This window comes from Quercus lobata, chromosome 6, assembly GCF_001633185.2.
Source record: "Quercus lobata isolate SW786 chromosome 6, ValleyOak3.0 Primary Assembly, whole genome shotgun sequence".
NCBI classification, from domain to species: Eukaryota; Viridiplantae; Streptophyta; class Magnoliopsida; order Fagales; family Fagaceae; genus Quercus; species Quercus lobata.
In genome coordinates, this window is record NC_044909.1 from 12,300,235 (window position 1) to 12,444,413 (window position 144,179).

The 144,179-nt window shown below is 35.0% G+C and overlaps 8 protein-coding genes, 1 non-coding gene and 4 pseudogenes across 10 annotated transcripts; 9 read left to right on the top strand and 4 right to left on the bottom strand.

Annotated features, from left to right (window-relative positions):
* Positions 1 to 16,111: 16,111 nt before the first annotated feature.
* Positions 16,112 to 16,252, bottom strand: LOC115951100 (annotated as a pseudogene).
* A 13,366-nt stretch (positions 16,253 to 29,618) lies between these two features.
* Positions 29,619 to 36,588, top strand: LOC115994622 (ATP-citrate synthase beta chain protein 2). Of its 2 annotated transcripts, none has more exons than XM_031118827.1 (17): positions 29,619 to 29,816; positions 30,701 to 30,829; positions 30,998 to 31,100; positions 31,776 to 31,841; positions 31,930 to 32,053; positions 32,129 to 32,263; positions 32,957 to 33,017; positions 33,125 to 33,201; positions 33,542 to 33,697; positions 33,811 to 33,939; positions 34,070 to 34,202; positions 34,298 to 34,425; positions 34,761 to 34,866; positions 34,971 to 35,047; positions 35,157 to 35,227; positions 35,364 to 35,648; positions 36,148 to 36,588. In XM_031118827.1, the coding sequence occupies exons 2-17, from the start codon at positions 30,730 to 30,732 to the stop codon at positions 36,221 to 36,223; spliced, it is 1,827 nt and encodes a 608-aa protein (XP_030974687.1). In that variant the 5' UTR covers positions 29,619 to 29,816; positions 30,701 to 30,729; the 3' UTR covers positions 36,224 to 36,588. The 2 variants fall into 2 exon arrangements, with proteins under 2 accessions (XP_030974687.1, XP_030974688.1); XM_031118828.1 differs by having other exon boundaries at positions 29,669 to 29,816; positions 30,683 to 30,829.
* Positions 36,589 to 39,176: 2,588 nt separating this feature from the next.
* On the top strand, positions 39,177 to 46,914 carry LOC115993774 (phytochrome B). Its single transcript, XM_031117746.1, has 4 exons — positions 39,177 to 41,613; positions 42,511 to 43,318; positions 44,450 to 44,743; positions 46,047 to 46,914. Exons 1-4 carry the CDS (start codon positions 39,537 to 39,539, stop codon positions 46,264 to 46,266), a joined length of 3,399 nt encoding a protein of 1,132 aa, XP_030973606.1. The 5' UTR covers positions 39,177 to 39,536; the 3' UTR covers positions 46,267 to 46,914.
* Positions 46,915 to 51,911: 4,997 nt separating this feature from the next.
* LOC115994436 (probable serine/threonine-protein kinase DDB_G0282963) lies at positions 51,912 to 58,383 on the top strand. Its single transcript, XM_031118590.1, has 13 exons — positions 51,912 to 52,952; positions 53,574 to 53,982; positions 54,067 to 54,727; positions 54,992 to 55,032; positions 55,385 to 55,453; positions 55,687 to 55,787; positions 55,950 to 56,028; positions 56,313 to 56,411; positions 56,517 to 56,585; positions 56,713 to 56,762; positions 56,897 to 56,978; positions 57,318 to 57,412; positions 57,802 to 58,383. Exons 1-13 carry the CDS (start codon positions 52,477 to 52,479, stop codon positions 57,917 to 57,919), a joined length of 2,349 nt encoding a protein of 782 aa, XP_030974450.1. The 5' UTR covers positions 51,912 to 52,476; the 3' UTR covers positions 57,920 to 58,383.
* Positions 58,384 to 67,994: 9,611 nt separating this feature from the next.
* LOC115994260 (glycine-rich cell wall structural protein-like) lies at positions 67,995 to 68,651 on the top strand. Its single transcript, XM_031118327.1, has one exon. It carries the CDS (start codon positions 68,040 to 68,042, stop codon positions 68,649 to 68,651), a length of 612 nt encoding a protein of 203 aa, XP_030974187.1. The 5' UTR covers positions 67,995 to 68,039.
* Positions 68,652 to 70,489: 1,838 nt separating this feature from the next.
* On the bottom strand, positions 70,490 to 70,592 carry LOC115951116. The gene has a single exon (XR_004083241.1). It is a non-coding gene; the product is annotated as a U6 spliceosomal RNA (small nuclear RNA).
* A 3,353-nt stretch (positions 70,593 to 73,945) lies between these two features.
* LOC115995475 (glycine-rich cell wall structural protein-like) lies at positions 73,946 to 75,082 on the top strand. The gene has a single exon (XM_031120053.1). The coding sequence runs from the start codon at positions 74,036 to 74,038 to the stop codon at positions 74,963 to 74,965; it is 930 nt and encodes a 309-aa protein (XP_030975913.1). The 5' UTR covers positions 73,946 to 74,035; the 3' UTR covers positions 74,966 to 75,082.
* A 337-nt stretch (positions 75,083 to 75,419) lies between these two features.
* LOC115949834 lies at positions 75,420 to 77,448 on the bottom strand (annotated as a pseudogene).
* A 5,818-nt stretch (positions 77,449 to 83,266) lies between these two features.
* On the top strand, positions 83,267 to 83,665 carry LOC115949835 (glycine-rich cell wall structural protein 1.0-like). Its single transcript, XM_031067108.1, has one exon. The coding sequence runs from the start codon at positions 83,267 to 83,269 to the stop codon at positions 83,663 to 83,665; it is 399 nt and encodes a 132-aa protein (XP_030922968.1).
* Positions 83,666 to 85,858: 2,193 nt separating this feature from the next.
* LOC115949836 lies at positions 85,859 to 89,067 on the bottom strand (annotated as a pseudogene).
* A 20,806-nt stretch (positions 89,068 to 109,873) lies between these two features.
* On the top strand, positions 109,874 to 117,490 carry LOC115994375 (annotated as a pseudogene).
* Positions 117,491 to 129,583: 12,093 nt separating this feature from the next.
* Positions 129,584 to 131,537, top strand: LOC115993738 (GDSL esterase/lipase At4g16230-like). Its single transcript, XM_031117707.1, has 5 exons — positions 129,584 to 129,836; positions 129,947 to 130,077; positions 130,218 to 130,463; positions 130,550 to 130,805; positions 130,992 to 131,537. Exons 1-5 carry the CDS (start codon positions 129,584 to 129,586, stop codon positions 131,213 to 131,215), a joined length of 1,110 nt encoding a protein of 369 aa, XP_030973567.1. The 3' UTR covers positions 131,216 to 131,537.
* A 5,460-nt stretch (positions 131,538 to 136,997) lies between these two features.
* On the top strand, positions 136,998 to 137,474 carry LOC115949837. Its single transcript, XM_031067109.1, has one exon. It carries the CDS (start codon positions 136,998 to 137,000, stop codon positions 137,472 to 137,474), a length of 477 nt encoding a protein of 158 aa, XP_030922969.1.
* The last annotated feature ends 6,705 nt before the right edge of the window (positions 137,475 to 144,179 follow it).

Consider the following 144,179-nt stretch of genomic DNA (forward strand, 5'->3'; position numbering starts at 1 on the left):
AAAAATTTTAGTCCAAATAGAAATCAAATAGATCTCATATTTTATATTCACGTTTTCAATATGAGTTCTAATATAAGTTCAAAATGTTTTCATGCTAATATGAGTTATATGACTTCAAAAGGTGAAAATAAGAAGTTATATTTGAACAAAACAATAGTAATATTAGAAAACGTGACGTGAATTTTTTTTTTTTTTTAAAGATAAGATATTGATATGGAAAGGATAATGATAATAAAGTAATGAAACCAAATATAGGAAAGCAAATACTAAATGACAACTCATAAAAGCAAATGTAATAGAGAGAATTCAATATGCATAAGGCATTCTAAACAGAGGTCATAAAAGATACTTACATTTTTGTTGTTGACTACACTTCAAGTCCAAAGTCCAAATAGTTCATTGGAGATGGAGGACAGAACACATGAAAATCTTGAAGATCAACACCCTAGTGCAAGTTCCTTGAAGTTATACCAAAATCTTGAAGACAAACACCCTAGTGCATGTTCCTTGAAGTTTAAATAGTAAAATCTTAAAGATAGGCACCCCAGTGCACGTTCCTTGAAGAAATATGTAAAAGAAATTAATGGTGAGGTTGAAATATAAGGGTTATTTTACACAAATATTTGATTTGTTTCTAGAAAATAAGAAGTTGTTCATGAATTAGAAAATCAAAATAGAAAAGACCAAAGTATATTGACATACACATACCGTTGAGTAGGAGCAAATTTGAGTAGAGCAAATAGAAAAAATGATGATAATGGTGAAAAGAAGATTAACAGAACTGAGAGAATTGGAGAATTGAAGAAGAAGCAATTTGAGTTTGAAAATCAACGTGAGTGTATCGGAGGGTGGTCCTATTTTGTAGATAGTGTTTTACGTGGGAGTTTTCATTTAGAAAAATGATCCAACCAAATTGTGGTGATACGGTTAGCAATTTGAAAACCAACAAGAAAGTAGTAGTATCTAAATTTAAGGGATATGGATGAAAAGTTATAGTGATAGTTTTATTGTATGAAAAATAAAGAAGAACTTTTATAATTAAAAAAATTGTTATAAAAATAATAATTAATAAATAAAGAAGAATTGATTTGAAAAAAAAAAAAAAACGTGAAGGGAGTATGAATAAGGGAAACGTAAATTCAAAAGAGAGAGAAAAAGAAAAAGAAAAGAAAAAAAACAAACAAACAAACAAAAACTTAGGGGAAGTTAGATATGGGTTTAAAAAAAATGAAATAGATAACAGGGAAAAAAGAAAGAAAGGATAAACCTTAATAACAGGGTAGATTACTTTTTTGATAGAAATGTGGGGGTTTTTATTATTATTTTTTTCATTAGGTTTTCTATTTTTAATTTTTAAAAAGAAGTTAAGAAAATAGTTTGAATAATTTGTAATATATATATCTTTATTTTTTTTTTGGATAAACTTGAGGATGTTTAAAAAAAAAAAAAATTGATTTGAAGATAACTTTTTTTAAAAGGAAAAAAAAATAATAATAACAAACGTATAGTTGCTTTGAAGAAGTGGATTAGTAGGTGAGTGATCCTATTTTGTAAGAAATGTTTTAGATAAGAGTTAAAGATATATTTTTACTTTGTTACCCTCAAGTTTTTCCCCCTATTTAAACATAGGCTGTAGGGGTATTTTGGAACACAAAAAAATTTGGTCTAAATAGGAAAAGCCCCTTAAATAGTAGTATAGATCATTGTTATTAATACTGTTCCTTTCCGGCAGAATGGTCGGAAAATTTTGTACCAATCCTTAAACCGGTATGAATCACCCTTTTGTTCCACCTCGGACCAAATTTCGGTTCGTACCGGCCCGTTTCAGCCATTTCGGCCTGTTTCAGTGAATTTCGGCCGGTAGACATATTTCGGCCGGTACTGAATCAACTGGTAAATGCAAAAAAATTTCCTTTTCAAGTTTTAATGGCTATTACCTGAACCCATCACAGCTCATCTTACAAGTTGAATGGCTCACGTACTCATCCCTTTACAGTAGGTTTCCACCACGGTGACGATTGCCGGAATGAACCCAGCCATGGCAGAGGCAGTTGCTGCTACTTCATCTTCTTTTTCTTCTTCTTCTTCTTTCTTTTCGTCCGCTGATCCTTCAATTCTATTTTGAATTTTCTTTGCCTACTTTTTGTGTTTTCTTTCTTGTTTTGTGAACCTAGCACGTGACTAGGTGTTGGAAATGACAAAGAGACCTGACAACAAGTTTTAGGCTTTGTTTTTGTGGGTTCACACTTAGGCTGTGTTTGGTTCGTGTAAAAGCATTTCTGGAAAATATTCCATTTTCCGGAAATGCTATTTTCCGGAAAGTAAAATGTTTTCATGTGTTTGGTTGCATTTCAAATAATTTTTCGAAAAATATTTTCTGGTGTTTGATTGTATTCTTAAAAATACCATAGAAAACACATTTTCTACTTGTTGCTCATATTTTCTCACATTTTCTCAGTTGCCAAACGAATATATAATCCCATTTCTCAATTGATAAACACCGAAACAAAACCCAACCAAAAAAAATTCATCAAATCCGGTCAAATTCATCAAAACCCAACCATTTCTCAATTGCGATTCGAAGTCGAAGTCGAAGGGCTCTGGGTTCGTCGGCGAAGTCGAACAGCGAAGTGGGCTCTGGGTTCGATCTTTCTCTGGGTTTGCCGGCGAAGTCAAACGTTTGGCTGGATCGGCATTTGGCTGGATCGGAGCTCTCGTTCTTTCTCTCGCTCTCTCTCTCTTTTGCGCGTGACCCGGAAATGATTTGAAGGGAAAATGAAAGTGTAAAATCATTTCCGGGTCAAAGGAGTAAATTTTGGTCAACAGGAAATGATTTTCCGGAAAATTTCATTTTTCGTTGCTGCCAAACACGCAGGTTTGGGGGAAAATGATTTCCTGAAATCATTTTCCCCCAAAACAAACGCACCCTTAATATATAAATAATAAAACTATTTTAATATTTAACTTTACTTTTATATTTCGGTTTTTTAATAGTAATTTTTTGTGAGAATATTTTAATAGTAAAATTGTTTTAATAGTATTTTATTTTATTTTATTTTTGTGTGAATCAATAGTACTATTATAATTATTGGGTAGATTTTTATACTTGAAATTGATATATTAGCTGAAATATGGAATTATAGTTTTAAGACTCAATAAATTATATGGATTTTAACCAATAATATATAAGGAAATATAAGTATATAAAATTATAAATAAATAAAAAGTATAAAAAAAGGTAACTCCGAAACAGTATGCCAAAACAACCTGATACCAATCTGGTACCGAAATATTCCATTCCAATAGACAAACCGAAATGAGTGCCGAAACGGTATTCATAACAATGGTATAGATATATTAGAGAGTTGGAACTAAAATATAGGACCAAGTAGTTTGTAAATTGCTTTTTTTAATTTAACTAAAATTTATGATTTTTTAAATTAGCAAATTTACATATATAACCCTATTATTTAAGCTTTATAAACTGATAAATTTAAAGGTATTTTAGGTGTAAGGGGGTGGGCTGTGCTTGTGGTGTTGGGTTGCCTCCTACTGCACTAAGCCCAAATTTTCTGGATAAGAGAGTCGGGACCGGCCCAGCTTCAGCTTAAGTTGGTCCGGTTTGTGCGCAAACTAGACCAAATCTGCCAGAGACGTGTTCACGACAGGCGAAACTGTTTCAGACAAATCGTGATAGGCAGACATAATAATAATAAAATAAACAGAAAATATCTAGCCACTTTAATGGGGAATTGACCAAATAGCCCCTAACATCAATTACAATAACAATACTATTTGTTTTCTTTTTACGGAAGAGAAAGAAAAAGAATAACAGAGAACACCAAATGTTTATAAGCATGGTTTAACCGGAATACTAGAGGAAATCGACTAGAAATTCAATCCACGGGAGCAGAACCACAAAGTGGAGAACGTCCCTCCTCAAAGCAGTCAATCTCTCAGGAAAGAGTCCTGCCGTAATGGTTAACAGCCTTGAGGGAAACGGGCCTGAGTGGTTTTCTGCGTAGGTGCTTTTGAGTTTTTCTTACAGAGGACCGGATTTCATGAGGGAGAGAGGGGACTAATCTACCGGTGCATGCCCACCTTTCTAATTCTCACTATTTCTTTCTTTCTTCTCACCTCGTTTTCTTTTGCTATTTCTTTTAAGTTTTCTATTTTTCAATAAAAGTTCCATTGTTCCTCTTCTTCCATTTCTGTTCACAGCAAGACCCTCCTTTTATAGTGCCTGCCGTGACCCGATTTTACTGTTTTAACCCTTAACTCCCTTTGTCTGGTCTGAGTGTACTGGCCAACCATCACTGTTCTGTCTATGTGGCGTCCTCCCATCGCTAGACAAGGAAGAGTATTTTGTTTGCTAGTCTGCCGTGACGCCCTTTCCTGCTACGGTCTGGGTTATTTCTCTCACCCTATCTCTCATGGCATGCACCTAATGGTTCTAACTTAGCTTACCTCTTTTGGGTAGTAAGTTATCCCAGCAGGACACCTCCCCGAAAGAGCCTGAGCCGAAACCATAAAAATAGATTTTTCCCTTCTCCCCACCACCAAACCATACCCTCTAATCCTCTGGCCCCTCGGCCTCACCATGCTTTGTATTGGCTGGGTACAGGCTGGTGGTGCCTGGGCCTTGCGCGTGCCTTCATTCCATATGTGTCCAAAATTTGCCTGCTGCCCATTTTTCTGCCGTGGTCTGGAGGCTCATCGTCCGTATTTTTTGACCTCTTATATGGGTTGCTCTTTGTTTTCCCGCTCCTTTCAGGAGCTAGGCTTTATTTGATGATAGGCCTTACATTTCTTTGGTCCATTCCTTGATTTCCTTTATTTCTTGCAATATCGTTCTGTCATTCCTGCTGTAATAACTTAATCCTACTGGACCTCTTTTAGGCTAGCCCTTTATTCCTTCTCTCAGTGGCTTGGCATGGCCACTGGTTTGCTTTTATGGGCTCCTATGTCCCTTTTGGCTTTCCTTTGGGCATCCTCGGCCCGTTTACTTTCTTTGGACTTCCTCAGCCCTTTTGCTAATTCTACATTCACATGAGCTTTTTACTAACTTCATTAGGCTTCCCTGATCCAATAACCTTATTCTCATCCTTGGGGTTTATGGGCCTTCCATAAACCCCTTACTTTCTTAGTTTGCATTACTTTGGGCCTGCGGTGGCCCTTTCTCATTTTTCTACCTCATACACTGCCTATGGGATGCTATTTTTCTCTTTCTGGGCTTCTTTGAGCCCACTTGCCTCTTTAAGACCCATTTGTTTATTTCTTGGGTCTGTGATCCATTATTCCTGCCGCTTGAGCCTAATGGTTTTGCTATTTACTTTGTCAATTCTTTGTTGCCCTTGTTATTGGGCTTTTTTTTTTTTTTTTTTTACCTGGATTCTCACAAATGGCCCTCAACATTAGGTATCAAAATCGAGATCCCAAATAGGAGAAGTCTCTTAAATAGTAGTACAAACAAGAGAAGCTCTTTAAATAGTAGTACTAGCCTCATCACACTAAATGGTCAGTTGAGAAAAAGAATGAGGTACTCGGTTTCTTCAATTTCTCTATAAATTAGAGAAGGCTTCAACAAGCAAAAGGAGGGGGAGACTGAAAAAATAATAATAATAATAATAGAGAGAAGCACACACAGATAGAGCAACAAAGAGGAAATAGCAAAGGAGAAAGTGAGAGCAAGTGAAAAGAAAAAGAAAAGGACGTAGAGGCTTGGAAAAGTTTCAGCAATAGGTTTGTATGTGGGATTTCACCAGTCCCCTTTTCTCTAAATCTCTCTCTCTCCCTCTTTCTCAAAACTAAATTTTTGTTTGGTAAAACAAATAGGGTTGGGTTCATGAGTAGTTCCTAACTCCATAAATGAAACTTGGAGTATGAATTCCTGACTCGCAGATCCTATTTGAGGATTAACAAATAAAAATTCTCTCAAGCTTTTTGTCCAGTGTTTTCTCAATTAGAGTCCTTGACTCTGCCAAAATAAACAAATGAAGTCCTTGACTCTATTATTATGAATTAGTGTTGTGCGTTTGTGTTAGAACTCCTTTCTCTCTCCCTTGTGTGTGTGTGTGTTTGTTTCTCAAAAAAGAAAAAAAAAAAAAAAAGAATTAACGGAGTCCTTGACTCTACCAATTTCAATATTAGAGTCCTTGACTCTACCATCATGAACAGATGGAATCCTTGATTCTACCTTATGAATTAATTCATTAGAGTCCTTGATTCTACCAATTTAAAATGGAATCCTTGATTCCACCATTATGAATTAAATAAATAGAGTCCGACTCTACCAATTTAAATATTAGAGTCATTGACTTTACCATCATGAATAAATGGAATCCTTGATTCCACCATTATGAATTAATGGAGTCCTTGACTCTAACATTATGAATTAATTTTAATGGATTGGAATATTTAACTCCACCAACTAAATAATTTGGAGTTCTTCACTTCACCAATTTAGAATGATATGATCCAATAGAATCCTTGATTCTTCAAATTATTTTTAATGGAGTGGAACTTCTAATTCCTTTGAATTAATTCAATGAAGTATTTACTTCCAACATGATTAATTCTTTGGGATTCCTAATTCCTCAACCAAAACTGGAGTTGCTGCTTCCCAAAATAAAATGATCATAAAATTGTTTTGAGAAAAATTTCCAATGCCCAATCTCTAAAAATGTTCATAAAAAAAAATTAAAAAAAAATTGCTTCAAAGGAATTTTCAATACCTCAATTAATTTTGGGGACTTTACTCAAAATATCATTACTTGTTTAAATTCCTACAAAGAAGCAAATGAAAGAAAGGAAAATTTGTTTGGACCTTCAATTTCTCAAAAAGAGAGTCTTTGGTTCAATTTCTATAAAAATATGAGTTTATCCTTGAGATTAAAATGAATTATCTCACCCAAAAACAAAATTAAGTCAATGCTTAATTAAATGCCTAGTATTTGACTTAAATGTCTATCATTTAGAGTGGACAAAATCATATTTGAGGATTTTAAATCTAAAACCTCAATTAAAGAACTACGAATTGGCTTGATCACCACCAAGGGTACGTAGGCAACCTAAATACATTATTAGGTGCAACCACAAATAAATAGAAACACATATCCCCTCAAATACAAAAATAAATAAACTTATGTTCAAAAGCAATGTGGTTGGAATCAAAAGTCTTCCCTTGAAACAAGGGATTGTAATTAAGAGAGGTTATCTTCAATGAGCACTACTTACATCAATAAAAAACCATATGCCCAAACATTTATGGCTGAAATTATGTTTGGTGGATTTTACTATATATCAATTTTTATCCAACATGGTTAATACAATCATGTGTTTGAATTTATTTAATAAACTTAATTTATATCTCCTAAGAAATTATAGCTATATTTTGCTTTTTTCACTATCGTTTAATTTGAGTGTCATTTGTAGTGGTTGATTTCGCTGCAGGTAGTTGTGGGTGTTGCTTTTTGGGCATTGGGGCCATAGGTCGCTCAACGGTGGTGGGTCATGGGTAATTGGGTATTAGTTGGAAAGCATGAACATGGCATTTGGGTAGGGGTGGCAAATGGGCAGGTTGGGTCATAAATGGGTTGGATAATAAATGGGTTGGGTGTGTAATTACCCATTTATCTATTTATGACCCGTTTATATACAAATTAATTATCCATTACCCGCTCAACCCATTTAATTAGTAACCCGCCCATTTAACCCAATATAATCCAAATAAATAAATAACTTGTTAAAAACTTTAAAAACAAAAATTACTTTTCCAGTACTTTCCTTTCATTTTCCTTTTCCAAAATTCATTTATCAGCAACCAAACAAAGCCACAGAAAGAGAAAAAAAAAAAAAAAAAAAAAAACAGACTTCTTTGTTTTTTTTTTTTTTTTTTCCTTCCTCGGCAAAGAAACAGAGCATCAAGCACACTGAAGGTCATAAACTAAACATCATTTCCAATTCTCTCACACTTTCTCAACCACCAAACAGAAACCATGAAAGAGTTACCTTCTTTCTTTGATGCTTTTGAGGCATGATATTGGTATGGACTGGATGGAGAGCAGCCTTAGAAGCCGAAATAGTGTCGTTATGGATCTGCATCAGTGCCGATTGCTTTGACCTCTTCTCCCCAGACAGCTTTCCTAGCGCCATCGGAGCCTGAGTCGCTGCCATCGAAGACGGTGCTGAAGCCGCCGACACCTGAGTCGCTGCCATCAAAGACAGTACTGAAGTCGCCGACGCCAGAGCTGGAGCCAGAGTTGGGTCTGCCGTTATCAAATCCATCAGAGTCGTACCCAACGAGTCTTGTTGCACCACTAATGTTTCTTTGGGAAATCGAATGACAAGGAAAAGAGTGGAATGGTCAACTCCGATTCCATCCCAGTTCTCTCTCTAGAATTTTCTTTTGTTTGGTTACTGAGAAAATCTGAGGGAAAGTGTTTGGGCTTAGAATCTAGAGGTTAAAGTGTTTGGTTATTGAGAAAATCTGAGAAAGAGTGACTGAGGTTTATTTAAGTTTTAAATTTTAGAAGGGTTTAGTGGTTATTAGTGGGTTTATTTAATTTTAAATTTTAGATGGGTTTAGTGGGCATTAGTGGATTTATCCATTTAGACCTATCTAATTAAATAACCAAATGAGTTTTTATCCATTCAACCCAAATACTCAAATGAGTTGGGTTAAGATTTATCCAAATAAGGTGAGTAATGGGCGGGTTAATGGATATGGATAAAAATTGCCACCCCTACATTTGGGCTGTCGTGCCCACATCCAACATGTACAGGACACAAGAAACACGTTGGACATCACACGTGCCCTAGCTTCTTTTTTATTTTATTTTTTTGAAAAATGACGAACAGGGTGGTGACATGGCAGGGACACAGCCTGTGCCCAAAAAAACAAAAACAAAAATGCACTACCTCTCACAACACTCTCCTCCCCCGCCGGTCTTCTTCTTCCTGTTCTCCTCCCACGTGGATCTCTTCTTCTTCTTTAGCTCTTAGATCTATTTCTCTTTTACAATTTTTCCTCTTTGCCCTTTTTCCTTGTTTTGTCTGCCTCATAGTGTCACACATGAAGAGCTTTTTTATCTCCAGCCACACACGTTAACAAAATATGCGTAAATGGGTACTTCTTTTCAATTTTTTTTTTTTTTTTTTTTTTTTTTATGAGTTAAAGTTCACCACCTATCAAGCCAGGTAGTTTACTTTTACCAGTGTTTTTTCATTATCTATGGAGACAGTAGACATGTGTATATATTATTAGTGGCTATGCTTTAATATGCTTCTAAAAGTTTTTTTTTTTTTTTTTTTTTTAAAATGCTTCTAAAAGAATTTTGAAAAAATTATTTTTAAAAAAATTGTTATAAAAAAACTATAAGCTTTGAAAAAAAAAATATATATATATATATATAATTAATTAATATACGTATCTGTAAGGACACGATTCCTGCGCGGCCCAGTGACATTTTTGGGTTCACGCGGGAGAGATCCCTCACAATACAATTTGTAGAGAGTGGGCTTGAAAAGCTTGGGCTTGGTCACGGGACGATGGTCCGGTCTGGATTTCAGAGAGGTCCCTGTGGAAAGTGGACTGGGCCTAAACGTTTAAAGCCCCGCCGTGCTGCCACTTCTGAGAATGGGCTCCTCGGACTTGATCCGAGGACCCTTGTGGTCCTTTCCGGCTGTCCAACGGAGGACCTTCTCTATTCTCTGCATGGATCGTTCCGGCGATCTTCTTCATGAAGTCTTTCTCTTTTCCTCCTCCCCCACTAGATTCACTTACTTCTCCTTTTATACTAGCGTGCGTTCGATGTCCTTCGTCCACGTGTAGGGTCAGTCTTTACAAATACTGACATTGGTCCCATCAGTCTAATCCCGGAATTGTTGGGGATGACTTGATAAAGCTGCAGAGTACGGTTCTGTCAGGCATTGGGCCTTATCCAGAAGGGTATTTAGGGTAATCGCCCCAAGGTATTTTGGATTTCCTCCCGAATTTGTCCCTTTATTCTGGGGGATTATGGGCCTGCCGAGGACTAGACTGTCCTCGGCTGCCTCCCAAAATTGGTCTGTGCTCTGCGTCATGGAGCTTGGGCTACAATTCTCCTCGGATTGGGTCCTCGGACTCTCTAAGGGTGAATGGGCCTGGTCCACGAATTGTTGGGCCCCACAATAGCCCCTCAAAACCCTTCTATCCGAATTCCGGATTGGAAAGGAGGGTTTTGGCAAACCCGGGCCCTTAATATGGCCCATTTAGCTTGATCCCGCATTTATGTGAGCGGTTTCCCAGGAAGTTAGGCGGTTTTTGAGGGATTCCTTTTAATCCGCTCGGAATCTGCTCCTGCCGCTTGGATGTCCCAGACGCGCCCTTAATGAATCCCCTTAACGAGGCTCATTTATATCCGGCGGCTCATTTGATAAGGTGGAGAAGTGAAACGGACGCCTCTTTTTTCTTCAGATTCTTTGGGAAAGTTGAATACATTTAATGCCATCCGTTCTGCTCTTCCTATAAGTAGGCAAGCAGGAGGCCATCACTTTCGTACTAACCCCCTTCCCTTCTTATGAGATCACGACAAATGATGAAGAAATCATGCCCCTCCTCTAGACACCATATTCTGATAAAACTTGAAATGGCTCGATCAGGGCAAGGGTGGCGCAGACTTAAGATCCGTCCCGCCTCTCTTTTAGCCAAAAATCCGAAGCAGGGGCTCATCACGCCGAACTCTTGGCGTGACTGAGTCGAGAATACCCAATATCAGCACCACCCGGCTCCTCATGAGCGTACCTAATATGGCACCAACGTGTTAGGAGTCAGGGCTGAGGCAGGGGCTAAGTGCTTCTACTTCTCCCTCTTTTACTCCTCGGTGCCCTCCTCCACCTTCTTCTTATAGTCTTCCCAGCACCAGTTCCGTCTTGGTGCCTTCCCTTTTCCCTCTTTTGTTCCTTTTCTTTCTTTTCATCCCTACTCTCTTCTTCTCCTCCTTCTTTACTCATGTCCTCCATCTTCCTCATTCATCTCCTCCATCTTCTTCAATTCTTCTTCCTTCTCCTTCAATTCTTCTTCCTTCTCCTTCAGTTCTTCTCCCTTCTCCTTCAGTTCTTCTCCCTTGTTCTTCATCCTTTTCCGAAGGAGGTTCTTGTCACGATATGAGCAATGTTGAGACAGAGACTGAAGAGACCTTGAAGATGAGTTTAGAAGAAGCCTGACTGTTTACTTCTCTGTACTGCGAGTGTTATCGTTGCTTTAGCAGTTCTTCTTTTGTATAGGCTTGTTTGAGCCCTTTTTCGTACATTGTAATAATCTCTTATATTAATAAAAGTGTTTACTATTTCATTTTGCATATTCCGTTTATGTTTTTGTATATTGGTAAACGCTGCTCGGCTCAATGAGAAAGTATCTAAAACCGATGACAACTAAGACCAAAATACTTGATAATAAAAAGATGTTGCCATAACTTTAATATAAGTGTTTGGCCCAATAAGGCCGACCAGTGAAAAGTAATAATTACCATGCTGGCCGAGGAGAGAACTGGAGGTTTGATGCCGTGTTTGGGTCCGAGGACCATGCAAGGCCTTGACTCTATCCAAAACTCGTAATAATAATAGTTTTTATACTTGGTTTCCCCATAGGCTTGAGTCCGAGGACCATGCAAGGCCTTGGTTCAGTCCAAAACTCGTAATAATAATAGTTTTTATACTTGGTTTCCCCATAGGCTTGAGTCCGAGGACCATGCAAGGCCTTGGTTCAGTCCAAAACTCGTAATAATAATAGTTTTTATACTTGGTTTCCCCATAGGCTTGAGTCCGAGGACCATGCAAGGCCTTGGTTCAGTCCAAAACTTGTAATAATAATAGTTTTTATACTTGGTTTCCCCATAGGCTTGAGTCCGAGGACCATGCAAGGCCTTGGTTCAGTCCAAAACTTGTAATAATAATAGTTTTTATACTTGGTTTCCCCATAGGCTTGAGTCCGAGGACCATGCAAGGCCTTGGTTCTGTTTCATTCCCTCTCCTTAGGTACCCCGTACGCAGCCGGGCAGGAGGTTGTCCCTGGCATTAGTTATTACCCGGCGTGGGCCGTAGTCCGTGGGCTATCATGTAGCAGGGGCATGGGCCGCGAATTTTCTAGGCCCACAGATCAGGAGATATTTCCATAGTCTTTGGCCACGCGGCACTTTTGGGTGTCCCGATGTTCGAGGTGCACCTCCACGAGGCTCCTTTAGTCTTGTCGTTGCAGAGGTTTGTTGGAAGTCGAGCTGGAGACGTTTTGTCTGTAGCGTTCCTTGGGAAGCTGCGCTAATTAAATGCCACCACCCTATCTCCTCAAATAAATAAGAGAGCAAGTTTCTTTGCCTAGGCACCAGCTCCTTAGTCTCCTCCTTCAGCTCCCTTCCGCAGTAAGTCATGTTTGAGACGAGGGTCGGGGAAGAAAAACTCTCTCCGCCGCAAAGGCGCCACGTTCTCCTAAGGCTCAGAAGAGTGATATACGGGCAACGAAGGCGTAGATTCAAAGAGATATTCCCTTATGACAGAGGGGAGAGGGTGTTTCCCACGCTTTTAGTCAAAATCCGAAGCAGGTTCTGGTCATGCCAGATTTTTGGTATGTCCGAAGAAGGAATTTCCACCATCAGCACTGTCTACCTTGTAGCCGGCAAATTTCTGCGGGGGCTCCCCAACTTCCGGCTCCCTGCACCTTCTTTGTAGATGGTGTTAGCCTGAGGTCAGGTTCTTTTGCTGCCTGAGTTTCGGGCACGTGAAAGCGTAGAGGATGAAACGAGGTCTTGAGGCAGTAGCCAACCTCTCCTCTGTGCTACCTGCATCCTCCCACTGCGGCGTGAGGCTCAAGTTGGGCTCCTTTGCTGCCGGAGCTATGGGCATGCGAAAGCATGGGGGAAGGGACAAGGCCTCGAAGCAGTAGCCAACCTCTCGTCTGTGCTACCTCCTCGGCCTTCTCTTGCTTTCTTGCAACTTTCCTTTCTATCATGTAGCAAGTTTTATCACAAGTTGATTTCAGCTTCTGTTGTATGCTGTACTGTTTCTTTGTTTTAATAAAAAAGGAAATTTTGCCTACTTATTTTGAATACTGCTCTTTTGGCAACATTATTTTGTGGAAGGGTGTGCTCCCTGTGTTTGTTTCTTCAATGATACTTAGAGCAGGAAGTTTTGAAACATAATCCAATCAATTCTAATGTACCAACACTACCAAACATTACGGCAATAATTCATAGCAAGTTTAACTCAGGAAACTAGCAAAGATAACAATTGAATATTCTGTGATAAATATGAGTACCGTCCGAGGAGTTGACGGAGGGTAAAGAACTCAAATCGTTTCTCAGAGGACGTATTGCCCTACGTCGCGTCGATTCCCTTGGTGCTGCAGATATAAGAGCAGACTTGCGAATCCCCGCAATTTGGGAACTGACCCAATGGCGAGTGGAGAGCTTTCCTCAGATGAATCCAAATTCTACGTAATGTAGTTTTTCCTTACGAGTAGTTGGTTTTCCCATAGGTTTGAGTCCGAAGACCATACAAGACCTTGGTTCTGTCCACAACTCGTGATATTTATCTCTTGCACTTGGTTTCCCCATAGGTTTGAGTCCGAGGACCATGCAAGACCTTGGTTCTGTCCAGAGTTTATGAGATTTGTTTTTCGTGTTTGGTTTCCCCACAGGCTTGAGTCCGTGGACCATGCAAGGCCTTGGTTCTGTCCAAAACTTTTGATATTGATCTCTTGTACTTGGTTTCCCCATAGGTTTGAGTCCGAGGACCATGCAAGACCTTGGTTCTGTCCAAAGTTTGAGATTTGTTTTTTGTGTTTGGTTTCCCCACAGGCTTGAGTCCGTGGACCATGCAGGCTTGGTTCTGTCCAGTGATTTTTTTTGACTTGGTTTCCCCATAGGTTTGAGTCCGAGGACCATGCAAGACCTTGGTTCTGTCCAAAGTTTATGAGATTTGTTTTTCGTGTTTGGTTTCCCCATAGGCTTGAGTCCGAGGACCATGCAAGGCCTTGGTTCTGTCCAAAACATATTGATCTCTTGTACTTGGTTTCCCCATAGGTTTGAGTCCGAGGACCATGCAAGACCTTGGTTCTGTCCAAAGTTTGAGATTTGTTTTTCGTGTTTGGTTTCCCCACAGGCTTGAGTCCGTGGACCATGCAAGGCCTTGGGTTCTGTCCAAAACTTTTGATTTTCATCTCTTGTACTTGTTTTCCCCATAGGTTTGAGTCCGAGGACCATGCAAGACCTTGGTTCTGTCCAAAACTTACGAGATTTATTTTTTGTGTTTGGTTTCCCCACAGGCTTGAGTCCGTGGACCATGCAAGGCCTTGGTTCTGTCCAAAACTTTTGATTTTCATCTCTTGTACTTGGTTTCCCCATAGGTTTGAGTCCGAGGACCATGCAAGACCTTGGTTCTGTCCAAAACTTACGAGATTTATTTTTTTTGTGTTTGGTTTCCGTATATATTATTAGTGGCTATGCTTTAATATGCCTCTAAAAGATTTTTTTTTTTTTTTTTTAAATGCTTCTAAAAGAATTTTGAAAAAATTATTTTAAAAAAAATTGTTATAAAAAAACTATAAGCTTTGAAAAAAATATATATATATATAATTAATATACGTATCCCCATCATACTTGTGTCCTAATTTTTTTAAAATTACCACGTCACCATGTTGTACCCGTATTTATGTTTGTGCATGACCATGGATAATTAAGCATTGGGCTATGACAAAATATATAAATAAATACTATTTTAGAATTTATTAATAGGATGCATTATAAAATAAAGAATGAGACATGTAGTGCAATAATTAAAGTACAAAAAGTGAATTTTTGAAGAGGTAATTTACGCAAATGTTTTTTGGTTTCATTGACCAAAATTTATATTGCCTTTTTGGATAACATGTCACGCCCCAACTGCCTGACGTGACACAACCTCGTAGGAAAATGTCTCTCTCTCTGTTTAGAGTCCAAGGTATTAGGGGCAAAAAAAAAATCACCACCCTATCTAGGCAACCTTACCAGTTACCACTGTATCTTATGTGAGGAAGAGCAAAAAATGCCTCTTAAGCATAGTCATAAAAACCGTACTAAAGGTTGATCCGATTGAAAAATTGATTCACTAATTTATTGGTTCAATAAGTGGTTCATTAGTTGAATTGTAAGTTTATTAATTAATTAAATAATATATTTTATAATTATAAAAGACAATTAAAATAAAATAAAAATACTCCATTTAAGTAAATTAATAAATTATAACAATTGTATCCCCGCTCTAACAAAAAAAAAATTACATTATCTATATATATATAGCCAAAATTTAGAGAAAATCCAATTAGATTTTAATTAGATTCTCAATTTTGTATCACGTGTTTCATTTAATTTTTAATTTTGTGCTAAGTTAATTATTGAGTGTAAAAATCGAAGAGTCCAGATCCAATTAGATTTTAAATTGAAGTCCAATTTTTCACCACGTGTCCGTCTAAGTTTTTAATTTTTGTGATAAGTGAATTATTGGATACACAAACCGAAGAGTATAAAATCAATTAAATTCTAAATCATATATATATATATATGAGAAACCATTACATATTTTAGAAATATATGGTTTAAAAAAAGTGTAAACTAATACCATGTATAATTTAAATCTTATAATTGTGATTATTTTTAATTGTACCCATGCATATGCACGGGGTTACAAACTAGTATGACATAAAGTTAAAGAGTAAAAAAAAACACACACACACACACATCATTCACGTAAATCATCCAATAAACAAGTTATATAGTTCAAAAGTCTTGAAACAACATATCTAATAGAAATTTAAAATAAATTTTTAGTTTAATCATTAAATCCTAGAGCATAACAAAATTATTTAAATCTCCAAATACAACTAATGAGTAAAATGTCATCGCATGTTCGGTATTTTGAACCAAACCATTCGGAATCATACTTTGGTTCACGATTTTCAAACCAGAAAATACAGCCTTGTGGCCTTTTTTTTTTTTACAATTACACCTTTCAAAACATTGCCCTTCCAAAGTTGCACTAACTTTGGAAGTCGGTGTTAGACTCTAAAAATGTGCACAGCAAAGCTAGCTTTGTGACTTGCTTGGTAGGGTGCGCCAGGCCTGAGTTGTAGTGCAGCACAAGGGCAGCGCTTAAGAACCACAGTACCAAGCTACCGAAACAGGCCCTCCCCCAGTATAAGAACAGATGCTACACTTGATCTTAGCCAAAAGGCCGAGAAAACTATGCTTAGGAATGTGCTTTGCGGCATTATTTATCTCACATTCCTCTCTCCTTGTTTATTTTCTTTGTCTACCGGTGTGAGATAAAAACCACTTTGCAAATCTCCCACATCACTGAATGTAAAGTTGAACTTTTCAATCGCTAAAATGGTATCTTTTATCTTCTTCTTTTTTTTCCCTCTTAAACATGTAAGGTACAAAGAGATGTGGACATGTACAATTCTTTTTCTCTTTTTGTTCCTATACATTCCTTTAAATATTCGATCTAAACTCTAAAAAAGGGACTCATATGAATTGATATGTTGAATTGAAGTGATGGATGCCTTAACCAAAAAAAAATGTTTAAAATTGATGTATGAAAAAGGTCTACTATGGCAAGCATATTTGATCAAATAAAAGACCAAAATTCCCACAGAATATATACAGCGCTATAGGAATTGTCTTGAATTTACTTCATGTCATGCTGGTTTGAAATTATAGGCGCAGTCTTAATTTGAAAATAATAATGTCAATCAGCATTCACAATGGTCAACCCATGATAAATTGAATGGAAAAATTGGATGGACAGCAGTCCCGTTAAGCTACAAAATAAACTGAGTGAACAAATTGGCAATTGCGATGCACTGAGGCAGGCAAGCCATTGACCCGGCATCAGCATTCACAATGGTCAAACTATGATACCTTCAATTAACGCTATATATTATATTGAACGCCTAATTCCAGCATTGCTAAGCTCATAAATAAATAAAAATGTTGACATTGTAAGTTGTGATTGAATTAATATCATTTTTAGATAAATGACTAAAACTAACACAAATTTTATTAGTATCAATCACATCATGATATCTTAGAACAATTGTGCAAAAGATTATAGAAATTATTGTATCTCTAAACGGATTGTTTACATATTTCTTAAATGCTTTCCCCTTTTGCATGCATTAAAAAAGTTTTCGTTTTTCATTATGTCTTGTTATATTGGCTCAATTTCATGTGTGGACTTTTATGGCTTGTTTGGATTGAGGGGAAATAGAGGGAGAGTGGAGAGGAGTAGAATAGTGTTAGCGAAAATTAGGCTAATTTTAGCTAGAATTTCATGTATATAACCTCTCTCTTCTTTTCTTTTTATAATCCGAAAAAGAGGTGAGCTTGTGCATGTGGTAATTGTCCTCCACCCACTTAAACCAAACTCGTGTATAGTGTGGAGTTGTTCAAGCGATAGTGATGCTTGTTACTACTCGAATCCACAACTTCTAAACTTACAAGTGTGATGAGTCATAAGAGTTTCCTATCATTAGACCATGCACTTAGATGGTATATAAATCTTTTTTTTATAGTTTATTTTGCTTAATACAATACATATTTTATTCTCCTTTTACACGCTTGAACAAAGTGAATATTGTCGATATAGAGTATAGCTGTAGATCTTGATAGCTTCTGATTAATTTCTTGTGGCACTCTTGACTCTTGAGAGTTGAGACTCAAATTCATGAGATGTCGTTTCTCAAAAAAAAAAAAAAAAAAAAAAAAATTCATGAGATGTCACATGTTTGAGTAATTGAATAGATGGTTGTTGGTTGTACTTGACAACTTGTACCAACATGACGTTGCTGGTGGTGGAGGGGCCAAATGAAGAAAAATGCCTAGTATAATTTAGGTTGAACGTTTCAGCACCTGTCTATTGTGTACAGTTGCAGCTGTATCTCTTATACGATTTAATGGTTAATGTTAATGATTCAGCCCCAATTAACTAAAATGTAATTACAGAAAAAGTGAGTCGTGGGCTTTGCTTGACCTTTTTTATTCCCAGTGCTGGTGATGAGCACTGTAAGGTCTGTGACTGACTGGGCAACTTGCCAAAGAATCTCTTCAACCAATTGTTATTATAAACCCAGTTTTCAAATTGGGATTTTACTAATCTATCTTTTTTAATTATATTTTTTTAGGTCATTTTCCAACCTCTATCACAAGCACCAACAAACAATTCAAGTCCATGACTTATTCTATTATGATATTGAAATTGACTCTTTTGCTGTATTGACCAGACCATCATAGTGGCGAGCTATACTGGGGAAATTGCTGGAGCAGTACTAAGTTGATTTTATACCTAAGAAAAAAAAAGTTGATTTTATACCTAAAAAAACAGGATTTTATTTATTTGAGTTAGGAACAAATTGACTATGAGACCTCACATTATTTATTTGATGTAAACTCACCTAGCTTATTTAATCTAATAATCTATATCTATCAACTAACGTTTTTCTTTTGTCTTTTTTTAATCAATCGAAGGATATATTGGTAACCTCAAGCCTTTTACTACAGATACAAGAAAAGAAATATTGCATATATATAATTTATAGAAAAGAATTATTGCAATATATATAAATTTAATAAATTAAGGACCATTACTTTCGTAGTCTAAAAGGTTTCTCTTGAGTTGGTTCACGCTTTGATTTTCTACCGAATCATTGGTACCCATTCCTCTACGCTAAGCCACTTAAAGACAAACCATTCAAGATCTTACACCTACAGCCTCTATTTATTTATTTATTCACATTCACATCCATGTTCACATTTTTTATATTTGTAGCCCCCACAATTGACTACGTACTCGTCGCTCGTCGGGTTTGTGGAGTGTGGACTGGTGCTGTGGTGCGTGTAAAACATTTTTATTTCACTAGTCGCTAATTCGTGCGATGCACGAGATAATTAAACAAAATTTATACACATTCACTTTTATTAGTACAATCATTTGAAAATAATTTTAACTAATACCCAAATGTAAGAGACATATTGACTTACTATTTAAAGTAGTCTTCTAAAGAATTTACACATATTGTGCAACTGAGCCTTAAACAAAACATGAAAAAAAAATAAAAATTACAACAATTAATTCCATTATCTTTTATGCTATACTTTGTAATTGTACAAAATTAAATCAACTCAATTTAAGTAGTTGTAATAAAATTGACTTCTACTATTCTCTATTCTATAGAGATATGAATATATTGGATTTCTCAAACAATTACCGGTATTGCAATAAAATGATTTATTATTGAAAATAAGAAACAAAGAAAATCTGTCTATAGCTTAAGAAACACAATATACTAAAATTAAAGAGATAAAATTTTTGGAGGACAAAATATTATAGATAATTTTAGAAACAGATTATACACTTAAAAGGGTTAGTAATTTATAGCACTTACCCCCCACTATTAGTATACAGCTACCAAGTGTGGTCGTCGTAACCCTTTGAAAGAACCTTCCCCAATTGGACCCTATCAAAAAAAAAAAAAAAAAAACCCAATTAAGAAAATTGATTCAAAAAGGTCTAAAAAGCACACAAAATCAATTCAAAAAACAAAAATATGAGACAAAGTAATTACTTTCCGCTGCCAATGAAATCGTCTTTTGTATTGCTGTTCCAAACTGCAACACTTATCTCTTTAAGGGCTTCAATTAACGAAAACACAAACTTCTCTTGGAATACCGGAGTATTATAACCATCTATACACACACACACACACAAAAAAAAAAATCAGCATAACTCACTATAACTCTATAGAAGCCTAAAAAATATAAAGAGAAATTAAAGGGGTTGAATTTGATATTTACGTTTGGAGAGAGAGAGTTTGCAGAAACTGTGGTTTTATATTTCTTAACTTGAGAGAGGGGTAAGGTTGCTAGGGTTTTGAGGTGTTATAATGTTTTTATTTTTATTTTTTATTTTTTAAATATTGTGCTGACGTGGAAAATTGTGGTGCCAACAGAGATTTCGGTTATATATATATATATATAGATTATATTTTCTAAAAATTAGAAAAAACCTATATCTAAACAAGGATGTGAAAATTGATTGCAATATTATATATCATAGAAGGTGACACTTTTTTACCATGAAGTTTTAAGTCCAAAAATTTATATTTTGTAGTGTGCTTTTATATTAGAATCTCTTTCTCCTTTCATTGCTGGGATGGAACTATGTACAAGCAGAGGGGGGGTTGTGACCCCCCCAAAATTTTTTAAAATATTAAATAATAGGTATATATATTTAATATTGTAGAAAATAAGTCCAAGAAAAATTATATTTGCCCTCTCAAGAAAATTATATTTGTCCCTCTTGACTTCGAATCCTAATTCTGTCCCTGCTTCATTGTATGTGTGTTTGTTTCTCAATAAATAAATAAATCCAAAAAACTATACCTCAGAAAAAAGAAAAAGAAAAAGGTCACAAATATAACTCCAATGAATTATTTTAACCTAATATGACATACGATAAGAATAATAATAAAAAACAGTAAAACCTAAAAATAGCTCTATCTATACTATATTAAATAATGAGCTCTTTAAGATTAAGACTCATCATCAATGTCATGAATTATCAAAATGTATTTTTTTTAATGTTTTTTGAGAAACACACACAGAGAGGAGGAGAAAAGAGGTTCTAACACAAATGTACATTACAACTTCAATCTATGGCCATAAACCAAAAGTATTTGTCAGATTTTCCTTTCATATATATATATATTCATATGCTAATATATAAATTAAGAAAGAAGAGTGGATGAAGTGATTATAATTTATAAACGTGAGTGTCAAGCACATTTTGAAAGTACCACTATCCTCCATGTAATTTAGGTATGATGCGTAAATAAAATAAATTCTATATAAATGAAAAAGGCAGATTATAAAATAATAATAATAAAAAAACTTTTTTTTTAACAGAATGTTGCAGGTTTTATTAAGTTAAACTAGTCAAATCGGCTATAATTACAGTACTAAAATGTGAAGGAACATCTTCAAGAACACAACAATTTTTTCCTACAATTATTGAGGTGATATATAGTAATTGATACTAATAAAAATGATCTTAATGATGTAGCTATGTAAAAGTGATATATTTATATATATATATATATATATATATATATATTATTGGTAGAAATGTAAAAGTGTCATTAATTTAATAATAACTTATCATGTTTATAGAACCATCTTCAAGAGATTCTTCTTTGTAATTACTCGATTTGTGTGAGATGGGAGGACTACAGATACTCAAGAGAATAATCAAATACTCGAAGAAATCAAGACATCATTGTTATGAAAAAAGAAAACTTGTCATGTCTATAAATATTTTAAATTTTTTGAAAAATAACGTAACAAATTTAGATTTGACTTCATGATTACTAGTGTTGTTTGCTTGTTTTAGTGAAATTTCAGAAGATCCTCTAACAATTATAGTGATAAAAATCGGGAATAGATAGGAAGGAAGTTTCAATAACTGTAAATTTGAGGTGCTAATTTGGTTGAAGTGACTTGCATAAATTACACTTGACAAAAGTGAAAGTGACATATATATAAATTATATAATTAACAAAAGTGTTAGGTACAATGTCCAAATGTTAGTTACCCGCCTGTTGGACCACTATGCCCTTCCACTTAATTGGATGTACAACTTGGTTTCTGAGTTTTGTTTATCTGTCAGAAAATTTTGATGAACAATTGAAAGAAATTGAAAGATGTTGATATTTATTTATTTTAATTTCTACAACTTATATTAATTTGCAGATATATTTAGATCTTTTTTTCCTACAACTTACATGCATTAGTTTATACTTTAGGCCTCAAAAAATAAATAAAATAACGTTGCTCCATCTTGACTGCTGGCAGTTGACTATGAAGGTTTTTTTCTTTTTCTTTTTTTGGGAAGTTATAGTATATACTTGCAGCAAATCATTCTATTTCTTTGTTCGGAAAAAGAAGAGGTCAATTACTTTGACTTTGCACAAGGTATATTAATTAGGGTGAAGATGCACATTGCTTGGATTATTAATTTTTTAAATTGAATTCAGTCATAGACGACATGCAAATGGCAATTACCTATTCAACTATAACATTATATCGCTTGTCAAGGGAATTTCTTCTAACGATTTTACCCTTTTTATAGAAATAATAATAATAATAAAATAAAATTAAAAAATTAGAAAAGAAGAGAGAGTGGATGTGGATGTGGGGGTGTCTTTGATTCAAATATTTGAGGACAAGTAATGTTAGTTGAGTTATAAGGCTTTTGATATTAAAATATCACTTGACTCACTTATTATTATTCAATATAAAATTTTGCGTTATAATCAATCAATCATCTCACACTTGAATATTCTAACATACTCGGTATAATGTTAAATTGTTATGAATTGTGTACATAACATATTTTATCTTTAAGCTCAAAAAAAAAAAAAAAAAAAAAAAAACCACTTGTGAGTTGAGTCGGTCCAGTCAGATGGTACCTACCCATACCTTAAGTGCATGGGAAACATAGGGGTCACATAGAGAGGGGTGAGATATTTACATAGTAATATTTCTAACCAGTTAAAAAAAATCAATAAAAAAGGAAGAAAAAAGCTACTCCCTCCGTCCCACTTTGTTTGTCCTCTATTCTATTTTGGGATGTCCCAAAATATTGTCCTGTTTCTAAAAATAAAAGTTATTAATTTACTAATGTTCCTATTATACCCCTATTAATTTACTAATTCAATTTTTTGATAAATTTATTTAAAGATAGTTTTAGAAATTTATACATTTTTAAAAGATAGACAAAACAATAAATGATGTTCCCTTAAAAAGTTTGACTTTTCAAACAGGATAAACAAAGTGGGACGGAGGGAGCATAATATATTGGTAAAATCAATTCCATTTTCTCTATTTTTCTCTTCTAAATACCCAATTAATACGAGATAAATTTTCTAATCATTTTTCCTTTTCTTTTTCCTAGGCCAGACATTATCCTCTCATCCCTTTCTTCAAAACTTCAAACAATAGAGTTAGACAAAGAGCAATCCATATAAACAAATCTTGCACTAGTTTCTTAAAATTTAATCAAATATATTGTTTTTATCTCTAAATTTTACATGAAGTTTATTTTTCGTCTCTAAACTTTAAAAAGTTTTTTTTTTTTTTTGTCCTAAACTATTGAAAATATTACATTTTCAGTTACTATTGTTTAAAAAAAAAAATACTTAACTAAAGAAAAAAACTTATCTTTTTTTGTATTTAAGCTTAAATAACATTTTTATATTGTGCGTGTGGCCAATAATTTTGTACCATCTATTCACCACATGTGTGTTCTTTCTTTATTTTTTTATCTCGTGATTAAAATAGACATGTCAAATTCTCTAATGCCAATAATAGTGTCACCTAGTTAGGCACATAGGATAGTCAAGAGTATTGTAGCTAAATGACATTGCATAGTCTCCCTTATAAAGAGAATTAATATTTGAATTTCCCACTTTTCATATATATATATATATATATATATATAAAGTTAAATATGGTGGATGGATTGACAAAAAGTGTAACATTTATAATAGTTTTGTAAAACAGTATTTTTTGTCTATAACTTAATAATGTAACAACGTGGACACATGCAATATGTTTCTTTATTAAACTTGAAAGAACTTCCACTTAAATCAATATTAATAATAATAATAGTAGTTGTTATTATTATTATTGAGTGCTGACATTATTTTCTAGGGTAAGGTTTGAGTCTAGTACCCAGTTGTAATAGACTCGTTGAGATAATGACACGTATTTACTTTTGGACATGTACCACCGTCTTAACAAAATGTACAAAAATCATAAATAATAAATGCATCATTATTTTGCAAATTAATTATCCTTTTTTAAAGAACTAACTCGTAGGAAATGAGACCACACAAAACATTAATAATTTTGTCACAATAATGTCTGAATCAGAAAATCCAAGCCACTCCACGTGAAAAATTAAGCTCAAATTGCTTTTGAATCTATAAGCACCCATAGAAAGCTAATGGACCACCATGGAAATTGTTACATTTAAGGCTATGTGACGTGACAAAAAAATTCCATCCTTTAAAGAAGAAAACCAATCCAAATTTCAGGGAGTTTTTTTTTGTTTTTGGTACAAAAGGGAACGGCTCTTTCAAATTGGTGGAACAAAACATTGGGGGGGTGTTCCATGACCATTTATTAGGTTAAAGGTTAATTAAACTTTTCCTCTTTAACTAACATTCTCATAAACTTTAAAACTAAGCATTGTTCCTTCTTAATTATTGATAATAAACAGTTTACCTTATGATTTTTGTTAAATTTAATTAAATAAAAAAAAAAAACACAAGACTACCATAATATAAATTTTTCGTTAAATTTGATGAAAATTTTAATGGTAGTAACAAAGCGTTTATTAGGTGAATATTGCTAAAGAGTTAGAAAAATATTGTAAATATATATATATATATATATATTTTTTTTTATATCAGTAGCTATACTATATGTAGGGGCGGTTTTTGGGGCCCAAGCCCAGCAAGTAAGTGGTTCTGGCCCAAAAGTCCCCAGACAATGAATTTGTAGAGAGTGGGTTACAGAACTAGGGCTAAACGAAGTGAAAGTCAGTTAAATGTATGCCATACAGCATATTGGACGTGAGAATATTCCATTTTAGTTCACAGGATATCGATCCGAGGAGACGTATAAGTGCACTTCTTGCTCTGGTTACAGTCTACAGAATTCTTTCACTTCTCTCTCTCTCTCTCCTGAGGGACAACTTTCGCTTTACCCTTCCCCATCTGCTGGTCCTCCTCGACCCTTTTGTACTTGTCAATTCGGTCTATGAGTTGGCGCACGCTGGTGACTGGCTTTCCAGTGAGGAACTTTCTTAAGCCATGTTCTGTCGGCAGGCCCTTTTTGAACGTACTAATGGCGACGTCATTGTAGTTTCCTTCTATCTCGTTATACATTTCTCAATATCTGTCCGAGTAAGCCTTCAGCGTCTCTCCTTCCTGCATGGACAAGGATAGGAGGGAGTCGAGGGGCCGAGGGACTCTAGTGCTGGTGATGAAACGGGAACCAAAAGCTTGCGTCAGCTGTTTAAAGGAATCTATGGAATTCGGCTGGAGGGCATCAAACCATCTCATTGCCATGGGTCCCAAGCTGGATGGAAACACCTTACACATTAACGCCTCATTCCTGGAGTGGACGGTCATCCTCTGATTGAATTGGCTTACATGTTCTACTGGGTCGGTCCGACCATTGTATATGGCAAACGTTGGTTGATGGAACCGCCGAGGAAGCACTGCCCTCTCTATTCTACGCGTGAACGGCGATTGGGAGATGCGATCCAGGGCCTTGCTCATGGCATCGTTGGCTAGGCCTTGGTAAGATGGGCTTTTGTGGTTACGTTTGCGAGGTCGCTCTTCCTCGTAGGAAAAGGTCTTGCTCGGAGGGGTTTTTGATCTTTGTCGGTATTCGTTATCCCCATCACTACTAGTGCCCGAGTTGGGTGAAGGACGTTTCTGCTGCGCTTGGCGCAGCTTCTTCTTCAGATCATCAATCTCTTGTTGTAGAGCCCTTCGATCATTTTGCTTATGGGACGTATGATCCTTCCCTTTTGAGCAGCTTTTACTCGTGTGAGAGGTGTTCACACTGCCCTCTCGTTGATTATCTTGGTCCTTCCTTCGTTCGAGATTTAAAAAATTGTCCTACCGTTGAGAATCTGCACGTCCGATTTGGCGTGGACCTGATCCTTCCATTTCTTACTGTTTCACTTGTCGAGACACAAGTTCTTCCCACAGACGATGCCAATTGTAGGGGCGGTTTTTGGGGCCCAAGCCCAGCAAGTAAGTGGTTTTGGCCCAAAAGTCCACAGACAATGAATTTGTAGAGAGCAAGTTACAGAACTAGGGCTAGACGAAGTGAAAATTGTCCTGCCGTTGAGATTTAAAAAATTGTCCTACCGTTGAGAATCTGCACGTCCGATTTGGCGTGGACCTGATCCTTCCATTTCTTACTGTTTCACTTGTCGAGACACAAGTTCTTCCCACAGACGATGCCAATTGTAGGGGCGGTTTTTGGGGCCCAAGCCCAGCAAGTAAGTGGTTTTGGCCCAAAAGTCCACAGACAATGAATTTGTAGAGAGCAAGTTACAGAACTAGGGCTAGACGAAGTGAAAGTCAGTTAGATGTATGCCATGCAGCATATTGGACGTGAGAATATTCCATTTTAGTTCACAAGATAATCTGAGGAGACATATAAGTGCACCTCTTGCTCTGGTTACAGTCTACAGAATTCTTTCACTTCTCTCTCTCTCTCTCCTTTTCCTCAATTCTCCGATCCCCTCTTCATGGGGATCTCCTTCTCTTATATAGCACCCTCCAATTGATAAGAGCCTTACACTTGTTGACCATCTGGACTTTCACTTGAGTGCCTGTCCCATCGGACATCCACCTTATCTTTCTGTGAGTTGCACTGGCCAAGATAACACTATTCACTTGTCTTCTCTACATTAATGCAGCTGGAAAAGTAGTTTCTTGGCATTTAATGCGGCAGCTGTGATTGCCTCCTGGACGTCTAACATTTTCCTCTTACTTGGGATGGTTCCTCATTGTGTGCAGGGTGTACGTTGGACTCCCATTTGGTGTGTCCGAGGAGGCACTCCTCCTCGGACGCCCCTTAAATAAGTCCGGCCCAACAGGATTGGGCTGGGAATCTTCTGGCCTCGTTTTCCCTTCTTGTTAAGGCTAAACTTCGCGCGGGGCCCAAAACCCACTGTTGACTTGTAAATTTCACCCCTACACTATATATATACCATAGTTAAAGAGAAAGATACCATATGCACTAAGATTAAAAGATAGTAACTCTTTATCCATCTCTACTAAAAATTGGCTAGTATTTAAATCCCAGCCAAGAACATATAATTCTGCCACTGCTCTAAGCAAACCAATCTAGTTTTTACCGAAGAGTTACACAATTCATGCAACATAACGTGAGCAAGAATTCTTTTCGATAAATGTAGTAAAATCTGTGGTATCTTGTCTGGAAAAATGCTATATACGTAATATTTTTACATCAATTTCACAATAAATTTTAGGTGACAATTTATTATTAATGATGACTAACATGTAAAAAAATAATTTTAATAATGAGACTCAAATTAAAATTAATAATAATTGGGTCATATTAACGGATGCACCTAAGACAATTGTTAATAAATCATATCAAAAAAGTTTTAACATCATTTTCATGGGAAATATAAAAAATTGTCAACAAAATTAATTGTTTTATCATTTTTTCATAAAATGTTTTTAAAAATAATTCTTAAACTAATGTCCTTAGGACATTTGTTAGCAATATTTATCATAATAATTTACTAGATAAAATTAAAAAAAAATTATTATAAAAAAATTGTGTATGTATCCATTAATCACTATTAATGTCTATAAATGTTTATTTCGTATATTCATAATAATTCATGAGTGAAGCCGACAAGTGAGAAAAAAAGGAGCATGAGAACAGTAAGAAGTCGACAAACAACGTACATGGATGGGTCATTCGAATTTTCTAGTTTTAATGGCAGGTTAGTAGTTTACGCTTCATTCAAGGGCCATTCACTAGTTGGCATTCATACCTTCTCTTCCAAAATTGACAATACGTATAAAAAAGAAAAAGAAAAAAGCCAAACATTTTTTTTGGGTCAAGCCAACCTTTCGATCCCCGTCTACCTACCACTCACACACACACACCAGACAACCCCACTGGGCCCAGTCCTCGTTTCTCAATTCTCTCTCTCAAATGAAACCGTTACAACCAAAAAGCAAACTTCTCTTCTTCTTTTTTTTTTCTTTTTTCTTTTTTTTTTAAGAAGAAAAAAGCAACTTTCAATATAGAATAATGATAGAGACATATAAAAATGCACAATTTTATTCCATAATTCTATATATTTTCATGTATCTATAATATTACTCTTGAATGTATAGTCAGAAAGTTACTTTTTTTTTTTTTTAATAAACTTGACTTATAAACTGAAATCTTAATGAATATGAATATGATACCTATAATCCATAATAATATATAATAAAAAGCGTTTAACTTTTGTTCTATTTATAAGATTTTGTCATATAAGCTTTAACTATCATTATTCTATTCTATTTATTTTTGTAATTAATTTTAAATTATATTCAATATTTAAATAATCAATTAAAACCTTACCAAATTATATAAAAAATCATAATAAATACATAATACCTATGAATAATTATCATAATTATTAAATTTCATATGTAAACAAAAAATAAAAGAGAAAAAAAAATCGTATATTATTAATTTTTCCATGCATTGCACATGTTATTATCTAGTGGCATTATTTTTAGCATTTGAGAATTATTTTTAAAATAAAAAGATTGAGCATGTGACACCAAACTATTGATTACACACAAGATATGAAATATTCTTTTAAAGATTTTGTTAACGGATGTTGTAAAGGAATTTGTTAGTGAACAATTTTAAAAAAGTTTTTATGAAAAGAAAGTGGTATCAAAACTTTCTTAAAATAGTAGTTTGTTAACAAATGTCTTAAGGGCAATTTGAGAGAGAGAAAAAAACACCTTATCTTAAAGCCTAATACACACACACACTAGCCTCTTCGCTTTGAGGCTTTATTTATTTATTTTGGGTTTAATGTCATAATTTTTCATTTATTCCAATTTGAGGTTTACACATTTTTCTACTAATATTACATACCTCTTTGAAAAGAAAAATGGTGATGAAGTGAGAAAAAAAAATTGTGAAGATCAAAGGAATTGTGGAAAGAGATAAAGAATAAGAGATTAAAATAAAAGATCAGTAAAAAATTACAAAAACAAAAATACACAAACTTAAAAAATAATGATATCAACAATATAAAAGGAAACAAACCTTTTTGAAATTAGAGGTAGTGATGAAGTGAGTAAAAAATTAAGGCAATCCAAAAGCTAGTGCAAAGAAACTAAAAAAGAGATGTGTGAGATATATCTAATAGAGACAATGTGTTTTAATTTTTAGTAAAAAGATGTGTCAAACGTAGTTTTTTTATTTTTATTTTTGAGAAAATGTGTCAAATGGTAGATATTGGCTTGTTTCTAACTGTTTATAATTTTTTTTTTTAAAGAACACATTTTTTAAGGATATTATTAAAAAAAATGTAAATTTCAATATTAAAAAGGGGAGAAATAAAAGAGGCTCAAATTTAGGAGTTTTAAATTTAAAATGTGGAGAGGGGAAACGTGGATGATAAATCTATTTTATTTATTTATTAATAATTTATCCAAAATTTAGGAGTTTTAAAATTAATGATTTTACATGTCTAATTCTATAATTTAAACTTTTTAACATTTGAATTTTAGGATATTTTAAATATCAAAAAATATAAATACAAATAGAAAAAACTCCTTAAATACTAATTTAGTATATATACCCGTTGTTGTAATTTGATAATAATAAAACAAAAGGGTTGTTGTAATAAAAATTCAATCGTAGTCATGAGCTAACTAACAAGTGCCACGTGCGCAACTCACCCCTATGCGAGTCCGTATGTTCAATGTGTAGCTCGTGTTGTGGTAGCTCCACTCTCTCTCTTAACTCTCATTTTCTATATAAACTCATCCACCCTCCTTTTTTCCAGCATCACAATTCCCCATCTCATTGATTCAACCGCCACCGCCTTACCAAACCAATTCCAACGAGGCCTTTCACTCAACTCCCCGCCCCCCTTTTCTTCTCCGCCAGGTACATCCCATTTCCCAAACCTTCTTTCTTTCTTTTCTTGGTTTTTGTTTTCGTTGACCCAACTTTAACTACCGCAATTCTTTTCCGGATCTGGGTTTTATTTTTTTTCTTTTCCATTTTCTCGTGGATTCCAATTCCTGTTTGTATTTCAACTCCAATAACTTAGATTATTCGACTTTTTCGAGGTTGAGAGCAAAAATGCTCTGTTTTCTTTGTTAGTGGGCTGTTTGGAGGTTTCAAAAGTTTGGTACCATTTAGTATTTACTTATAAAAGCGCGAGATCTGGTCGTTGTTTTGGAATTGTTTCTAATTGTGTTTCGTATGAGCTAAGGTTGTTGGATTCTATATTGGGTTTTGTTAACACACATTGTGTGTTTCGCTTATTGAATCAAAAACTGGGATCTGGGTTGGTTATAGTTTAAAATTAGGTGCACTACTTTCTTTCCCATTTGTATTTTTGTATTTTTTTTGGATAGATACAATGAGATTTGAACCTATTCAAGGACAGTAGACTTACCAGTTGAGCTAACTTTGGATCTGCCTTATAGATTTATTTGATGCAGGCTTTTTTTTTTTTTTTTAAATTTATTGTTACAAAGTTCTATACTATATTGTTGTTTAGTAACAGAACTTATTCGAATCTGGTTGGTCTTTATTTGAGAATATGGTCAATGGATTAGAGATGGATAATTAAGTGCTAGCCTATGAATATCCTGGAGCAATTTAAATAATGTTTCATGCACCAAATGAAGATTGGAGTTGATAAAGAGTTAAATACAAGTGTGATCTAAAGTGTTTGCAGCAATTTTAGATATAATTGTGGTAACTTCTAATGCTCCTTCTATATTTGATTGACTTTCCTAAAGTATATATCTTGTTCTTAGGTGTGTAAAGGCCTCTTTGACTCTACACCATGGCCACTGGACAGCTATTTTCCCGCACCACACAAGCTTTATTTTACAATTACAAGCAACTTCCGATTCAGCGGATGCTTGATTTTGACTTCCTTTGCGGTATGCATAAAATCCCTTCTCTCTTTCGTTTTGCAAATGTTTATTTATTTTAATGAGGATATAATGATATAGAGATTGAATTTTCGTTAGCGTCATGGATTAGTTTTCCATCTTTGTTGGTATTATTGGATTTTGGTGTTAATAGAGTGTTCATACTTGTATCTTTAGGGAGGGAAACACCATCAGTTGCTGGAATCATTAACCCTGGTGGCGATGGATTTCAGAAACTTTTTTTTGGTCAAGAGGAAATTGCTATCCCTGTGCACTCAGCGTATGTCATGTTTCTTGCTTTCTGTTTCTATGTTAAATCATTTTTCAATTATTATCAAATTTTGGATTTAGGATAGGTGACTACTTATGCATAACATATTGCTCACATAAAATAATCGATGTAAGGAACTACTTGGTATTGATAATTTATGCATAGATATGACTCATTATAAATAATGGAGTACATTTTTATCTACACATATGGGACGCAAATGGAGTTACTTGTATTAGTCCTAAGTATTGATGTTGCATGCAAAATGCCTAAAATGTTGACCATAAATCACAAAATTGCAGTATGCAAACTAAACTTTCAATACAATGGGAGTTTTGAAGATTCTAAGAGATCCATTCTTGACCTCAAGTTATTTTTCTTTAGAACTTTTTTGGATTGGTTGTTTGCCTCGCGAAACCAATCATTCTCTTCTATCTTTGATTTTCTTGATTCTTGTAATTTACACTCCCTGTGTACTAGGGTGTCCTTTTTTGATATCAATAAATCTTGTTACTTTTCAAAAAAGAACTTTCGATACAATGAACATACTTGATACTGCTGTTTATATCCATCACATTTTCATTACATGTTAGAGAATACAAAGCAGCTTAATTGTGGTTTCTGAACAATGAACTTGAATTTCTGAGTTAAATTCTCTCACCTTCATGTCAATTTCTTTTGCAGCATTGACGCAGCTTGTGCTGCACATCCCACTGCTGATGTCTTTATCAACTTCGCATCATTTAGAAGGTTAGCACTTATTGGATTAACTATATTTTGAAGTGCCAGACTTCTTTAATTGTATTTTATAATTAATCATATATTGATGAATATGCAGTGCCGCTGCTTCATCTATGGCTGCTCTGAAGCAACCAACCATTCGAGTTGTGGCTATCATTGCTGAAGGTGTTCCTGAGTCAGACACTAAGCAATTGATTGCATATGCACGGGCAAACAATAAGGTGAGAGGAATGTTGCATATTTAACCAGATAAAGAGAATAACTAAGCAGTGCTAATTTTAATGCTGCTGCTGCAGGTTGTTATTGGCCCAGCAACTGTTGGAGGAATTCAAGCCGGAGCTTTTAAGATAGGTGACACTGCTGGAACTATTGATAACATAATTCAATGCAAGCTGTACAGGCCTGGATCCGTTGGTTTTGTCTCCAAATCTGTATGTAGTCAATCCAGCCTTTTGTCTCTTCCTAGCATGTATAGTTCTCACATTATGGACAACTCTGCCCTGAACTCCTTAGAAACTTCCTAGTAATAATTACAACTTTCAGACTGCTCCATGGTTTTCTTATAAGAAATCTAGAACAGCATAATGTGCTTTTATGTGTTAAACCAGTTGCATGATGGGTTAAATTAATTCTCAAGTTCATTCTTCACCTTCTGAATCCTGTGTCCGATGAGGTTTGTTCATATCTGTTGTGTACCCATCAACTTAAAATACAATACTTTAACCTCATTTATGCTCTTTATCCTCTTAATTCAGATGTTAGTAGAGATGTAAAAAATAGTATAGAACAAGGATTCTGTAGGAAATATAGGGTTGAGCAGTTTTTATAGCTAAGTCTTGAACAGACTCTAATCTATGAAGCACAATTTACTACTTTATTTGGCAGATGGACTTGTGCAATCTTTAAAAAGGTTGTCCCAGTGCACAAAGCTTCCACTTGTGTAATCTTTAAATTTGCTGAAATTTTATTTAATCTTTGAATGCAAAGTGAGATTTAATGTCATTTTTACATGGCTAAAACTTCCTCTGGACTTGTTCAATTTGGTTTTCTAGCACTGAACACTGTTGTGTTTGCCTAGAATGTCATGTGGGTGTTGATGCTTAAACAATTTCTTACAATTACAGGGTGGGATGTCTAATGAATTATACAATACTATTGCCCGTGTTACTGATGGAATTTATGAAGGTATACATATGCTAGCTATATTGTTTAATTTTTTCTTAATTTTGGCTTTAATCTCTGTGGATTTAAGTTGTAATTTAAACTTTAATGTGTTATTGGAACTGCTTCAGGTATTGCAATTGGAGGAGATGTGTTCCCAGGCTCCACTCTATCTGATCATGTTTTGCGGTTTAACAACATCCCACAGGTATGTTATTGCTTTTATTTATTTTCTTCTTGGTGCCCTGCCAACTGTTTCCCACTGTATGTGCAGTTTTCCTTTGTGACAAGCTATGAAACCATCTACATATTTGAATTGTCTTGCTATTCACATTCTGCAGGATAAGTCCATATTTTTTGGACCAAAAATTTATGTTCTCAATATCACGTGTATGCAATTTTCTATTGTGAAAATTTGTAGATTCTGTACTTTGACTAGCATGAAAGCTGACAAAATTTATGACACTGTAACCAAGTTTTCTTATGTTGGACAATTTACATTTTTTGTTGTACATCTATCTGAGTTTTTGGGGCTATGGCTTCCTCAGATTAAAATGATAGTTGTACTTGGGGAGCTTGGTGGGCAAGATGAATATTCCTTAGTTGAAGCCCTGAAGCAGGGAAAAGTAACTAAACCAGTGGTTGCTTGGGTTAGTGGAACTTGTGCACGACTCTTCAAATCTGAAGTACAATTTGGTCATGCTGTAAGCAACTACCTCAACTGTCTTTTACTAATATTTGGTTAATGCAAGTATTCTGTAGCATAAGAGGGGCATCATTTCTAAATGAAAATATTTTTGGTATTGTCTAAATTCAGGGTGCTAAAAGTGGTGGTGACATGGAGTCTGCACAAGGCAAAAATCAAGCACTAAGAGAAGCTGGAGCTGTTGTTCCCACGTCATATGAAGCTTTAGAAGCTGCGATTAAGGAAACTTTTGAGAAACTGGTTAGTTTATTTGTATAATAAAACCAAAGGAAAAAGGTTTACATGAATTCTCTTGGGCTCTTCAACTAGCTGTAATTGGCTTCTAAAAAAAAGAAAAACTAACTGTAATTGTATTTTTTTTCCCTGATAGGTTGAAGGGGGGAATATTACAGCAGTAAAGGAAGTTATACCTCCACAAATCCCTGAGGATCTTAACACAGCCATTAAGAGTGGGAAAGTTCGTGCTCCAACTCATATTATTTCCACAATCTCTGATGACAGGGGTACCTTTCAAACCCATAATATTCTAATTTAGCATTCATGTGTTTTATAGCTTAGATATCATTTGCACTAAATTCTTTTTTCAATCAATTTGCAGGTGAGGAGCCATGCTATGCTGGTGTACCTATGTCTTCCATTGTTGAACAAGGTTATGGTGTTGGTGATGTTATCTCTCTTTTGTGGTTCAAACGCAGCCTTCCCCGTTACTGCACAAAATTTATTGAGGTAGGTTGCTAATGACCATAGAGATTAGTGGGAATATGAAAAATTAGGGTTAAGAGAGAGAGAAGAGAAGAAAGGTTTAGGGCTTGATCGGTTAGTTCCTTACTAGCACATATTTATATCAGAGTGATATGGCAAGATTACATAAATATCTCCACGCTAATATAAAATAACAAGAGTAACTCCAACAAGATTGTTTTTGTTTGTAAACTTGTATTTGTTTAAAGTTTTTACTTGATTTAGCTGAGTGTCCTGCTTGTTTTCCATTTAAATAAACGCTTCTTCTGAAAGAACATGTGTTTACTTGTCCTTTCTCTAATACATATGGAATTGGTCAGATATGTATCATGTTATGTGCCGACCATGGTCCTTGTGTCTCTGGTGCTCACAACACTATAGTAACAGCAAGAGCTGGAAAGGACCTTGTTTCGAGCCTAGTCTCAGGTATATAGTTTGCCATCTGAACTTATTACTTAAAATTGTTGAATGGACTTGCTCCTGTGAGCTGAACTGATTATGGAATAGTGAATGATGAACTTGTTAAACAGGTTTGCTTACAATTGGTCCCCGATTTGGTGGTGCCATCGATGATGCTGCTCGATACTTCAAGGATGCTTATGACAGGGTGAGACTTGATGGCACTATGAGGGAAACTCTTTTTTTTATTAGATGGTTTGCAAATACTATGATGATTTGGAGATTTTGATATGCTATACCCCTGCTGTGTTTGCCAGAATTTGACACCTTATGAGTTCGTTGAAAGCATGAAAAAGAAGGGCATTCGTGTACCAGGAATTGGGCACAGGTATGGAGAGATTTTTACTGTCAGTATGTTTTCAGATTATGCAAGACTAGAAACCATGGAAATTTTTATAAAAATTATGATTTTAATGGCTATATTGCAAATCTGACTATTTGAAACTCTTGTTTGCTGTGGAAAGGATTAAGAGAGGTGACAACAGAGATAAGAGAGTAGAGCTACTACAACTGTTTGCACGCACAAATTTTCCTTCTGTGAAGTACATGGAATATGCTGTGCAAGTTGAAACCTACACTCTCTCCAAGGCAAACAACCTGGTGCTCAATGTAGATGGTGCAATTGGGTCCCTTTTCTTGGATCTCCTTGCAGGCAGTGGAATGTTCACCAAGCAAGAGATTGATGAGATTGTCGAGATTGGCTATCTGAATGGACTCTTCGTGCTGGCACGCTCCATTGGTCTGATTGGGTGAGTTAGATTACGCTAAATATTTTCTTATCCAGTCCTTTGGGTTATGTTTTGTGTTGGTTATTAAGGTACAATCAAATCCTTGATATTGACACACTGGCAGTTGGAATACTGACCCATCTAGCCTTTTTATCCACAAGGGTGATATCGTCCAACATTATATGGTCCCATAAGAGACAAGATGGTCCTATTTTTACTAATACATACATGACTTGTTAGTGACTAGAATGTATACTTCCAAAACTTTGAGTATCTAGTTTCCATTATGCACCTGAATGTGGCCTACTAGGACCAAAAACAAAAGGTGAGCAAAGAGGAGAAGAAAAAAACAAAAAAACACCAGCACTATGGTACAAAAGATAGTGCTGATTCAGATGACTACGCAAGGGTGGGGAAGGGGGGGGGGGGGGGGTTCGGTCAGCATGTACTTCCCACACGTGGATTTTCTTTTAAAGGCCTTATAGTTCTATCTCACTGATTGCTCCTTGTTCAAAAACAGGCACACCTTTGACCAGAAGAGATTGAAGCAGCCGCTATACCGCCACCCATGGGAGGATGTTCTCTACACCAAGTGAAAGCATTTTCAATTTGCTGGAACAGCTCCAACGGTCCAACCTGCTTTTAAGTAGCAATTTATTGTTCAAGTTTCTACAATTGGCTGAAATGATCGTCTGTCGTTAGACTAGTGTTTGTACTTTGTACCACTAATGTCAGGTTAAGTATCTTCATTTGTAAGCTGTATCAAAATTCATAAGAGGGAACTCTCAAACCACCTTGTTCAACGAAGTTACATTTCCATTAAGAAATCCTGCTTTCTGTTTTGTATCAAGAAGATATAATGGCATGTAAGTGAAATTGTGCAGAGGCATGCAGGTCATTATATTCTTCCCATTTTGGGTTATGTTAGTTATTTTAATATGAATAATACCATTTCTATATCCTTTCTCGTCCACATATGAGATGGATCATTTGAAAGAAGCTTGAAAGTTCCCAAGCATGAAAATAATGTCTTCCTTAAAAATTTCATATAATTAAATAAGATTGAACATTGAAATTTCTGTTTAGACCCCAGTGATTAATTAGCTAAATTATCAAATTATATTGGGGAAGTGATCCACTCAGACAATTAATTTTTCACTATAGTTAAGCAATTAACAAATCAATAAGTAATATAAAAAGCACAATTAAGCATGACATAACATTTGGTGATGAAGTGGAAAATCAAAGTAGAATGTCTTTAATGGAGAAACCACTTCGGGGATACAAACAATCTAGAAGAAAATTCACTGAAATGAGAAGAGTAGTTACAACGATATACTAAAAAGAGTTTTGTACAACTAGACCCTTTATTGTAACATGTGCAAATATCCTGCATTCCAAGGGACATCTTTAAAGATTTTGTTGTAGTGAATCTCGTTAAAAAAAAGACAATGGTTTCAAACTCACAAGCTTCACTTTGGAATTGCAAGAAGAGGCAGTAAACAAATGTTGTTTTTTTTTTTATGAAGCACAAAGAAAAAAAAGGCACAAAGTTTTCTCTCTGAATAGCATAGGCCATGGCATTTTTTTCCCCTTTATTGAAAACTTGTGCAAAGCATAGTTTATATAGTTGCACAAATAGGGTTTAAAAAGACGACATAAAACTTATTTGTAAATAGATTAGGAAAATAGATTTTTACGACCTCACTCAAGCGAGAGACTTGCAAAACTCTCGGACCTTTAATGTTCCACTTAAGCAAGTTTACCGTCTTGCTTGACAAGCACACACCTCACATCGCACTTAATCGATCTCGACCTTTGCTCAAGCAAAACTCTTTAGTACGCATTTCTTTGAGTAGCTCTAAATATAAACTAAAAAACTAGCTAGATTTTCAAACGGATAAAATTACATCAATAAATTTGAATTTATTACTGTGGGGACAATTTTTGCTTCAAAGGCCAAGGGCTAGACCATGTTGGAACCTTAGGCAATTTTTGTTGTCCCACATTGGAAAGAAAGCCTCCCTCTTTGCACCTTATAAGGCATGAACCGATGGTGATAGAGTACCACTAGTATGGTTGATCCTTTTATTGTGGGGACAATTTTTGCTTCAAAGGCCAAGGGCTAGACCATGTTGGAACCTTAGGCAATTTTTGTTGTCCCACATTGGAAAGAAAGCCTCCCTCTTTGCACCTTATAAGGCATGAACCAATGGTGATAGAGTACTACTAGTTTGGTTGGCCTTTGAAGCAAAAATTGTCCCCACAATTACCATAAAATGTTATGGAATGGACCAACACTAAAATCCTAACACACATGATCCTAATTCATAGTGTAATCAATAAGTTTAGTGGCACAATTAAAAAAAAATAAAATTCCACAGCTGTTAATATAGTCTATTATAATCGGTTCATAGAAAAATAGTATCAATGATGAGTTTATGTGAAATTAAAAAATGATTTCTTGTATGCTTAATGTGGATCATGGACATATATAGAGAGCTAAGAGAGGTGATCAAAAGGATACTGTTGTGGTGTTGATCACAAGGTCTTAGATATTTAAATTAATAAATTTCTCTCTTTTGAAAAAAAAAAATTCTCATAATAAATAAGTTCTTTAATCATAATAAGAAGATTCCTTTATAATGATTCTTGATGGCATATTATGGATGCAAGATTTTAAAGAACATGTTTATTATTGTCATGTTTAAATTGACTAGTCTTTGAGTGAGCCAAGTTAAAATTATGTTTGGTCATCTTGACCCGATTCAAATTAGGTTGATTCTAATATAATGTATGCAAATCGAGTAGATGACATAGAAATTTTTATGTTTAGTAACAAAGATATATAACATTTCTCTCATATGAGGTACATCCTCATTACTATACTGATTTTAATATAAGTAAGAGATAGTTTTGTTTTGTGTTAAAGGAGTTGATGAGATGTGGCAAACGTTTGAAATCTTTTTGGCTGTAAAACATTTTCTTGGTCAACCGAAAATATTTTTGAATTAATCAAAATTTTATACCAAATAAATATTTGAAAATATGAAAAACATTTTCCAACAAAACAAACACAATTTTATAAAAGAATTTTTTTTAAAAAAAATTTGCAAGTAAAAGAACTATTAACTCCAAATCAAATGCATCTCCCTCCCTTTGTCACATGATAACTCATGAGTAATAAAATTATGGACCCACATAAACCTATTATTTTATTTTCACCGCTTATAACTCATTGTATAAAAAAAAAATTGTTGTGGCACTTACTTGATCTTTTAAAAACAGAAGTGCGAAGGTAAAAGATGAAGATGACAGAGGTGGCCCCGCAACAGAAAGTAAAATAAAAAATCTGCAGTTTTTTTCATGCATGGGCATGGCCCCCACTTCCCAAACAACAAAACATGATCCAAATGGCCTCATATTCCCATCAGCGTTAGCTTTTCTTATACCCACAAGTATTTCCAGCACAGCAAAATGAAAAAGAAAAAAAAAAAAGAAAATACAAACAACAGGAACAAAATAACAGCAAAAAAAAAACAAGAACCCTCAAAATCAAAAAAGCAAAGAAAGACCTCAATCAAACCCCAAATAAATTTTTTTTTCTTTGCCCTTTCCCACTTCTCAAAGGGCATCACATAATGCAGCAACGACAACAAAAATAGCAACGCCAAACACCAAACACCAACACCACCAAATTTAGCAAACCTTGAAGCAAACACTTTTTCACTTAAAAAAACCTTAACCATACCTTAACAACTCTTTAATCAGCACTGAGAAAGTGAGAATTTCTCCATGCTCATGTGGGTTTTTGAGTATTTTAAGGTTTGAGGTTATTTATTTTTCATCACCAAATCTAACAAACTCTGAAATCAACTGGGAAAAAAAAGTGAGAGACCAAACTCATCAATGGCTTCAAGTAGCAGAGCTACACACTCACACGGCACCAAAACCAACACCAGCAATAGCCAAGCTCAAAACATGAGGCTTCAACAAAGTGAGTCCACAATCCCCAAAGCCATTGCACAGTACACAGTGGATGCTCGTCTTCACGCTGTGTTTGAACAGTCTGGTGAGCCAGGTAAGTCCTTTGATTACTCTCAGTCCGTTAGAACCGCAACAGACTCAGTTCCTGAGGAACAGATCACAGCTTACTTGTCTAAAATCCAAAGGGGTGGTCATATCCAACCTTTTGGTTGTATGATTGCTGTAGACGAAGTTTCTTTCAGTATAATTAGTTTTAGTGAAAACGCACGCGACATGCTTGCTCTTTTGCCTCAGTCAGTTCCCAGTCTAGAAAAGCCTGAGATTTTGACAATTGGGACCGATGTGAGGACGCTCTTCACGCCCTCCAGCTCTGTTTTGCTTGAGAAGGCGTTTAGAGCTAGGGAAATCACGTTGTTGAACCCGGTTTGGATTCATTCCAAGAATTCGGGGAGGCCCTTTTACGCGATTTTGCACAGGATAGATGTTGGGATTGTGATTGATTTGGAACCTGCAAGGACTGAGGACCCAGCTCTGTCGATTGCCGGGGCGGTTCAGTCACAGAAGCTAGCTGTCCGGGCGATCTCGCAGTTGCAGTCATTACCTGGTGGGGATATTAAGTTGTTGTGTGATACTGTGGTGGAGAGTGTGAGGGAGCTTACTGGGTATGATAGGGTTATGGTGTATAAGTTCCATGAGGATGAGCATGGTGAGGTTGTGGCAGAGAGTAAGAGGCCGGATTTGGAGCCGTATATTGGGTTGCATTATCCGGCCACGGATATACCTCAGGCATCGAGGTTTTTGTTTAAGCAGAATAGGGTTAGGATGATTGTGGATTGTAATGCCATGCCAGTTGGGGTGATTCAGGATGATAGGCTTATGCAGCCTTTGTGCTTGGTTGGTTCAACGCTTCGTGCTCCCCATGGCTGTCATGCTCAGTATATGGCTAATATGGGCTCAATTGCCTCATTGGCAATGGCGGTTATTATCAATGGAAATGATGAGGAAGGAGTTGGTGGGCGGAGTGCAATGAGGTTATGGGGTTTGGTGGTTTGTCATCACACTTCTGCTAGGTGCATTCCATTCCCTCTTCGCTATGCTTGTGAGTTCTTAATGCAGGCTTTTGGACTCCAATTGAATATGGAGTTGCAATTGTCATCACAGATGTTGGAGAAACATGTTTTAAGGACGCAGACCCTCTTGTGTGATATGCTTCTTCGTGACTCACCTACTGGGATTGTTACTCAAAGCCCTAGTATTATGGACCTTGTGAAGTGTGATGGGGCAGCCCTCTACTATCAAGGGAAGTACTACCCTCTGGGTGTGACCCCAACTGAGGCCCAGATAAAGGACATAGTAGAGTGGTTATTGGCTTTCCATGGAGATTCCACAGGTTTGAGCACAGACAGTTTGGGTGATGCTGGGTACGATGGAGCAGCCTCACTTGGAGATGAAGTTTGTGGAATGGCTGTTGCTTATATCACAAAAAGGGATTTCCTGTTCTGGTTCCGGTCCCACACTGCAAAAGAAGTCAAATGGGGTGGCGCAAAGCATCACCCTGAGGACAAGGATGATGGGCATAAGATGCATCCGCGTTCTTCTTTCAAGGCATTTCTGGAAGTGGTAAAAAGCCGCAGCTTGCCATGGGAAAACGCAGAAATGGATGCAATCCACTCTCTGCAGCTTATTCTGCGAGACTCATTTAGAGATGCTGAGCCAAGCAATTCTAAGGCTGTTGTACATGCCCAGCTTGGCGACATGGAGTTGCAAGGTATGGATGAACTCAGTTCGGTTGCAAGAGAAATGGTCAGGTTGATAGAGACTGCAACTGCTCCTATATTTGCTGTAGATGTTGATGGCTGTATAAATGGGTGGAATGCAAAGGTTGCAGAGTTGACAGGGCTCTCAGTTGAAGAAGCTATGGGGAAGTCTTTGGTTCGTGATCTTATTTATAAAGAATATGAAGAAACAGTAGACAAGCTTCTTTCTCGAGCTTTAAGAGGTAGTTGATTCACACATAATGTCTTTGTTCCTGCCAATTTTAAAAGTTTAATAAGGGGGTTTTATTGGCATCCTGTAGAAATGTTTTGGTCCAGTTCATTCTGTATTGCATTAAAAGGCACAAAGAAAACCATTGATCTTAAAATAATTACAAAAAATGAGTTCTTTTCTGACAATAAAAGCTGCAAGTATGTTGCATTAATTTTGATTTTTTTTTTTTTGAATCTGAAGTGCATGTTGTGGATTAGATTTAAAGCAAGAAGTTGCTCACTTTCTCTACGTATGCTGTGATGGCTTCGTTTGAATGGGATGTCCTAAACTCCATCCGTTGACCATTATACGTTAGCTTGCCTCTTAAATTATTCTTCCCATTTGACGGAGTAAATTTGTAATCTGCCAAAAGTTTAGTTGTTGCTTGTGCTGTGTCAATATATTTGCATTATATCTGCAAGATATTAGGACATTTGAAACCATCCCTTACTATAAGTAGGTTCTACTAAAAAGTTGAAGTTTCCACTATGTTCTCCTTAAAAAACCTAGTGGATGCCCTATCATGCGGTTGTTGATCATGTTGCTAGCATCCTGACATGGAGAGTGGCATGATGTCCAATATACATAAGAAATGCCAACACAGAGACAAAACTAAAATAGACCTGAACATGATGTTGGTGTTCAAAAATGGATTCTTGTGCCAAAAAGAGGAAGAGAAAACCATTAATCTCCATGTTTTATGGGTTGGAATGTTAGAATCTTATTCTTACTATTGGTTTACAATATATTGATTAGTATCCGAGTTTAGAAGCAACCTTCTATCTTGATACATAATATTTAGTATTTGCCTTGGATGGGAGTTGGTTTTGATAACATTTTGTATATCACTTTAGTTTAATCAATGCAGGTGAAGAAGATAAGAATGTAGAGATAAAACTGAGGACATTTGGCCCTGTGCATCATAAGAAGGCTGTATTTGTGGTAGTCAATGCTTGCTCTAGCAAGGATTACACAAATAATATAGTAGGAGTTTGTTTTGTTGGTCAGGATGTTACTGGTCAAAAAGTGGTGATGGACAAGTTTATCAACATTCAAGGTGATTACAAGGCTATTGTTCATAGTCCCAATCCTTTGATCCCTCCCATATTTGCTTCAGATGATAATACGTGTTGCTCTGAGTGGAACACTGCTATGGAAAAGCTCACTGGGTGGGCCCGAGGGGACATCATAGGAAAAATGTTAGTTGGAGAGATTTTTGGCAGTTGCTGTCGACTCAAGGGTCCAGATGCTTTGACAAAATTCATGATTGTCTTGCACAATGCAATTGGAGGGCAAGACACAGATAAATTCCCATTTTCTTTCTTTGATCAAAATGGGAGATATGTACAGGCTCTTTTGACTGCAAACAAGAGGGTAAATATGGATGGCCAGGTTATTGGAGCCTTCTGCTTCTTGCAGATTGCTAGTCCTGAATTGCAGCAAGCTCTGAAAGTTCAGAGGCAACAGGAGAAGAAATGCTTTGCAAGAATGAAAGAGTTGGCTTACATTTGCCAGGAAGTAAAGAATCCTTTGAGTGGTATTCGCTTTACTAACTCACTTTTGGAGGCTACAGACATGACCGAAGATCAAAGGCAATTTCTTGAGACTAGTGCTGCTTGTGAGAAGCAGATGTTGAGGATTATAAAGGATGTTGATCTGGAGAGTATTGAAGATGGGTGAGTTTTTCTTAAACAAATCACTTAAAACTATCAGTTTATGCAAAAGAAAATGTGATGCATGTAGCAATATTTTCTGTCAATTGCCTACTAAAGTCTTACAAATTTCTTTCATATGCAATGTATACTAGTTGTAAGTTATCAACATCTCTGTATTGGCTTTACAGGGAATCTAAATCTAATGCGTGTTTCTGCCAATTATATGATATAGACAGCCAGATTGATATCATGTCGTTCCCTTCAACAGTAGCTTTTGTTCTAGATAAGCCAAAAATATATGACTATATAGATGGTGATATCCTTTATAGTACTGTAAATGTACTTAAAAAGTTTTGGGGATCTCAACAAATCTACCAATGCGGATTCAGGCTAAAGAAGTGTGATTTTATCCAATTAACTTGATTATTTTCCCCGCTGGTTCCACAGATTGTGGTCCATAACCCTGTTTAAGGAGAAGAAGCATCATAATTCCTATCTGGTAAAATGTATAATGGCTCTAAGAATTGCCAACACATGCTCAATTTGTAATTCTGATAATAATGGTTTTATCGCCTTGCTTCTCCTTTTCATTTCCTTTTCCATTTCTCATTTTTAGCTCTATAGAAATGATTTTGAAATGCTGCATCCCAGAGTCATGCTTTTAGAGTCTCATTTTGGTTCATGACTTCGTTTAAAAAGTCCTTGATTGATGTGATAGTGTGCTATGATGTTGTTATTGATCCAAATCTATTGACTTCGAGTATCACTTGATTGCTGTTAGCTTATCAAAAACTATTTTGACTGGCTATGTGGATTTTCTGAATTATCATTTCACACACACACAAGTATTATTACTGGTGTTAATTATAAGCTTTCCTGCTAGGATATGTTAAAAGAGGGAAATCCGCACAATGTTCATGCTGATAGAATAAATAATCAGTTCTTTTATTTTAAATTTGCTTTGTGTTTTTGGCGAATTCCATTTTTTTGCCCTTTGATTGAACATGATGCCTTTTATTTTTATCATGTCTTAATTCATTGCTACCATGTTTAAATTCATGTTTGTCTTAACATCTCATCTGAACTTCAATGTTATTTTGTTAATGAGAAAGATATGACTTGGGTTTCTAATTTTATTTTATTTGGAATCAGTTCATTGGAGCTTGAGAAGGGAGAATTCTTTCTTGGGAGTGTCATAAATTCTGTTGTTAGCCAAGTAATGATGCTGCTGAGGGAAAAAAATTTGCAATTGATTCGTGATATTCCAGAAGAAATCAAATCATTGGCTGTTTATGGTGATCAAATAAGAATTCAACAGGTCCTAGCTGATTTTTTGTTGAATATGGTGCGTTATGCACCATCACCAGAAGGTTGGGTAGAGATTCATGTTCGTCCAAGCTTGAAGCAAATTTCTGATGTACACACTCTTGTGCGTACAGAATTCAGGTATGTTGGATTCCAATTCATTTTTACCTTTTTTCTAGTTATACCATGATGGATTATTACCTATTTATTAGAAAGGAATAATTCCTTCATTTTATTTTTCCCATAAAGTTGAGCTGGTCTCAATAATGTATATGTTTTGTCTGTGTGTGCACAAACATAATTTTGCTGGTTAGTTTTAATTAATGGTTGTCTTAATTTTGATTGCTGCTTTCATCTCATTTTGTCCTTCAACACTCCTAACCATCATTATACTCAGTTCTCAATAATATTTTGTGTTCTTTAAAAAAAAAGAGAGCAAGTGTCATATTGGACTGATTCAAACAAGTTAAGCATTCAATCAGATCTGAAGTAGTTGAGTCATCATGTGAGTTTAACAAAGTCATTTGACTAACACTTATCATGTAGGTGTTTTATGGTGGCAACTATTGGTCCTAGAATGGATTGTTGTTTGTACTATCTCTGTAAAATTTCACAATATGATGGTTTAAAGTTGTTAGTATTCCTCTTACCTATAACATGCTCAGGCTTTTCCTTAGTTGTCCATATCAGTGCCAATGGGGCTTGTGACTTGGGTTCTGTAGATATATGACATATCCTTACAGTATTCTTGAGGTCTGGAAGGTTGACTACACTTTGAGCTGTCATGTGAGGTTCTCTAACATAATCTTGAGGTCCTATGAAACTTAGGGATGCCCTCTTAGACTTGCTTGCATCATCAATTTTTTAGATTTATGCTAATCCATCAACACCTTGTTGATTTGTTCACCAACACTGAAATCCTGCTAAATACTGTTAAATGTTTGGGTTATTTATTTATTTATTTATTTATTATTATGTTTTTTTATAATAATTAATTTTTTTTTTATCAAAAAAAAAAAATAATAATTAAAAATGTTAGGGTTAGACTAACCAGTCAGAGTTGCATCCCTAATATATGATAATTTATTTTTTTGGGGTAAAATTTATCATGTAAATCTCTTAGAGCAGCAATTTTACAATCATGCGCTTTAAGCAAGTTAGTTGCTTGATATTTGGTGAATAAACTTGTGTTACCATACTTATGATTCCCCTGTGCATTATGTTGGCATGGTCTTACTGATATGTGCTTTTGATTTAATTTCAATTGTGGATTCCTTGTTAGCCAACTTATTTTGTAAAAAAAGATTATATGGAAGTAATTTTTGATCACTTGCAAGTTGCAACTTATTTTATCTTTATGTATATATATGTGTGTATGTGGACATGGATCTTATTATTAATTTCTTTGATATTGATTCAACTAATATTTATCTTATTTATGAAGGATGGTAAGCCCTGGTGAAGGTCTTCCTCCTGAACTGGTTCAGGACATGTTTCATAGCAGTCGATGGTTGACTCAAGAAGGCCTAGGGCTGAGCATGTGTAGAAAGATTCTAAAGCTCATGAATGGTGAAGTCCAATATATCAGAGAGTCAGAAAGAAGTTACTTCTTAGTTATTCTAGAACTTCCTGTGCCTCGGAGAGGATTAAAGAGTATTGACTAAATTATTAGCATTAAAAGGAGGCCCCAAAATCAAAGCCTTTTAGTTTCAACCTGAGATACTTCTTCTGGCATATACCCTTTGGATGGCTTCCATAACCTGGTTGGTTACAAGGATTACACTTGCACCAAAGTTCATTCAGCTGAGTATTGAATAAGATTAAGAACATGTCCTTCTACCCACTTGACATGTTATTCACATTGCTTTTAGGCAAACACCAGTCTCAACTTCCAAACACAGTTTCTACTTATATAAGATAGCTGATTGATTTCTAGCTTAAGTGTAGTCTTAAGAAGATCTCTCAGATATAGTTATGTGCCAACCTTTGTTGCATGGTGTGCCACCATGTGTATTTATCACGTGAGCGAGTGCAAGCGGGTGCCATTCGAGATTGGTATTGAGGATTCCATTGTGAGAAGCAGTGCTTTCATGGAATTACGGCAAGATTGACTAGCATCTTTCTACTGCCATATTCTACTGCTTTTGGGTTACTCCTCCTAAATATAGTTTGTTGTATATCCTTTCTATCTGTGTAATAAAGTCAATAGTCCTGCTATAGTTGTTAAATTTTTATGTTACAAGTTGTGTGAATCTGATTAATGTATGTATATGTTTTTGGTCTATTCGGTATACAAGTTTATTTTTAACTCATGGTCTTGTCTACTTTATGAGTCACGGTTTGGCGAAGGCATCACATGAATAAAATTCCTTTGTCTCATCTCATGAATAAAAATCCCGTATATCACCACTAGTGTTCTAATTTACATTTCATTAATCATAACTTGTCATATCTTTTTTTTTTTTCTAAGAAAAAAAAATCAGTTGAAGTTTAAAATGAAAAAAAAAAAAAAATCAGACATATGACAGACTATGATAAATGGAACATAAAGTGGATTATTAAAAATGGGATAGAGAATTTTTATTTGTATTTCATGCATCGTGTATCATTCCTCTCACAATGTGTAAATCTCACATGGCTATGGAGTCTACACATTGTAAAAGTAATGATGCACATATCAAATACATGAGATATTGTATTGTTTCGTTTTGTTGTGTTTTTGGTATATAGCAGTGACGGATGCCAAGGGATATGTGAGATTTGGTGTCGAGAACATCTTTGAGCATGTGGGTGGTACATTCAGTTTGCTGTTGATATTCTGCAGTCATTTCCCACCCCCCCCACTAAAAGCCATTCTAAAAAAAAAGGGTGGAAGGAAAAAAGCCCTTTCCAAGGGTAATCCTAGAGAGATTATTCCATAGTGCAGTAGGACATGTGAAAAGGGACAATGAATGATCACCACAGATTTCCCCATCTCTGTAGATGGGGATGTTCCGCTGTCCTTCAACATTATGGTATGGATATGGTAGCTCTATCATATTAAAAGTTGACCTATATAAAGTTTAGAGTTAGCTGAGATGGTTTTGCAATTATTTTTTGGACTGTTGTCCAAGCTGCCAAAAAAGTTTGGTTCATTGGGATAAAGTGCACCCCGGAGATATCAGTTTCAATAAAACATTTTAAAAATATGCTGAAGCACAAACTGTATAATTAATTGAAGATAATGTACCTTTTAAAATTGGGAATTGGATGTGACTGGCTGAAGCAATTTCAGAACTTGAATGGGGGATGAACTTTTAAGGTCAAGATCATGGGTTTATATTATTTATTTATTTATTTGTTTTTGTGTATATGGTGGAGATAAGGATGCATCGCAATGCCATATTATAGAGCTTATTAAGGGCTTTTCCTTAAAAAATGATAAAAGCTCAGCCGTAATGGAAGTGTCACTTGTTTCCCTTATTAATGGCAAAAGTTATCCTCTAAGTTGGGAAAGAGAAATTTGAAGATTTGATGCTACCTCTAGTTGTCTCTATCACACTCACAATTCTACTGTGCGTGCACGCCCTTAATTATGCTGTGCACGCAAACAAAGTTCCAGCGAGAATAACAAAGTTCGAGAGAGAGAGAGAGAGAGAGAGAGAGAGAGAAACTCATGTCTGGTTTTCAAGGGATTTTTTTTCAAAATATCTACAAAACCCAAACAATTTTATGAGTTAGCAACGTTTTCAAATTATTTAGGAAACTAACAACTCGAGTATGTGAGACTTGATTTCACTGTAGCAAATCGAGTATAAGAGAGTCGATTTCTTTAGGAAATCGAGTATAAGAGAGTCGATTTCACTGTTCATCATCTTCTTCGTTCGTTCTTTTTTTTTTTCTCCATCTGCCGTCCCACACCCTTCTTCCCAACCCCTAAAAAACCCAAGACAGTGCTTCCTTCTTCAACTATATCCATTTCTCAAAATCCCAAACCCAAATCATGATCTCAATTGGAGCAAAAATCCAAACCCCTCATCTAAATCCATTTCTCAAAATCCAAACCCATTTCTGCTTCGATTGTGATTTGGGTTTGGGATTTTGAGAAATGGATATAGTTGAAGAAGGAAGCACTGTCTTGGGTTTTTTGGGGGTTGGGAAGAAGGTGTGGGACGGCAGATGGAGAAAAAAAAAAAAAGAACGAACGAAGAAGATGATGAACAGTGAAATCGACTCTCTTATACTCGATTTCCTAAAGAAATCAATTCTCTTAAACTCGATTTGCTACAGTGAAATCGAGTCTCACATACTCGAGTTGTTAGTTTCCTAAATAGTTTGAAAACGTTGCTAAGTAATAAAATTGTTTGGATTTTGTAGTTATTTTGAAAAAAAATCCGGTTTTCAAGATTCAACCGTGAAATCGAGAGTAAATTAGTAAAATTCGGTTAACCTATACCTTTAGGTATTTATTAAAGATGGAGCCAGGACTTTGACTCAAGGGAGGTGTCTCTAACCTCTAGTTCAGTGGCTTCTTAGTTGTAGAGGTTTTTATTTTTATTTTTTATTTTTATGTGTGCATTTGCTAAGTAAAGAAAAAATTATTCTGTTTAAAACTTTTTAAAGGGCCAGTTGTTTGTTTGAGTAAAATTCGTTAATTGGACTTAATTTTTTTTAGCTTTGTTATTGGTGATTTTTGTTGTTGCACAAATGTTTTTGGGCTAGTATATGTTGTTTTAGATTTTAGATCTATAAATTTTTTTAATGGCCTCTAAAATGAGGAAAGTGCTAGAGATATATTGCTAATATAGTGAGTGATTATTGATAAGTAAAAAAAATGATGTAAGTGATAGGCCCAGATACGAACCAATAAGAATTTGTACCTCAACAGTTTATAAAAATATTATAGATAAGTTTGTAACTGTAACGTTACTCTAAAAAGAATAAATGATATTGTTAAGGGACCAAAATGTAATTTTATAGAACAAAATTGCTAAAATTAATGCATATATATATATATACTAATATATTTATAAAAAAAAAATTTAGGGGGGGGGGGGGGCCATTGCCCCCCGGTCAATTAATGCCTCCATCCTTGGTATTTATTAATCATTCATTTTTTTTTTAAAAAATTTATGAGAAATTGAAAAAATTGTAAAAAAAATTTGACAACTTTTTCAATTTCTCATAAAATATTTCATAAAATAGTTTACTAATGTATGCCCTAAGCGCATACGTTAGTAAAACCCAATTAGTAATACAAGGTATATTAAAATTTGCACAATTGTTAATATAGTATATTGTGATTGGAACATTACTTTTATCTTTGTCTCCTATTAATATTATTTTTATTATGACAAATGCAGTTGTAAAAAAACTTTGTCTCTGGGCTAGTAGACTTATTACTAGAAAAGGAAGGGAAACTGAGTACCAAAAAAAAAAAGAAAAAAAAGAAAGAAAGAAAGAGAAGACACTGTTCTTAGGAGTTAGGGGGACAATTAATAGAGAGTCCAAGGTTAAGAACACAAAAAAGATAAACGAAGTCATATATTATATGTTTTCTATTTTGTTTGTTTTCACTTGCATTAATAAAGCCTCTGTGTATTGAACTTTGGCGTCTGGGTGAAGAGAGGTAACAAACAAGTTCTTTTGTCGTGGTTCTCCCTGTGTTTACTTATACCTAAAATTAAAATGTCAACAAAGCCAGATGAATATGATCTAGACAGCTTCTAGAGACAAGCAATTTGCAATTCTTTCTGACATGCATGAACCTTCATGCGTATTAACTTCTCATGCCTAATTACATCCATTATCTAGCAAAACTAATCGTATTTCCAGCTATACATAAAACTAGAAGACCTGTATTGAAACCAAATAGGGGTGGCCTAAGTCAGTCCAAGGAACATGAGAATTAAGTAATTTAAGCCTAAAATTAAACAAAATTCATATAAATTTTTTGGGTAAATTACATAAGTTTTCATGAAATGTAACTATACCAAACTATGGACAAAATGATGCTCCACTTTTAGGCTTATATTTGTATAAATATGATAGATAAGTCCATGATTGACACTTTCTAATGGAATATTCTACTTTAAAAGAAATATTCTTTGCTCAAACTATGAGGAACAGGGAGAATGACATTCTCTTGAGTTATAGATAAATAATATTTTTCTTAGAAACATTCACTAAGGGAGATGAAAATGTCATTCTATCCATAATTTGGGGAGTGCTTTGAGAAACTCTTGCACTGGTGTGTGGATCATATGTAAGATTCGCCTTACAGTTGTGTTTTTTTTCCCCTTACATTATTGTTTTATTTCGTTTTATTCATTACAATTTTTGAGAAGGAAAGAAAGAAAGAAAAATATAAATAAATAATCAAATAAGTGATTGAAAAGACAGCGATGGATCGAATGAGACTGTAGTGGTATGACCACAATGTTATCAAATAACTATTAGTAGAGATGAAAGTCACAGTTTTATAAATTTGGAATAGTTACTATATAACAATATGCTAAGTGGTGTAAATATTTTCATAGTTATTGAGGTATTATATTCTATTCTCCTTTCAGGAGAGAATGAAAAAAGAAAGAAAAAAAAAAAGAATGTGGCAGAGTTAATGATTCATTACTGACTATAAAAATTCGAGATTAAATTGTTGTATTGAGGTAATATATTATAATTGATGCATTAAATATGAATTATGTCTATATAAAAATAAAATGATATTGCATCCATTATAATTTAACACTTAGAGTTTATTTGGAATTCGTTTATTTTATTTAAATTAAAAATTTTTTTGTTGAAAGTATTATAGATAAAGGTAAAAGTTCACTGAAATAGTATAGTAACCTATGAATAGTATTAAAAAAATATAGTAAAATTTATAAATAATAACAAAAATAAGATAAATAATAAAATAAATTAATAAAATTAATCACTACGTACACATAATAACAAAAACAAATAGTTAACAAAAAAAATGCAAAACAAAATCCAGAATTTGCAGCCCAAAAGAAGGGGATGAATAGTATAAGACCGGACAGATAGAGATGGAGTGGAAGTGTAAAAGAAAGAGGAGCGGAAATGAACCAATAGGAAGAGATTCTTACTTAATAGAAAGTATAAAAACAGGAAACTCCCAACTCTCACAACAGTTCCTGTGGCTTAAACGCGCCTCAAGTATTGGAACTATAGAAAAGAATCATGGAGCAATATTGGCTACGATTTTCCACGCGCTCCTTTATCGAGTGGCTAAAACCATTACCAATCTGTCCTTAGAATATAAATAATAACATCTGGTCTAAATAGTTTAGATTCAGATGATAATGATGACATAGAAAGAGAGAGAGAGAGAGAGAGAGAGATGTAGAATGAGCAAAACCATAACCTAACGAAGAAGGAAGCTTTTGAAAGATAAAAAGGAAAAGAGAGAGAGAGAGAGAGATAGAGAGCTAAAGTAGAGAACTCCTTGACCCCATCTCTACAATTTTAGCAATTGACCAACACAGATGAGAGAGAGAGTGAGTGAGTGAGAGTCAGAGATTAGACTTTTATAGAGAGAGAAAGATATTCATAAATCTCCATATCTTATTAATTCCAACCCCATACTTGTTCAAATCTCTGAAATTTATCAACTGGGTCATTTTCAGAAGAGAGAGAGAGATAGGCACATGAATCTTCTAGATATGGTATCATTTTCCATAGTGGGTATGAAGTATTTCACTATTTCTTGAAATTTTATCAACTGGGTCTTGTTCAGAAAAAGAGTGTGAGAGAAAGAGAGAGGCACATGAATCTTCTAGATACTGTGTTATTCCTAAGTGGGTATTTCATGGTCTAAAGACAGAAACAGAGAAAACAAAAAGATTGCATTTTTATCACAAAATCACAACATGGGTACCCCACCAGCAGAGGAGCTCCTAAGGAAGATAGAGGAGCTAGAAGCAGGTCATGCCAATCTCAAACAAGAGATGTCAAAGCTCGTTCTCTCAGGGAATGAACAACAACAACACCACCACCATCACCACCACCACAACCACAATCAGCAGAGGTCGCACTCTGTGTCCCCGCAGCGCTCTGGTCCACAGCGTAGGCGAGCTGGTGCATCAGGATTGGACAGTGGAGCTGGAGGAGTGTGGAAGAAGGCTGGTTCAACGTCGTTTCGGCATTCGTCGCCGTTACAGAGAGAGAGCCGGAGCCGTGAGCCTACGAATGTGGATGTGGATGTGAATGTGAGTGGTGGTGGTGGCGGCGCTGGCGGTGGTGGGCCATCAGCTGTGAATTTCACTGATAGGCAGTACTTGAATATATTGCAGTCAATGGGACAGTCTGTACATATATTCGATCTTAATGGTCGTATCATTTACTGGTCAGTGGTTTTAGTACTTTTTTGGTTAATTAAATTCTCTATTGCATGTTCTTTTATTGGTCTTTTGGTCATTTGGGTAATGCTTTGTTTTGCAGATTTTAATGGTATTTATTCGTTTGGGTATTGCTAGTTTTGAGAATGTTAGCAAAACTTAAGTACTGTTTCTTAGATTCCTCAATTTAAATTCAATTATGCGGTTGCATTGACCAATGAACTACACTGTTGAATTTAAGCATTGGTTGAATAAAATCAGGGAACCAAAGTTAGAGCACCTAAGGAACTCTACCTAAGTTTTGCCATTTTCTTTTTCTTGTGTTTCAGTGTATGTTTGGTTTTATGTTGTTTTGAGTTTTTATTGGGTGGTTGTTTGATTGCAATGCTTGCTGGAACTGTAGATTGATGGTGTGTTTATTGGAATTGAGAATTTGGGATTGACTCTGGGTTGTGATTCTGAAATTGGGTTGGTACCAATGACAAACTCTGAACTTGAAATTGCATTTTAGCTACTTAATGAATGTATTTTTACATTGATATGTTATTTGTCTTATTGACTATATGGGTAACAGCTTGGTTTACTTAATTTTCCAATTTGGTCTTTTTGGGAATGTTCAATTTTGGCAGGAACCGAACTGCTGAGAATCTATATGGTTATTCTGCAGCGGAAGCCCTTGGCCAGGATGCCGTTGAACTTCTAATTGATCCCCAGAACTATGCCGTAGCAAATAATATAGTACATCGGGTCTCCATGGGAGAGAGCTGGACTGGGCAGATTCCTCTCAAGAATAAGACGGGGGAGACTATTTTAGCTGTTGCAACCAACACTCCGTTCTATGACGATGATGGTACTTTGGTTGGGATTATTTGTGTATCAAGTGATTCACGGCCCTTTCAAGAAATGACAAGTGTGAAGCACCCGGAACCAGATTCTAGTTATGGTCGTCCCAGAAGTGGTGTCTCAATCACAAATAAACTTGGCCTTGATCCTCAGCAGCCTCTGCAATCTGCAATTGCATCAAAAATTTCAAATCTGGTTAGTGTTTTTGTTTTCTCAGTTTCCTGTGTTTTATTATAGTTTATAGTGTAGCATTTCTTGAATGTTAAACCACCAAAATAGGCATCCAAGGTGAGCAACAAAGTTAAGTCAAGAATTCGGACAGGAGAGAATAACATTGATCATGAAGGTGGGAGTGGCGATAGTCATCATTCTGATCATGCTTTCTCAGACACAGTTCTCTCTGACCATAGGGAGGATGCAACTTCAAGTGGAGCTAGCACACCCAGAGGAGATGTACCTCCATCTCCCTTTGGTGTATTTTCTCATGGTGATGAGAAGTGGCCCGGAAAACCCTCCAGAGATTCTGGTGATGAGAGTGAAGGGAAACCTACCATTCACAAGATCATAACCTCAAAGGCAGAAGCGTGGATGGGTAAGAAAGGGATATCATGGCCATGGAAAGGGAATGAGCGAGAAGGTTCAGATGCAAGGACTGCCCGTTTTGCCTGGCCCTGGTTGCGTAATGATCAAGAGAATGAATCAGTTCATCAGAAGACTTCCTCTTCTGGGCCAAAACCAGAATGCCAGGCAAGTGAAAGTAACCGGCCTGGCAATAACGAGGCATCAGGGTCCTGGTCCTCATTTAATGTTAACAGTACAAGCAGTGCCAGCAGCTGCGGAAGTACCAGCAGTACTGTAAATAAGGTCGACTTGGATACTGACTGCTTTGACTATGAAATCCTATGGGAGGACTTGACAATTGGAGAACAAATTGGGCAAGGTAATTTTATATTAAGTGAACAGTATGTGTTTGTGAAATATGGATCCCCCCCTCTTCAAATTCTGCCATTTAAGTTAATGATGGTAAAGCATGTGACTGAATGGCAAGAATGTCAATGAGTGTAAGCAGTTACCCATTATTGATCTTTCCTATTTTTCCTTTGAATTCATGCTTCTTTGTCCATAAAATATGTACCATGATATATTGCTTGGTCCCATACCAATCTGATTTTTTATTTTTTTACTGAATTTTCTTCTTCTGCAGGTTCTTGTGGAACTGTTTATCATGGTCTGTGGTATGGATCAGTATGTTCCTTGTTCTCTAGCTTTAGTTAACTTCAATTTCATGTGGATGCATAAATACAAAACATGATTCCAATTATTTGAGATGAGATGCTGCAGCATTGACTTCTAAATAGGCAAGTCCGGGGCTTGTGTCCATAGGCTACGCATTGAGATTTCATCTCTGCATGTCATGCACATGAGGATACAGTGTTACATTAAATGTGGGTTACTAGACGCCACTATTCTACTCCTATAAACTGATGATGCTGTTGCATGAACTCAGATATTTTTTCCTGTTTTAATTACAAAAACAAGAAGCACTGTTGTGACTTGTCATCTTTGTGTGGTTGAAATTGTATCCATGTTATTGCAGGATGTTGCAGTCAAGGTATTCTCCAAGCAAGAATATTCAGATGAGATATTGGTTTCCTTTAGACAAGAGGTTGGTTTTCTAGTTATCTTGTTATCATAGTTGCTCATGTAATTGGGACATAAAGTCATAAATGACATATTTTCTGGACTCTTGTTCATATATAGAGCATGCTCCATATCTGGATTCTTCTTTGGTTTGTAACTTTTACATACCCACCCATATGCATGTCACATTTTTTCCATTTTTGGTGAGTACATTTTTTGTTGAAGACTGATGTCAAGGTATGGGTTTTTGCTCTCAAGGTATCTCTTATGAAAAGACTTAGACATCCAAACGTTTTACTCTTTATGGGAGCAGTAACCTCTGCTCAACGTCTCTGCATTGTTACAGAGTTTCTCCCACGGTTCATCCTCAACTTCTCCTTTCAAAATACTATATTACAAATCTTCTAATTCATATTTCTCATGTTCATCCATGTAACTATATCCATATTGATTTGGAAGTTTTCAAGAATGTTGTATGTGCTGAAGGATATTTCTTGTATATATATATTCTATCAATGCAGTGGAAGTTTATTTCGATTACTACAAAGGAATACATCCAAACTAGATTGGAGACGGCGTGTTCATATGGCTTTGGATATAGTGAGTTTTGAGTACTTTCTTGGTTTTTCATTTTTCTTATTTTTAAATAGTGAAGATCTCTACGTATGTTGGGCATAGTGGATGTGTTGGTTTGCGTCTGTTTTGTGCAATTGCTTTAATTTTTCAGTGATCCCCTTTGTGGTGTTCTCAAGCATTCTGTTTGCATTGTTACTTTTATTCTAGATTTGGGTTGCATGAATTTGTGTGCACAAGCTGGTCTACGGTCTTGTATTATCTTCTCCTTAGTGATTTATTGACTGTTACATTGTCCAATCCTTCTACAGGCTCGTGGCATGAATTATCTTCATCATTGCAACCCACCAATCATTCATCGAGATTTGAAGTCTTCAAATCTTTTAGTTGATAAGAACTGGACTGTGAAGGTCTGCCTTTTATTATGGTGTATATAATATATATATATATATATATATATATTTTTCTTTCCCTATCAAGGCAAAGCATAATCTCATCGTTTGTCATCTGAACAGGTTGGTGATTTTGGTCTGTCGCGTCTCAAGCATGAAACATATCTCACAACTAAGACTGGGAAGGGAACGGTATGAGCTAGCACTGAGCAATTTTTTCTTTGTGGGTTATATCAATCTAGTCCTTCTAAACTATCTTGCATGAATCTCCATAGAAATTTTCTGTTGACCTGCATTCTACTTTTTTCATGTTTTGTAGCCTCAATGGATGGCACCTGAAGTTCTTCGTAATGAACCTTCAGATGAGAAGTATGTTATGATCTCTAAGCTGGGTCAACATTTAACTTGACTTTGAATCTTGCCATTGAAATGTTTCTTTTCTTCTCTTAAATCTCCAAAATTAAACGTACATTTCTTGATGCCTTAATTTTGGATACATTTAGGTCTGACGTGTACAGCTATGGGGTTATATTGTGGGAGCTTGCCACTGAGAAGATCCCATGGGATAATCTCAACTCAATGCAGGTATTGTTTTCATTTAGAAAATATCAGGACATTCTATCCAAGAAAATTTAAAAAAAAAAAAAAAGAAAAAAAAGAAAAAAAGAAGAAGAAAAAACCACTTTTCAAATTCTTATGCAATAAATATTGTGTTTATAGTATATTCATCTCTGTTTTATCTGTGAAAGAATCTTTTTTCACGTGACCAAACTGTTGTGACAAATTAAATTCCTCAGCACTCAAAAGTAGATAAATTTCCTGGCAATAAGTGAAAATTGTGTTCTCCGTTGGGTTTTTTATATGGCATTTCTAAACAACAAGAATGTGCTGCACATATGAGCAACTTCTTTAGGATACTTGCAGGTGATTGGAGCTGTAGGGTTCATGAACCAACGGCTAGAGATTCCTACGGATGTGGATCCACAGTGGGCTTCTATAATTGAAAGCTGCTGGCACAGGTGTTTATTCTCTTTATGCTTGTCACTTTGTCTGATTTTTATTACCTAGAGCCACAAAAAGCTATAACCCTTGGAGCTAAATAAATGATTCGTATAACTGGAGCACAAAATATTTGGATTGGGATTCTACTAGTGAGTTTACGTATCTTATGTATCCTATACAACTTTAGAAGGTCATGTCAGATGCTTGGTTTTTCAATGGTTAAGTAGCTTGGCATGTTCGGGTTAGGATGTTATGGATTATGATAGGAATATGATTGTGACAATGATCAAAGCATTGTTTTCTTCTTAATCTCATTTTCTGTAGTTTTTAGTTATTAAAACATTTTTTATCATTATCAACTTGCAAATCTGGGGAACATGCTGATCTAAAACTTTGTCAAAATCAGTGATCCAGCAAGCCGACCAACATTCCAGGAACTGTTGGAAAGGCTTAGAGAATTACAGAGACAATATGCCCTTCAATTCCAGGCAGCCCGTTCTGCAGCTGGAGATGGCGCTCAGTAGGAATTGTAGACCCAATTCATCGTGGCTTTGGATTTCATGTGCAATATTGACACCTGTGGCATTTTTTCACAAATATTTGCACCCATTATTGGCGCGTGGTGACCACAGATTGCCTTGACCAGCCCGTGGCTTGCGAACCACATAGTTGAGAGTCAAATCCATCCTTGCTTACCACTAGGCCAGATGAAGGGTGAAAACGAAAGGAGAAAGAGTGGTTGTCATCCATGTGAGCTACCTAATTTTGGTGGTGATATGGGTTTGATTGTGTGATGCTTGTTTATTTACATGACATTATAAAGAAATCTTCATAATGCTGTGTAGTGGGAATCATGTTGGTTGGTATTATATGTCACCCAACTTGTGGTTTTATATGGAGAAATGTCAGGACCACTTAAACAAAAGCTGTACAAAAGAAACACAATTTTACATTTTAGTAAATAGAGTGCCATCAATTACTTTCTTCACTTTTATGATTACTAGTTTAGATCTTGTTGGGTCTCTAATTTGCCACCTCACTGTTTAAAGGGTGAATTAGCTGCCTTGTCGTCTTGAATCAACAGCAGCTTTTGGCTTTTGCCAGATGGAATAGCATAGATGGGCACGCATGATTCCTTCCAGAGTCAGCTTTTACGTTTTACCATTGGTATTTTAAATTGAGTTGAGGGTGTCAAAATCGGTATTTTATGTAGGATTGTGAGAGGTAGGTGATATTGTAAATTATAAGATTGGATTGTGAATTGTATAATTTTACATTATTTGAAAAAAAAAAACAAAAAATACACATTGATATGCTAAATAATTACATAAATTATATATTAATTGATATAATTATTATACAACACTACATCTATTTATAACCATCATTTAAAGGTTCAAATCTTCTGTCCAATTTTTTCTGTTTCACTCTATACTCCACCAATAAAAGCTTGCCACGTATTCACCTAATTAATTAAATACTACAATTAATTAATAACGATAAAATTAATAAGTCAATAATGATAGTATTTAATTAATTATGTTAACACGTAGCAAGTTTTCATTGGTGAAATATAAAGTGGAGCAAGAAAAGTGAGACAGAAGATTTGGATTCTATTTAAAGAGGCCAAAAATCTCAAAATGTGACATTCTATTGGGATATTTTTTATTTGGGCCTAAATGACATTCTCTCTACATTAGAGTGAAAAAACTTGGTTTATTGAGATTTTATTTTTCATTTGGGTCTAACTGAGCCTTCTATCATGTTAAAAAAGATTACAAGAAATTAAAGTCGTTTGAGATCGTTAGAATCATACAATCCTACCGATCTTGAACGATTGCAAAGATTCTTGAAAGATCAGGATCGTTTTGGGTAGGTGAGATTGTAAAATTGTAAGATCGTAGTATCCAGATCGGGGTTTTGACAATCATGGTTACCATTAAATGCACAATGGTGCTAGGACGTGGCAATGTGCTTTGTTGAAAGAAGATAGGTTCTCCAGCAAAGTAGCAAATGATATGGTATTAATCTATTAATCCTCCCTATATTAATGTGCATTTGAATTGGCCTATTTGTTGAAAGTGGTGTATAAATAAGTTGGAAGTACAAAAAATAAAATAAAGCCCTTGTTTATTTGCTTTTGTTGGGTGGTTTACTTTGCTAATTTGCTAAAAGTGGTGTAGAAATGAGCAAGGTGTGAAAAAATAAGCAGTTATTTTCTTTTGTCAGGTGAGTTAAAAAAAGAATAGTGTTGTGGTATCTTCTGTAGTGCTTCATGTTTATGGTTCAAAAATCACCTTCTACTCCTTAACTATCTATTCTAAAAAAGAAGAGCAAAAGCAAGTTAAAATGTTGAGGCTCACAAGGTGCAATTGCAACAACTAAAGAAGCCTAGCAAATAGCCGAAGCAAATGCACATTAAAAAAACACCGAAAAAGAGAAACAGAAAAAGAAAAGAACAAAAATTTTATTTGGAGGCGTGTTCATAATAGTATCGGGGTGAAGGCTTGCCTTGCTAGAAGAGGAATAGGGGACAAGGATGTGTGTTCCATATGTCGAAGCGAGATCAAAACTTTTATTTAGAGGTGTGTTCATAATAGTATCAAGGTGAAGACTTGCCTTGCTAGAAGAGGAATAGGGGATGAGGATGTGTGTTCCATATGTCGAAGTGAGCCGGAATCCATAGTGCATGCCTTGCGAGATTGCCCTCGGGTTAGGGCCGTGTGGTTTCAGTTGGGTGTTAAGGAGTTGAATCAAGTGTTTTGGGGGAGAAACCTTCAAGATTGGTTGGGTATAAATGGGAAAGCAGGTAGTAGGATGAGCAATGGGGGAGTGCTGTGGAGTGTGCTATTTTCCTTTACTATTTGGCTGATTTGGAAGAGCAGAAACCAGATTGTGATTTCTAGGGAAGTGCAAAATCCCAAGTTGTCATCGGAGATTGTGAATCAAACAATGGAGTTCATGTGTTGTGTCAACCCCCCGAGAAATCTAGTCCAAAATAGGGTGAAAAGGATCTGCTAGGAGAAACCCCCTGATGGTTGGATGAAGTAGAATACTAATGGATGTGTTGCTAGTAGTCTGGGACAAGTTGGTTGTGGAGGCATTGTTAGAGATAGCCATGGAAGTTGGGTATCTAGGTTTTCTAGGCATATAGGGATAACTAATAGCTTTGTGGAAGAATTGTGGGGCTTAAGGGATGGGCTGATTCTGTGCAACAATCTAAATATCATTTTCCTTCTTGTTGAACTTGACACTAAAGCTGTTGTGGATATTTTAAATAGGTCAGGTTAGGTGAATAATATGGTTTCCCCAATTTTGGATGATTGTAGTTTGCTGGCGTCCCAGTTTCATCGGATCCAATTTAAGCACTACTACCACCAGGCGAATAGGTGCACTGATGTGCTTGCAAAGATGAGTGCTGACTAGGAGCTAAATTTTGTGTCTTTTGAAAGTCCACCTGTGGACATTTTTAGTGTTTTTGAGCAAGATCTTAATAGAATGTACTTTAATAGGCTGTGTCCTGAACCTGATGTGGTTTTTTAGCTTTCAATGAATCTTTGTTTTAACCAAAAAAAAAAACAAAAAACAAAAATTCATGTTAAAGGACAATTGTATGGTACACTATTTTGTAGGGGTATTAGTGATAGAGATGCCAATATGGTGGTGCCGGATCGGATCATAAAGGTCTCTTTCCCATCTTGTCTCCTCCTTGGGGCAGAGAAAATCCATTCAAAGTGGGCACAAGTTAGGTTGAGCTGGGACTAATGAAGAAATTTTACTATTGCTAATGAGATGGCATCGATGTTGATAAGAGAGAAGAAGGGGGGAGAGCGGTTGCAAGAGTATTAAGAAAGAAGGATAAGTATTTAGCGCTATTAAATTGTTAATTTTGATATTAGTTGAGAAGTTGATTTTCTCTGGCAAATCCATTTTTAGAAAACTTTCACTCTTGAACTTCAATGGATGGAGTCTCTACGTAAGTTTAAGACTTTTTAGTTGTACATTACAAATATTTTTGGACCCCATTCATGGTCTAGCTTAATGAACATGGAACGTTTTCAAAAATGAGAGAACAGCCAACATCACCCCGGGCTTCTAAGTGACAACACCAATCTTGATACGCACTGTCTTGAAGTTTTATTGGGCCTTTATTTTGGTTTCTAAAGAGAAGATATTAATGGGGCAGTGGGGTTCAATCTCAAATCCATAAGGGGGACTAGACCAGGTTATGCCACCAAAAATTCTGAGTAGGCCAATCATTTTGCTACCAAATTTTAACTAGGCAATACTAGCAAGATTAACCTTGTCAACACTACGAGATTTTGTTTCAAAGCCACTCGGGGTATAGTGCCTGAAATGATAAATATTGGCATCCCACTTTAGAATTTTTACTTCTCTTTTGGTATTGAGTAAAACAAGATTCATCAATACCAAAACAAAAATAGCATGTAATTATGCAAACACGATTCATTACACAGAAACATAGTTTCACTACAAAAAAAAGTGGGTTATAGCCACGTTTTTTGTAGTGAAACCATGTCAGACCTATAGTTGCAGACTTTAGGCCGCATCTTCAAATGTGGCAATAGAAACTATAGGTCAAATGGGGTTATAGTCGTGCTTTTAGGAGCTATAGGCGTGTTTTTAGGAGCTATAGCCGTGTTTTAAAAATGCAGCTATAGGACTCCATTTTTTTTGGGTAGTTTTAGACGTTTCCACTGACTAAATTATCTCTGTATGTAAGCATTAACCATTTCATATTGCAATAGCATGCAAATATTTCTAACCAAATTTGAAAACCCAAATTCCTGTAAAATCCTCCAATGGCTCTCTATCGAAGCAAATGTAGAATGGCAGCTCAGCCCAATTTGGGTCTATCTGTTCTAGATATTGAAAAATAAATATATTGTAAGCCTTTGGAAGCCATAGGCATATGTATATTAGAGAATGGATTTAAATAGGAGGCAGAGGCAGTGAGGTACTAACCTCTAGCTCATTTGCAATTATGTCAACATTAACTGCCTTGATCTTAACAGCAGCAAGTTCTTTCTCCCTCCAACAAATAAAATACCATCTTTGCTTGAAATACAGCCACAAAAAAATTGATAAAATAGAAGAGAGTGAAACGAAATTTTAAATAAAACTTCGTGCTGCAATCCCCAATTAACAAAGTAAAAAAAATAAAAATAAAATAAAATTCCAGATTTGACCTGTATCAAGTAGTGAATACGAGTTTAGAAACAAATAGGGTTTAATTTACAATCATATTACCAACATGCCCAAAATTCCAGGATGATGAATCTTTTTTTTATATTATTTTTTTTTTTAAAATTATTATTATTGTTAAGTCACACACGATCCTAATGGATTTTGAACTTATAACCTCACCCTTCATCTAAAATTTATAAGAAGAGAAAAAAATAATTGAGTTAGAGCTCATTAGCGATTCTAAAATATTACTTAAAGCTACGATAACGTGGCAAATACAGTGGAAATAAACATCCCATCTCCAGACCTGAAGAAAAATAAAAAATAAAAAAAAGTCTATTTAAGAATGGGAAAACAATATTGTGATTGTATCAAAATGATATGGCCAAAAATGGAGAAGGCATCTTGCGTGCCCACTCTCTATGGAATGGGCCACTCGCAAACATGTGGGTTCTGCTTCATAAAGTGGGCACATAAGATGGTTTTTGCCAAAAATGAGTTCATCCATTTTAATTGTAGACAGCAGCATGTAAGCACATGCCATTTTTGCTGTTTTGCGAACACAGATATGGTGGTCTCAAGAATGTGATTGGGCTCATGACATTGGCTTTAGCAGGCCAAAATGGCTCATTAGCATTAATTTTTGAAATATTTAGCAACAGAGTACTGTTTCGGAAATAATTAGGGAAATACCACTTTTTCCGGTACTCGAGCATGGTGAGCTCGAGTAGCATCTTTTCATTGGTCAAACATCTTGTCAAAAAAAAAAAAAAACGCCGCTATAGGGCCCTAAAACGTCACTATAGGGCTTAAAAAACGCCACTATAGGGCCCCTTGAACCTGTTATAGGCTTAAAAACGCCACTATAGGGCCCCTTGAACCTGTTATGAGACTTATAAAAAATTTTGCAGGAAAACGCCGCTATAGGGCCCTAAAACGTCACTATAGGGCTTAAAAACGCCACTATAAGGCTCCTTGAATATGTGGCGATGGTGGATTAAAAAAACATGGTACTCGAGCTCACCAAGCTCGAGTACCAGGAAAAGTGGTATTTCCCTAATTATTTCCGAAACAGTGCTCTGTTGCTAAATATTTCAAAAATTAATGCTAATGGGCCATTTTGGCCGGCTTTAGCATGTGCTTATGATTATGACAAGAGTCAACTATTGCACCATAGTTTGGCCCATATGTAACTAAAGAAAAACTTAAAAAGTTTACCTAGTGATTGAACACACTTCAGAAGATTTTTTTTTTTTTTAATGAAAGTAAATGCTATTCAAGAAAATGAAAAAGAAAAAGAAAAAGAAAACAAATGGTATGCAGTATGCACTAATATTAGCATTAGCATCAGGCTCAACAAATAAAACTTTTACAATAAACATGGCTAAACTCACCTAAAACCAGTTTGCATCAAACTCAACAATTTGTAGGCCAAATTTATTTATGAACAGTACCTCAATACAAGTATTGAGACATTGTTCATCAACAGAACACCAATAAATAATTTTATATTTCTCTCTCTCTCTCTCTCTCTCTCTCTCACACACACACACACACACACCTTAGACTACCACAATCCACCCTCACCACAGACCACAATTAATCCACCCTCAATTTGAAACACCTTCAACCACCACAAAATTCAACCACTAGCGATCCTAGTAGACTTTCTCAAGACCCTCCTTACATCGGTGAGCCCACTATCTTTGTTCATGTATGTCGTCATCACATACAGCAGTTCCCAATACCATACGTGATTGAGTGAGTTGTGAATTTTCTGGATTGATGCAAGTTGAGCAGGGAAATCAAATTGAATCGATGCAGGTTGTACGGGGAAAGATTGGGTTTTTTTTTTTTGAGTTGATGTGGGGTGAATGGAAAAATCAAATTAGTGTAATTCGAGTTGTGATTTTGGGTCTTGGAGTGTAAATGTGTAGTGAAGACTGAAATAATATTTAAATGAAATAGAGATTGAGTAGAGAGGTTGATGTCAATATACCGTGTATGTGAATAATGATAGAAAAAGCGGAATTTTTATGTTAGATTTCATGAAAACTCTATTGAACCTAATCCTAATGGTCTAATATTACTCCTTCTACAGTGTCCCCCCTTCTAATAAATAAACTTATTAATAAAGCATTGATATTTTCATATCCATTCAAGCATACACTCCTTTAGATAAATAAAAATATTTAATAAAACATCGATATTATCATATCCATTCAAGCATGTCAAGCTAAAGTAACATCAAGAATGGCCTGACCATGTTACGATTTGGACCTGTATTACACGTTTAAAAAATGTTAACATGTAATCGCGGAAGGACATTGGAATTATAGAGCTCAACTTTCACAGTATGCATAAAAATGAACATGTGAGGCAAAGCAAATACTCAAAATTACTCAGAGAACAAACTCCATTAACATAGAATAGAAGGGGCCGTTGTAGTCAAACACACACGCACATTGCATGTGTACACACAAACTTATAAGGGTCTCGAGATATCAAATCACATAAGCAAGGTTTATATATCCTAACTCCACTTGTGTTAGCTTGCCAGGAAAGGACCATACTTAGCACATGATTTTGCTATTTATGATAGTCAGTCTATGGACATCTCCATGTTATTGCTTTACGACAATTTTGGCACGTACTATAAGAGGCTTTGTGCTCGTTTGTTTCGGCTTTTTGAGCCCAAAAAGCGCGTTTTGAAAAACGCTCAACCAATTTTTGTGTTTGGTAAACTCAAAACTAAAAAAGTTGCGTTTTGAGCATTGAGAAAAAACTGAGGAGAAATGCGGAAGGATTATGGACCCTCAGGGGTCCATAAATGAAAACGCGCTATGCGCGTTTTGTATATTACCGTTGCAAATCCGAAAATTACCGAAATACCCATTAGTCTCTCACGCCCTCATCTCTCATCTGTGTCTTTTTTCTTCGTCTTCTTCCTCTTCGTCTTCCTCTGCTTCTTCACCGGTCTACCCCACAATCAACAAAACCCATTTCAACCTTTGATATTCTGAGCACAGAATCAACAAAACCAAACCAAAAATAACTCAAAATCAACACAAAAACAACTTAAAATCAACTCAAATCCGGAAAACCCATCCCAAACCCAACTCAAAATCAACCCAAAATCCATAGAAAAAAAAAACCCAAAATCCTTATCTTCAGCTTCAATCATCTTCATCTTCATCATCATCATCATCATCATCTTCTTTTCTGGAGTGTGAAAAAAAAGAATAAAGGATGAGTTCTGGCGTTGGTGACGATGGTTCCGATGTGTTCCGATTTGAAGTGCTAAGAGGAAAAAAAAAAGAAAAAAAGAAGAAGAAGAAGCAGATGGTGTTCTGGACCGAAATGCTAAGAGGCAAAAAAAAAGAAAAAAAAAGAAGAAGAAGAAGCAGATATGTTCTGGACCGAAGTGCTAAGAGGAAAAAAGAAAAAAAAAGAAGAAGAAGCAGAGCTGTGTTCTGGACCGAAGTGCTAAGAGGCAAAAAAGAAAAAAGAAAAGAAAGAGAGCTGGGAATGTTCTGGACTGAAGATGGTAGAGGAAAGAAGGAAAAAGGAAAAGAAAAGAGTGTGGTTACGTGGGTGGATGAGAAAAAAAGAGGAGAAAAAAAAAAGGAAGTAGAGCCACGTGTGTGGAGAGAAAAAAAAAAAAGGAGAAAAAAGAAATTATATCATAATATTTTCACAATATTTTTACAATAAATTTTAAGGTAGACTATTATTAGCTAATATTGGTGAGAAAAAAATAATTTTTTTAGAAAGAGAAAAAAATAATTTTAATAGTATGTTAAAATTAAAATCATTATCAATTTTTATCACAATATTTTTACAATACTTTCACAATAAATCTTAAGTGGTAGATTATTATTAGCTAATATTGGTAAGAAAAAAATAATTTTTTTAGAAAGAGAAAAATTGATTTAAGTATGATGAAGTAATTGATTTAAGTATGAAACAAACTCACATAAAAAAAAAAAAAAAATTGAAATAAATTCCCTAATATATACATTGTCCTTTTTGGTCATTTACCCCTCAAAAAGCCACTTTTATCAGTTTTTACCAAACACTCAGCTTTTTCATTATGCACTTTTTAACAGCTTTTACCAAACACTCAGTTTTTTGAAACTCCACTTTTTACATTATGCACTTTTACAAAACTCCACTTTTTCATTATGCACTTTTTCTAAAAGCTGAACCAAACTCACCCTTTGTCCTCCTAACTCATCTGCTTTGATTTAATCTATAAAGCTCTTTCGTTACCCAAAAAAAAAAAAAAAAAACCTTTACTTGTGTTTATACTTAGTGTGCGTTTAGCACGATGAAATTTACCAGTTTATTTTACTATTTAATTTATTTTTGTTACTATTTATGGATCTCACTGCATTTTTTTGTACTATATTCATGAGTCCCATTGTACTATTTCAACTGAATTTTACCTTTATTTATGGTATTTTCAACAAAAAATTTTCAATTTCAACAAAATAAATGGATCCCAAATAAACCCGTATCATATATTTTTTCACAGTCGATTTAAAGCTTGAAAAAAGAAAGAAGGTAGGTTGACTAGCATAAAATTTTAGTTATTTTTATCATGAATAGATCTACAACATATACAAGTTAGGGCATCGCCTACAAAATTATATATGACTAATTCTCATTAGTCTATTGAAAATCTATAGGTGATTCCAAAGTTTTGGAATAACTAAGGCTTGATTATTCACAATTTAGGCCAAGTGCCTTGGAGCTTAGAAAGAAATATAGTTAACAAACTCAAAATACTAAGATTTTGACTCGAAAATTTTGGCTTAGTTTTGTTAAGAATGCAGTTAATAGCCATAGCGGGGTTTTCAATTTCATATTCATTAACCCAAGCAAACCAAAGACAATTCATTCTAATAATTCCTATATGTATATATACCTTCTAACTATGAATCGTAGAGTCTAAAATTAATTCCATTTGTTTGTGAACAACAGGCTTCAGGAAAGTTGGGATGGGTTTTTCTAACTTCGGAGAGTTTGGGCTTGGGAATAGAAATCTCGGCTTAAAGTCAACAGATTAGAGTCTGTCAGTTAGGTCCGGTCAGTGACAGTGGGCGTCATGTACGTACGATTCAGAAGTAGTTGGCAGATGAGGCCATTGGCTACTTCGATATTAATGAGTTCACCGGCCAATATGCCAATAAGCGTTCATTTTCCCAAACCAGTTGAATATTCAGCCATTTGATTAAGCATTTCTTAGTTGGCCACAATCGAACGTACAGAAGTGTGAAGAAAACTGAGAACCCCTTTAACTACTTGCATTAATGTCGTCCTCCGTATTGACACTATAAAGGCTACTAATACTCTTTGCTAATCTGTTAACTCAGCAAACATATCCTTTCTTTCTTGTACCGGTATTTGTTTCCTCTTATTCTAGAAAAGAAGATGGGGAAGCTTTCTAAGTACTGTGGTGTGTTTGGTGTGATGTTGGTATTGTTAGTGATAGCTGTAGGGACAACAGAATGTAGGAAAATTGAAAAAGATACATTTTCTGATGGCATAGGAGGTGGAGGAGGCGTTGGGGGTGGTGGAGGAGGGGGAGTTGGAGGAGGTGGTGGTGCTGGGGGAGGAGTTGGAGTTGGTGTTGGTGGGGGTGGGGGTGCAGGTGGTGGCATTGGAGGTGGAGGTGGTGCTGGTGGTGGCATCGGAGGTGGAGGTGGTGCTGGTGGTGGTGCAGGTGGAGGCATTGGAGGTGGGTCTGGTGGTGGTGTAGGAATTGGAGGAGGAGTTGGTGGGGGTGCAGGTGGTGGCATCGGAGGTAGAGGTGGTGCTGGTGGTGGTTCAGGTGGAGGCATTGGAGGTGGGTCTGGTGGTGGTGTAGGAATTGGAGGAGGAGTTGGTGGGGGTGCAGGTGGTGGCATTGGAGGTGGAGGTGGTGCTGGCGGGGGTGCAGGTGGAGGCATTGGAGGTGGGTCTGGTGGTGGTGTTGGTGGGGGTGCAGGTGGTGGCATTGGAGGTGGTGGCGGTGCAGGAGGGGGTATTGGTGGTGGATTTTAAACCAAAAGTTTAAATCTTGGAATGTAATGTAATGTAGTACCATGCTAGTGCATGGGTGTTGCTTAAAAGTTAAAACAATTGAAATGAATTGAAGAGCAAGAGCTTTCTCAATAGCTTCCTTCACTTCGTCCATGCAAATTATAATTCTTAAGTTCCATATAATTCTATGAAGTAGGGACGGAGTCAGGATATTAATTGAGGGGCTGAAGTATGATTTTTTTTTCTTCATGAAATACAATAATTCATTAAAATTCCATGAATCCTTATAAGATTTTTGTTTTGTTTTGGTTTTTTTTGAAGGTTAAAAAAAAGGGGCTTCTTGTTAGATTTGTTGTTGTCATTTAGGCTAGTTTTGTTGTTGTTTGGGCTATTTTTGTTATTGTTTGAGTTAATTTTTGTTGTCATTTGGACTATTTTATGGTTTAAAAGGTCAAAAATTATGTTTGATGATGCCAAGTTTAATTTTCTAAGGCCCAAAGTCTAAATCAACCTTTTTAATACACACACACACACACATATATATATATATATATATATATATATATATATTTTTTTTTTTTTTAAACCTGGTGGAACAGGCCTCCTTGAGCCAGTACGTGGCTCCTAAAGTAAAAGTAAATATAATTAGCAACTAACTTTTTATTTTTTCAAAATAAAATTATATAAAAAAACGGGGAAAAAGACAAACTAACAAACTTGATAGCTTTTTGCGGTTAATATTCCATGGAAAAAGTTTAAGATTTCAAAGCAGCAATAAAACAAGAAACAAATATATCTCTTGGAGTTTTAAATTAAATGCAAAAGTTAACAATATATATGACTGCACTCGCATATTGGAAATTTGGAGATTCGTAAAATCCCTACAATAATAAAAAACCAAACGGTGCTACTTTTTTTTTTTTTAGAATATTAAATATTTTTAATACATATAATTATTGTATTTCATCATTAGCCTAAAATTATAAGTCAAAATTTTGTTTTGATTTTTAACAAGCATTGATTTTTCTTTTTGATAAGTAAACAAGCATTGATTGAGGACACTGGAGTACGCGTAATACATCAAATGAATCATATATAAAGTCATGAGACTTGCAGGGTCGCTGTGTTGCATGCATGCATGTCATTTGTAAATTGTGAAGCACACCCCCCAACAGTTTCTTCTACTTGCTAATAGTGACCAACTTCATAGCCACACTGGCAGCCATTTGCCCATTTGGTGCCATCAATGTAATCTATGGATACGAAGGGTGCAACTTCTTTGTTCAGCCAGTTTTCTTGACAAAGGAGCTCGCTCTTATGACTTTCCATGGCACTTAAATTAGTCCACATGTTTAGATTCCTGTTTAATTTACAATATTCTCGATGTCAGAACACACACACACACAAAGAAAAAAAAAAGAAAAAGAAAAAAAAAGAAAAAGAATTTGCTGCACAGAAAAGAAAAAAAGAATATTAGCGCCCTTGAAATTGTGTTATCTTGGACCACACCATCTATGTTTGTTTGGTTGTTTTTTTTGATATCCTAATTCCTTTGTTCTTGTTTATAAATCAAGTATGATTGGAGATCCAATTGGGGCCAGTGGAGCTTGAGCTTTCTTACTCAGTGCCATCATAACTCCAGTTGGTCCAGCCTTGTGGTACAATGGTCTTTAGAGGTATGTCTTTGCAGAAATCACTCATAGCGAAAATTCATGATATAAAGAACGAAAAGAAAGTGAATTTAATGAATTACATGGAAGACGGATCTGCCACGGCCAAAGATAAAGTCAATTTAACCTTGGATGTAACAACTGTCATGGTAATGCCTGCCTTTGTAATCAAAGAGTGTTGTTTTTGATAAAAATTTGGACAATTTCTCAATTTATACATGTCATCCTTACGCAGAGGCCAAGCTAATCTTCTCTGTATCGTTTCAATTTCATCGGATGTCCCCAAAGGGATATCAAAGAGAGTGTTATGTGTACTGAAGAATGTGCAATGGTAAAATGCAATTTGGTCTGCGCAGCAACAACTGCAGCCACTGATTGATTTTGTGAGGTATAGTGATCCCAGTGGGGGCCTCATTCTGCATTGTTGAAGACAAAAAATAAATAAAGTTGACGCTGAACATTGAATAAGAAATCATTATTGGAAAATACAGAAACAAATTTAAGGATGATGTTGAACTTGGTACATATATTGTTTTCCCCGCTGGGCCGCTGCCTTATAAATGGTTTATTAAAATATGATTAATTTTCCTCTCTAAAATATTATAGTACTTTATGTGATTTCAACTTCCATTTGTTGTTTTATGGCAATAGAAAACAACTTTGTTTTTGGGCATTATTAATTACATACACTTTTACACAAGTCCATACGTATGCATCAAAAATAATTAAAATTACACACATATGAAAAAACAATTGAAATCATGCATTGAGAAATTTTAGTTGTTTTTCGCGCATGTATATAGATGTGTGTGTGCGCAACAGGTTATAACTTATAACCTTTATTTTGTAGATTCAGTTAATAGGTACTTTTAGGACATTTGTTAACTGATTATTTTAAGAAAATTTTAGTATAACTTTTATGAGAAATATAACAAACTTTAAAAAAAAAAAAAAAAAAAAATTATCTTTTTTTTTTTTTTTCACATAAAAAATTTCTAAAAATATAGTTTAAAGCCTTAAACCAATGCTCTTGATGCATCTCTTAACTTTTTTTCTTATTTTTTTTACCCCTTTGTCAAAACGAATTAAATGATTAAGATTATAAGAGCATTCGTTTTGACTTTTGACACAACAATAATGCTAATATGAGGCACCGCCACCAATTGGAATAAAATGAAGAGCTGTTACATGGCTTCACTGCATGCTTCCATGCAAAATTACTTTTTTCCCAAACAAAATTACAAAAATAAAAAGAGAAAAAGGAAAAATTAGCAAACAAACTTGATAGCACTTTGCGGTTTATACATTCAATTCAGCAATAGAAGAAGAAACAAATATCAATCTTAAAATTTTAAAATTTCCTCTGGGAGGTTCATCATTTCCTTGGTTCCTGCCCAAACTTCCCATGCAAACTCACAGGTCCACAAACCCGATAAACATAAAATAGAAGGGGTCTTTGTAGTCAAACACACAGACACGTGTACGCACGAACTTATAAGCTTCTCGAGATATCAAATCACAGAATAAGGTTTATATATCCTAACTCCACCTGTGTTATCTTGCCAGGAAAGGACCAGACTTAGCACATGATTTTGTTGTTTATGAATTATGATAGTCTGCCTGTGGAGATCTACATGTTATCCTATATGACAATTTCGGCACGTAATATAAGAGGCTTTGTCCTCCTAACTCTCTTGCTTTAATTTAATCTATGAAGTTCATTTATTACCCAAAAAAATTCACTTGTGTCTATGGTTAGTGTCGAAAAAGGAAGAGATGTAGGTAGACAACTAACATAAAATTTAGTCATTTTATAAAGGGTCTACTATATATACAAGGCATTGACTACAAAATTATATGTAACGAATTCTCATTAGTTTATTGAGAATTTATAGGTGATTCCAATGTTTTGGAACTAAGGCTTGATTATTGTTGTAATTGAAGTTCAACTTTGTCACAACTTAGGTCAAGAGCCTTGTAACTTAGTTTAAATTCCCCTTCCCCATTATTGTGTAACAATCAAATTTCGACCCCCCTCCCCAAACGAAAAGCTTGTCACAATTTAAAGAGGAAATATAGGTTAGAAACTCAAAGAACTACGATTTTGGCTTGACTGAAAAGTATGCAAGTCATCATATAATTCTGGTTTAGTTCTGTTAAGAATGCAGTTAAAACTTAAAAGCCATAGTGGTTTCCAATTTCATATTCATTAAACGAAGCAAATCAACCATTCTAATAATTCCTATATGTATATTCCTTCTTTTTGAGATAAAGATAGAAATTGTATTAAGATATCGAAACAAGGAAAAGAAGTTAAAGTCTGAGGCATACAAAAGTTAGGCCCAGAAAGACATAAAGCAAAAAGAACCTCAAGGCTAACCCAATGCCGAAGGTGCTGTTTGGTTTTTGTGTTTTCATCCTCATAATTCTATTTTCATTATCTACAACTTAAAATATGTGAGTCCCATGGCTAAGAAGTATGTTTGACATTATTTTCGATTTTTATTTCCATCACTTAATTCTCTAATTTTTTAATTATAAATTATAGAAATTGAAAATACATTTTAGATATTTTCAAATTATGAAAACAAAATTATAATGATATTTTGGTAATTAAACACACAGATCCACGGTCAGAGCAACATCACATCAGACGCTGCTTTTGATGGGTCTCTTCAACGGCTCTTTTCACTAAAGCAAATCACTCTCATCTCCAGATCACGATCTGCATACAATGACAAACCAGAACAAGGAAATTAAGAAGTCCTTTGTGCCGCAGTGAGTTGTTGGGTATTCTGTCAAGAAGCCAGTAGCTCCATCGAAAGTGACCTTTGGTTTTAATTGGATTTTTCCGAAATTGTACTTGTTGCGTGCATTCCATAAAGCCTAAACAACTACCGCCCAGGTCTCTAGTTCCTACCGTTCCAACTTATTCACCATACAGCGAAACAGTAAGAAAGAATTCTGATGCAGCATTGGAGCACTTCTGTATTCTTCCTTCAGCCATTGTCCAAACATTTCTAGCAAATGGGCATTCCCATAGCACATGACACGGAGTATCAGGCGTTGATCGCAGAGTCTAATTACAAAAAATCTAGTACCACAAAACTCTTGCTACAACTGTTAAGAGTGGTCGAGAAAAAATTGTGGATTTATATGAAATTGATAAACAGTCAATCATAATTAATTATGTAGGATAGCTGCGGTAAAAGTTGACTTTTAACGTGGTATTATTTAGAATTACTCCGAAAATTAATTCCAATTGTTTAAGAACAATAACAGGCTTCAGGAACGTTGGGATGGGTTTTAAGAATTCGGAGGGTTTTAAAATGGGCTGGTGTCCGCCAAAGCTTGGGCTTGAATAGAAATTTGGGCTTAAGTCCACTGATTAGAGTCAGACAGTTGGGTCACTGACGGTGGGAGTCTGTACGTACGATTCAGAAGTAGTTAGCAGATGAGGCTAGGCTACTACAATATTAATGATTTCACCGGCCAATGATCATTCATTTTCAAAACCAGTTGAATATTGCGCCATTTCATTAAGCATGGCTTAGTTGGCCACAATCAAATGTACAGAGAAGTGAAGAAAACTGAGAACACTTCAACTACATGCATTAATGTTGTCCTCCGTACTTGACACTATAAAAGCTACTGCAACCCATTGCTAATATTAACAATTAGCAAACCTCCTTTTTCTTGTACTGGTATTTGTTTCCTTTTATTCTAAAATAGAAGATGGGGAAGTTTTCTAAGTACTGTGGTGTGTTTGGTGTGATGTTGGTGTTGTTAGTGATAGCTGCAGGGACAACAGAATGTAGGAAAATTGAAAAAGACACATTTTCTGATGGCATAGGAGGTGGCTTGGGTGGTGGAGGAGGTGGTGGTGTTGGTGGTGGAGGAGGCGTTGGAGGTGGTGGAGGTGTTGGTGGAGGAGTTGGCGGAGGTGGTGGTGCTGGAGGAGGAGTTGGTGGTGGCTTTGGGGGTGGAAAAGGTGGTGGCGTAGGAGTTGGGCATGGTGGTGGAGTTGGGGGTGGTGCTGGAGGAGGGTTTGGTGGTGGAGGTGGTGCTGGCCATGGTGGTGGTGTAGGAGTTGGAGGTGGTGCTGGCCATGGTGGTGGTGTTGGTGGGGGTGCAGGTGGTGGTGTTGGAGGTGGAGGTGGTGCTGGTGGTGGCATTGGGGGAGGAAAGGGCGGTGGTGTTGGAATTGGAGGTGGGTCTGGTGGTGGAGTTGGTGGAGGTGCAGGTGGTGGCATTGGAGGTGGAGGTGGTGCTGGTGGCGGTGCAGGTGGTGGCATTGGAGGAGGAAAGGGCGGTGGTGTAGGAATTGGAGGTGGGTCTGGTGGTGGAGTTGGTGGAGGTGCCGGTGGTGGCATTGGAGGTGGAGGTGGAGGTGGTGTGGGTGGTGGTGCAGGTGGAGGCATTGGGGGTGGAAAAGGAGGTGGTGTAGGAATTGGAGGTGGGTCAGGTGGTGGTGTTGGTGGGGGTGCAGATGGTGGTGGTGGTGTAGGAGGAGGTGCTGGTGGAGGTGTGGGTGGGGGAGCTGGTGGTGGTGCTGGAGGAGGGGTTGGTGGTGGAGGAGGTGCAGGTGGAGGTGTGGGCGCCGGTGGTGGTGTTGGCGGCGGCTTTGGTGGTGGTGCTGGAGGGGGCATTGGTGGTGGATTTTAAACCAAAAGTTAAAATATATAGCTTGTAATGAAATGTAATACCATGCTCGTGCATGGATAGTAGTTAAAACAAATGGAATAAACAGAAGAGCAAGAGCTTTTCAACTAGTTTTTTTCACTTCTTCCATGCAAAATTAGAATTCTATCAGTTCCATATGATCATATAATTAAAGTAAAAGTAAGTTTTTTTTTTTTTTTTGGTTGAAAACGTAAGTTTTGTTTAGACAAACTAACAATCGTCACGGCACTTTCCGGTATATGTACCATTGAAAAAGTTAAGATTTCAAATTAAGTAGCAATAAAACAAAAACAAATATCAATTTAATTAGAGTTTTAAATTAATTTCAAAAGTTACATTAACATATGACTGCACTGCACTCGCATTGTACATTCGTAATATCCATACAATAATGGCAACCAACTGTGCCACCTAAATTCACCTAATTAGCCTAAAATTATAGGCCAAAAGTGTGATTTGAAACATTGATTGAGAACACTAGAGTGCGTAATACATGATATGAATCATACATAAAGTCGTCATGAGACATGCAGGTCGCTGCATGTGCTGCATGCATGTCATTTGTAAAGCACAGCCCCAACAGTTTCTTCTGCTTGCTTATGACCAACTTCATAGCCCAACACACTGGCAGCCATTTGGTGCCATCAATGTAATCTATGGATACAGAGGGTGCATCTTCTTGCTCAGTCAGTTTTCTTGACCAAGGAGCTCACTCTTTTGACTTGGATCCTGGTCCATGGCACTTGAACTCCACGTGGTATAGATTCCTGTTTAATTTACATTATTTTCAATGTTAGAACCCAAAAAAAAGGGTGTTTGTAGCGCAGAAAAGAAGTACGAAGATTAGCCCTTGAAATTGTGTTACCTTGGACCACACCATCTATGTTTTATTATTATTATTATTTATTTTTTTTAACACCCTATGTGCTGGTTTATAAATCAAGTATGATTAATTGAAGAACCCATAGGGGCAAGTAGAGCTTGAGCTTTCTTACTCAGTGCTACCATCATTAGTTCATTACTCCAGTTGGTCCAACCATGTGGTACATTAATGGTCTTTGAGAGGTATGCCTTTGCAAAAATCACTCTGCATTCTGCAATGGGGTCCTGATGAGGTACACACTACACACCACCAACACCATAGACCTATCCTTTGATAAATAGTCATTTCACTTACCCTGTTTTAAGCCTTGACAGGTCCGCGAATCTTCACCCTCTTGTCACCAATCACAAGGATCTCACAGCTCTGCATCCAAAGTTGTACCAATTATTACTACATTTGATATGGATGATCTAGGTGATAGGAAAAAAAAAGATTGATTTATTCCATAGATTAAATATTACTAATCTAAAAATTTATCTAGTATCCTCTTTGTAGTTCTGTTTTGTTCTGTGAATAAAATTCTTGTTCATAAAAAAAAAAAAAATTATCTAGTATCTTAGTTAAATACCGTGGGCTCATGTAACACTATTAGATAAAAATAAATAAAATCTTAATCATAAAATTGATTCCTATAAACATGACATCCAGGTATATAGCAAAACTTTTAAAATACAAAGAACAAATGAAAGCAAATTTAAATAATTACATGGAAGACCAATCTACCACGGTCAAAAAGATGAAGTCAATTGAACTTTGGATGAAACAATTGTGATAGTTGTTAAATTACCAATTCTCTAAAAAACTTATAAGTTTGTTAAAAATTTGTTAAAAATGATAAATTTATTCATTTAATTTAACACCCTCCCTTCATGTGTGGGTCACACCTAAGCTGCTATTGAGTAAGGGCCAAATAAGTGAAAATTTAAATGAGAGGTGAGGTGGTAACAAAGTATTGAACTTCTTGCGATGATACCATATTAAATTACCGATTCTCTTAAAGAGTTAAACTTATTAGGAGATTGTGAATTTATTCGTTAAAGCAAATAGTAGTAATGTCTGTCTTAATAATAAAAAAGAGTGTTATGTGTACTGTAGAATGCGCAGAGGCAAAATGCAATTTGGTCTGCGGAAACAAATGCAGCCACTGATTGATATTGTGAGTTATAAGCGATCCCAGTGGGTGCTTCAATCTGCATTGTTGAAGACAAAAAAGAAATAAAGTTAAAGCTGAACAAGAATGACAAATCATGACCAGAAAAAAAAAAAAAATAATAATAATAATTTAAGGTTGATGTTGAACTTGGTACAGATATTGTTTTCTCCGCTGCCTTATAAATGGTTTATTAAAATATGAGTAATCTTCCTTTCTAAAATATTAGTGTTTTATGTGAAGCAAACGTTAGAAAACAATTTTATTTTTGGGCAGTGATAATTAGGGCTGTTTGTAAAGGAGTTTTAATAATGTTGTTTATATTTTTTTGATATATGTGTGGGTGAAAAAATGTGTAAAAATAAGAGTAATATTGTTTAAAAACTGAAAATATGCGTTTGAATATGCTTACCAAACCGGCCTTGCACACATTTTTTTCACACATCTGTACACATATGCGAAAAACAATAATCGATGAGAAATGCTAGGGATACATTTTTACACAACTTTGTGTCACAACTCGCCATATAGCAAGTTGTGATTGGTTAGAGTGTATTAGTGGGCTATGTGGGGACACACTCTAACTAATCACAACTTACCATGTGACGAGTTGTGGTACAAAATTATGCAAAAATGTGTGTCCTTAGCATTTCTCATAATTGAATTCATGTGTTGTACAATTTCAAATGTTTTTCACACGTGTATACAGGCATACGTGAAAAGGTCGCAACACGTTTAGCCTTTATTTTTTTTTTCTCCTTGGGTCAAAACGAATTAAATGGCTAAGAGCATTCATTCGTTTTGACTTTTGATATACCAATAATGCTGATATGAGGCACCCACCAATTGGAATAAAATGAAGAGATGTTTTAGAGCATCCACATCCGGATTTCATATCTCATCTTATTTTATCATCCTAAAAAGTTACTTTATCAATTATACCATATTATTTTACAATACACCCAGTATCCCAACTTTTATTTACCTATTCTACTCATTAAAATAATATTTCTATACAATAAAATAATATATCCCATAATTACCATCATTTACAATAAAACACATTATTTATTCTTTCTCTCTCTTTATTTCTGTTCAACAACCACAATCACCACCACTGCCGCACTACACACACCTGACACCACCACCACCAGCAACCCATAATCTACCGTCAACACCAAAAAAAAAAAAAAAAAAAAAAAAAACCCAGGCAGCAAACCCACGCTGCCACCCACTGACCCAAAACCCACTCGATGGAGCCACAGACACCCACCCCATCGTCGGCCCACCAGCCACAACCACAAACCCCAGTAGCTGAACCAAAAAAAAAAAAAAAACACAATCCAACACCAACACAACACCACCAACACAACACAGCCACCACCAACAAACCCACAACCACCATAAAACAAACCCATAGAACACCACAAAACAAACCCATAACCACAAATCACAAATCAAACCCACGCCACCGAAACCCACGCCGATCAAATCACAAATCAAGCCCAAACACCGAAACCACACACTGATCTCAACCTTGTGGCATCCTTGTTGCTGCGTGAGAGAGGCTGAGCATGAGAGAGGCTGAGCATGAGAGAGGCTGAGCGTGAGATGGAGTGAAAATTTAAATGGGGCTTGAACGAACTGGCTTGAGATTTCTGAACCCATAAACGTTTGAGAACCCTTGAGATTTCTGACGGAGCTTCGTTTGAGATTTGATTTGAGAGACCGACGGAGCTTCGCTTGAGAGGGGCTTGAATGGACTGTGAGGGGATGAGAGAGCAAAAACAGAGAGAGGGGACTGTAGCGCTATTAAAATACATTATTTATTGGATGGCATAACGCTACAGTGCAATCTCACATATGAGATCGCACTGTAGCGCTATGCCAAAAAAATTTGGCATTTGGCATTAATAGCAATCCAATTGCTATAGCAATTTGGGCCCAAATGCTGATGCTCTTACATGGCTAAAATTTCCCATGCAAACTCACAGGTCTACACCACTTGGGTTGTTTCTTCTTAGTTAATAATTATGTTACGAGGTTTATCTATTGGAACAGAATATTTCAGTATCAATCTATTTTAGTGTATTATTTCAAAGTTACCTAAGTTTGCATTATAAAATTGTACAAAATTTATATACTTAAATTTGCATAAGATGATATTATACCATATCAAATTATTAATTCAAAATCAAATAATGCACATTTTTAATATCATTATTACCAGGGACGAAGCTAGGATTTCGAATGAGGGGGGGCGAGATACACTCAAACCCAAATGCTTAAAAAAATTGTTATAGCCTAAACCTTCATATTGTAGCTCTAGATTAAACCAAAGATAACCATGTTTTTTATCCAAGCAATTTATACAAGAATATATATATATATATATATATGTGTGTGTGTGTGTGTGTGTGTGTGTGTGTGTGTGTGTGTGTGTGTGTGTTTTTATCCCAAGCTTCTTTGGGGAACTTCATCAAACACTTAAACTGCAATTATCTTATGCTAATGCTTTAAGATAAATTTCATTAAAATCCAGAAAAATAACCACAAAAAGAATCAAAATTTAATGAAAATTTGAATAAAGAAAGTGTTCTTTTGTGAAAGTATGAAAGTATTGAACAAAAATAGAGCATGAAAAGTAAAAAACAAGCTTTATATATTGTATATTTCCCTTTTTCTCATTGGGCCGGGGGGGGGGGGGGAGAGCATTGCCCTCCTGGTCCAAGCATAGTTCCGTCCCTGAGTATTACATGATATAAATATATGATGTCATATATATAAAAGTAAAGAAAAAAATTAATAAAGAAAAAAAAAGTCATATGTGAGTAAAAATAACAAGAAAAACATATTGTTAAAAGAAAATAATAATAAAATGTTATATGTGAGTGAAGTAATAGAAAAAAAAAATAAGTATTGGAAAAAATAATGATTCATTTACATATCGATTGAAATCACCATACCGAATAGAATGTAGGGAAATGGACCAATACGGGTTGAATGGATCAAAATGTTCTAAAATTTACAACAAGATAAAATAGAGGGATGATGGAAAATTCTGGCGGTTTGGGTGGAACATAGTGGATTCAAAACTATCTAATGCTGATCGAAGGATGCTGAAACTAGGCTGGGTTGAACTCTGCCAACTGTGGCCAATAAGGCCCGCAATCAAGTTTACAAGACTAATTTTATCCAGTTTTTATTTTTTGGGGGACTAGTTTTATCCAATTGTTTTACCCTAAATCAGCCTTGGATGTGGAGGCCCATAGTTGTTTTACCTTAATATCAAGGTTATACAAATGTTCATTCATTATTTAATTTATATATATTAATCATAATTATATGTTTATTACTTATTTAATATATAATTATTTAGGTAATATATAATAATATTAATTAGTAAATCCCTAATTAGTTTTCAAAATAATATATAATTATTTGGTTAGATTTACGCTCATATCAGTATTGCAAGGCAATATAACGTTGTACTCGATTACCAAAAAAAAAAAAAAATAAATAATGTTGTACTCTATAAATACATTGATGGGACATTTGCTTTACTGTGGTTTGTCTTTGATTTAATGCACATTATAATTATGTGACATTAAGATTTTTAGTTTATTTTTTTTTTAACATTATCATAATTTTAAATTACAAAATATATCACACAATCTTAATCTTATCACCTTCTTAAATAATGTGATGTTATATTCTTGTATTAAGATTATATTAATGTAAGATTACAATAATATAATATTACAGTGTATGTGTAACATCGCGGTAAACCAACTGCTCCTGAATGTTTGAATAATAAAAAAAAAAAAATTCTATTTACTACTAGTAACTAAAAAACCCCATTAAATATCCCCACCTCCCCTACCTATTAACCCCACTTCTTTCTTTCTTTTCTGCTGAATAGCCCCCACTTCTTCTAGACTTTAACTTCACTCGTTTTTGTTCATAGTCTGTTTCTCCTCTTTCGTCTTTTAACTCTCACTTTGCTACAAAATTCAAGATTTTGCATCAGTGAAGTTGAAGATGCCGAAGGTAATCCACCTCAAAAAATGATCAAAGATCACCTTCTAATTATCAAGCACCCTGCTTATGTCCAATTCTTTAAAACTTCAAACACTTTATTGATTTTATCCAAACATGTGAGGAGGATGCTCAAATCATTAATTAAGAACTAAGCGGTTGATAGCCAGTCATTTTCAAACCAAGAACCAATCTATTAATTGGTTGGTATGCCAAATTTTTTTCAATATGAAGAAATTTTCAAGAGCAGGAAAGGATAATATCTCAATCCTATAACAGATGTGCAAATAAATGAAGAAAGAAGTAGGAATCTGATTGAACCAATAAAGGAAATCAATATTGAAAATGACCATGTGAATGTTGAATGTGTTGTGGATATTTTTGAGTTGATGCGGGGTGAATGGAAAAATCAAATTAGTGTAATTGGAGTTGTGATTTTGGGTCTTGGAGTGTAAATGTGTAGTAAAGAATGAAATAATATTTAAATGAAATAAAGACTGAATAGAGAGGTTGACGTCAGTATATTGTATATGTGAATAATGGTAGAAAAAATGAAATTTTTATATTAGATTTCGCTAAAACTCTATTGAACTTAATATTAATGGTCTAATTTTTTTTTGAGAGAGTTTCAACCTATGGTGTCTGCTCCTGATGATAGCTTTTTATCATCATACTAAGACACCAATCAGTTTTTGGTGTAAGCAGAAATCTAGATCTCTTATACAATCATCAGAGACTTTACCAGTTGAACTAATTGAAACCCACATTAATGGTCTAATTAGTCCTTCTACAGTGTTCTCCCTTCTAATAAATAAACTTATTAATAAAACATTGATATTTTCATATCCATTCAAGCATACACTCCTTTAGATAAATAAAAGTACTTAATAAAACATCGATATCATATCCATTCAAGCATGTCAAGCTAAAGTGACATCAAGAATGCCCTGACCATGTTACGACTTGGACCTGTATCACACGTTTAAAAAATGTTAACATGTAATCGCGGAAGGACATTATTGTAATTATAGAGCTCAACTTTCACGGTATGCATAAAAATGAACATGTAAGGCAAAGCAAATACTCAAAATTTATGTACAGAAAAGTGAAGAAAACTGAGAACAAGTTTTGCAGACGTGGGAACGCAGAGGCTGAAAACGTGCAAAACGCAGACGTGGGAACGCAGACATTATTGTAATTATAGAGCTCAACTTTCACGGTATGCATAAAAATGAACATGTAAGGCAAAGCAAATACTCAAAATTTATGTACAGAAAAGTGAAGAAAACTGAGAACAAGTTTTGCAGACGTGGGAACGCAGAGGCTGAAAACGTGCAAAACGCAGACGTGGGACCGTCTGCGTTCCCACGTCTGCGTTTTGCACGTTTTCAGCCTTTGTTCTCAGTTTTCTTCACTTTTCTGTACATTCACATGAGCGTGTGTTTGGATTCACTTATAAGTTGCGTTGCGTTTTGTTCCTGCGTTTTTTTTTTTTTTTTTTTTTTTTTTTGTTTTCACGCGTTTTGGAGTATTGCATCGCAAATGTTGACTTTCAGCAGTAAACAGTATATATATATACTGTTTACGGACCCACAAATTACACTTTTCAACAAATTTTTCATTAAAAATAGGTCTCACAGTACTATTTACACATTTAAAAATTATTTTACTATAGTATTTTCAGTTTTCAATTTTCAATTTCAGTAAAATAAGTTCTATACAAACACACAGAAAAGTGAACAAAATTGAGAACCGAATGTACAGAAAAGTGAAGAAAACTGAGAACACTTGAACTACATGCATTAATAAACGCGCTTCCCACTTATACGTTTTGCTTGAACTACATGCATTAATGTTGTCCTCCGTACTTGACACTATAAAAGCTACTGCTACTCATTAATGTTGTCCTCCGTACTTGACACCATATAGTACCAAAGTTGAAAATTTGAGATAAGATTCGTTTGGGAAGCGTGTTTTGCGCTTGCCATGTCCGTGTTATGTCCGTGTTATGCATATTTTCAGCCTTTGTTCTCAGTTTTCTTCACTTTTCTATACATAAAGTGAATAAAGACTAAAACTTTTGTTAGAAAAAATACGAAAATATTGCTGTTAACGGGTAGCTTACTGTGCCTGTTAACACAAACCTATTAACAATTAGCAAACCTCCTTTTTCTTGTACTGGTATTTGTTTCCTTTTATTCTAAATTAGAAGATGGGGAGGTTTTCTAAGTACTGTGTTGTGTTTGTTGTGATGGTGTTGTTAGTGGTGTTGTTAGTGAAAGCTTTCGGGAATGGTGGGAGAGGTGGGGGTGATGCTGAAGATGGTGGTGGTGTTGGTGGGGGTGCTGGTGGTGGCAATAAAGGTGGAGGTAGTGCTGGTGGGGGTGCAGGTGGTGGAGGTGCAGGTGGTGGCAGTAGAGGTGGAGGTGGGTATGGTGGTGGAGGTGCAGGAGGTGGCAGTAGAGGTGGAGGTGGTGCTGGTGGGGGTGCAAGTGGTGGAGGTGTAGGTGGTGGCAGTAGAGGTGGAGGTGGTGCTGGTGGGGGTGCAGGTGGTGGCACTGGGGGAGGAAAAGGTGGTGGCAGTGGAGGTAGAGGTGGTGGTGGACATTGAGGTGGTGCCTGAACCGGTACAGGAACAGGGCTGAATCGTACCGCCCAAAATACCGGGGTGTACCGGCTTGTTTCGGCTATTCCGGGAAATTTCGGAGCTTTTCGGCGATATTTTCGTTTCGGACCGGTACAAATATAACTGGGTTTTTTTGAAAAAACCTAATACTTACAGCAACTAGTGACCATCATTGAAGTATCAACTTGCTAGATCATCAACAACATCATCTTCTTCTTCCTTTTAGCCACTTAGATCTTCTTTTTAGCCATTGTAATCGCTCACTTCTTCGTCTGCTCTCCCCTTTCTTCGTTTGCTCTGCTTGTTGAAATTCTTTCTCTACTTTTTAAAAAAGTTTTCTCTGCTTGAATGTTTTAAATTTTACATTAATGTTGGACTAGTATAAGCTGTACTGCTGTACCTATTTCTCTTGGTTTTTTCGCCAAAAGCATAAAAGCCTTTTATTTTGTTTGCTTTTCCCAAAGCCACGTGGCTCTCCTTAGTTCTTATCTCTTGCTTATTTTGCTCTTTCAATTACTTTTTTATTTTTTATTTAGTCAATTGCTTAGATGGGCAAGTGTCAACTTCTTGTTAGGGATGACAATTTTGCTCCGCTCCGCTTGACCCGTCCTTCCCCGCTTCGTCCCGTGCGGATTTTCTCTACCCCGCAAAGATGGTGGGGAGGGGATGGGGTGAGATTTTAGATCCGCACCACGGGAAGGGGTGGGGATGGGTTTACACTTTTTAGACCCACCCCACCCCGCCCCGCATTAATAAGGGTTAAAAGGTAATTTTTTCATACCCTAAAACCCTACTATTTAAACAAAAATATCATCATCTTATTTTATTTAAGTGGAGATTCTTTTTGAAGAACTAGGCAATTTTTATTTTGTTATGTATTAGGAGTTTGGATTATTTTATTGTGTCATACTATGAGATTTTTGTTGTGATATTATCTTGTTAAATATTTAGATAATATTATTTAGTATTTGCTAAAAATTAGTTTGATTCGATAGAATAAATTTATTTATAATTTCAAGTATATTTTTATTATTGAAACATGTCATTTCATTTGAAAAAATGGTAATAGTTGTAGGGAAAATTAACAAGAAATAAAGTTTTACGGTGTAGGGAGGGGCTTCGCGGGTCTTCGCAGGGCCTTAAGGGGCAAGGATGGGGCAAGAAATTTTCCCCTTTATACGGGGCGGGGATGGGGCAAGAAAAATCCATGCGGGGCGGGGGCGAAGATCCCATCCTTCGGCCCCACCCTGCCCCATTGCCATCCCTACTTCTTGTGGCATGGAGTTTAGTTTAACTGATTACATGGGTCATAAATAGAAATTTAACTATTCTTTAAATGTATTAACAAATCCTTTTAAGTCCTAAAGAACATAGAAAGAATAGGCACTAAGAGAATTATTATTATTATTATTATTATTATATAAAATAGTGGTAATTTCGAAATGGTTTATCGGTATCAACCAGTACCGAAATATTTCGTTCCGATAACTAAACCGAAACGGCCTCTAGTACAGTATTGACTTCTTTGATTGGTGGCAGATTTTAAACCAAAAGTTAAAATATATAGCTTGTAATGTAATGTAATACCATGCTCGTGCATGGGTAGTAGTTAAAACAAATGGAATAAATAGAAGAGCAAGAGCTTTTTAAATAGTTTTTTTCACTTCTTCCATGCAAAATTATAATTCTATCAGTTCCATATAATCGTTAATTAAAGTAAAAGTAAATTTTGTTTAGACAAACTAACAATCGTCACGGCACTTTCCGGTATATGTACCATTGAAAAAGTTAAGATTTCAAATTAAGTTGCAATAAAACAAGAAACGAATATCAATTTAATTAGAGTTTGAAATTAATTTCAGAAGTTACATTAACATATGACTGCACTGCACTCGCATTGTGCATTCGTAATATCCATACAATAATGGTAACCAAACTGTGCCACCTAAATTCACCTAATTGTAATATCCATACAATAATGGTAACCAAACTGTGCCACCTAAATTCACCTAATTAGCCTAAAATTATAGGCCAAAAGTGTGATTTGAAACATTGATTGAGAACACTAGAGTGCGTAATACATGATATGAATCATATATAAAGTCGTCATGAGACTTGCAGGGTCGCTGCATGTGCTGCATGCATGTCATTTGTAAAGCACAGCCCCAACAGTTTCTTCTACTTGCTTATGACCAACTTCATAGCCCAACACACTGGCTGCCATTTGGTGCCATCAATGTAATCTATGGATACAGAGGGTGCAACTTCTTGCTCAGTCAGTTTTCTTGACCAAGGAGCTCGCTCTTTTGACTTGGATCCTGGTCCATGGCACTTGGAACCAAGGATGTCAATACCGTACCGGAAGCCATATCAGTTTGGCCATCGGTACGATATATTTTGGATATCGGTTAATACCGGTGTACCGTTTCGGGTTTACCGCTATTTTTTATATTTATAAATAAATATATATATATTTATATGTATGTATGTATGTGTCTGTGTGTATATATATATATATATATTATAATAAATATAAAAGTTTACCATAAAACATTTCCTCAATTCAAAACTAATTATTCATGGTTTTAGACTTTAGTATCAATTAAAAGGGAAAAAAAAAAAATAGAAAGCTTAAAAGTTACCATTGCATACTAAGAAAACAAATAATACTAATAAATTAATGCAAATAAGTTACCATTTTGGCCTAAAAAAAATTCAAAAATTACAAAACTTAAAAAAAAAAAAAAAAAAAAAACTTTTTTCTATACCGGCCGGTACGCCCGGTACCGGTCGGTACGCCCGGTACCGGTCGGTATTGCTCGAAATTGGCTGGTACGGCCGGTATTTTTTCCGGTAGGAAACAGTGGGGTCGAGCGTACCGGATTGCTAGCCGGTAAGGCATATTCCGGCCGTATCGGTCGGTACGGTATGGAATCGATAACCTTGCTTGGAACTTCACGTGGTATAGATTCCTATTTAATTTACATTATTTTCAATGTTAGAACCCCAAAAAAAAGTGTTTGTAGCACAGAAAAGAAGTAAGAAGATTAGCCCTTGAAATTGTGTTACCTTAGACCACACCATCTATGTTTTATTATTATTATTATTATTTTTTTAACACCCTATGTGGTGGTTTATGAATCAAGTATGATGAATTGAAGAACCCATAGGGGCAAGTAGAGCTTGGGCTTACTTACTCAGTGCTACCATCATTAGTTCATTTCTCCAGTTGGTCCAGCCATGTGGTACATTAATGGTCTTTGAGAGGTATGTATTTGCAAAAATCACTCTGCAATGGGGTCCTGATGAGGTACACACTTCACACCAACACCATAGACCTATCCTTCGATAAATACAAAGTACAAACCCACTATATAGTCATTTCACCCTGTTTTAAGCCGTGACTGGTCCACGAATCTTGACCCTCTTGTCTCCAATCACAAGGATCTCACAGCACTGCATCCAAAGTTGTACCAATTATTACTACATTTGATATGGATGATCTAGGTGATAGGAAAAAAAAAGATGGATTTATTCCATAGATTAAATATTACTAATCTAAAAATTTATCGAGTATCTTAGTTAAATACCGTGGGCTCATGTACACTATTAGATAAAAATATATAAAAACTTAATCATAAAATTCCTATAAACATGGCATCTAGGTACATAGCGAAACTTTTAAAATACAAAGAACAAAAAAGAAAGCGAGTTTAAATAATTACATGGAAGATCAATCTACTACGGTTAAAGATGAAGTCAATTGAACCTTGGATGAAACAATTGTCATAGTTGTTAAATTACAAATTCTCTAAAAAACTTAAGTCTATTAAAAAAGGATGAATTTATTCATTTAGTTTAACACATTTTCTTTATGTGTGGGCCACACCTGAGTTGCTAGAGTAGGGCCCAATATGTGAAAATTTAAATAGGAAGTGAGGTGGAGACAAGGGATTGAATTTCTTACGCTGATATCATTGTAAGCGACTAAATTTCTCGGTTCGAAATGAGTCAAACAGGTGAAATAGTTTCACAAATGCGTATTTGTATTGATGATTGTGTGGTACAATTTTCTGTGATTACAAAAGAGTGATCCTCTGATTCGATCTCCTTAAAAGACTTGTTGATTGGATTTGTGGTAATGTGATTTTGACTTTGAACACAAAATATCCTTCAATTTGGTTGAGGGATGGATCGAAGATTTTTGGAACAGAATTACAATAAATCTTTGGCTATGAGTTTGTTGGAAATCCTTTGTTCTTCTCGTTCTTTGTGTTCTTCATGTTCTTCGTGTTTGAAGGTTTGTGGTGGAAGTTCTTCGGGGCTTTAGAGGCTTGAATCCGTTGAGCTTCACTGATTTGTGATTTCTTGAGGTTTCTGGAGGCTTTTGAGCTTGATTCCAGTGAACTTTGAGATCTAAGAAGATGATTTGGATGATTCCTCTTCGAATGTTCTTTGTATTTGAAGATTTGTGGTGGAAGTTCTTCAGGGCTTTGAAGGCTTGAATCCGTAGAGCTTCGCTGATTTGTGATTTGTTGAGGTTTCTGGAGGCTTTCGAGCTTGATTCCAGTGAACTTTGAGATGTAGGAATATGATTTGGATAATTCCTCTTCGAATGTTCTTTGTATTCGAAGTCGAAGTTCTTGAAGTTCCTGGAGGCTTTAGGGCTTGATTCCAGCAGAGCTTTTAGACTTCTGAACTCAAGATCTCTTCCCGGTGTCTTCCCAGATGTCTTGGTCCCTCTCCCAAGATGTCTTGGTTCCTCTCCTCAAATGCCTTAGGAAGGTTTCTATTTATAGGAGTTTGGAGGTGGGTGAGCGACATGTGGCGGAGTCTGATTGGTGACACATGTCACAGCCTGATTGGTCCGCTTGTGTCATTGCTTACACGTGCTGGATTGCTTGTGTCATCACTTACACGTGCGAGGCTGCTTGTGTCATCGCTTACACGTGCGCTAGACTGCTTGTGTCATTGCTTACACGTGCTGATGTGTGATTGGTTTTTTCCATGACACTTGGCAAATTTCTGTTGGTTTCGGAATAGTGATAGCAAAACCTAGTAGCAATACGTGGTACTTTGTAATTGGCTGTATTTTGTAGACTTGATAACGTGACGTGTCAGCTTGTGATAGGTCGGGAATTTTTTCCTCTCTACAATCATATTAAATTACTGATTCTCTTAAAAAGTTAAGCTTATTAGAAGATTGTGAATTTATTCATTTGAGCAAATAATAGTAATGTCTACCTTTGAAATTAAAGAGAGTGTTATGTGTACTGTAGAATGCGCAAAGGCAAAATGAAATTTGGTCTGCGGAAACAAATGCAACCACTGATTGATATTGTGAGTTATAACTTATAAGCGATCTTAGTGGGTGCTTCATTCTGCATTGTTGAAGACAAAATAGAATTAAAGTTAGACTTTGTTTGGTTGAAGGAGTGGAAAAGTGGGAGGATGGAAAATTGGGAGGATAGAAAAGTTTTGGATTTTCCTCATGTGTGTTTGTTTAAAGGGGTGGAAAGAAAGGAGGGTGGAAAACTCTTTTGTTTGGTTTGAGAGAAAAGTGGGAGGATGGAAAATGTAGTTTATATGAATTGACTATTATGTGAAGAGATGGGAAAGTGAAGGGTGGGTGAGTGCAATAAAGGTGAGGATATTTGTGTAATTTATTACCCACATCATCTTTTCTCCTTAGTTTTCCTCCCAAATTGGAAGGACAAAATTATGTGGGTCTAGAGGGATTATTTTCTGCACCATTTTTCTCTCTCTTATTTTCTCTCTTGAACTAAACAAGAGAAAATTCCATTTTCTACCTTATTTTCCTCTCTCTTTTTTTTTTTTTTTTTTTTCCTCCTCCTTATTTTTACCCCAACCAAACGGGCCTTAATGCTGAACAAGAACGACAAATCATGACCAGAAAAAAAGAGAGACAAATTTAAGGTTGATGTTGAACTTCGTACATGTATTGTTTTCTCGGCTGCCTTAAAAATTTAATTAATTGCACACATTTTTTCACAAATCTGTACACAGATGCGAAAAACAATAATTGAATTCATGTGTTGTACAATTTCAATTGTTTTTCACGCGTGTATACAGACATAAGTGAAAATGTGTGTTCGCAACACGTTTAGCCTTTATTTTATTTTATTTTTTTCTCCTTGGGTCAAAACGAATTAAATGGCTAAGAGCATTCATTCGCTCTGACTTTTGGTACACCAATAATGCTAATATTATGAGGCACCCACCAATTGGAATAAAATGAAGAGCGGTTACATGGCTAAAATTTTCCCATGCAAACTCACGGGTCTACACCACTTGGGTTGTTTCTTCTTAATTAATAATTTTGTTACGCAGTTTATTTATTGAAACAGAATATTTCAATACGCATCTATTTTAGCGTACTATTTCAAAGTTACCTAAGTTTATATACTTAAGTTTGCATAAGATGATATTATACCTTATCAAATTATTAATTAAAAATCAAATAATGCACATTTTTAATATCATCATTATATGATATAAATAAATGACATCATATATATAAAAGTAAAGAAAAAAATTAATAAAGAAAAAAAAACTATGCCATATGTGAGTAAAATAAACAAGAAAAACAAATTGTTAAAGGAAAATAATAATAAAATGTTATATGTGAGTGAAGTAATAGAAAAAAATAAGTATTGGAAAAAATAATGATTCATTTAAATATCAACTAATTATAGAGTAGAATATAGTGAAATGGACCAATACGGGTTGAATGGATCAAAATGTTCTAAAATTTAGAACAAGATAAAATTGAGGGATGATGGAAAATTCTGGCGGTTTGGGTGGGACATAGTTAGGGATGGCAATGGGGTGGGATGGGGCCGATGGAGGGGATCTTCGTCCCCGCCCAGCATGGTTTTGTTTTGCCCCATCCCCACCCCGCTCTGCATGACGGGGAAAACTTTCTCACCCCATCCCTGCCCCTTGGGGCCCCGCGAACCCCTGCCCCACCCCATAAAACTCTACATTTTGTTAATTTGTCCTACAACTAATATAATTTTTTTAATGAAACCTATTTCATTAATAAAAATATACTTGAAATTACGACTAAATTTATCACATCAAATCAGATCAATTTTTAGAAAAAATTGAATAATATATCCAAGCGTTTAGCAAGACAATCATAAAAAAAAAAAAAAAAAAAAATCTCATAGTAAAACATATATAACAAAATAAAGGCGGAGAACCACATTGGGTAGAATAAAATAAGCTAATATTGATATGTTTGTTTAAATAGTAGGATTTTAGGGTATGAAAAATTTATAATTATAACCCTTAGCAACATGGGGCGGGGACAGGGAAGGGTGGGGCTAAAATCTTGCTCCATCCCCGTACGGGGTGAAGCGGGGAGGGGTGAGTTAAGTGGGGCGGGGCAAAATTGCCATCCCTAGACCTGGTGGATTCAAAACTATCTAATGCTGATCGAATGATGCTGAAACTAGGCTGGGTTGAACTTTGCCAACTGGCCAATAAGGCCCACGCAATCAAGTTTACAAGACTAGTTATTTTATCCAGTTTTTATATTTTATTTTTTGAGGGACCCTGTTTGGTACGCAAGTTTAAACACATGTTTTCAGTTTTTAAACAACATTACACATTTTTTCACACATTTTTTCACTCACATGTATTTCTAAAAAACTGAAAACAATTGTTTAAACACATGTACCAAACGGATCCTAGTTTTAGTAAGTTGTTTTACCTTAAATCAGCCTTGGATGTGGAGGCCCATAGTTGTTTTACCTTAATATCAAGGTTATACAAATGTTCATTCATTATTTAATTTATATATATTAATCATAATTATATGTTTATTACTTATTTAATATATAATTATTTAGGTAATATATAATAATATTAATTAGTTTTCAAAATAATATATAATTATTTGGCTAGACTTACGCTCATATTGGTGTTGCAAGGCAATATAACGTTGTACTCTATAAATACATTGATGAGACGTTTGGTTTGCTGTGGTTTGTTTTTAATTTGATGCACATTATGAAGATGTGATATTAAGTTTTTTAGTTTGTTTTATTTTTTCTAAATAATGTGATGTTATATTCTTGTATTAAGATTACATTAATGTCATATTACGGTGTGTGTAACATCACAGTGAACTAACCACTAATCACCTTTGAATGTTTGAATAAATAAAAAAAAAAAAAAAAATTCTATTTACTACTAGTAATAATAAATAATAAATTGAGGTATTTTATATATTTAAATATAATTTTTTTATTAAAAATAAATATTACTTAAACTCTATTATCTTGTTTTAGATGCAAAATTACGTAGAATCACGTAGATTTTTTTATTTTTTTTATTTTACAAAGTCTATAGACAAAAAATTTGACAACTTTTCACACTTGTTGATGTAACATATTGATAGTGGTAAATAAAAAAGTGATGTTAGTGATGGACTTAGATAAAAACTAGTAAAAGTTTGTGAACTCAACTTATGAAAAATGTTGTGAATTTTTGTGTATTACATTTTTTTTTAGAAGTGCTACATTTATAATATTTTCACAACAAATCCTAGGTAATAAGTTGATACTGGTTTTAATTTGAACCCATCAATGAAATTACATTTTTGTCATCAATAATAGTACATAATAACCTACCACTTAAGATTTGTTGTGGAAGTATTGTGAAAAATGTTGTGGACATAGCATTTTTTTTTCTTTTTTTTCATTCGATAAAAAATGTTATTTTATTTATTTGCTAATATTTGAGCTTAATTAATACTATTATAATGAAAAATAATAACCCTATTGGTTAAAATTTGAGTGCCTTTTTTTCTTTGGAGTTTTAAACGACCGCATCATTTACTTTCACTGTTGAGCTAGCTCTGATACTAATTAATTGGTTGGTATGCCAAAATTTTTCAATATGAAGAAATTTTCAAGAGCAGGAAAGGATAATATCTCAATCCTATAAGAGCACCCATAGCAGATGTGGCAAATGTGCCAAATGTCAAATATTTGGCACATTTGCCACACCAAACACAAAAAACACCTCCCATCGGATGTTTTATATGTGCCAAATTTTTACCATTTGTGTCCGTACTGTTGCAAATTTGCAACTGTACGGACACAAATGGTAAACTGAAAAATACTATTTTATCCAACTTTTCTCTCTCCTCTCATTTCTTTATTTGATTTTCTCTCTCCCTTCTCAGAATCTGTCTCTCTCTCTCCCAAGTTCCCAACCCGTGTTCTTCCTCTTCTCATAATCGGACGTGAGCAAGAAGAAGGCGGCGGCGATGGCCAATCATCGTCATCCTCCATAACCACCACCTCAGCCAACCACAACCACCACCTCAGCAACAAAACCCAAATCCAAAAAAACCCAACAAACCCACCACGGCACCACCATATCTTAACCCACAACCACCATTGGCCACAAAACTTAGCCAAATCCACAGCAACAAAACCCAAATCCTTCAACAAAACTTAAATCCAAAAAACTTGTAGTAAACCCACCACTCCATCGGAACCCACAACCACCCCCACTGCAAATCAAACTCAGCCCACAAATCCATTACTTGAGACCACAACCACAAACCAAAACCATAAACCACCGTAGACCCACGCTCTGTGGAGACCATCGCCGACCATCGCCAACCACCGCGGAGACCATCATTGACCATCGCCTTCAAGAACGTCGCTACGGCGTTAGGCTCGGTGGAGATGGGTTTTAACAGCGGCCAGTGGTTGGTGGATTTGGTGGTTGAAGGTGGTGCTTGGTGGTGTGAACTTGAAAGTGGGTTTAGCTGGTGATAGGTTTGGGTTTGGTAGGTGATCTCACCGCGATGCCGCCGTCGATCTCACCCTCTTCCCTCTCCTCTCTGTCCGCCTTTCACTTTGCCTTTATCTGGTTGTGGGTTTTTTTTTTTTTTTGTTGCAATTTGGGTTGATCTGATATTGGTGAGTAATTGTGGTGGTTGGTTTGTAGTAGAGGTGTTGTTGCAGTAGTGGATATTGGTGGCTGGTGGTTGTGCCGTTGATGTTGTGGCTGTTGTTGATGATAATGGGAATGAGATAATATATTATTTTAATGTGTAGTAAATATTATTTTAATATATAGAATTGAATGATAAAACATCTGATAAATAAGATGTTGTAAAATGATGTGGTAAAATAATAAAGTTGGCTTTTGGTGTGATAAAATGACATAATTTTTGCAACAGCTGCTACGGATGCTCTAACAAATGCGCAAATAAATGAAGAAAGAAGTGGGAATCTGATTGAACCAATAAAGGAAATCAATATTGAAAATGACCATGTGAATGTTGAGGAAGCTTACTAAGAGTCATGCTGGTTTTCTGCACCAAACAAAATGAGAAAAAGTTGTGGACCTAATGGTGCATATGTTACCATCAACAATTGATGATGAGAACCACATTAATTATCCTATATCCAATTCCTGTGTCATTTGCTTAGTTGGATTCCAATTTGAATTTTAAGTTATAGACCTGCATGGCTTATTTTTCCAGAAATAAATGTTACCAATCCATAACAATCCTTTGCATGGACATTGCAACTTTAATTACCATGTTGGTATTTAACGTTTGCCACATGTCTCAAAATAGTTTTGAAGTATAATCTCTAACTCTTTGATATTGTTGCAAAATAGTCCATATGGTTAAATGGGTTCCAAATTTCTCCCAAATTTGTTTTGCAAACTGTAATTCTTACCAGTGCTTTTCTTTATCACTTTATCATATATATCACTAAACTAACTGATTCAATTGGCAATTTAAAACAGTAACAGCACATAAATCTCTCTCATACTTCAATTACCTGAATCAGTTTGTACTCCCTGCCTTTTACAAATATTGATAATGTCAAATTGTCATTCTCTTACTGAATTGCGTGAAAACATGTGGGATCTTTCAAACTAGATCTTAATATTGGTGGAACTGGCTTGAATGAGTCCAAAAAAATAAAAAACAGATTATAAAATTTTCAATCACTGTCTGACTTCATTGTGGGCAAAGAAAACGGTTCTAACAGTTAAAAGAGTTACTATGATACCATCTCCAATTTCTCCCAAATCCCTCAAAATCTCTTTAACGTTTAGGGATTTTCAGATCCTAAATGTTTAGGACTTTACATGGACTGTCTTATTATTATTATTATTATTATTTTGGGGGTGGTGGGGGGGGGGGGGGGGGAGGGAATTAAGGCCGTATGGCATCTTACGCATGACATCTTAATTAAGTGACATCAAAATTAGTATTTTAATTAGCCATGGGCTATGTTTTTTTTTATTTTTATTTTCATCCATTACTTAATGACAATAATTATTCTGTCACAACACCAAAAATTTAAGAACTAAATTGACGCATTTTAAACATTAGGAACTATTTTAAAACATATCACAAATCTTGAAGACCAAAATAGTAATTAAACCTATTTATTTTAAGTACGTAGTGAATAAAATTACAATTATAACATGGTAGATGGCATTTAAAACATTTTAAGTTTAAAGCAAAAGATGTTTTATAAGTGCAACTTTCACAGGGATTCAAGATTAGAACTTACTTGTATGGTTACCACCGCACACCTTTGGTGCGTTGGTCACTCCACAAGTATAAGTACTTGTAGGGTGTGGAAGATATATAAGGGACGGAGTTCAAGTCTCCAGGAAGGAACTTCACATACATATATACTTAGATTAAGTTATAGTAGAAATTCTATCTTGTATAAAAAAAAGAAAAAAAAAAAAGAACTTACTTGTATAGTCATCACACTGAAAACAATTTTCCTTATGTGGTCCCTGGTCAGCACATTGAGGCACATAGCAATTGCTGAAGCTAAGCTGTACAAGGCTCAAGCTCTTACTTTGAGTACAAATGTAACTATTCCCTCAATCAATTAATATTCACTCTTGAGGGAATAGTGTATCCTAAGAGAAGTCTCTCTTGACAAAAGTTTTTGGGCATTGACCATATTAATTACTTACTTATCCCCTACCAAACTTTTACAGCAAATTAGGATTTTCTTTTTCTTTTTATTTCGTTAATACTTCACGATTAAAATTTTATTTTATTATATTAGTTTAATAAAGTATAGATTATAAAATGCCAGGTTATTTAAAATGTTAGATAACTTGATACAAGATAAATTTTTATATTTATAATATTTAATTTGAATTATAAAATAAAATAATTTCAAATGAATACGATCATTTTTGTTAAGATTGAAATAATTTACATGTCTCTATTGTTCTCATTTATTGATTTCACTTGAAATAGAAAGTTTATTTTACGGTTAAGATTTAATTTTCATATTCTAATAGTATATAAAGTGTCATGCTAAGAATTCATTATATGATTAAGAATTTATTTTCAGGAATTTAACAACATACATAGTGTCACACCATTTAATATATATTAAATTATGTGGCATTGGATACTGTAGAGAGGGAAAATTCCCGACCTATCACAAGCTGACACGTTACATTAACAAGTCCACAAAATACAGCCAATTACAGAACACCATGTATTGCTGCTAGGTTTTTCTATCACTATTCAGAAGCCAACAGAAATTTGCCAAGTGTCACGCAAGAACCAATCACGCATCAGCGCACGTGTAAGCGATGACTCAAGCAGCCTCGCACGTGTAAGCGATGACTCAAGCAACCTCGCACGTGTAAGCGATGACTTAAGCGGACCAATCAAGCTGTGACATGTGTCACCAATCAAGCTCCGCCACGTATCGCTGACCCACCCCAAAACTCCTATAAATAGAAGCCTTCCTGAGACATTTAGAAGGACCAGAATTCAGAAAGGACCAGAATTCAGAAGGGACCAAGATTCAGAGGACGAAGATTCAGAGGGACCAAGATTCGGGGGACCAGAATTCAAAAGTGAAAAAGCTCTACTGGAATCAAGCCCTGAAGCCTCCAGGAACTTCAAGAACTTCAACCCCAAAATCGAAGAACATTCGAAGCAGAATCATCCAAATCATCTGTCTAGATCCAAAAGTTTGCGGGAATCAAGCTCAAAGGTCTGAAAACATCAACAAATCACAAATCAGTGAAGCTCTACGGATTCAAGCCTCCAAAGCCCCGAAGAACTTCCACCACAAATCTTCAAATACAAAGAACATTCGAAGCAGAATCATCCAAACTACCTGCCTAGATCTCAAAGGTCACTGGAATCAAGCTCAAAAGCCTCCAGAAACCTCAAACAACCACAAATCAGTGAAACTCCACGGATTCAAGCCTTTAAAGCCCCGGAGAACTTCCACCACAAACCTTCGAAGACGAAGAACACACGAAAAACACGAAGAACGTGAAGAACAAAGGATTTCCAACAAGCTCATAACCAGAGATTCATTGTAATTCTGTTCCAAAGATTTTCAATCCATTCTTCAGCCAAATTGAAGTACATTGCGTGTTCGAATCGAAATCACATTACTACAAATCCAATCAACAAGTCTTTTAAGGAGATCGAATCAGATGATAACTCTTTTGTAATTACAGAGAATTGTACCACACAATCATCAATACAAATTCGCATTTGTGAAACTATTTTACCTGTTTGACTCATTTCGAACTGAGAAATTTAGTCGCTTACAGATACATCCTAATTTAATAATTTTTAATTTGCAAAATCAAATATATTCATATCAAATAAAGGGAAAATTATTAGGTACTCCCGGAGTACCATAAATGCGTACTCCCCTCTCTCACATGAATGGTGGGTCCCACCATAAATTTAATTAGTGGGACCCACCATTCATGTGAGAGGAGGGAGTATGCATTTATGGTACTCCGGATTACACAATAATTTCCCCAAATAAAGACCATAAGGATTCATTTCTTCAACCACCCGAAGTAATTTACCTGTCCTCTTTTCTCTTTCAAGAAAATACGTAACTAGGGCAATTGATTTCTCTATTGCTTAAGTTAGAAATACAGTGGGTACTTACTTATCTGCTCATAAATAGTGCAAATAGCATTTAAGTTCCCATGTGGTTTGGTGTTGGGATAACATGGATCTAAGAACTAAAGTTTTAATGCTTCTTTTGTTTGTACTAAGAAATGTGGCTGAGGGGTCGCAAGTTCTCCATTATAACTTTTATGATAACTTTTACAGCGATTTAAACTTTTTCCAGTATATTTCACGGTTAAACTTTTATTTTATGGTTTTAATAAATTATAAATTATAAAATTTCACATAATTTTATATTTTAAATTATGTGACACTAGAAAAATCTTTATATCTATAATATTTAATTTGAATCATAAAAATATATTAATCTCCAATATTTATATTTATAATATTTAATATGAATAATGAAATAGATCTACATAAAGACAATCATTTTTTTTTTTTAAAATTTAAGATTTGAGTAATTTATGAATCTTCATTTTTCTTGTCATCCACTTCATTTTGTTATTTTTATTTTTATTTTTTTTAAAGATTTGAGTAATTTATGAATCTTCATTTTTCTTGTCATCCACTTCATTTGAAAAGGAGAGAGTCTATTTTAAAGTAAAAATTTAATATTTGGAATCTAACAATATATATAGTTCCATGTCGAGAATTCTTTTCACGGTTAGGATTCTATTTCTAGAATCTAACAACATACAGTGCCACACTTAAATGGTGTAGCAATTTGAACCATCAAATAGTGACCATTTCAAGTAGGGACCAAAGGATCCATTTCTTCAACCACCCACAGTATTTTGTCCATCTCCTCTTTTCCTCTTTTCCTTTTCAAATAAAATTTTTTGTTTATTTTATTTTTTCTAACATTACCATAATCTAAAATTACAAAATATATCACACCACCTTCCTAAAGAATGTGATGTTGTATTCTTGTATTGAGATTTTATTAATGTAAAATTACAATAATGTAATATTATAGTGTAATGTAACATCACGACGAACCAAACACCCTTGAATATTTGAACAATAAAAAAAAAATTCTATTTACTACTGGTAATTAAAAACCCCATTAAATATCCCTACCCTCCCTACCTATTGCCCCCACTTCTTTCTTTCTTTTCTGCTGAATAGCCCCCACTTCTTTTAGACTTTAGCTTCACTCGTTTTTGTTTATAGTCTGTTTCTCCTCTTTTGTCTTTTAACTCTCACTTTGCTACAAAATTCAAGATTTTGCATTAGTGAAGTTGAAGATGCCAAAGGTAATCCACCTCAAAAAATTATCAAAGATCACCTTCTAATTATCAAGCACCATGCTTATGTCCAATTCTTTAATTGATGTTATCCAAACATGTGAGGAGGATGCTCAAATCATTAATTAAGAATTAAACGGTTGATACTTGCTGATAGCCAGTCATTTTCAAACCAAGAACCAATCTATTAATTGGTTGGTATGCCAAATATTTTCAATATGAAGAAATTTTCAAGAGCAGGAAAGGATAATATCTCAATCCTATAACAGATGTGCAAATAAATGAAGAAAGAAGTGGGAATCTGATTGAACCAATAAAGGAAATCAATGTTGAAATTGACCATGTGAATGTTGAGGAAGCTTACTAAGAGTCATGCTGGCTTTCTGCGCCAAACAAAATGAGAAAAATTTGTGGTGGACCTAATGGTGCATATGTTACCATCAACAATTGATGATGAGAACCACATTAATTATCCTATATCCATTTCCTGTGTCATTTGCTTAGTTGGATTCCAATTTGAATTTTAAGTTATAGACCTGCGTGGCTTATTTTTCTAGAAATAAATGTTACCAATCCTGCAATCCATATCAATCCTTTGCATGGACATTGCAACTTTAATTACCATGTTGGTCCTTGACGTTTGCCACATCTCTCAAAATAGTTTTGAAGTATAATCTCTAATTCTTTGATATTGTTGTAAAATAGTCCATACCGTTAAACGGGTTCCAAATTTCTCCCAAATTTGTTGTGCAAACTGTAATTCTTACTAGTGCTTTTCTTTTTCACTTTATCATATCACTAAACTACCTGATTCAATTGGCAATTTGAAACAGTTACGGCACATAGATCTCTCTCATACTTCAATTACCTGAATCAGTTTGTGCTCCCTGCCTTTTACAAATATTGATAATGTCAAATTGTCATCCTCTTACTGAATTCAGTGGCGGCTCCAAGAATTTTGTTTAGGGGGTCATTAAAAAATTTTAATAAAAAGAGAACTTGAATATATCGAATTATTGACAAAATAATAATAATAATAATAATAATACGTGAAGTTTTACAATTTTATTCTACAAGCTAATTTTCAAATTTGGAATTTTACATGATAGTTCGTTACGAGTATTTATTGCCAATGTGGGTAATTATGAGCCTATGATCATTTTTATTTTGTTAAGTTTATTTAACATATTTATCTTTATACAGTTGTTATTATCTATTTGACTTTGCTTTTATAAAAAATATTTTAGACTAAAGGTCTATTTGGGATCCGTTTATTTTGCTGAAACTGAAATTTTTTTACTGAAACTGAAAACTTTTTACTGAAAATACTGTAGATAAGGTAAAAAAAGTTAGTTAAAATAGTATAGTGAGACCTATGAATAATACAAAAAAGTATAGTGTGGCCCATGAATACTAGCAAAAATAAATTAAATAGTAAAATAAGTTGACCTTTTAATTTGGAGCCAAATGCACACTAAATGACTAATCTCAACTCATTGGCTCCGTATTAATTATTGACGCACACAATCACACTCATTCATACATAAAATTATACACGACGTGTCTACTTAACCAATCAAATGCTTGAACAATCACTAACTTTACAATTTTTTTCTTGAATTTTACTAACTTTATAACAAAAAGTTATTATAATATAATAACAATACACACACAAGTAAAAAAACCCTCTCTATTTCCTAATTATTAAATTATATAAAGTTATATTATATTTATATTGTATACACAAACATCCATACACATCATAATTTATACAAATAACATTATAACAAAAAGTAATATACACAATCAATAGTAGACACACTCACACACATATAATATAAATTTATAAAAAAGAATTACACTTACAATTTACAAACACTTAATCTTTACTCTTAGAGTTGAAAATACTTGCAATAAGATGTGCAAGATTTAAGTCAGGGTGTGCAAAAAAATATTTTTAAGAATAAATTAAGGTATTAAACTAACAAAAAAATATTTTACATATATATATATATATATATTGAAGTCAGGGGGTTCATTTGAACCCCCTGAATTGGCTATACCGCCGCCCCTGACTGAATTGCGTGAAAACATGTGGGATCTTTCAAACTAGCATCATCTTGATATTGGTGGAAATGGCTTGAATGAGTTGCCAAAAAAAAAAGCAGATTAGAAAATTTTCGGTTACCGTCTGACCTCATTGTGGGCAAAGAAAATGATTCTAACAGCTAAAAGAGTTACTATGATACCATCTCCAATTTCTCCCAAATCTCTCAAAATCTCTTAAATGTTTAGGGATTTTCAGATCCTAAGGTACTGTTTGGATTTGCTGTTTCCTTAACTCATAATTCTGTTTCTATCACCCATAACTCAAAAATGGTGGGACCCATGGTTAAGAAGTCTGTTTGGTTTTTGTTTCCATCACTTAATTCTTTGATTTTTGAGTGATGAGTTATGGATTGTGTTTTCAGTTTCTATAACTCTGTTTTCAATGGCATTTTCGTAATTAAAACTATATAATGGGTCCCACGGTTAGAGTCTAGCCGCAACTTTTGACCTTTTTTTTTTTCTTCACTGGATTCGGTGAGTTTGGTTTCTTCATCTTTTTTTTTTTTTTTTTTTTCCTTTCACACTAGGTGGCTTCTTCTTCTTTTCTTTTCCCTTTCACATTGGGATTTGGTCTTCTTCATTAAGTTTTTTTTTTTTTTTTGGGAGTTTGGGTTTTATTTTTATTTTTTTATTTTTTCACACTAGGTGATCTTCTTCTTCTTCTTTTATTTTTATTTTTATTTTTCCCTTTCACGCTGGGTCGGGTCTGGTCTGGTCTTGTTCATCCTTTTTTTTTTTTTTTTTTTTTCATTGGGTTCGGTGAGTTTGGGTACTGGGGGTTGAAGGAAGAAAAAAAGAAAGAAAGTAAAAGCTGCACCAAGTTACAGGTATGGGGCCCACAAACAGTTGAAAAATTTGAGTGATGACAAGTTGAGTGATGGTGCCAAACAGACTTCGTGTAGAGAGTTGGGGTATTTTAAGTGATGAGTGATGAGTGACGAAAATTGAGTGAGAAGTGATGAGTGATGAAAAAAAAAAAAAAAAAAATCCAAACAGGGCCTAAATGTTTACAACTTTACATGGGCTAAAGCTTCATTTGGATTGACGCAGACGCTTTTTTTTTTTTTTTTTTTAACAGTGCCTGGTGCACTGTTCATGGGACATGAACAGTGCATCAAGGCAAATGCATAGTATCTTCATTAATGAAAAATAACCGGAAAATATTTTTTTATTGTTTTCAGTTTTTAGTAAAACTAGTCGCTAACCCGTGCGATGCACGGGAAAACTATTGAAAATAAGATTTTAAAAAGAAAATTTTATTAATTTTAGTTTATATCGAATATTTATTAATGCATTTAAACACAAAATACTATATTGTCCAATAGATATTACAACTTTAAAACTAAAACATGAGTAGTGATTTTTAATGGATTGGGGTAATAGCACAACTTTTAATAGAAAAAAAAAATCTGATTTAAAATTTTTTGGAGTATCACTATAGTAAAAATGCCGAAAGGAAGCAAGAAATTCCATTGAAAAATGCTACAAATACATTTGGGTTTTTTTTTTTTTTTTTTTTTTTTTTTTTTTTTTTTTCAATGAGTAGGTACATTACTGTTTAGTAGAGTCTTAATACATGGGGGACGCTCCTCCATCCAATACATCATTGTCTAGCAAACCCAGCCAGTTCTTTGCTTCAAATGCTATCTTCTCTGTTAATCTGTTTGTTCAAGGAAAGCCACAAGAGAAAAATATATTCCTAATAGAAGAACCAACTACCAAGTAGTCTAACATCATTAAGGATGTGGCCAATACTCAAATTGGTAGGTCCAGCTAACTTTACTTCATCTACTGGACTTTTAAATTCACACTCTATCTCTACTGCTTGAAGCCCCAAATCCACAGAGGCCATGTACACCCTTCAACAGGCTATCTAGACTGATTATTTCTCTAAGCTTCCATATATTCCACAGCAAGTGTACAGGTTGTTTGCACTAAATCCACTACTAACTTCAGAGTTTCATCCACATGCCTTTGGTTCTGATTTGACCATAATAACCAACCTCCACCGCAACTAATACAATCAACTGGATTGGTTAAAACAATATATCAAATACTGTGAATATAAAAATACAAAACTTGGTATTATGAATATGATACTGTTAAAAGATTTAAATATCATTGCAAGCTTCCTGAATTCCACCCATCACAAATGCCACGGCTTACATCAAATTGGCCTTTGAAATCTTGATCTCCTTCATCCCTGGAACCTGGAAAATCAAATTTTTGGACTAATTGAAAATTTGTAAATATTTCCAACTATCATCTAACAATGAAATTATTATTTCTTTTCAAGAACAAAAAGGAAAACAAAGACCAAACGTTCTATGTAGCAAATTTGAAACCTATCACCAAGAAAAAGAATTAAACCTATTGGAAATTCATTAATTGGTACCAATACAAGTAATTGGTATGCTAAAATATATTGATGAGTAGATAATGGTGACGATGAGAGGATAAAACTTTATAGGAAAAAATTAATATGAATAAATTACTTGTGCATGCTTTGAAACTACTACCATCTCTATCAAAATTTTGAGGAGAAAAATAGAATGAAATATATTAATAAAAATAATATATAAATTTTATTATTGATGCAACGATTTCTCTAATGTTAAAGTGAAAAAATAATATTCACTCTCACAACAACTCAAAACATTTACTTAATATATTATATCATCCATACCATCCAGTCACCACTTCCATTCCGGGTGATCATCTCTAACCACCCTCTGAAATTTTGTGGTTGCCTATGTTTCTTGCCCAACACAAAATTCTGCTCCCCACCATTAAACAAAACTTCACAACTTCACAACTTCACAAATAATTCTTGTCACATTTAGAGATCTCAAACCAACCATTTTCATTGTAGAAACCAAAATACACACTTAGTAGTTCCACCACTATACAACAAATTGAGCTATAGCAAATATTGGTAACACAAAATCTCATAAAGGATTTAAAAGTATATTCCAAGAGGAAAAAAACAACAAATTTTTAATACAAATAGTTAGAGTCTACCTTTTAATTTGGAGCATGTACATGTTTTCTTAAAGAATATAATCATATGAAACTTGAAAGCAAGTTCAAAGAATAGGTGCAGTACATAAAAGCCAGTCGTTCATTTAAGTTGGAGAAAAAAAAATCCATTCTAGTTGAATTGAAAAAGCATAAAAAAAAAATGACAGTCATGTTTTTACATCACACAAAAAATGACATTGAGAAAATAAGGCCAACAAATACATCTCACCCTGATTAAATCAACAACACAGCATCACATTCCCTACTTATCTTCCTCCTTACCACTCTCCATGTATTATGACTTCTAGAACAACAACAAAAAATCACTAACAAATTTTATCAAACGGCTTCTGTACATGTAAGAAAAACAAAACTTAATGAAAAGAGAGAATTTTAAAAAGAAAAGAGAGTACCATGTTGCAGCAACACCAGCATCAATATAACCAAGGGTTGTTTTTTCTCTCAAGGCTTGTGCAAGCTCCTTTGTGCCTAAAGATTGAAAACATAAAATGTGGTTTTTGTAGGTATTCATTAAAAATCTATAATATGCCTTTTGATTTTGCATAATGATAGAGGTGTTCATTAAAGCTTGCTATTTGTTAAGTCTCTCTCAACCCTCTCTCTGAATCTCTGCCTCAAATTTATAATATATAATACCATGCCCATCTTGCATAATCATATATAAATGAGTTATATAACTCTCAAACAACTATACTAACCAACCCTGACCTTCAAAAAAAATTCCCACAGAATCCAAAATAGCAGCAGCCCCAACATAACATTCCGTAGGCTATCATATAAGACAACCCAAAGATTATAATAATTTATAAAAAGGGAAAACCAATGTAAATGAAGACGACAATAACACTATATATCAAACCATAGCCTTTTGTAAATTCTTATAGCTGAATTCTTTTAAACAGATAACAAAGGCATATTACAAATGAATCTGAGAACAAACACCTGAGCATTCCAAACTTGTTCAAGAAATACCACAAATGAATTGGCAAAGAAGAATCAGAGAACAAACACCTGAGCATTCTATCAAACACATGTTCAGCAATCTCAAACAACTATACTAACCAACCCCAACCTTCAAAAAAAATTCCCACGAAATCCAAAATAATGGCAACCCCAACATAACATTCCATAGGTTATCATATAATAAGACCCAGAGATTATAATAATTTATAAAAAGGGAAAACCAATGTAAATGAAGACGACAGTAACACTATATATCAAACCAAAACAAACCCAAAATTGAAATCAAATAGAAGAATCCCAGGAAACAAAAATCCAATAAAAATTGCATAACCAAAAAAGGGGAAAAAGAAAATCCAAACCAATGTAAAATGAAGATGAGAAAAACACTATATATCAACTAAAACAAACCCAAAATTAAAACCAAATAGAAGAATCCCAAGAAACCAAAAATCCAATAAAAATTGCATACAAAAAAAAGGGAAAAAGAAAATCTAATTACAAAAATTTCGTGATTCTTCTTTGCCATAGATTTGACAACAAAGTAAGAAGAAGAAAACGTGGAAAACTGCAAAGAAAAAAAAAAAAAAAAACTTAAATTGAGAGCAACCCGCAACCCGCAACCACAAACCAACAAAATTCCATGAAAACAAAAACAAAAAAACTTAAATCTAGAGCAACCCACAACCACAAACTAACAAAATTCCATGAACAATTGAAGCGGATAGAGAGAGAGCAATATATAGAAATTAAGGAGAGTGAAAAACATGTTTTAATTACCTCGAAATAAAACATGATGGGCTGGATTGAGCGACGATGGAGAGGCAAAGAGAAATCGATGTAGTGGCGGTGATCCATGGTGGCGGCGGCAGCGGGAGGATTGAGTTAACTTGTGGGGTTTAGACGTGAAGGGTGAAGAGGGAGTAGTAACTTGGATTAGGGTTCTAAATTGATAATCTATATATATAACGTTAAGAAGAACTAACAAGAAAAGGAAAAAAAAAGAAAAAAAGAAAAGAAAAGAGGTGACGTGAATGCTGATGGGGAGTTAAATGGATAAATTCTAATATAATAAAACATTAAAAAGAATTATATATAAAAAAAAAAAGGTGATGTGGAAAATTGTGGAGCTAGCAAAGGCTTTGGTTATATATATATATAGATAAGCGGTATCCAAACGCACACTAAGTGTCTTTTTTTTGGTGGGAGGGGAATAAAGGCCGTACGTGACATCAAAATTAGTATTTTAATATATCCATTGGCCATGTTAGATATATATATATATATATATATATATATATATATATATTTTTTTTTTCATTACTTAATGACAGTAACTATTTTGATATAATATCAAAAAGTTATGGACTAAATTAACACATTTTAAACATTGTTAACTAAATTAACATATTTTAAATGTTAGATACTATTTTAAAACATATCACAAATCTTATGGACCAAAATAGTAATTAAACCTGTAAGGTTGAATTTAATCAACCATGTGTTGGCTTTATTCCATGACAAATTTGCTTATAATACAGCACTTAGAAACCCTGTATTTAGGTGGGAATCATGTAAGGGTAGTGTGTGAGAGAGTGTAAAGAAATGCTCAAGATTGTGCAGTAAAGCAGGGACTTGCGGCTGGATCTCACGGGAGGCTCGCGGCTTGCAAGCCGCCAAAAGTTGCACACGCGCAGAGCATGTAGGGGAGCTGAACACTCATGCCAACTGGAGCACTACAGAACAAAAATCCAGACTGGCCATTCAATTAGCTCGCGGCTTGAACTCGCGACTCAGTCAAGTCGGAGGTCAAGTCGCTAGCCAGCCCTGTTTTGGAAAAACTGACTCTTCGCATTCCATTCTCATACCAGTATAAATACCCCTCATTCCCACAAAATATGGGTGGCTATTCAGAAAGAAAAACCCTAAGAGAGGTTTCTTCAAAACACCCATCCAATTAGAGAGAGCTACTCATTCTTAGAGAGAAATCTTTGTAGTCTCTTCTCATTCCCTCTCTCATTGTCATACCTATTGAGAGGAGATTTCTATCCAAATACTACCCACACCCATTTAGAGTGTTGAGTGTTTTTGGAGTTTTAGGAAGCATTGGAAGATGCCAAGGATGGCGGATGCTATGGATTATAGCGGAATCCGGTAAGCTAGAAAAGAAAAAGGTTCTGCCAACCTCGTTGGAGCAAGAAGCTTGGAGGGCTTAGGTACATCGGGTAGATTAGGCTTGGAGGGTCTATTGCTGTTCATATATCCCAACTACATTTTCTAGTGGATTATTGACCGCTTGGAGGGCGGCGGAGAGGTTTTACTCCGAGGGTTTCGGTTTCCTCTTCGATAACACATCGTTGTGTTATCCTTGTGTTTGCATCTCTCTTCCCTTAATCTTTTCCTTTTATTTTCTGCTGTGGATGTGATATTAATTGGCTTAGATTGTTTACCAATTCTGTTTAAAGCTTGTGTTCATTTTCTGCACACTTGTTGTTTGTCATAAAACTTGAATTGGTTATTTTGTATTTGGGTCTAAATGTTCAAGGGTGTTTTATACACTAATTGAACTTTCAAAACCTATTTATTTTAAGTACGTAGTGAATAAAATTACAATTATAACATGGTAGATGGCATTTAAAACATTTTAAATTTAAAGCAAAAGATGCTTTAGAAGTGCAACTTTTACAGGGATTCAAGATTAGAACTTACTTGTATTGTCATCACACGGAAAACAATTTTCCTTATGTGTTCACTGGTCAGCACTTTGAGGCACATAGCAATTGCTGAAGCTAAGCTGTACAAGGCTCAAGCTCTTTACTTTGTGTACAAATGTAACTATTCCCTCAATCAAAATGTTCACTCTTGAGGGAATAGTGTATCCTAAGAGAAGTCTTTTTTGACAAAAGTTTTTGGGCATTGACCTTATTAATTACTTACTTATCATCCACCAACTTTTACAGCAAATTAGTTTTTTTTTTTTTTTAGTTGGTTAATACTTCACTATTAAAATTTTATTTTATTAGTTTAATAAAGTATAGATTATAAAATGCCAGGTTATTTAAAATGTTAGATAACAGGACACAAGATAAATCTTTATATTTATAATATATAATTTGAATTATGAAATAAAATAATTTCAAATGAATACAATTATTTTTGTTAAGATTGGAATAATTTACATGTCTCTATTGTTCTCATTTATCGATTTCACTTGAAATAGAAAGTTTATTTTACGGTTAAGATTTAATTTTCATATTCTAATAGTATACAAAGTGTCATGCTAAGAATTCATTGTATGATTAAGAATTTATTCTCAGGAATTTAACAACATACATAGTGTCACACCATTTAATATATATTAAATTATGTGGCATTGGATACATCCTAATTTAATAATTTTTAATTTGCACAATCAAATATATTCATATCAAATAAAGACCATAAGGATTCATTTCTTCAACCACCCAGAGTAATTTACCTGTCCTCTTTTCTCTTTCAAGTAAATACCTAACTAGGGCAATTGATTTCTCTATTAATTGCTTAAGTTAGAAATACAGTGGGTGCTTACTTATCTGGGCCAAAATGGCCCATTAGCATTAATTTTTGAAATATTTAGCAACAGAGCACTGTTTCGAAAATAATTAGGGAAATACCACTTTTTCCGAAAACGTCACTATAGGGCTTAAAAAACGCCACTATAGGGCCCCTTGAACTTGTTATGGGGACTTACAAAAAATTTTGCAGGAAAACGCCGCTATAGGGCCCAAAAACGTCACTATAGGGCTTAAAAAACGCCACTATAGGGCTCCTTGAACCTGTTATGGGACTGATAAAAAATTTTGCAGGAAAACGCCGCTATAGGGCCCAAAAACGTCACTATAGGACTTAAAAACGCCACTATAGGGCCCCTTGAACCTGTTATGGGACTTATAAAAAAATTTTGCAGGAAAACGCCGCTATAGGGCCCGAAAAAGTGGTATTTCCCTAATTATTTCCGAAACAGTGCTGTGTTGCTAAATATTTCAAAAATTAATGCTAATGGGCCATTTTGGCCTACTTATCTGCTCATAAATAGTGCAAATAGCATTTAAGTTCGCATGTGGTTTGGTGTTGGGATAACATGGATCTAAGAACTACAGTTTTAATGCTTCTTTTGTTTGTACTAAGAAATGTGGCCGAGGGGTAAGTTCTCCATTATAACTTTTATGATAACTTTTACAGCGATTTAAACTTTTTCCAGTATATTTCACGGTTAAACTTTTATTTTATGGTTTTAATAAATTATAAATTATAAAATGTCACATAATTTTATATTTTAAATTACGTGACACTAGAAAAATATTTATATTTATAATATTTAATTTGAATCATAAAAATATATTAATCTCCAATATTTATATTTATAATATTTAATGTGAATAATGAAATAGATCTACATAGAGACAATCATGTTTTTTTTTTTCAAGATTTGAGTAATTTATGGATCTTCATTTTTCTTGTCATCCACTTCACTTGAGATGGAGAGAGTCTATTTTAAAGTAAAAATTTAATATTTGGAATCTAACAATATATATAGTTCCATGCATGTCAAGAATTCATTTCACGGTTAGGATTCTATTTCTAGAATCTAACAACATACAGTGCCACACTTAAATGGTGTAGCAATTTGAACCATCAAATAGTGACCATTTCAAGTAGGGACCAAAGGATCCATTTCTTCAGCCACCCACAGTATTTTGTCCATCTCCTCTTTTCCTTTTCAAGTAAATACGTAACTGCTAGGACAATTGATTTATTTATTGCTTAAGTTAGTGGTACTGTGGTGGTTCTCTGCTTTTAAATAGTGCATATCTACATTTAAGTTCCCATGTGGTTTGGCACTGGGATAACATGGATCTAACAACTACAGTTTTGATGGTTCTTTTGTTTGTACTTGGGAATGTGACTGAGGGGGAAGTTCTCCATTATAACTTTTATGATAAGTCTTGTCCACAACTTGAGAACATTGTTAGAGCTGGCCTAGTACCTCTCTTTGTCACTGATCCCACCTCACCTGCAGCTTTGTTGAGGCTCATGTTTCATGATTGCCAAGTTCAGGTTCTCTCTCTCTTTTACACACACACAACTACATTTGGTTAGACTTAATTGTGACACTAACATATAGTTAATTGTTTCATAATTAAAAAGGGGTGTGATGCTTCAATTCTTGTTGATCCAATTGAGGGAAATGTGTCATCTGAAATGGCTTCAGAAAAGAGAAATTTCGGAATTCGGAAAAGAGAGTTAATCAGCATAGTAAAATCAATGGTGGAAGCAGCATGTCCCCAGCAAGTTTCTTGTGCTGACATTCTCATATTGGCTGCTCGTGAGGCAGTTGCTATGTCCGGAGGGCCACAAATAGAGGTTCCCTTGGGACGTAAGGATTCCTTCACTGCTCCAAGCTATCAACAAGCTGATGCTTGGATCCCTCCTGCCACAACTACTGGAGTTGATGACATGCTTCACATTTTCACTAGTAAAGGAATGACCATTCAAGAATCGGTAGCCCTAATCAGTATATAATCAAATGATCATGAAATTTTCATTGCCATACATAATTTATACATGGACGCAAACATGAAACACAACAAGACACTAGACCAACAATTCTTGAAAAATTACATAGCAGTGATATGACAATTAATTAATATAATTTTAGGCATATATATATATTTTTTAAAATATATGTTTATTTCAAGATTTTAAAATATACATGTTGGCATGTTTCCAGCTGTTATGCATATACACATTGTTGCCTATCTTGATTTTCTTACCCTATGCCTTGGAATAATTGTCTAGGATTTTTTTTTTTACTTAAAGAGGATGGTTGTGAAATTTGCAGGTGCGCATACACTAGGAGTTACACATTGTGCAAGCATTTTGTATCTATCAAGATCAAGGCAAGCATTTAGAGCAGAAGAAGCAAGATTCAACACGTATAGCCAGGGGCGGAGCTAGAAATTTTGGTTTGGGGGGGCCAAATTGTGATGCTAATATATTAGTTAAGACAAACCTCTACACACACACATATATATAAATTAATTTACTAAGAGAATTTATCATTTTCTAAATTTTAATGAGTATATAAAAGTTATGTATTTCTTCTATTAGACATGTACAAAAATTTATCATTTTCTGCATAGTTTAATTTGTCAAACCTCTTAAATTATATGATTTTAATATAATTTCTCTTTTTTTAAGAGCACCATTGAAATAACTCAAAATTTGGGGGGGCCAACTTCAATTTTTACATGCTACATTTTTTAAAATGTAAATAATATACATACTATAAATTAATTTTTTAAAATTTTGGGGGGGCCTTGGTCCCCCCACCTTTGTATGTGGCTCCGCCACTGCGTATAGCAGAGGTTCAAGAAGCAATATCTGAAGCACTTGTAGCTTAGTAGCTGTGTTTGTATTATAGACAATATACGACCTGTAGTTTAGTATTATTTTCTTTCATTAGTGTTCACACGTGAGTAGGATGGTTAGTAACACGTGAGAGTGGTTGTTAGTTTGTTATTTTAGTTTGTTAGCTCAGCACTCTGTTTTTCGTTCCTAGCTGAACTTGATGCTGTATATAAAGACACAAGCTAAATTAATTCAATAATAATTCAGTTTTTCCCAATTCTTTCATTTCTCATATGGTATCAGAGCTCCTAGAAGCTTAAAATTCTATGTTGAAATGGGCCGTGTGTATGACTTTAATTGCCAAGCCCATTCCAACGTAAATAGAATCCTATTTGTAATAGGATTTTTACTTTAGCCGACTTTTGAAATATATATATATATATATATATATATTTATATATATATATATATATATTAGGTTTTGTGAAGTAAGGTGTGCAGCCGTGTGAGTATATAGAAAAAGTTCCAATTAACCTAGTGATAAAGCCGCATGAGAGAAAATAGAGAAAAGAGAGGCAGTCAGCTTCTATTTTTATTTTTTCTGTGAGAGAGTACTAGGGTGTAATTGGGATTTGGGTTTCTTGAGAGTGTTCTTGTGCACTATTGTATTTTCCCTGATAATAGTGAAATCCCTGCAACTCCGTGGACGTAGGCAAATTGCCGAACCACGTAAATATTGTCTTGTGCGTGTGATTATTTTTCTTTGACGTGTGTTTTCTCTATTTATTTTGTTTCTCACAAGTTAGGAATTTTTGGTTAAATTCCCTACATTCTAGGGTTTTACAGATTTGAGAATTTTTCTTTCATCATCCACCATTGTTACTTTTCTCCAAGCTTTCTCAAAATCTTTTCAAGCTTTTCCTTTTGCTTTAATGGCTGACGCAACAGCAGCTAACACTTCCACCACTAAATCTTCATCTTCTTCGCAAGACTCATATAATCTCAATGATCCACTGTTCTTACATCCTGGAGAAAATCCAGGGGCTGTTCTTACTTCTCAACCTTTGGTTGGAGAAGAAAATTATTTTGCTTGGGCAAGATCAGTGAGGAAATCTTTGATTGGCAAAAATAAGCTTGGCTTTATAGATGGTTCTATAACCATTTCTTCTCCACTCGTGAATTCACCAACACCTGTTCAAGCATGGATTCGTGCTGATAATATAGTTGGCACTTGGATCATCAACTCAGTATCACCAAAACTTCAGGGTAGTATCATTTACAGAGATACTGCTTTTGAGATTTGGACTGAGCTTCGAGACATATTCAGTCAAGAAAATGGGACCAAGGTTTTCAATATCCAGAAGCAAATTGTTGAGATTCATCAGGGAGAACAATCACTCACTGATTACTTCACTCAGCTTAAAGTCTTGTGGGATCAGCTTCAAAATCTTAGTCCATTTCCTCAATGCACTTGTGGTAAGTGTGTGTGCAATGTTAATTAGAGGTTGAAGGATCTTTAAACCAAAGAAGCCACAATGAAGTTTCTCATGGGAGTCAATGATGTGTTTTCTCAAGTCAGAACACAAATTTTGCTCATGGATCCACTGCCTTTTGTTAATAAGGCTCATTCTTTGTTCATTCAAGAGGAAATGCAAAGAACTGTTACCAATTCTGTTAGAGTTGAGTCTACTATTTTGGCCACCAAGAGCTCAAGCACAAATCCAAAAGGAAAGGAAAGGCTTTTATGTACTCAATGTGGAAAGTTGGGTCATATAGTGGATAAATGTTACAAACTCCATGGTTTTCCACCAGGTTACAAATTTAAGAACAGGAATATGATGGCTCATCAAGTTTCAATTGTTGCAAATCAGTTCCAGGGTTATTGCTTGGCTCCAAATACTAATCATAATTCTATTGCAAATCAGTTTCAAGGGCATTGCTTGGCTCCAAATACTGAGTACAATCATGTTGTCACTGCTCAAGCACCTGCATTTACTCTTGAACAGTACCAACAGCTTCTGTCTTTGATTGGAGTTCACCAAACTTCATCAGTTCAAGAACCTCACATGGTTAATGCTGTTTCTTTGCCATCCAATGCAGTTGCAGGTACTGTTTCTTGTTCACCACATTTAGTCTTTTCTACTAAGGTTGTGAATAGAAAGGCTTTTGGTGTTGAAACTTGGGTTATAGATATTGGTGCTACAAATCACATAGTTTGTTCAATGCATTTATTGACTTCCTTTACTGCAATTTCAAATATTGTGGTTGAATTGCCTAATGGGGAGGCTGCTCTTGTGACCCATGTTGGTACAATTAAGCTTTCCTCACATATTACCCTAACAAATGTCCTTTGTGTGCCTTCCTTTTCATTTAACTTGATATCTGTTAGTGCCTTAACTCATTCTCAACCTCTTTGTGTTGTATTTCTGTCCAATTATTGTTTTATACAGGCCCTTACCTGTTGGAACACGATTGGAATGGGCATAAAGCATGATGGACTTTATCTGTTACAAGGGTCTAGCCTTTCTAAAGCTTCTAGTTCTCTTGATGATTTTCTTCTCAAGAATAAGTTCAGTTCTTTCACTGCTTTTTCTTCTTCTGTTTCTCATGCCAACTTGTATTCCCTATGGCATTCTAGATTAGGACATCCATTTGATATGAAAATTCATGCTTTAGGTCATCTTTTTCCTTTCTTGCAAAATTGTTGTATTAAAGACTGCATTGTATGTCCTTTGGCAAAGCAAAATAGACTACCCTTTCCTTTTGATAATAAAAGAGTTGTTCATTCATTTGATCTTGTTCACATAGATATTTGGGGGCCATTTTCCATTCCTACTACTGCTGGACATAAATATTTCCTTACAATTGTAGATGATGCATCAAGGGCTACTTGGCTTTTCCTAATGAAAGCTAAATCAAAAGTTGGGCCTTTGATTGTTTCATTTTACAATATGGTACATACTTAATTTCAAACTCCAATTAAGTCCATTAGAACTGATAATGCTTTAGAGTTTAACATGATTGATTTCTACACCTCTAAAGGCATTATTCATCAACAAAGCTGTGTTTACACTCCACAAAAGAATTCAGTTGTGGAGAGGAAACATCAGCACATTCTGGCAACAGCTAGGGCCTTGCAAATTCAGTCCAACATTCCTCTTGTTTTCTGGGGTGATTGCATCCTCATAGTTGTCTATTTGATCAATAGACTTCCTACCCCTTTTCTGCAACATAAGTCTCCATATGAGGTGCTTTTCAATCAAATTCCTTCTTATTCTCACCTTAGAACTTTTGGCTGCCTTTGCTTTGCTATTGATGTCACTCCACATAAGCATAAGTTCACTCCTAGGGCTAGGAAGTCAATCTTCTTAGGATATCCTTTTAACATCAAAGGTTACAAGCTGTTTGATTTTCAATCTCACTCTATTTTCATCTCTAGGGATGTCATTTTTCATGAAAAGGTTTTTCCTTTTGCTTCCCACACTTCCCTTCCTTCATCTGATTTGATTCCTTTGCCTAGTATTCCTTCTATTCCTCCTGTTTTTCTTGATCCTATCTCATCTGTCAATTTTGATTCCATTGTTCAAATTCATCATGATCTTGACACAGATGATCAAGCATTTCCTGATGCATTTGATCATGTTGCTACTGATGTTCTTGATCATGATGTTTCTGCTACTCCTGTTGTGCATAGTAATGCTCCTAGAAGGTCTAGTAGGGTGCCTAAACCTCCATCTTATCTTAAGGCTTATCATTGTAACCAAGTTTCATCAGCATCCATCTCCAATCAGTCCCAATCAGGTACTTCCCATCCTCTTTCTTCCTATATCTCTTATGCCACTTTATCTCCTACCTACAAATCCTTTTGTTGCTCGATTTGTACCAACACAGAACCTAAGTACTTTTCACAAGCTGTAACTGACCCTAAGTGGCAAGATGCCATGGATGCTAAAATTGCTGCCTTGGAAGCAAATAATACATGGACTGTCACTCCTTTGCCTCATAATAAACATCCTATAGGATGCAAATGGGTCTATAGGATTAAGTATAAGGCTGATGGGTCTATTGAGAGGTATAAAGCTAGGTTGGTTGCAAAGGGATTTACTCAAAAGAAGGGTTTAGACTACCTTGAAACCTTCAGCCCTGTTGCCAAAATGGTTTCTGTGAAGTGTGTGCTTGCAGTGGCTACTGTGAAAGGTTGGTTTCTTAGCCAACTTGATGTCAATAATGCTTTTCTTTATGGTGACTTGCATGAAGAAGTGTACATGGCCCTTCCACCTGGTTTTCACAGCAAGGGGGAGCATGTAGAGCAACTTGTATGCAGGTTGAATAAGTCACTCTATGGCCTTAAACAGGCCTCAAGACAGTGGTTTTCATAGTTCTCAAGCACATTGATTCAACTTGGGTCCACTCAATCTAAAGCTGACTACTCACTCTTCACCAGGCAACAAGGAGATTCATTCATTGTTTTGTTAGTATATGTTGATGATGTTCTCATAGCAAGCAATGATAAGGAGCAGGTTGATCAGTTTAAGGTGATGTTGAATCAGAAATTCCAGTTGAAGGATTTGGGTGCATTGAGATATTTTCTTGGTTTGGAAGTAGCTAGGACAGAAAAAGGCATCTCCTTGTGTCAATGGAAGTATGCTCTTGAGATTTTGGAGGATGCAGGGCTTCTTGGGTGCAAACCTGTCAAAATTCCTATGGATCAAAATTTAAAACTCAGCAAACATGAGGCGTTATTACTTGATGATCCAGGTCAATATAGAAGATTGGTGGGAAGGCTGCTGTACCTAAGCATCACTAGGCCTGACATTACTTTTGCAGTCCACAAACTAAGCCAATTTATGGCTAAACCAAGAAAACCACACCTTGAGGCAGCACTTAAGGTTTTGTAGTACTTGAAGAATGAACCTGGCAAAGGTATTTTCTTCTCAGCAAGTTCAGAGTTGCATGTGAAAGTTTTTACAGATTCTGACTGGGCTTCATGTCCAGATACCAGAAGGTCTGTTATTGGATATTGTATATTCATTGGAGATTTATTAGTTTCCTGGAAATCAAAGAAACAATCCACTGTTTCTAGATCATCAGCAGAAGCAGAGTATAGGGCAATGGCTATTTCAACTTGTGAGATAGTTTGGATTCTCTATTTGTTAAAGGATCTTCAGGTTAATCACAATAGAGAAGCATTGTTGTTCTGTGATAGCCAGGCAGCTCTCCACATAGGTTCTAACCCTGTTTTCCATGAACGAACGAAGCATATAGAAATTGATTGTCATGTTTTGAGGAATAAAGTGTTGGAGAGAGTTATCAAGCTTATTCATGTTAGAACACAGTCCCAATTAGTAGATTTGCTCACTAAGGCTTTGAGTCATAAACAGTTTTCAGAACTTTTATCCAAGATGGGACTCATCAACATTTATCAACCTACAGTCCATCTTGAGGGGGAGTATCAAGATCAAGGCAAGCATTTAGAGCAGAAGAAGCAAGATTCAACACGTATAGCAGAGGTTCAAGAAGCAATATCTGAAGCACTTGTAGCTTAGTAGCTGTGTTTGTATTATAGACAATATATGACCTGTAGTTTAGTATTATTTTCTTTCATTAGTGTTCACACATGAGTAGGATGGTTAGTCACACGTGAGAGTGGTTTTTAGTTTGTTAGCTCAGTACTCTGTTTTTGGTTCCTAGCTGAACTTGATGCTATATATAAAGGCACAAGCTAAATTAATTCAATAATAATTCAGTTTTTCCCAAACAAAGCTGAAGGTGACAAGGCCCTCATCAAGAAATGGAACCTGGGTATGAAGCATTCTTGATGTTAAATTGTCCTGAATGGTCTTTAACCTCGAACATAAGTTTTGTTCTTAATGATCCTACTGCCTTTATATTTGATAACCTATATTACAAGAATGCAATGGGAGGCCGTGCCGCCGTGGTGTACTGAGAATTGATGCTGAAATGGTATCTGATCCTCGAACGGCTCAAATTGTGAAACATTTTGCTAGTGATCGGGATGATTTCTTTCGTGCATTTTCCTCGGCCTTTGTTAAGCTCTCTACTTCAGGCTCTCTGAATCAAGGTGTTATTAGAAAGCGTTGTAATGTATTAGACTAAGAGGTTTTGAACTACTAGAGATGATAGTTTACTATCAACTTATATCTTAAAGTTTACTATCCCTATATCTTAAAGTTCAAGTCTATGTTTCAAGAAGCTGATAATTTTATAGTCATGACCAACTCATTATAAATTTGTTACAACGTTCCTAATTATTATAAGTAATGCTAAAAACACATCTTTTACAATTGTTTTTTTTTTTTTTTTTTCCTTCATAATTACTAATAATATGGTTTGTTATGATTAGAGCAATACTTCTTTTTTTTTTTGGGTAAAAATTAGAGCAATACTAATTTCATACTTTTATATGAGTCCACAAATAACACTATTTTATTATGCACTAATCATAATAAATTATATTAGTAATTGTAAAAAAGTTATAAAAAATATTATGTTCTTATATTTGTTGAATTACTAAAGCTTTCTGACTCTTCGAAAGCTCATTATCCACCTTTAACATGCCCATAACTTTTTTGCAAGATTTTTCTTTGGGATTTGAGCAAGCATTAAGATAGATTAGTTGCTTATAGTTAGGTTATCATGTGTAGAGTTTTATAAAAAAAAAAAAAAATCAATATTTATTATTTAATCTACCTTCTCTTAGTAGATTAAGAATGTCCAAAAGTTCAATTAAATAATTAAATGGGTTAATTCTAACTTTATTTGAATTGTGAGGGTCTAATTTAACTGTAACGATCGAAATTTTGTGAAAAGATCTAGAGTTTAGTTCAAAGATTAATTACAAATTACCAAAATTAGCTATAAGCTTTAGGCATTCAGTGAGAACGATAGGACACGACATAGGGGCTAGGGCTTCAATCTTTTATCAGCAGCTGGTTTCTGACAACTTTAACATATGAAACTTAATCCTATTACTGATTTTGGAGAAAAAAAATTTGAAGTGAAATTTTACTCCAAGTTCTTATTAGGGAATTTTATACGAAAGGGAATTACCTTTTTTTATTTATTTATTTTTTTAATAGTAAACAAAAGAGGGATTTTCCAAACTTGAGTTCCTTTATTCCGGTTAATATGAAAATTTAGTGGAAATGTGGATTTCAAACATCCAAATTCCAAATTCAAATTTCCTGGCGAAGTGTAATTTTACGGATTCTATCAACATTTCTTCTCTCATACCACCCATCATTTACATTGTAGCTGCCACCGTCATTGTCGCTATCAATTTTGTAGCTTCTACAATCACAATCAACATTACCATTAACGTAACAGCAACTACTACCATTATGGTTGCTAGTCCTACCAGCATCAACCATTGACTATGTTGCTATCACCGCCAGCATTATACTTGTGAGTTGTAACACAAAACAATGATAGTAAGGTTGGGCTAAATGGTCTGAATTTCTTAAGGTTCGGGTCTTTAGATTGGTTCCAAATTAAGGCTGGGCTGAGTCTCATAAAGTTTAGATGGTTTCGAGCTGGGCTGAATTCAAGTTCACCCGCTTGGGCCGACTTTTAGTGCGTTTATAGAGTTGGGTTTGTGATCTTGCATTTCTAAGTTCTAACCCGTCCATTAGATTCACAGCCTTTCTAATTTATCACCAAGCCTAAGAGACTCATAAGGATTTTTTTTTTTTTTTTTTTTTTTTTTTTGGGTTTATAAGGCGGTATTATTTATTTATTGATAATTATAATATGCTGCTAATTTCACAGTTCAAATCATTTTCCCCTAGATCCCAAAGTAGTTTGTGCATGGAGAGGTACCAATTTAGCTACAATGCCCTTGGCTTATATAAGGCTGTATTATAAAGACAAAATAAGAATTATTACAAATTTACAAATGGATAAAATTAAGTGGGGGCTAGGCCAAGATTTTTATTAGAGTCATATTTTCTATGTAATTGACTAATCTTTTAACAAAATGCACTTTACTTGTAAATTGGGTAGATCTAAGTTGGGTTTGATACATATTAAGTAGTTGTATTAAAGACATAAAAATTGATCCAAGAAACAAGTGAAGAATAACTATTTTATTGAAACTCGACAGATAGCTCAACAGAAAGCTACTATCGAAATTTACTGGGCAGCTCGACACAAGCTCGATCTTTCGAGCTTTACGAATTCAGAATTTCCAGATCTAAATTTCAGCCCATGTTGAAGTATTTGTTTAGGGTTTCTTTTCTCACAACCCTAGACATATATAAAACTTATTTTAAAAGCCGTCTCACACGGATACAGAGATCAAGAGTTTATTTTTCTCTGTGAGAAGCTACTAGCTACTGCGTTTGTACGCCATAACGTTTTGTAACCAATTGCTTCTTGATCTTCATTGTTGATGAAGTGAAGAACTTTGCAGCCAACAACAATCATTCAAGTTGCTGGAGTTAGTTACGTACTGGGATCCATGCAAAAGGGTTAGTCACAGATTGAAGATTTGTGCAACAAATGAAAGAAGACTACTACAAGATCAAGTCCAATTGAGTATTGGAGCAAAGATTTAATGTAGGTTAGTATTTCAAAATAGGCCAGGGTAGTGGTAAAATTCCTTATACTTGTAACCGCTTGATTGTTGATTAGTGGATTATTGGGAGTGCTGACCTTAAAATGTGAGGTTTTTGCCTTGCGAGAGGTTTTCCCCATTTGTCAACAAATCACAATATCAATTTAATTTCCGCTGCATTTAGTTTAATTGGTGATTTGTTGGTGCCTCCATGATTTGCATGCAATTTAACCTAATTAATTAACTTGGGTAATTGAATTAATTAATCGGGATTAAGCTATCTTAACCCAACAATTTTAAAAAATAAATAAATAATTTTTTCCTATGATATTAACAAAAAAAGAAAAAAGAAAAAGAAGTTTGGAGATTTATTTTTTATTTTATGTTTTGCTGATTTTTTTTGTTTTGTTGAAACTTGAAAAGAAAGAGAGAACAAAAAAATTATCTTTTTATTTATTTATTTATAGTATATTTCATGTATTTAATTCATTGGCCTCCTTTGTTTTCTTTATTTTTTCGCCTCTTTTCCCCATATTTTTTTTCTTAAGTTTTACCTATTACGAATATTGACAAAACGGGTTGAAATGGTTATAGACAATCAACTATTTGTTTCTTTTGAGAAAGTATTACCTGTGCTGGTCTCATGAGACCCATGTCTCACTGACATGTGGGTCCCACACGCATGGGATCCACATGTCAGTGAGACATAGGTCTCAAGAGATCGGCACATACAAGATTTTTCCATTTCTTTCACAATAGGACTTAGTTAGCTCTAGATGGGATATCAACCTTATGAAAGATTTAGTGATTTACAATCCCTTATAATAATGACATATATATTTTTTTAGTGATAGCATGGTGTAAGTACTCAGAAAATAAAGGGCCAAGCCTACTAAGAATAGTGGTACCTTATCCTTCAAACCAAGCCTAAACAATAGAAGAGAGTGAGAAAATACTTTAAGTGCAATTCCTAGCTAAGTTCAAGTCTAAGGCCGAAGAGTCTAGAGCAATAGATGAGTGAAATTTAAGTAGTAATTGAGAATAATGTTCTCCTCAGGCTGGTTTGAGGATTAGTCTCTTATATATATTTGGTTCAGGTTTTACACCAGATAATAAACTATTCACTTCCTTCTTTTTCTATTTCTTAAAAAAATTGTCCATCCCCTTTTTTCTGGGAGATTCCCTTACTTTTATATCCCATTTATTTGCATCCTAACCTTCCACCTGTATCCCTCCAGGCATTCCTAAGGATACTTGTCCTATCAAAACTCTACTGAAGGTGGTGTAAGGAGCTGCTAGCTATGAAATTACTGTTCAGGGGTTATTTCCACATTAATGCAGCTGATAAGGTTAGTGTAGGACATTCAATGCGGAGGGGGGAAGTGTACCCTCCAGGAAACTTCCTCCCACCATCCTTGCCTCCATCGCTATCTCTTCTCCTTACCTTGGAACACCACAGGACACCAATTGTCTTGATTCTATTTCCATCATCAGGTGGGCAAAATCCTCAGAGTATATTTATCTCTTCGAGTTTGGACTATGCAAATTATTCCCTAGTTTGATCCTTCTCAGTCCTCGAACCCCCACACATGGTTTGAAAAATGTAAAACTAATTTAGCATTTGAGTTCTACTATTAAGCATTGCCAAGATTAGTCTAAGATCCATGCAAAACTAATTTAGCTCAATTGATTGACACTTCTTGATATTTTCAATAGAAACATCTAAGATTCAAATCCTCCCACTTTCAACAATCAAATTATCCAAAAAAAAAAAAAAAAAAAAAAATCCACCATTATGTGTCAAGTGAGTGAGCCCAAATGTTCTAGCAAGTAAAACTCCATCTTTAACAAAGTAAAACTGATTGAAAAAAAAAATGTAATAATTGGCTTCCTATCTTTAGGGTTGAAAATGAGTTGAGTTAAGCTGAATATTAAAAGTTTAGGTTTGTTTATTTAATTTTATTTCAAACAAGAGTCAAGCTTGTTGGTTTAAAATAGATTGATCCCGTTTAATTAATTTAATTATTCAAGTTGATTAATTAGATCAAATTACATGCAAATCGTGGAGGCACCAACAAATCAACAAATAAACTAAATACAGTAGAAATAAATTAACACGGTGATTTGTTGACAAATGGGGAAAACCTCTTGCAAGGCAAAAACCTTACTGGGTGAATTTAAGGTCATCACTTTCAAAAATCTACTAATCAATAATCAAGCTGTTACAAGTATGAGGAATCTTTCCATCAGCCTGGCCTATCCCAAAATACCAACTTACAGTTGAACTTTCGCTTCAATACCCAATTGAACTTGATCTTGTAGTAAACTTCTTTGCTCTGCAAAAATCTCCAATCTGTGACTAATTCCTTTGTATGGATCCTAGTACATGACTAACTCCAGTAACTTAATTGATTGTTGTTGGCTGCAAAGTTCACTTCATAAACGATGAAGATTAAGAAGCACTTTGTTACAAAACCCTAAGACATACAAACCCAGTGGTTTCACATAGAGTATATAAGTTCTAGGTCTCTGTTTTCTTACTTGATGACTTTTAAAATAAGCCTTTTATATGACTAGGGTTGTAGAGAGAGAAATCCTAATCATTCAATTCATCATGGGCCGAAATTCAGATCTGAGAATTCTGAATTCGTAGTTCTCGACAGATCGAACTTGTGTCAAGTTTCTCCATTAATCCTTAATAGTAGCTAATGTCAAGTTTTAATGAAACAACTTTTCTTCATTTGTTTTTTGGATTACTTCATATCTTTAATGATACCACTTGATATGTTTGAACAACATACTTCTTGATACATTAAACCCAACTTAGATCTACTTAATTACAAGTAAAGTGCGTTTTATTAAAAGATTAGCCAATTACATAGAATATATGACCCTAACAGAGCTCGACCTCATCACCAAACAAGATTACATATTCAAACTTAGTTCATTTTCTTATCGAATAAACTTGACCTTCTTTGTGTGCTACTTGATTAAATTATTTTTTTCCCCATATGTAAATAAACTATGACAAAAAAAATTTACCCCTCCACAAATCCATGTGTTTTTTTTAGTATGAATAAATTATTTATATTATCAATAAACCATAAAAATAATTTGTATCATATAAACTTTTTTACAAACTTATACAATCCAATCTCAAATTTATAGACAAATATATATATAAAAATATAGTATTATATATAGTTAAATTGAGTCTAATATTCACGAACAAATTATTATGTTTGGGTTTGACTCATTTAATACTCAAGCCTAAACTTGATAGGCTATATATATATGGAGCTTGGTTTTATGTTTGATTCGGTTTGGACTCGACTTGGGAGCGTTATGGTTTTAAATTAGTTTTTTTTGGTGCCATTGTATTATTCTATTTGATATTGTGAACTCTGTGGATGTAGCACTAGTAGTGAACTTTAGATATTTTATTTAACTATCAGAAATTTTACCAATAGAACTAACTGAAACTCACAAAATAAATCCTACAAAACTTAGACACGAGCCTTAGTTTGTTTGCTAAACAAATCAAACATAAACATTTTTTTTTTCACAAGCCGAGCTAGAACCGCGGATAAACAACCTAACCATTTACAACCCTACCTCTCTTGTCCCAACATTGGTTCCAAGTTCCAACAGAGTGAATTATAGGCCAGCGGGCTAGGCCGCCTTTCAGTTTCATGAAAGTCAGTTCTGCGCGGCATCATGACAACTTCCAACTGGTGCATAGATATTAATACAAGACACATGCAAACTATCACCATCGTGTTCGATCTTCACTCGTTGATTGATTGATTGCTGACTTTCAATAGGCAGCTAATAAATCCCAATTATGCAATATTGCACCTCACCGACCACTACCAGAGTACCAGTCTATATATATCAGAGACCTTAATTAATCTGGGATACTTAAGTTTGCATTCATGGGGTTGGTCCAATGGTCCTATAATATGGGGCAGGGCGGCGCCACGTACTAATGATGGTTTTTTTTTTTTAAAAATATATTTTATAAAATTTTGAGTTTTAAATTAATATAGGTCTTTTGACCACCTTAGAAAAACAACTTGGCCAACTTTTAAAAAAAAAATTTAGGGCCTGGTAAAGGAATTTGAGTAATGTTGTTTGTAGTTTTTTTGAAATATGTATGAGTAAAAAGGTATGTGAAAAAATGTATAATGTTGTTTAAAAACTGAAAATAAGTTGTTTAATAACTCTACCGAACGGAGTCTTAAACACCCTTAATAATAATTGAGCCTATTAAAAATAAAATTAAACCTCTTCAAAATTTTGGTCCATTGAATGTTGAACAAAAAAAAAAAAAAAATACAAGAAATGCAATGTTCACAATATTTTCATAACAATCCTAAATAGCAGGTTGTTATTAGTCGTAAACGAAAAAAATAATAACTTCAATGGTAAATTCAAATTAGAACCAGTAAAAATTTACCACTTATGCTTTGTTGTGAAAGTGTTGCAAAAATGTTGTGGATATGACACTACTCAAAAATTGGCCAAACAAACAAATTACCCTAAAATCTGAAATCAAACCTTTAATTTTGATTTTTTAAATTGTTTTCTCAAATGGCATATTTTAATATCGCTATTTTTTCACATAAAAAATGCACACTTTTTAAATAGCTAGTATGTTAGTACTTGCTTTAGTCTTTAGCTGAATTTGTTGGATTTATGTGATATATATTTTTTGAAAAGATAATGCATTTTGTTTATATTAGTAGTTATTTAGGAAATATGTTAGTAATTGAATGAGAGAACAGTAGCTTAATAATTGCTTGGTTGTGTACATCAAAAAAGATGTAGCTGATAATATTGATATTGAAACTATTATATCACACAATGATTTCAAAATATGAAAACTTGTGAAAGGAAATTTTAAAACTTTATGTATTTGCATGTGTTTTTACTTTGTGATGTTAATATATTCAATTTTTATTATTATTAAATTTTTTTAATGACCCTCTGAAGAGAATTTCGGGGGCTGCCACTAATGTGGGGTGCAGTGCATGTCAATGCGATTCAAGGGCAGTGGCGGCTCAATGGGTGAGCCAAATAGGCAACCGGCTAAGGCCCCCAATGAAAAAAGGCCATAAATTTTTACCAATAGAAATATTCTTGTACCAATAGAAATATTCTTGTACCAATAGAAGTATTAATTAAGCCTTGAATATTCACCAATAAATAAAAAGTATTTTTTATCAAAGAAAAACTAGTTAAAGAAAAATATTTTCATTGGATGAGTTAATCATTTAATCTCACATATAAATGTTAAAAGAACTCATTAATCTTACACAAGTAAATAAATTTATATTCAAATTCTATTTAAAAATATCAAATATATAACTTTATTAAACTTTTCAATCATAATTTTTTAGTATTTGGTTACGTCATTCAATAAATAGTATTTATTTTAGTTGTATAATCTTTGAGTAATGCAATAGGTTCGTTTTAATTTGTAATTTTTTTTCTAAAAAAATAGATTTAAAAAAAAAGTGAAATAAATATTATATTAGTATTCAAAGTATAAGAATATATCTCATTTAAAGTTGTCGCCTTAGACTCCACAATACCTTGAGCAGGCCTTATTCAAGGGTATACTAAGTTTGCTTTCATTGAAGTGGTATCATGTTTAGTTCGACAACCTTAAAGGGGGAAAATATTCAAATTCAGAAAAAATAAAGTTCTTAGTATATCAGATTTGATAATGCTAAGATGGTATTAGATGAATATGATTGTTTGAGGGGGAAATGATGCAACGAAAGAAGGGTTAGTATATTACTAAACCCATCATCTTGAATTCATAAACCCATCATTTTTAAGGCAAAGATCTGAAATCCTATATATATATATATATATATATATATATATATATTAATTGTGGGAGAGGGAGAGGTGATGTTTGAAGGACACCACAAAGGATGTTATTGTCACTAAATTATCATTTGAATAGTTGAACCCTATGTGTAAAAGGTTTAATTCCAATACTCTAAAAATTTATTTTTTAAGCAAAAATATATCTAAATATATTATAATTAGTATCCTACCAAATTAAAATTCAATTTTCACTAAGATATTCCTAAAAACTCTTCTAAACATAGAAAAAAAAAATCTTAAAAAAATTAGAAAAATAAAAACAAAAACATTGTAATAAGAATGGGCATTTTATGTTAGAAAAAGAAAATTTAAGTGCATTTTGTTAGTACAATTGTTACAACAAGTGGGAGGGAGAATTTACGCCCTGAATTTTCTTATAAAGTAGAACCGACAATAGCATGAGTTACAACGATACTGATGTGTAATTTCTGCCATATGTCATGCACATATGGGCATGCATGATAACAATGGGATCAATTTCCTTTGATTTTGATACGACTCATATAAGCTGTATAATGAAATGCATGTACGTCTCATTGTAGCATATGCCATATCATGTCATATTTCAGTGGTGAAAATGACAAAATGTAGAACGAGTAGTATAAATCAACATTAATCTTAAAAAAACAAAAAGGAGAGAGAGAAGATCAACATGTATGCCCTCATCATAACATATATGGTTCTAAATTGGTGCTGCTGCAGGCTACAACTAAGAAATTGTTCACGCAACATATGTACATAGGCGATTTACTTTGTTGCAATGGGCCCAAATGATGCAATCTATCATGCAGTATGAGTTCGGAAACTAGTCAGAAGAGCTCTTGCACTGTTAGAAATTACGGTTAAAAAATTAAGTTTATTATTTTTTAACAGTTTAAATTTTTGGGACAATCATTAATACACACATATTCATATAGAGAAAGAATAATAATCCTTAAGTCGGTTAAACTTCGATGTCTATTCAACTGGAGTGCACTGCATGCCCAACACAAAAGACTAAGTTGGGTAGGAATAAAACAAAATACTACTGTTGAACATAGACCTTCAAATTAAACTAGAGACAGAAAATGAAACCATTCCATGACTACCAACCCAAAGAAATACGACCTCTCTGAGATATACGGTTTATGTCGGAAAGGTACAAAGTTGGACTAATTTGGAAACATTGGGCAATTTACTTTATACCTACTATTCCATCTGGTTTTTGGTTCCTAGTCTTATGAATTTCAATTAAATAAAGTTAAAATTTTGAAAAGTCTTGATTGAAACCCTAATAACTTAAGTAACTAATTAATTGATTAACTATGAGTAGATACATGATTAAGACTGAAGTTAGAAAATCATTAGATTGTGCAATCACAATATTAAATTAATCACAAATATAGCACAATAATCTAAAAGTAATAAAATCAGTAAAACATAGATTTGGTGATGAAATGGATAACCTATGAAAAACTCTTCAAAGAAAAAACCACTCTAGGAGTACCCAATTTCTTAGGAAATTTACTACATAAAAAAAGGTAACTAGAATTAGAATATACAAAACCATTGTAATCTAGATTCTTTACGCTATCTCAACAAACGCCATTTTTGCCTCACTCCATAGTGGCTTCGAAATTATGGAATTCTTCTATAAAATTTCCTCCACGCACAAACTTGTATGCAATTTTGAGAGAGAGAGAGAGAGAGAGAGAGAGTGTGTGTCTTGCATATAGAAATAGGAACCAAGGTTCCATGATCTTGCTTGAGCGAGAGTCGATGAACTGTCTTGCAAACTTCATGCTTGACTTTAATGATCACTTAAGCAAATCCTGATTTTGCTTTACTGAACCTTCGCATTTTCTATGTCTTCAATCAACTTTTTGACATACGTAGACCTTCAAAGAGTAGTCACACAAAATTTGCCAACTCGAAAACCTAAAAACTTTCAACTTCCTAAAGTTTATCAACAAAACAAATTATAACTCATCCTAATCAAACTAATTTTTTTTTTTGGAACACAAAAATGATCTATTATTATTTACCCAAAACTAATTAATCAAAATAAGCTAAGCACAAAATACTATGAAACTTAAATTAATAATAAATGGTGAAAGTGTAGCCTAAAATAGTTAGTTTAGCTTGATTTTAGAACTTATTTATGAAGATATAAGCTCTATAATACCCTTTGGGAAAAATATGAATAGTTTTTTAGTATTATATCTAAAGTTTTTCAATTAAATTCAACAATTTGAACGCATTGAGCAATATGATACAAATAATATTATTTTCTCTTAATGACATCTGAATTAATAAATAATTTTTGATGGTTTATTGGCCATTGCGGCCATATGATTGGAATGTAAAATGTTAAAGATACAAATTATTTTACAATTTTTTTAACAAACTGTTAATGTAGTAAGTAGTTATTGGTAAAAAAAAAAAAAAATGATGTTAATGATAGACCCTGATGAAGACTTGTAAGAATTTTCCCCTTAAATAGTTTGTAAACAAAATTGTAAAATAGTTTGTAATTGCATGTAGTATTTCTCGTTTGGAATTGATGAAGAAATCTAAATTACAACATTTAACTAATTGTGCCTAAGTTTTACTCATAAGTCATACCCCTTCCCTCCTCCAATTCCTCCCTCTTTTCTCTCTTTTAACCTAAAGATACCCTTTGAAGCTTTATTAAACCGCAACCTCGACTTGAAATCATGGGGTGCCATTATGATCATGACTCATGAGATGGGCTAGCATTTGGAGGCAACAAATTTGAAACCAACTTAACCAAACCTATAAGACAAGAATGTGCTGCAAAAGCCATAAATGCTGCTTGGCTCACTATCCAGCAATAGTGTCAGCTTCCCTAGTGCTGCACGATAAGAATACTGATATATCTTATATTTGCGTGTGCTTCGTAGGAAGGTTTTTCCATCTTTCGGGCCAAAGTTACTTCTTTAAGGGAACCTAACAGGTGCATTTAATTTCCAAGGTGTGTTACCACGTTGGTTTGAATCCAAACAGTCATCTAGGTTAGTTGGCAGCTGTGAAAATTTAAAAAATGTTTACTATATATATCCGAAGCCCCAGTAGCATGTATATAGCTGTTTTACTTTGCTTCTTTCTTCAGTAACTTCCACTTTAAAACTTTAAAAAATGTTTACTATATATATCCGAAGCCCCAGTAGCATAGTGTCAGCTAGAAGTATATAGCTGTTTTACTTTGCTTCTTTCTTCAGTAACTTCCACTTTTGTGGTGTAATCTTCTATTTAGATGTGTGTTTAATAATCCTTGTTGGCATAACAAAGTCTAACGGGCCCATCTAGATGAAAAGCTCATAGCTAATGGAGTAGCTTCCACGCTAGTGTTTTGTTCCATCCTTCTTAAAAGCCTGAGTCCTAAAATTTTGGGTTGGTAATGCGGATGGGCCACGTACATTCTCAATTCATATTTAGTTGTTCTAGTTGTTGCTTCTCACCTTTATATTCTGAGTGAATATGCTTACTGTCTTTGCATGAAAACTTCGAACTTTATACGTAACATATTCTTTTCCTTTATGATTGACCTTCCTAGTTCCAACTGAGTTTTTTTTTTTTGATACATCCAACTGAGTTTTCTTACTTCTTTTAATCATTAAATTTTTTCAATAGCTTCTCTTGCTTCATATAGTTTTAAGTGTAGTTAAATTTAGATAAAACCAAGGGCCCCAAGGTTCTAACTGAAAAGGCATACTTAGATTTCTATTGTTGTAATGGCTTTCATGAACTTGGATAGACAAATCATTGTTGGGATTGTGCCCGCAATATTGACAATCTCAATCTTAGTGGGAATGTGCTCTGCACAAATTGTTCCTGCTATTTTTGTTTTCGGGGATTCATTGCTTGATGCTGGAAATAATAACTACATTTTAACACTCTCTAAGGCTAATTATGTCCCCAATGGGATTGATTTTGGAATGCCAACGGGACGATTCACAAATGGAAGAACAATTACTGACATTATAGGCAAGTACTAATTCTCCAGTACTTCGTACAAAACTACTGGCTATTGCAGTACTAGATATGCAAATGTTAATGGCATATTCTTTTTTTCTTCATCAAAATTTTCTCACCAGGTCAGGAATTGGGCTTTAAAGACTTCACTCCACCATACTTGGCTCCCACTACAACAGGATCTGTGGTTCTGCAGGGTGTCAATTATGCTTCTGGTGCAAGCGGAATTCTTAATCACACTGGAAAGCTCTTTGTAAGAGGCTTCTTTTCCACTTAATTTTTTTCCCCTAATAAGAACTAAAAGCCATCATTTTGAACAGCATTTCAGTACGTATATTGTGTTAGATGTAAAATTATCTGTTGGTTTACATGAACAAAAAAATTTGTATGTAGGGAGGTCGAATAAACTTGGACGCGCAGACAGATAATTTTGAAAACAGCAGGCAAGACATAATCTCAAGCATTGGAGCTCCAGCAGCACTAACATTGTTAGGAAAATCAATCTTCTTTGTTGCGATGGGCTCAAATGATTTCATCAATAACTACCTGACACCTGTCATCTCTGCTGCTGAGCAGAAGTTGATCACTCCAGAAGTATTTGTTGGTACCATGATTTCAAGATTCAGGCTACAACTAACGGTAATCTTTTAGTAACCTATTATGTTAAAGCCACATTTGGTACTGTAAAAGTTAAGCTGAAATGTATGTTATTGATTCTGTACCAGAGGCTTTACAATTTGGGTGCTAGGAAGATTGTTGTTTCAAGTGTTGGACCCATTGGGTGTATACCTTTTGAAAGGGATGCCAATCCAGCTGCAGGGGACAACTGTGTTAGTTTGGCAAATCAGTTGGCTCAATTATTCAATGCTGAGCTGAAAAGCCTTATCACAGACCTCAGCACTAATCTTAAGGAATCAAAATTTGTCTATGCAGATTCTTATAGCATATTAGAAGATATCCTGCAAAACTACATTTCCTATGGTGAGTATGCTGTAGAATTTACTGTCAGTTCACATAGGATAGGAGTATCTTAAATTAGAACGCTCATTTAGATTTATCATTTCCTAACAAATTAAGCTTTTGGTATAAGTAGAAGTTTATCATAACATCATAGTAGGTGATCCTCATGTCGCCATTCTAAAGAGAACTTGATGTTTTATTTAACAGGTTTTGAGAATGCGAATTCCGCATGCTGCTATCTTGCTGGGCGCTTTGGGGGTTTGATTCCATGTGGTCCTCACTCAAAAATTTGTAGTGACAGATCCAAGCATGTGTTTTGGGACCCATATCATCCTTCCGAAGCTACTAATCTTCTCACTGCAAGGCGTCTCTTGGATGGTGATACCAATGACATTACACCAATGAACATTAGGCAACTTGCTCGATTGTGACCCAAAGTCTAACGATTTTAACGGGATGCATTCAAAGATTGTTTTGAAAAGAGTTAGTAGGAGATTAGTACTCTTTGAATGACAATAACTGGCGTATTTTATGGGAATTTATCAGAAAGAATAAATAGACGTGCCATAAGAATAGTGACAAAGAAGCTTATGGAAAACTATATAATATTTTTAGGAGTGTTGTATTGTTCTAGTTTTCTCACTATCAAATTATTCTTAGAAGTTTCTCGGTGTGGATGGAGGATGTTCCTCCACACCTGTACTCTGTTCTTTTTGTTGACCACGGCTGATTTTCTTTCAATGAAATTCAGTCTTTCTTCTTAAAAAAAAGATTATTCTTAGAGATGTATTGGATGCAGTAATGAAGGAATTCATTTCATTTCTATGACTAACAATAGTAGTCAGTAGCTGATTGAATTTTTTGAGGACATTTAAAGAAAAATATGTAAGTTGCTAGACGACATTATTATAAGGTGAAAGTGGCCATCAACTTCATTCGGTTCATTTCAATGACTAACATCTTAAATGGATCACACATTCCAAAACTTATTTCACATTATATCTTTGTTGTAGCAGTTCTCAGACAGGCCGGCCATACCAAAAATCTATGGAAGTTAATTACTTGGAAAATTGGAGCCATCATTGATCAACATCTTTGATAAGTTCATGCAAAATTTCATAAATTACAACTCGCAAAATTTTCTAATTAGGGATACAATTCCTCTCCAATCATGCCAAATTCCCTGTTTTAATGTGTACTTGGGCCATACTAAAACCATTCGTCACTTCAGCTAAAACAACACGGGCCCAAATGATAGCTATTTGCTACTTGGTAATTTCTAATTTGGTTAAAATGGCGCATAGCTCATAGACTCATACATCTCACCTCCTAAATACATCCGTTCAAATTTCTTCATAGACATAAAAATAAAATTAGTTGCAGACCCATGCGATTGCATGAAAATAAATAATTATTAAGTAAACTACAAATTTAGTCCCTATTCTTTTTGTTAAATGTCAATTTGGTCCCCAATATTTCAAATGTGTCAATTTAGTCCTTAACCTTTCGCTATTGGATCAAATTATCCCCTACCGTTAAGTGATGGATGAGAAATGCTGACATGGCTATCAGTTAAAATGAAAAATAATTTTTATGCTAATTCAAATCCTAAGTGTGCTGATTAAACTTAAGAAAAATGAAAATAAAAACTAAGGGGTCTCATATTTGGATCAAAATCCCTAAATCAATCACGCCCCTTGTAGACACCGCATTTTTCACCCCTTACGACTCAAGCCTCCGTTCACCAATGATGTTAAATTTTAAGACTCAAGGTTGGTTTATGGCCCAATCAGAAGTTAAATTGACTTGAGGAGTGTTAAAATGAAAAATGTAACTTTCAATGAGCAAATAAATCTATTTTTGAAAAATAAGTCCAAAGGAAACCCTCGCTATACGCACACAAGAATCAGCCTGCACACACGAATTTCTGCATGCGTACGCAGGCCCGATCTTGTGCACACATAGCGATTTCTAGAAACTATATAAGGCAAGTTCTCTGCATTTATGTTGAGGTTTGGAACGAATCCCACATCGTCTGGGAGTTGTTCCAAACCTTTTTTTTCACACCATATGTAGCCTTTCATGATTTGACTGAGGGTAATGATCAAAAATCAAGTTTGAAGAGCTTTTCTTTGAGTTATTATTTCAAACTTTGCTTTTTTCTTTTATTTTTTTTATTTTTTTTTTTTATGCTTTTAATCCTTCTGTTTGTCTTGTTTTCTTGTTGAAATATGCTTTAACATGTTTATCTAGCTTAGGTTTACAGTTTTTGTATGTTTAAAATGCATGTTAGCGTGTTAGATTTAGTGTTTTAAGCTTGGTTGTGTTTTTAGGGTTTCTGGGCAGAAACTTGCGTTTGCAGGCTTGATTATGCTCATGGAAGTTCATGCGTGTGCATGAACTTGTCCAGAAACCCTAATTTTTATTTGTTTTTTTTTGCTTCTATTTTCACATGTTTGTTTTGTTTAGCTTCCTTTTCCATGTTTTTATGCTTCCAAATTCTATGTTTCACATGTTTCATTGCTTGTTTGCTGTCACATGTTAGAATTAGGGTTTTATGGTTTCAATGCTATGAACATGCATTCACATGCTCATGCATAATGCAATAGGTGCTAAGTTGTTGCAAGGTAAGTAAAGGTAAGTCATGCATTTGTAATGTTCACACATTTGTGATATGATCTTGCTATGATGATAGAGATGAATATGCTTGTTTGGTTGAGTTATGCTTAATCACATGTTTGCTTGGATCTTTTCTTATGTTTGTGTTTTTGCCTTGGTTTAATGTTACATGTTGCTGCCTTGAATATGATATGATGCCATGCTAGATGAATGCTAAGATGATGTGATGAGATGTATGTTAGGGTATGCTATGATGTAATATGATTTGTGATGAAGCATACTTAGATGTATGATTAGGGTGTGATGTGATGATGCCTTGTTAGATGTATGGTAGGCTTTGTTTGTGAGCATGATAGATGTATGGTTAGGGATGTTTGATGCCATGATTGATTGTCAGATGTATGTTACTGTGTGTGTGAGTTAGATAACAATGTTGAGTATGCCTTTAATAGGGTTACGACATAAGATACAATGATGGGAAGTCAACCTTAGGGTTAGGCGGTTTTGGGTGCTTAACACCTTCCTAAGACCGTACCTTAACTCTGAACCCATATCTCTGGTAGTAAGATCAAAAGGTTCTTACTTGAGAGGATGCTATATATATGGTTCTTAGGCCATTGCAAAAACTAGGTGGCGACTCCCCCCCCCCCCCCCCCCCTTTTATTTCCACACCCCAAACCCAATCTATTTCACGTTTTGGTCAGAAGAGAACAGTGAGACCTCAAAAATTTCACATGCCTAACAAAAGAGAAATCCTTACAAAAGGAGTTCAAAAGCAAGCGAAGGAGAAATCCCAACAAAAGGAGTTCAGAGAATACTTTATGTCATTAATAAAGGAATTCAACAGATCTCAAAGTAAAGAATAGTACTGTTTGGTTCATTGGGGGGACATGGTAGATTTAGCATACCAATACCATCCTCATCATCAACCAAGACATACAAAATTGTCCACTCCAGCTTAGTTGCAAACCTGCAAGCCCTACCCACACCAACAGTACCCATACCTTATTGAGTAAAAATCCTATAAAAGCAAACATTTGAGTTGGAGATAAAAGAGTTTAATAGAGGGCTCTAATCGTAACCATCCAAAGAAGTCAATTGCAACTCAATTCCCTTCTTTCATGTCCTAAATCTCTCCAAGCGTTAGCTTGTTTGGCATTGTTTAAGTATATTTGCTAAATGTGTTTTCAAGATTCACGTTCTCCTCTTTAGAACAAAACGTGTAGCAAATTGGGGATGGGGCCATGGGCGTGATTGATTTAGGGATTTCGATCCTAACGTGAAACCTTTATTAATCTAGTTTATATATATATATATATATATATATATATATATATGGGGATAAGGGCCCAAGATCATGGATTGGGCCTTGGGTTTTGTCCGAGAACATTGAAAGGTCCGAGGAGGAACAAATAGTTATTAGGGGTTTTAATTTAAAGTCTTATAAGTAATGAACGAATGGAAGGTGATCCGAGGAGGAATTCCTCCTTGGATATGATGAATGCAGCTCAAGTATCTATTCCAGCAATTAGAATGACTCTCCAGAAAACTCCAATGATAGGGACGTGCCTCATGAACATACGAGAAGGAAGGAAACCCAAAAATATCTAAGGAAAGCTACTACCACCACATTAAATGTACTGTAGCTACTTTTCTGGCCGCATTTATGTGGAGAAGACCTCTGAACAGTGCTGCCTTAGCTACCACAACTCACAGAAAGCCAAAGAGGGTGTCGGATGGGACAAGCCCTCAAGTAAGGGCTCAGACGATCAATAAGTGTAGGATCAAGATGATCTTAAGGGAGCTATATAATGTGAAAGATCCTCCATGAGAAAAGGATTAGAAGAAAAGGAGAGAAAACGTTGTAGCAATCTAAATTGTCTTTGTATCCAATTGTAATCAATCTATACAAGGGTGACCTATTCGGATTGAAAGTCCATTGATATGAGATCCTTTTATTTGTGTTTGATTGATATTTAACTCAATACTAGCCGTTGTTCAACTCATTAGGGCCTAGTTCTTTGACCCACTCTCTACAAATTTATTGTACTGGGTTCATTGGACCAAGATCCCATACATCTTGGGTTTGTGCCGTAAATCGTGTCCTTACAATTAGCGCCATCTGTGGGGAGAACTGGTGTGATTGTGAGTACGACGTCTAAATATGGTAGGATCAGGTCTTCATCGAAAAGAATCTATGGGTTCTAGACGATAGGATGATTTCCTTAACCTTGAACGCAAGTGAGATCGAGAAGGTAGCGCACACACCACACGTGCTAGTAAAAGTCATTCTCGAGTTAGGAGTCATGTGTCTCAAGAAAAGAATGAAAGAGCCATGCAAAGGGAGATTGACGATTTAAAGAAGAAGCTGCGCCATGCACAACGGAAACGAACCCCTTCCAGTTCTGATGTCTCCTCCAATGATGAAGAGGATGCTAGTTATAGGCAAAGGTCAAGAACTCCACCAAGCAAGTCTTTCTCCTACAATGAAGAGCACTACCACAGGAAAAAATACAAGAGCCTGCCTTGTAAAGGCTTGGGAAACAAAGCTATGAGCAAGACGTTGAATCAAATCTCCAAATCACCTTTTACACGTGAGATAGAGAGGGCAAAACTTCCTCGGCGGTTCCATCAGCCCACGTTCACCATTTACAATGGTCGAACAGACCCTGTAGAACATGTGAGCCAGTTTAACCAGAGAATGGCTGTCCACTCTAAGGACAAGGCTTGGATGTGCAAAGTATTTCCCTCCAGTTTCGGACCTGTGGCGATGAGATGGTTTGATAGTTTGAGAGCCAATTCCATAGACTCCTTTAAAGAACCACCCAGGCCGTTGGCTCTCGTTTTATCACGTGTAGTAGGGTACCTCGACCTTTGAATTCACTATTGTCCTTGTCCATGTGAAAAGGGGAGACCTTGAAAACGTACTCGGACAGATACTGAGAGATGTATAATGAGATAGATGGTGGCTTTGATGACGTGGCCATCAGCAACTTTTAAGGTCGGCCTCCTGGCCAAGCACGATTTAAGGAAGTCACTGACTAGCAAACCTGTTACTAGTGTGATCCAACTCATGGACCGGATTGATAAATACAAGAGGGTGGAGGAGGACCAATAGCAAGGGAAATGTACACAAAGGTTATCCCTTAGGAGATGAGGGATTTCAGGTCGAATCGATTTAATAATAACCGACCTTGGAGAGATTTCGTTGGATAGTCAAGGTCTGCTAACACCGAGACAATTAATGCAGTATTCCGAGAACTAGTGCATCAGGTTCTGGAGAAGATTAAGAACGTGCTGTTCTTTAAATGGCCAAACAAGATAGTTGGAAACCCCATGAGGCGCAACCAGAGCCTTTATTGCCAATACCATCAGGACCAGGGGCACACTACAGAAGACTACAGGAATTTGTGGGACCATCTGGACTAGTTGGTTCGAGAAGGGGAGTTGAAGCATCTGCTGCACCATTCCAATGGCCAAGCGGAGCAAACAGGTTCGGACCCCCAGAGAGATACTTCTTCAAAACCTCCTCTGGGAACGATTAATGTCATCTTTGCTGCTCTTGGTAGGACCGGTTCTCATCCCTCCAGAGTGATGTCTGTGGCTCGACTACCCATCGAGGACAATAATTCAGAGCCAAAAAGAGCCAGGAAAGAAGCCCCACAAGTTATAGGCTTCTCGGACGAAGATAAGATCGGAACCATCCAACCCCATGACGATGCTCTAGTGGTCATACTCAGGATAAAGGGATATGATGTGAAGAGAGTTTTGGTAGACCAGGGCAGTGCTGTCGAGATAATGTACCTTGACCTGTACAAGGGGCTGAATTTGAAACCCGAGGACCTAACAGCGTATGATTCCCCTCTAGTAAGTTTCGAGGGGAAGACTGTTACTCCAAAAGGTCAGATTAGATTACCCATACAGACCGGTTCGGATGTGGTAGAAGTGGATTTCATTGTGGTGGACACTTACTCACCCTACACAGCTATTGTTGCTAGACCTTGGCTTTATGCCTTAGGAGCCGTCTCTTCTACCTTGCATCAGAAGGTGAAATATTCGTCGGAGGGCTAGGTTAAAGAGATTGTAGGGAGTTAGTCCATGGCTAGGCAGTGCATAGTGGCTGCCATCTTACATCAGCCCAATACTGAGTCCTCGGCCTCTGCTAAAAGGGGCTTATAGCAATTAAAAACTCTAGTATTGTCAGATAATAGATTAGCCGAGGAAGTGAAGTGCGAAGATCTAGAAAAGGTTATTGTTGGCGATGATCCGGAGAAGTTCTTTTAGGTCAGCTCCCAGCTATCTCCCCAAGAGAGGGAAGAGCTAATTGAGGTGGTGCCTGAGCATGGTGGCGAAGAGCAAGGTAGTGCCTGAGCATGTGGGAGATCTCAGAAACATTTTTGAAATTTTGAGGAAGCAAAGGACAACAATTAAAATTTGAAAAACTATCTCATTGTTTGATTGTATGAAATTTAGTCATATAATACTCCAAGTAATGGAGTTGAACACATTGTTGTTGATAAGTGCAGAATAAATCATCCAAAGTCAAATGACATCGTCTAGACGCAACCTTCAATACCAACACAAATAGTTAGATATCGACATTTAAAGCCAAGCCAAAATTGGGAATTAACACTAGTTTTCAAACAATATAATTAGTAGGCACTGTTTTTAAACTATATTTTTTACTAGCATCTCAAGTCTGAAAGACTCAATTTAGGCCTATAAATCGAGTCTCAAAGACTCGGTTTCCATGGTTTGATCACGTCTGATGTGGTGCTTTTTCCACGTGGCGACCACTTGGAAATCGAGTCTCTAAGACTCGATTTATAAGCCAACCCTACTAAACAAGTAAAATCCTGCATCTTTAGCCTCCTTATCATCAGAGAAGAGAGAGAGAGAGAGAGAGAGAGAGAGAGAGAGAGAGAGAGAGAGAGAGAGAGAGAGAGAGCTCTAGAGGCAATGTCTGCGAAGAAGCCAAAGATCGAGAACGAAGAAGTTGTGTCTTGATGCAAAGATCGAAAGCTCTAAAGGCAATGTCTGTGTGCAATGCCTTTGCCGCCACGCACTCTTCTTACGCCACGTATCTCAAGAACACCGGTGCCGCCCTCAGCGACTACGCTTACAGCGAGGTTTCTCACCACCACCACCACTTGCATTTGGCCCCTTCTTTTTCTGCTGATTCTCGTCCTCATCTTCCTCCACCGCTCATTGTCCCTTTATCTTTTGCCTCCACCACTTTTGCGCCTCCTCCACCTCCACCCATTATTGACAGTCTGACTTTTAGGGTCGTGGGTTTTGGGGTTGTTATTTTTTTAATCTAGATTTTAGGTGGTTGTTAGGGGTGGATTTGGTTGGATTTATGCTGAATTGTTGGATTAATGCTCAAATTTGTGGGTTGATAGTGGCTGGTCTGTGCTTGTATTTGATGGTGGCTAATCTGTGTTTGTGTTTTGTACTCCAAACACTTGTGAAAATCTTTTCAGTCAAATACAAATCGAGTCTTAGAGACTCGATTTTCAGGTGGAAAAAATGCCACATCAGACGTGATCAGATCATGAAAATCGAGTCTTTGAGACTCGATTTATAGGCCCTAAATCGAGTCTCTTAGACTCGAGATGCTAGTAAAAAATATAGTTTGAAAACCGTGTTTACTAATTATATTGTTTGAAAACCAATGTTAATTTCCAATTTTGGCCTTTAAAGCCAAGATCTATAGTTTCTCCCAGCAATAGACAAATAAATAGTCATTGCCACAATTAATCAGATAGATGTTGCACTAATCTTATAAGTGCACACCATTTATGGGAGTTAACAGCCAAACGGCTACAAAGGCTCTTATATAAAAGGAAACACCACTCCACATAGAAAGGTATGCTTTACACGGCTTACAATTATACTACATTGACAAAGGCATCAGAGGGCCCTTGGTCAACACCCACCGGTGTTCAAGCCATAACCTATTAGTTGTTCTCTTATGTAGGATTCATCCATTGAATCTTGAGCCTAGCTAGACGAAGAAATCTAACTATAGATTTTCACTTTAGCAATGGTAGTACGATTTTTGTGTGTCGGACTTATAGAGGTAATTTTGTGTTGATAACACAAGAAAGTTGGAGCTAATAAATCCTTCTGTACTGGTGTAGGAGAAAAGTGTTTTTAAATAGTTCTTTGCGGCACCACCGCACACCCTTGATGCGATGGTCACTCCACAAGTATAAGTGCTTGTGGGATGTGGGGGCAAGGGTCGAGGTTTAACTTTCTAGGAGGGAGTTTCACATATATATACACTTAGATTAGGCTAGAGTAAAATTTCTATCTTGTATTAAAAAAAAATAAAAAAGTTCTTTGAGGTGATAAGAGCATTTTTTTAAAAAGAACCACAACTTTGGAACCGATTTTCGTTTAGGCCAATTTATTTTTTTATTATTATTATTTATTTTTTCATTTAAAGACTTAGGTGATAGTAAACTATAAAATATGTAATCTTACATAATTAATTAGGGTAAATTATACCTTTTCACCCTAAACCCCAATTATACTAAGAAACGTATGATCAACCTCTCAATTTTATAAATACATTAAACTTAACCCTTTGTAATCTATTTATCAACTCTAATGAAATTTAGTATTAAAAGACCAATTTACCTCTTAGTTGTTTGTTTTAGAAAAATGGGTAAATTGATCTTTAAATGTTAAATCCCGTTAGACTCAACACCAAAACAAACAACAAGGGAGGCATTAAAACTAAGTTCTAAAGAGGCATTAAAACTAAGTTCTAACTCTGGGGGATTAATAAAGCGTTTTGATTGTTAAGCGTCAAGTAAAATTGGGGTGGTTTCTCAACCAAAAAAAAAGAAAGTAAAATTGGGGCAAGAGTTTAGGGTGAAAAAAAATGTAATTTTCCTCATTAATTACAAGTAAATGTGAAATTAATAACTATTCTTTCAAAATTTTGGGTGTTAACTTTGTATTCAAAATCTAAATTAAAAAAAATTAAGGTTTTTTTTTTGTTTTTTTTTTTTTTTGGTTGATAATTTGATAGTTGGGAATTTGAATCCTAGATGTTTTCATTAAAAACCCCAGGAGATATCACCTAGTTAAGTTACAAAGTTCTTAGCAGATAAAACTTAAGATTCAACATTTACCATTCAAAAAAAAGAAAAAGAAAAAAAGATTCAACATTTAATGTATTATCTTTTGTACAAAATAAATGACAACATAATATTCCATATGAAACTTTATTAAGAACAAAGATGTTTACTTTACGCAGAAGATGAGTTAAGTCTATCAAAAGTTTTTTATTTTATAAATAAAACTTTTTTCTTTATGTTGCATACGATCTTACTCAAGAGAGTCAATTTGATATTGGAAGCCATTTCGCTTTGGTTAAGGAAATGAAATATTTCAATACCAATTGATACCAATGTATGAAATATTTATGTAAGTTAGCATAAAATTTAAAATCCACATATTTTATAAAACTAAATATCATTTTAAGTACATTTACCAATATATAAGCTTAAATAACATGTTTTGAAAAAAAATTAAAATTTTAAAATTTTTAATTGTACTGGCCAAAATGCCTGAAATATGTCATGTACAGCCGATACAACTCAGTATTTTTTGGGTACATTTTAGAGGAGTATTGGTACTAGTTTAATGGCCAGTACAATATATTTTCCCATACAACCGATATGATATTGACTTCCTTCACTTGATTTCGTCTTAAAGAAGGTACAAAGAATAACATGAATGACAAAATGTTAATCCAAACGTGGCAAGGAAGACTTAAGCCTATTTGTTTTGTGATGGATTATAGTTGTTTTAAGTGTTATTTTATATATAAAAAATAGTGTTCCTTTCTTTTAAACATCTATTTACTTTTTGAATAAACATTAGGTCAGGCTGTGGCATAAAACACAGGTTTTCTGCTAGCCAATAGACGTTCACCATGTCACCTTTTGTATTCTCATCACTTAAATCAGATTTAAGAGAAACAGAACAGAACGATTTCATAAAAAATAAAAAATAAAAGGTTCACGCCGTTTGGATCTGCTTCACCTTTGCTTCCTTCATGCCGTGTCCTCTGCAAAACAAAAATTGTGAACATAAAATGCCATTACAATCTGGTTTCATGATTTTTTTTAACAGTTCTCATACAGATTTTGTTGATAATGATATATTGGTTTCCTGCCACGATTATATCCCTTTTGATTTTTCTACCCCTCTCAATAACAAAATAAATAAATATAAAAAGGAGAAGAAGAAGAGAAAAATTGCATATTTATAAAGAGACAAGTGTAATCGATCTGGCTCTAATCAAATCTATACACAACAACAATGAGTTTTTATTAAACAAAAGTAGGAGCAAAGAAAATAAATAGAAGTATCAGAAGAATGAAGATTATATACACCCCAATAAAATTGAAGAACAAAAAAAGATGATGATTATTGAAAACGAGACATGCATCATCAGCTAGTTCTTCTGGTACTTGTCTCTGATCAAATGAAAACCCACAGCGGTTCCTTCCTTAGCTTACTTCACGCCAGTTGATGCAATAGCTTTAGTTTTCCCTAACTCATCGCCAATCTTCTTCGAATATGTAGCCTTTGAACTCTTATTGGTCTCAGGAACTGGGTCTTGGCTATCATGGTGTGAAGGAGAGGACATGACATGAAGGAAGCAGAGGTGAAGTAGATCCAAACCAAATGGCGTGAAACTTTTTTTTTTTAAAAAAAAAAAAAAAATCGTTTTGTTCTGTTTCTCTAAATCTGATTTAAGTGATGAGAATACAAAAGGTGACGTGGTGAAGGTCTATTGGCTGGCGTAAAACTTGTGTTTTACGCCACAGCCTGACCTAATGTTTACTCTTATTTTTTTCATATATAACAATGATGTAAGGGAGTAGCAAATGGGGTTAAATGACAAATGTATTATATATTACTCATTTACTTTCTATTGTTACATCTAGCTACCACGTACATCATGAATAAGATATTTAGTAAAATAGTTGATAGAGCAATAAATTTTTTTAATAGAATGAGTAGAGAACATTGAATTTGTTTTATTTGGTGTAATTGATTTTTAGTGTGTTTATGAAGGGCGAAATTTGGGATTCAATTCATACCTCCTTCTGTTCCTACCTCAAAATATTAATTAGTGTTGGGAAATTTAGACCCCGATTGATAGAATTAACAAGTTTTAAACCCAAGTTGTTAATTAGATTTATTATGAATAAATCTTGTTAAAACAAACAAACATCAATATTATGTCAGTATCATGCACAACGAAATAGTAAATAAGACAAGATATAATGACCCAAGAAAACCAATGAAACAAATTAGTTTCAGATCCACTATAATAAAGAGAAGTTTCAGATCTAGTACAAAACTTTTGTCCCTAGACTCTACAATCCCCGAAAATGAACTTACAACAAAAACCTTCTACCACAGTAAAAACCTTCTACCGCTTCAAAACCTCTAAACTATTCAATATATGAACGCCACCCTTTTGCACGGATCCCCATACGTGACTAACCAATGATGCACAACTCTTAGTACATGACTAACTCACCAACTTGAAGAAGATTGTTGGCTGCAGAGTTCTTCACTTCATCAATAATGAAAATCAATAAGTACTTGGTTACAAAACCTTAAGGCGCAAAAGACACAGTAACTTCTTGTAGAGAGAATGAGGCACTCGGTTACTTTTTGCATGTGTTCTCCTTGTATTCTCTTATGTGACGACCTTTAAAATAAGTTTTATATATGTTTAGGGTTGTGAGAAAAGAAACCCTACACATACATGTTGGCATGGGCCAAAAATTAGATCTGAAAATTCTGATTTCGTAAATCTTGATAGATATTTCTATCGAGCTTCTGTCGAGAATTTGTCCATGGCTTCTATCCAGCTTTAATGAACAACTTTTCTTCACTTGTTTCTTGGTCCAATCTTCATGGCTTTAATACTTGGCTTGAACAACATATTTTTTGAAGTATTAAACCCATCCTAGATCAATCCAATTACAAGTAAAATGTGTTTTGTCAAAAGATTAGCCAAGTTGCAATAACATATATTCTAACAAGTTCCACATATGTCCTAACAATTAACTAACTGAAAAACCATATAATGTAACAGGTACCACAATAATTGGCTTGGGTAGTTTGGTTTAATTAGTTTATATTGACCAACGAGCGATAATAAACTGCTTTTTTTTTTTTTTTTTTTTGGGTTTCATTTGAAGCATGCAATGCTAGTTGGTGCTTGTGAACTCTTATTGTTGACAAGCACTAGTTGTTAATATTGAAAAAAAAAAAAAAAAACTATTTCTGCAGGAAAAAAAAGACTATTAATATAACAATAATTTTCTCCTTTTTTTTTTTTTTTTTCCTTGGGTGCAATGGAAAAATTTCTCTTTTTTTCTTGGGTGCAAATTTAATGGGTAATTCACATCGATTTGCCAAACACAATAACCAATATAAACTGAAAAAATCCAGCATCAATCCCCAATTAAGATATCCATTTTTTTATATAGAAAACCCTAAAATGAGAATGGAAAGACTGTGAGATCTAACTTAGTAAAAACTTGCACCATAAAATAATGACAATCTTCTCTTCAACAGCACACCAAAAAAAAAAAAAAAAGTCAATAGTTGATTGTTTGTGGTTAGTTGAAGGAGAATTTCTTAGTTGCTGGACGATATTATGTGCTCAATATTCTTTTCGAGTTTATTTGGCTTGTGTACAACTTTTTCGAAGTATAATTCTAATTTTGA

Bases quoted from the DNA above. Each gene is read 5' to 3' on its own strand.
- LOC115994622 (XM_031118827.1), top strand. From the start codon at position 30,730: ATGGCCACTGGACAGCTATTTTCCCGCACCACACAAGCTTTATTTTAC. The intron at 32,054-32,128 runs GTGAGAGGAATG...CTGCTGCTGCAG, and splicing joins ATGCACGGGCAAACAATAAG to GTTGTTATTGGCCCAGCAAC. The intron at 33,940-34,069 runs GTTAGTTTATTT...TTTCCCTGATAG, and splicing joins AGGAAACTTTTGAGAAACTG to GTTGAAGGGGGGAATATTAC.
- LOC115993774 (XM_031117746.1), top strand. From the start codon at position 39,537: ATGGCTTCAAGTAGCAGAGCTACACACTCACACGGCACCAAAACCAAC. The intron at 41,614-42,510 runs GTAGTTGATTCA...TAATCAATGCAG, and splicing joins TCTTTCTCGAGCTTTAAGAG to GTGAAGAAGATAAGAATGTA. The intron at 43,319-44,449 runs GTGAGTTTTTCT...ATTTGGAATCAG, and splicing joins CTGGAGAGTATTGAAGATGG to TTCATTGGAGCTTGAGAAGG.
- LOC115994436 (XM_031118590.1), top strand. From the start codon at position 52,477: ATGGGTACCCCACCAGCAGAGGAGCTCCTAAGGAAGATAGAGGAGCTA. The intron at 55,033-55,384 runs GTATGTTCCTTG...ATGTTATTGCAG, and splicing joins ATGGTCTGTGGTATGGATCA to GATGTTGCAGTCAAGGTATT. The intron at 56,763-56,896 runs GTATGTTATGAT...GGATACATTTAG, and splicing joins AATGAACCTTCAGATGAGAA to GTCTGACGTGTACAGCTATG.
- LOC115994260 (XM_031118327.1), top strand. From the start codon at position 68,040: ATGGGGAAGCTTTCTAAGTACTGTGGTGTGTTTGGTGTGATGTTGGTA.
- LOC115995475 (XM_031120053.1), top strand. From the start codon at position 74,036: ATGGGGAAGTTTTCTAAGTACTGTGGTGTGTTTGGTGTGATGTTGGTG.
- LOC115949835 (XM_031067108.1), top strand. From the start codon at position 83,267: ATGGGGAGGTTTTCTAAGTACTGTGTTGTGTTTGTTGTGATGGTGTTG.
- LOC115993738 (XM_031117707.1), top strand. From the start codon at position 129,584: ATGGCTTTCATGAACTTGGATAGACAAATCATTGTTGGGATTGTGCCC. The intron at 130,464-130,549 runs GTAATCTTTTAG...ATTCTGTACCAG, and splicing joins GATTCAGGCTACAACTAACG to AGGCTTTACAATTTGGGTGC. The intron at 130,806-130,991 runs GTGAGTATGCTG...TTTATTTAACAG, and splicing joins GCAAAACTACATTTCCTATG to GTTTTGAGAATGCGAATTCC.
- LOC115949837 (XM_031067109.1), top strand. From the start codon at position 136,998: ATGTCTGTGGCTCGACTACCCATCGAGGACAATAATTCAGAGCCAAAA.